Genomic DNA, 141,955 nt, shown 5'->3' with positions numbered 1-141,955 from the left:
TCTGCCCGCCCTCCCATCCCCAATTGGGGTTTCCCATTGGCTGGACCCAACAGGAAGTGAGGGCACAGGGCAGGACTGAGGGGGAGAATGGACTGTGGGATGGGAGGGTGCTGGCACCTGGGGACGCTCAGCAGTCAGTCACCTAAGCTCCGGGTGGCTCTGGGCCCTGGCTGCTGATGTCAGGGCACCAGGAGAAGCCCTGTTCCATATCCGGGACATTGCCGGTATTTCAGAAAGACCCTAGAAAGAGAGGGCCCCATGCCTGGGAGCCTCTGAGGTGGGTGTGAGGACCCTGCCATGCTGGGAGCAGCCCATGGGAAGCCAGGCCTCAGCCCTAGTGCAAATGCAGCGATGATGGATTCCAGAGTGCTGCGGGGGGTGGGGAGGTGTAGGTCAGTGGAGCCCCCTGAGACTGGAAGCCTGCGTGGCCCATTGTCTTGGGCCCCAGATAGAAGGCACATCTCATAGGCCTGTTGCATGGATTATGATGAGTTATAACAACATTCGCCACTTACCGTGCGTTTATGGCATGCTATGGTCGTTTCGGGTGCTGCTAAGTTACTCACAAAAACGCACAAAGCACCTGTCACAAACAGACATTTTTTCCTGTTGTGACCCTTGCCATCCAGCGATGCTTTACACTACAAAGCCTGACCCCTGACAGCCTGCCCCATCTAAAGGGAATGAGCTCCTGGTGCCACCTGGACCATCACCTGTGCGGGGGCTGCCCTGACCTAAGATACAACACATTTCATCGGAAACGTCAAGGGCCCTACTGCTCAGCAGCCGTGGGCCCTGAGGCTCCCAGAGTGGGGATGTCTGGGCGAGGGCCTTCCAGCCCGAGGGCAGAGATGAGCGGAGCCCCTGCGTCCTGGGCTTCCCTTTGCCCGATGGCTCGGTTCCCACAGTGTGACCAACGCAGCTGTCGTTTCGGAGGCCAGTGGTGGCCTCTGGATGATCATTTACAGAGCTGGAGGGGGAGATAAGGCTGGCATTTGTGCCAGTTTATGTGCCCTTTATAGGTCATAAAGAGATAGCACTGCCGGGGGCCACACTCCGGTGCCAGCACCCCCCTCACTGTCTCTTTCTGCCTATTTTTTTATTGTCCACTCTTATCTTTCTCCCTCCCCCATGCCCCACCCTGGTGCGGATCGCAAGACCATAACCTTCTTCAAACTGCTGCTGGCTTTTCCTGACCTTCTGCCCCCAGCACAGAAAGTAACTTTATTAGTGGGGCTGGTGAGGGCTTGGCTGGAGTCCCAGCCTGGGATGGCCAGAGAGGGGGGTAATTCTACCAGCACAGCAGGGACCCAGAGCTGCCCAGCTTTGTGGCCAAAGGCATTAAGGAATCCAATCCAGACAAATAACACTGTGCCTACCTCCTCAGCCCCTGCCTCTCAGAGGCAGGAATGGGGGTTGGATTCCATCCCTTTCTCCTTGTCTGACCCTTCCCTGCATAGTGACAACTGCTCTGATCAGAGAGCAAGGCCACTGATAGGGACAGGCACACCGGTGTCACCGGGGACCATTAGGGACTCCTGGGCCTCTGTCTTTGCACCTTGAAATGGATTCAGGCCCTGGGTCTATGTCCACACCTTCTCATGATGGTGACGAGAAGAGTTGCCCATGGATGTGGGCAGCCCTCCTCAGTCTGAGAGGAAGTAAGAGGACGTGGAATCAAATGACTCGGGCTTCAAGCAGAACCCACTCCCCCTTTACTCAGGGACTGAGCCTCAACATCTTCATCTGCCAAATGGAGCTAAGAGTCCTACCTTACAGCCACCAGGCGTGGGATCACGTTCGCTGAGAGGGCACCCCACGTGCAGTTGAGTGGGAAGGGGACAGCTTTGGAATCATAGAGACTTGAGTTCAGATCTCGGTGTCGCCATTGGGCAAGTCTACCTCTCCGCACTCTGGTTTCCTGTTTGCAAAATGGGGACCGTGAAGGCCACTTCTTGAACTGTGAGAATTGAAATAAATTAAGTCCTTGGTGGTGGTAAATGCTCAGCAAATGGCAGGAGATGGTGCTGATGCTGAGAGGAGATATTAGTGTCCCCATTTCACAGGCGAGGAAACTGAGGCTCCAAGAGGATGCTCAGGTGAATGGCGGAGCTGGGTCGGTGCGGGCCTCCCCGATGCACACACATGCTGCTGCCTGCTGAGCCCCTTTCCCTCCTTGACTGACCCCAGCAGAAGTGTTTGCTCCTGGAGTGGGTCCAGCCATCCTCACATTTTGGCCACAGGTTGGGAGTGACCATGGCTAGTGTGACATTTGCTCTCCTTCCCTGCACCTGTGGTGACAAGGTAACAGCTCTTACCAGGGGTCCTGCTTCCCGCTGCCAGCAAGGGAGAGATGTTGATGGCATCCCAGTGGGTGGGCCTGGGGCATTTGTCCCCCAGCATCTTGACCAGCATCCAGCAAGGGTTGGGGGGACGAGCTGGTTTCCTCTAGCCTTAGATCACTTGAGTCACTCAGCTCTGGTGCCCAACCCATGTTTGTTTTGTCTTTCTGGGTTTCAGCCCTTTGGCCAGTGGGAGGTTAAAGATTACTGAGGCAGCTGACAATAAAAGTGCCCGGCACACTGGCCTTTGACCATCCATTAGAAGGCAGTGGGATCACATTCTACACAACCGTCAACGGCGAAAGTGGTGAGGGTGTGGGCGAGGAGCACACCCTACTTGTATTAATGGTAAGAGGACAGTCACTCTTGCCTGGGCAATCGGGCCAAGTTTCTCTTTTATCTGAAGCCAGGGCCACAATGTGGCATTGTTCTCTGTTTCAAAGGCCACCATGCGGCCCCAGAGTGGACCCAGATGGACCCCACCTGGCAGAGTAAACACCCACCCAGTGGTGGCCAGTGGCAACGGGGAGAGAAGTTTTCTTCTCTTCCTGGAGGAAATACTTTCCTTCCAAGTGATTCTGGGAATCAGAGACCTCGCGATGCCACTAAACCCTTGGTCTTAGTTTCCTCATCTGGACCATGTGGCTCGCTTACACTCCACATCCCAGACAAGGTTCCTGATCTTTTCTGTGCTATGGAGCTAGGGAAGCAGAAGGACCACCTTCTCAGAACCCCGTTTTCTTAATGCATAATATAAAGCCAGGAGATTACAAAGGAAACTGATCATACTGAAATACAGTTGTCAAGATGTTTAAAAGCAAATGTGAGACACAGAAATACCTGTGCTTCTTTACGAGTGCATGTAAGTTACAAGATCTAGCCAACTAGTAGATCTACCAACTACTGTAATTTCAAAGTAGTGATGAGTGAAAGTTATATTGCAAGATATCTACAACAACAAGGTCATAGGCACCACCTGTACCTCTGCGGGTTTTTTTTTTTTTGGCCTATACATCTTTAAAAATTTTTTTTCATTTTGGAATAATTACTTACAAGAAATTGCAAAAATAGAAGAGTGGTCCCATTTACCCATCACCCAGCTTCCTCCCATGGTGAAATGTGACAAAATTCTGTCCATTATCAAAACCAGGAAATTGGTTGGCACAATGTGATGAACTACACTACAAACCTTCACTCAGATTGCACCACCTTTTGCCTGCACTGGTCTTTTGGGCTAGTTTTTGGGTGTAATTCTGTGACGTTTTATCTCACGCGTAGATTCATGCCGCCACCCTCACAGTCAAGATCAGAACTCTTCCCTTGTGGCAAAGAAGCCCCCTCGGGCTGCCCCTTTATAGTCCTGCCTGCCCCGCTTTCCTCAAGTACCTCCACCCCCAACCCATTAGTTCTCCATCTTGTAAAAATGGTAGTAGTTAACATGCACCAGGCACGGACCAAGCACATTCCCATGCTCTAAAAAGGTGAAAACTGAGGCTCAGAGAGGTGGCTAATTGCCTGAGATTACTCAGCAATAAGTATCTGAATGGGTGCTGCCTGCATCCAGGTCTTCCCCCTTCGTCTTCACCCACAAACTTCACAGTATCCAGCAGAAATGCCCTAGATGCGAGCTGGGAACCTTGGGCTCGGTTTCCAGCTCCATCTCCTGGGATCTGTGTGATTCTGGGCACGTTCTGAACCTCTCTGAGCCTCAGTGTCTTCACTTGGAAGAGGAGGGGAAGGTGTGACAGGCTCACCTTGCTGAGGATGCTTGCTGGGTGAACTTGGAGAGGAGGGAGCTTGCACTTTGGTGGAGCCCTGGGCATCTCCTCAGGGTGAGCTGCCCCCACCCAGTTGTGTGTGTGTGTGTGTGTGTGTGTGTGTGTGTGTGTGTGGTGGTGGGGATTCAGAGCCAGATCAGCCTGGAAAAGATCAGCAGCTCCTCGTGCACACACACAATACACATGCAACACACACACACACACACACACAGAGGCAATGCTTGGTGGCCAGGTTATCCTTATTTTCCCATCATCTCACATGTCCCTGGACAGCCAGCACACCTGGCACGAGGTCCTGACAGAAGCTCCTGGAAGAAGAGCAGGTGGACATAATACCTGGAAAAATTCTGTGCTACCAGTTGCTTGAGGAAATTGGTGGAAAACTGCCTGTATTTAGCCAACAAATGGTTTAATAAATAAATGAGCGAGTAAACAAATATCCTCAAAGTAACACGCCATGCAGAGTGTTCTGAATGAGATGAAATCCTTTTGATTGCTAGTGACAGAATTCCAACTCAAACTGGCTTAAGGTGGAAAAGAGTTCATGTGATAAACATCCTCCAGGGCAGGGTACCGCTGGCCTCAGAGCGCCTGGAGATGGGGGCTGGGGCAGCATGGCTGGCTGGCTGGCTGGCTCTCTGTCTTTTAAGCATCTCAGTTCCTCTCTGCATGCTGCCTCCATGTGTGCACATGGCCCCAGACAGTTCTGGAATCATACTCTCCCAGTTAGCGACCTGAGAGCAAAGACTACTCTTCTCCACTGGGTCTATCCAGAAGACACTCTGGGGAAGGGCCCAACTGGCCTTGCATCCCACAGCCATGTCTGGACCAATCACGGTGACCAGCAGGCTCAGCCTTGGTTGTGAGCTTGTCCCTGTGGATAGGGGATGGGATCTGTTCCCCAGACGCCTAACTGAGGAACTGTGCTGGGCTGAAAAAGACAGCAACAAGATGAAACTTGTCAGGAAGGTGCCTGGGAATGTCCGGAGAAGCTCTTCAAGGACAGGAAGGGAATTCAGGGACCGTCAGTGTATCGCCAACGGCAGCCTGGGTCACTCGGAACCACTGAATGCATGCTTGGAAATGTTTACTGAAGTTATTTAATATTCCATCCACATATGTAACTCCAAACAAATCCAGACTAAACTAGAAAAGACATATTATATGGCCACAATTTAAAGATACCAGGCCAACAGGCTTCACTCATTCATTCATTTATTCACTCATCCATTCATTCATCAAATGTTTGTTGAGTGTCCGCAATATGCTGGGTGTTGGACATAAACTAATGAGTGAAACAGATAGCTTCCTCAGTTCTCCTGATGGTGTTGGTCGCAAACCTGCAAGTGCCTGAGGGTAGAGGGGGAACTGCTTGGCCTGGTCTTCCAGGCCTCCACCATACAGCCCCAGCCTTGCATTTTTTTTTTCTTTTAAATTTTTATTGGAGTATAGTTGATTTACAATGTTGTGCTAGTTTCAGGTGTACAGCAAAGTGAATCAGTTATACATATACATATATCCACTCTTTTTTTTAGATTCTTTTCACATGTACCCCAATGTTCATAGCAGTACTATTTACAATAGCCAGGACATGGAAGCAACCTAAATGTCCAGCCTTGCTTTCTAACCTCAGCCATCACTGCCCTCACGGGCCGGTTCCCTGCACTCACCTTGCCTTTGCAGGTCTCTGTGCTTTTGTCCGTGCTGTTGGCTCTGCCTGCGATGCCCTCCCCCAGTCTCTCCCCATCCACTCCATCTGAAGCCCCCTCAAGTTTGGCTCCTAGGCCACCTCATCTCTGAAGCCTGTATCCCCGCAGTCTCTGCTTGGAGGGGATGGAGTGTCATGGCACTAAGATGCTGAGAGTTGATTGGCACCGAATGACTGCCTTTCCTTAGAGTTGGATCCACTTGGAGCCCTGGACTGCGGGCCTCTGCGTACGTCCTCATCACTGTCTGAGGTGTTTGACCCTGTCTGTTTCTCACAACAGAATCATTGGTTTACTAATTATCTTCAAAACTGTTAGCTCATTTGGTCTTCCCAATAACCCCGGGGGCACGGGTAGTAGCCAATTTTGAAGGAACATTGAGGCCCAGGAACTTCTATTTCAGGCAACACTGTGGACAAAATGGACAATTCTCTTACCAGAAACAACTAAAAATCTTGGATTGAAAAAAGTCTTAAATGCATCCATGAGCTGGTGAGAAAGTAAGGTATATCAGGCCAGGCTGTAAGTGAAGACAGAGACTCAGGAAGGTCAGCAGAGGGTTAAAGCTAGCTTTTGACTCAGGGACATTTGCTGAACCAGGTGAAGTTGAGAATTGATTTTATATACCCTGAGGCAAGGGAGTAAGAGGACGCAGTTCAGGACCTGCTCAAGATACGAAGTTTGGCATGAAGCTAGGAGTGCAGAAGGGCACACCACCATGTAAGAGAGAACTAGAAATCAATCCTCCCCTACTGAGACTGAGAGGGAAAATGCCTGTCTTGAACTGTGGTGCTGGGTGAGAGGGAAAATGAAGTTTCCTCTGAGAATTTGTAACCAAGGAAGGTTGTAGCCCGAATTCACACAACCTGGGATCCCAAAGAATTTCAAGCTGAGACTTTAGCTTAAAGTGGCCCCATACTGGTAGTGATGTCAGGTACCTGACAGAACAGAACAAACATGCTCTCCAGAAGAAACCACTTTCATCCCAGGCTTTTAAAAACTTTCCAGAGTTCCATGGAAAATGAGCAACTTCAATGTAAAAATCACTAGACACAAGAAAATGAGAGAGAAAGAGAGACAGAGAGAGAGAGAAAGCAGAATGAGACACTGCATAATACATCTTTCAACAACTTCAGATATCAGTATTATATAAAGAATGCACAAAATTATGTTTAATATATTTAAGAAATAAAAGAGGAAATTTAAAACGAGTAGGAAGCAAGTAGGTTAGAAAATGAACTCCTAAAATGTAAAAAATATATAAGAATTGTAGTTAAAAACTCAATGGACAGATTTAATAGCAGTTTAGAAAAAGCTTAAGAAAGAATTAGTGTCTGAAAAGGAATATATGTATATATACCTATATATATAACTGAATCACTTTTCTGTTCACCTGAAACATTGTAAATCAACTATACTTCAATAAAAAAAGAATTAGTGAATTTGAAGGTAAAAACAAGGAAATTATTGATAATTAGCTCAAAAAGACAAAGATATGGAAAATATGAACAAGAGGTTAAGAGATCTAAAAGATAGAGTCCAAATGTAGTCTAATCACAGCTACAGAAAGGAAGGAGAGAAGAAGAGAAAAGAAGAGAGAGAGGGAGATGAAGGGACACACGGGAGAGGGGAGGGAATGGGGCAAAGCCAGTAGTGTGAAGGGATAACAGTTAAAAACTTCCCAGAATTGAGGAAAGAAAAACTCTCAGAAGCCCAATACATTCCAAGCAAGTTAAATTAAAAGAAAACATAACACAATGAAACTGCAGGGCACCAAAAACAGAAAAGATTTTAGAAGCAGATTTTTTTTTTTTTTTTAATGAGAAAAGACAGGTAATACATAAAGGAGGGACAGACTGGCAGTTGACTTCTCAACAGAAACAGTAGAAGTCAGAAGACAGTGGAATGGTATCTTAAATGTGCAGAGAAAAAAATAGTCAACCTAGAAGTCTATATCTAGTGAAAATATATTCTAGCAATGGGGATTAAATACAGTTTTTGTTTAAGATAAACAAAACCAGAAAATTTTCAACCAGTAGACCTTCACTAAAAGAATTCTAAAGAATATACTTTAAGCAGATGGAAAATGATTCCAGATGAAGAGTATGAAGTGCATGAAGGAAAGCAGAACAAAGAAAGTGGTAAAATGTGGGTAAAAAATTGTTTTATATGGAGTATGTCAAAGTATGGGCATATTGAGTAGACGCTCATAGGTGGTAGTAGTGATGGTGATGATGTTGATGATGATGATGATGGCATAACAACTTGCAGGATGGTTACATAGAAAGAGTGCAGGATTAATATCAGAAAAACATAGGTCGGATCATTATACTTCCATTTATTAGCTGAATAAGTTGGAGAAAATAAGTTTGAGAAAAACTCTCTGTAGTTTTGTCATATATTAGCTAGGGATAAAAAAATTGTTCTCCTAGGGTTTTGTGAATAATAATTTAGATAATGCATATAAAACACTAATTACAGGGCTTGGCACATGGTTGAAACTTTTATCTCAATTTGAATCTCAACTTCTCAAAGTCTGGAAATAGATAAGTGGTTGAGGAAGGTGGATAGGGGACCAATCACTTTTGAATGTTAATAACAAAAGCTACCATGAACTGAGTGTCTACTATACACTAGGCACTATGCTATGACCTTTGTATACATTTTCTTATTGAAACCCTATGGTATCCTTGTGGTCAGTGGCATATTTAACACCTGAAGCCAAAGCTTTTTAACACTTTTCCTTCTCAATAGAACAAAATCATTTTTGTTGATCATTTTGTTGAAAATGATTGTACAATAATCAGTAATGATCATTATTTACTTCTAAAAAATTAACAATTAAAAAGAAGTATCAATATAGCTGATTCACTTTTTATAAAGCAGAAACTAACACACAATTGCAAAGCAATTATACTCCAATAAAGATGTTTAAAAAAGAAAAAGAAGTATCAATGTTAAGTATATTTTTTAAAATAAATTTTTGAAAATAAATTTATGTATTTATTTTTTTTGGCTGCGTTGGGTCTTCTTTGATGTGCACAGGCTTTCTCTAGTTGTGTCGAGCTGGGGCTACTCTTCATTGCAGTGTGCGGGCTTCTCATTGCCGGTGGCTTCTCTTGTTGCAGAGCACGGGCTCTAGGCGTGCGGGCTTCAGTAGTTACAGCATGTGGGCTCAAGAGTTGTGGCTCGCAGGCTCTAGAGCACAGGCTCAGTAGTTCTGGCACATGGGCTTCATTGCTCCGCGGCATGTGGGATCTTCCTGGACCAGGGATTGAACCCGTGTCCCCTGCACGGGAAGGCGGATTCTTAACCACTGTGCCACCAGGGAAGTCCTTAAGTATATTGAAATTTAGTAAAATATTTTATTAATGAGCTAAAATTTGCACGTCAAACAAAAACACCACACTTCTCAGTTTGCAAGCTTGAACAATTCCTAACCATTATGAACTTACTTTCCAAATGCACACATGGAACTGGGTTCATGTGTATTGGGTACAAACCATTTAACTGGAAGTTTTTTGAATTAATGTCCACGTAGGATATAATATTCAATAAAGGGTAAGTAATAAAATGTACTAATTTTGAAACTTGCCTACAAATTATTAAAACTCAAATGTAATAGCAGCAATTATTTAGAACTTAGACCAACTGAAGATTTTTCTTTTCCAGGAGGAGTATTTTATTACTAGCATTATTTACAATGGCCAATGCATGGTGTTAATAAAAAGAAGAACAATGCTTACTTAGTTTTGTTATTGTTTTAAAATTATGTATAGACAATTGTCTGTGCACAGGGTAGACTGCTCTCATGGGGTCACGCTTGATACTCTATGATATGCCACTGACTTAGGTATTTCCTTTGAAAATTTTCATCTCGGTTGGGACTCTCATTTTTGAATTTCAAATTTATTGTATCTTTGTGCTTCATTCAAAACTTTCAATTTAATATCTATCTTTCTATATCTATCCATCCATCTAAAATGTATGTGTACGTGTGTATACACACACAGCACTTGCATGCATAATAAATAGACCATTCTAAAATTTACTATCACGCTATATGATTTTTTTTTGTTGTTATTTTCCCTTAAGGTGTCTTGAGGAGATTTTCAAATTAGTACAAGTAGGGAAAGCTACCTCATTAAAAAATGGTTACCTGGCATTTTATAGTGTGGATCCACCATAATTTTTAAAGTAAATTAAAAAATTGAGGCATAGCACACATAGAAAAACATACACAGACCATAACTGTATAAATTAATGAATTTCTTAAAAGCCAACCCATTTGTGTAACCATCACATATATCAAGAAATAGAAAATTATCAGCACCCCAAAAGTCATTGTTTTCCCTCAAATATACCCTCTATCCTGACTTCTATCACCATGGCTTATTTTGCTTGCTTTTTGAGCTTTATATGTATGGACTCATATAGTATGTAGGTGTTTGTATCTGGTTTCATGAAATTCATCCATATTGTTGCATATTTCAATGGTTCATTTACTTTCTCATTGATCTACAGTATTCCATTATATGACCATACCACAGTTTATTTAGCCATTCTACTACTGATGGACATTTGGGTTGTTTCCAGTTTGGGGCTGTAATGAATAACGTGGCTATGCACAATCTTTACCCTGTCTTTTGGTGTCCTCAGATTCACGTTTCCTTTGAGGAGTGAATGAGAGGGAATGCATACATTCAGTTTTAGTCAACATTCTTGCCTTGTATCTAACCCTAGGGGGAAAGCATTCAGTCTTTTACCATCAAGTATGATGTTAGTTGTAATTTTTTTTGTAGATACCCTTTTTCAGGATGAGGAAGTTTCCTTCTACTTGTAGTTTGCTGAGTTTTTAATCATGGATGCATGTTGAAATTTTTCAAATGCTTTCTCTGCATTTATTGAGATAATCATGTCAGTTTTCTTCTTTATTCTATTAATATGGTAAATTACAGTGATTGATTTTCAAAGCTTAAACCAATGTTTCATTTCTGGGATAAATTCCACTTGGTTATGATGTATTGTCATTTTATATATTGCTAGAATTGATTGCTAATGTTAAGAATTTTGTGTATTTTTATAAGGGATTTTGTTTATTATTTCCTTTTCTTGTAATGTTTTATTGTAATGATTTTGATATCAAGGCCACAGAAAATAAATTAGGAAGTATTTCTTCCTTTTCTATTTTCTGAAAGAGTTGGTGTGGGATTGGTATTATTTATTCCTTAAATGTTTGATAGAAATCAGCAGTGAAGTTATATTTGCCTGGCATTATTTTTTGTGTGTGTAAGAGGATTTTAAAATTACAAATTCAATTTCTTTAATAGTTATTTGTCTACTTGTTTTCTGTTTCTTTTTGAGTTAGTTTTGGTAATTCATGCCTTTCAAAAATTTATTTTACCTAGGCTGTTGAATCTATTGGAGTAATGTTATTTACAGTATTTTGGTAAAAATTTTTATGTCCATTTTTGTGAGGGATGTTGTTGCACGGACCCAGCTCTTAAAAGCTCACAGGAGTTGACTGTGAACATTGCTTTCTAATTTCACATTCAGTGATGTCACATTGATAGCTTGAAAGCAGTTATTGTGGCAATATTTACAACATGGAAGTTTGGCAAACACTGCAAATCAAACTTTCTTTCCCCTGCCAGACAGAGCAGAACACTGTTTGTTATCTTTTTCTTTTTAAATAAATATGTATTTATTTATTTTTGGCTGCATTGGGTCTTTGTTGCTGCACGCGGGCTTTCTCTCTAGTTGCAGCGAGCGGGGGCTACACTTCGTTGCGGTGCACAGGCTTCCTTTTGCGGTGGCTTCTCTTTTTTGCGGAGCACGGGCTCCAGGCATGTGGGCTTTAGTAGTTGTGGCGCACCGGCTTAGTGGCTCCTCGGCATGTGAGATTTTCCCGGACCAGGGCTTGAACCTGTGTCCCCTGCATTGGCCGGCAGATTCTTAACCACTGGGCCACCAGGGAAGTCCTTGTTATCTTTTTTTTTTTTTTTTTTTTTTTAACAGATCTATTTTTATCTCTTTTTTTAAAAAAAATTGATTAATTTATTTATTTTATTTTTGGCTGTGTTGGGTCTTCGTTTCTGTGCTAGGGCTTTCTCTAGTTGTGGCAAGCGGGGGCCACTCTTCATCACGGTGCGTGGGCCTCTCACCATCGTGGCTTCTCTTGTTGCGGAGCACAGGCTCCAGACGCGCAGGCTCAGTAGTTGTGGCTCACGGGCCTAGTCGCTCCGCGGCATGTGGGATCTTCCCAGACCAGGGCTCGAACCCGTGTCCCCTGCATTGGCAGGCAGACTCTCAACCACTGCGCCACCAGCGAAGCCCTTGTTATCTTTTTAATGTCTGTGGTATCTATGGTTGTGTCTCCTCTTTCTTGAAATTGATCATTATTTTCTTGGTTACTCTAGCTAGTGGTTTATCAACTTTATTGATCTTATCAAAGAACCAACATTTGGTTTCACTTACTTTATTGTTTAGTTTTTATTTCATTGATTTCTGCTCTCTATTATTTCTTTGCTTCTGCTTACTTTTATTTTGATCCCTTTTTTTTTTTTTAAAGCTTCTTAATATAGTAGGTTACAGCACAAATTTTAGGACTTATTTTCTACTATATGCATTTAAAACTATAACTTTCGGGCTTCCCTGGTGGCGCAGTGGTTGAGAATCTGCCTGCTAATGCAGGGGACACGGGTTCGAGCCCTGGTCTGGGAAGATCCCACGTGCCGCGGAGCAGCTGGGCCCGTGAGCCACAATTACTGAGCCTGCGCGTCTGGAGCCTGTGCCCCGCAACGGGAGGGGCCGCGATAGTGAAAGGCCCGCGCACCGCGATGAAGAGCGGTCCCCGCACCGCGATGAAGAGTGGCCCCCACTTGCCTCAACTAGAGAAAGCCCTCGCATGAACCGAAGACCCAACACAGCCAAAAATAAAATAAAATAAATAAATAAAGTAGCTATAAAAAAAAAAGAAAAAAAGTGCTTTTAAAAAAAAAAAAGAAAAAAAAAACATTTAAAAAAAACAAAAACAAAAAAAAAAAAACTATAACTTTCCTTTTTAGCATCACTTTATCTGTATCTCACACATTTTCAATATGTTGTATATTTACCATCATTAAATTCAAAATACTTTCCATTTTGATTGCAGTTTCCTTTTTGATCCATGGGTTATTTAGAAGTGAGTTGTTTAATTTCCAAATACTAGGGGCTTTTCTAGGCATCTCATTGTTATTGATAACTAATTTAATTCCATTTTAGTCAGAGCATATAATCTGTAAGATTTTAACCTTTTGAAATCCTTTGAGACTTATTTTAAGGCCCAATGTATGATCTATCTTGAAGAACATTCTATATACACTTGAAAAGAATTTGTATCCTGCAGATGTTGAGTGTACTATCCTAAAAATATCAATTAGTTAATGTGCTTGATAGTATTGTTAAATCTTCCACATCCTTATTGATTTTTTTCTCTAGTTGTTCTATCAGTTACTTTAAAAATATGTTTAAAACCTCCAGCTGTGATTGTTATTTTTTCCTTCCTCTCTTTAGTTCTATCAGTTTTTGCTTTATTAAATGCACATGTATTTATAATTTTTACATCTTTCTGCTTTATTGATTCTTTTATCATTATGAACTTCACTTTAGTAATACTTTTTGTAAAGGCTACTTTGTGTAATATTAATAGAGCCACTCCAAATTTCTTACGCTCACTCTTTGCATGGTACATCTTTTGCCATCATTTTACTTTCAAACTATCTATGTCTTCACTTAAAGTGCATCTATTGCTGACTGCATTTGGCTGGATTTTGCTTTTTTATCTAGTCTAACAATCTTTCCCTTTTGATTTTAGTGTGTGACCCATTTATATTTAACCTAATTACCAATTTGGTAGGTTTTAGGGCTCTGATTTTTTTTTTAAGAAGTAGATTTATTTATTTATTTATGTATTTATTTATTTTTGGCTGCGTTGGGTCTTCGTTGCTGCGTGCAGGCTTTATCTAGTTGCAGTGAGCGGGGGCTACTCTTCATTGCAGTGCACGGACTTCTCATTGCAGTGGCTTCTCTTGCTGTGGAGCATGGGCTCTAGGTGCGCAGGATTCAGTAGTTGTGGCACGTGGGCTCAGTAGTTGTGGCTCACGGGCTCTAGAGTGCAGCATCAGTAGTTGTGGCGCACGGGCTTAGTTGCTCTGCGGCGTGTGGGATCTTCCCGAAGCAGGGCTCGAACCCATGTCCCCTGCACTGGCAGGTGGATTCTTAACCACTGTGCCACCAGAGAAGTCCAGGTCTATGATATTGATATTTGTTTTCCATATGTCTTCTCTTTGTTGTTGTTCTTCTATTTCTCTTTTTCTGTCTTCTATGTTAATCAAAATTTCTGATGTTTTATTTAAATTCATCTTTACAGCTATATATACTAGGATTGTTTTTTAAGGGCTGTCCTAGAGATTACACTAGGCATCTTTAATTTATCTGCTTAGCATTTGTATTGAAATATTTCAGGTAAAGTGGAGGAACCTTGAAACAGCGGTAACATTTAATGCTATCATCATATATATTACATCTATATTCATTATAAACCCAATAATACAGTGTTGTTAGTTTTGCTTTAAACAATTATATGCCTTTTAAAGACAATAAGACAAGAAATAAATACATCCTAAAATTTATCCACATGGTGGCCATTTCTGGTGCACTTTATTCTTTATTCTTTCCTATAGATACAAATTACCATCTGGTGTCATTTCCCTTCAGCTTCCTTTAGCATTTCTTGTAATGTTGGACTATTTCATTTTTTGTCTCTATTTTGCTTTCATTTCTGGAGGACAGCTTTTTTGGTTGCTAGTTTTATTTTTCTTTGAGTACTGTGAATACATAATTCCAATACATTCTAATCTTCACTGTTTTTTGTTTTTTTTTTTTATAGCTACTTTTTAAATTTTTATTTATTTATTTATTTTTGGCTGTGCTGGGTATTCGGTTCGTGCGAGGGCTTTCTCTAGTTGCGGTAAGTGGGGGCCACTCTTCATCGCGGTGCGGGGACCGCTCTTCATCGCGGTGCGCGGGCCTTTCACTATCGCGGCCCCTCCCGTTGCGGGGCACAGGCTCCAGACGCGCAGGCTCAGTAGTTGTGGCTCACGGGCCCAGCTGCTCCGTGGCATGTGGGATCTTCCCAGACCAGGGCTCGAACCCGTGTCCCCTGCATTAGCAGGCAGATTCTCAACCACTGCGCCACCAGGGAAGCCCATCTTCACTGTTTTTGATGAGAAGTCAGTATTTAATTTTTTTCCTTTTTCCTCTCTATGTAATGTACCATTTTTCTTGACTGCTTTCAAGAATTTCTCTCTATCTTGGCTTTCAGCCTTTTGATTATGAGGTTCTCAGGTGTCATTTTCTTTGTATTTATCCTGCTTAGAGTTTGTTTAGCTTCTTTGTCTGTAACTTAACATTTTTCACCAAATATGGGAAATTTTAGAACATTATTTCTTCAAATATTTTTTTCAGAACTTTCTCTACTTGCCTTTTGAACTCCCTTGATATGTATATTGGACTTCTTGATATTTTTCTGTAGTTCTTGATGTTCCCTTTCCTTCAATTTTTTTCTTACTGCTTTGGATTGGACAACTTCTAGTCATTTATTTTCATGTTCAGTGATATTTTTCCTTCTCTCATCTTCAATCTGCTGTTAAGCACATCTAATAAACTTTCCATTTTTCATTTCAGTTCTGTACTTTTCAGCAGTAGAATATTCATTTAACTTTTTTAATAGTTTTGTTTTCTCTGTTATAATTTCCTATTTGTTTATTCATTAAGATCACATTTTTATTTACCCTTTTAAAACTCCACATCTCTGTTAAATATTTATAATAGCTGCTTTGAAGTCTTTGTTTGCTAATCCAACTTCTGTGCCCATTTGGAGTCACTTTCTATTAACTTTTTCCTGGGTACATGTCATATTTTCTTGCTTATTTGCATGTCTAGTAATTTTTTGTTGAAAACTAGACATTGTAGACAATACAGTATTCTAGATTCTGTTATGTTCTTCTGAAGATTGTTGTTTTTCGGTTCTAGCTGGTGGGTAATCTGCCAGGTCTCAATCTTCAAACATCATCTCTTCTATCCTCAGTTTTTCAGCTTCTAGCTGCTGTATTTTTAGTTTGGATCCCTGGGGTCTCCCGTGTACCAGCATAATTTGGTGGTTAGCCAAAGATTTGGACAGCTTACACCCACAATTTGTCATTCACTCTTTCTCTGACTTCCTTGTTCCTATGGTTTCTCCCTTAACTTTCTAGCTGTTTTACCAACCTTGAGCTCTGACCTCTATATGCAGTAACAATTCAGCTTTCTGCAGCCTGCTCTGCATACTGGGGAATATCCTTAGTAAAAAATGCAGCGAACTTTCAAATTTCTTCCAATGCATTTCTATCTTTCAAAGGTAGGCTCTTCTCTTATTTTTGCCTGATTTTTCACTGGGCTCCCTGTGCTCTCCAGTACGCATGTACAAGTTAGCAGTCATCCAGGGTTTTGGGTAGAGTTTACACTCAGATTTTTTAGACTTTTTTCTTTCTGTTGCTCTCTGGTTTCCAGGAACATCCCCACCCCCTTAAATTTTTAGCTACTCTGCTATCTCTGAAATACCACTTCTACCTCATCAAGCCTGTAAATCTGAGGTTTTCTGCCATAGGTTTTGTGAGGATTGGAGATCACTCTCAGTCACATCAGGGAAAAAAAATCAACATATTTGCAATTTTATCCCACTGCAATGGCCTCTTTTATAACAAAAGTCTCCTGTGATTTCTGCCTTCTTTACATTACTTTACAGTATCTTCAAATACTTTTTCTTTTGATAAATTTTGCTCATACTCTACAATTGTTATCTTTGGGAGTAGTTGCCAAACCAGTTCCCTCTGCCATTACAATAAGCCAGAAGTGTAAGTGGTATCATTTCAAAATTTCATATTGTGATTGTTTGTCATTGTTATATAAAAGTAAGAATGATATTTTCACACTCAGCTGGTATCTAACAATCTCACTACCTTCACTTATTAATTTTGATTAATTAATTAATTTTGATTAACTAATTTTGATTAATTTTGATAGTTCATATGTGGGTTATTTGAATTTTTTACATATGTTGTGTTGTTTGAGAAAATGACAGTTTTGTTTCATCTTTTCCAATTCTTATATCATTTATTTATTTTTCATTCTTTATCACACCATCTAGAATCTTCAGAACAATGTTGATATAAATGGTAGTAGTGGGATCCTTGTTTTCTATATTAAGAAGAAAGGATAAGATGATTATAGCTATCGGTTTTTTATACGTTATATCAGAGTATGAAAGCTCATTTCTTGTTTTTTAATTTTTAGCATAGTTTTTTAATTAAATGTACCTTTATTACTACACATTATTGTTAGAAAATTATAAACATTGCAAAATGAATTTTAAAATAATACAACCAAATTTAAATATAAGATACTAATTTCAATGTGTGAAATAATAATGTGACTACATTGATGGCTATAATTTCTGAAAGTTCATTTCTATTCTGTGTTTGCTAAGAATTTTTTAATTTTTAGAAAAGGATGTTGAATTTTATCAAATGATAATATAATTTTTCTGCATTTTCTGAGAGTTTAGTGAATCAAATTGGTTGATTTTCAAATATTAAACCATCCTTGCAATTCTGAAATAAATCATATGTGGTCATGATTTTATAAATCATTTGATTCAACTTGCATAAATTTTGTTTAGGATTTTAGCATCTATCTTCATGAGAGGAACTGACTTGTAATTTTACATTCTTGATATGCCTTTAGCAGAATTTTGACATCAGGATAATGCTGGTCTTATAAAATTCATTGGGAAGTAATCTCCCTTTTTTGTTCTCTGGAAAAGTTTATGTAATGTTGACATTACTTCTCCTTTAAATGTTTGAAAGAATTCATTAGGGAAACTCTATGTGCCTGGACATCTCTTTTTGGGAAGATTTAAATTATAAAACAATTTAAAAATAATTATATACTAGCCACATTTTCTATTTCTTCTTGTGTCCATTTTGAAAAGTTGAACTTTTCTAGGGTTTTGGACATTTCATCTAAGAATTCAAATGTTGGAAAATGATTATTCTATGTATATGGGATCTGTAGTGATGTCCTCTTTTCATTTCTTATATTGGTAATTCAATTTCTCTTTCTTTGATTCTTGATTGATTTTTCTGAATATTTATCAATTTTAATCTTTTTTTCAAGGAACTAATTTTTATTTTTGCTAATTGTTTTTAGTATACACTTGTTTTCTTTTTAATTTATTTTTGCTTTATTCTTTATTATTTCCTATTTTTGTCTTTGTGTTCAGTTTGCTTTTATTTTTCCTAACTTGAAATGAATACTTAGGTCATGAAGTTTCAGCCTTTCTTCATTTATAATATCTGCTTTTAAGTTTCATTTAATCACAGTTTAAGTTCAATATGTTTTCATATGTTGTATTTTTATCATCGTTTCATTTAAAATATTTTCTAATTTCTATTTCGATGTATTTTTGACCAACTGGCTATTAGAAGTGTTTTACTTCATTTCCAACATTTTGGGTTTTTCTTTTGTTATTGATTTCTGGCTTAATTCCACCATTGTTCAAGAATAAACTTTAAATGACTTCAGTCTTTTCAAATTTGTTGAGAATTGCTTTACATCCCAGCCTATAGTCATGATGCTTTCAAAAAGAATTTTTAAAACTTTATCTGGATTTTATACTTGTTCTTAACAGACACACTGGTCTCCTGAAAGCTTCTCCGTCTTAACTGAGAGCAGAATTCCACTGTATCATAATTTAATGAATCATTCTTTTATTGGTAAACATTTAGTTAGTTTCCAGTACTTGTGATATTGGAAAATCTTGCAGTGGACATCTTCGTAATTACTTTTTGCACACTTTTTTGATTCTATCAGAATCAGAAGAGCATGGCATAGTGGTTGAGGGCATGGGCTCTGAGGCAGATTCCTGGATTTGAATTCTGGTCCTTTATCTTGTTAAAAATACACATTCCAGGACTCCACTTTAGACCTATTGAATCAGTATCCCAGGTGAGTCTCATGATCCCACAAATTTGAGAACTACTGCTCTAAAATAGGAGTGGAAATTATGATGAGAAACTGACTAGGATTGCTATAGCACGACAGCTGATCATAAATTTTCTGGGATGGAGGAGGGGCAGAGAGAGAGAGAGAGAGAGAGAGAGAAGGGAGCGGGTATTTTTTTCTGCTGTCTTAACTTCCTCGGGACCTTTTACCTCTTCCCAAGTTGTTCCCAAACTTGTGCTATAAAGCAGGCATTTTTGGATCTTCCTTTGCCCTCCATTCATGCCTACAAGGAAGAGCAGTGAGTACACTCAGAGAGAATATTTGGGGAGGTTTGACTCATAGTCCTGGGTTTGTGATTGGATCTTGGTAGGTTCTGGTGGCTTCTGGAGAATTTATTTCCATTTCACCTTGGGGGCTAAGGACAACTATGTCTCAGACATTTTTCCTGGGGCCATGCCAACAGTGCCTTCACTACTGTTGGTGGTGGGAATAGACTCATCAAAACCAGGTTGGGGTAGCAGCACAGCAGAGCAAGTTCCAGTGACAGGCTGTGGAGGATGCTCTATTAGGTTCTCCCCATTAATGTTTGCATTCAAATATTAATCTTGAGGCCACAAGAACTCTGCTGTCCAGGCCCAGCTTGGCATTCATTCCCCCCTGCCCCCACTAGTTCATTCAACAAATATATATTAAACACTACTCTGAGCAAATGATTTATTTAAATGTTCATTGTTAAAATGCTGTGGCAATCACTATTTTAGTTGCTGGGGACACAGCAGTGGACAAAATAGATCCAACTTTCTGCCCTTATGAGCTTATATTCTGGTAAGTGAAGATAGACAACAAACAAAATTAGTAAAATATACTACATTGATGTGTGTCGGTATCTGCTACAGAAGGAAATAAAGCACAGGGAGGAGATGGAAAGTGCCAAGAATGGTATTCAATTTACTACATTGTCTAATTATTTAACAAACTTTAAGATGTACAGAAAAGTTGTAAGAATAGTACAAATAATTTTCAGGTATTCTTCATCCAATCTCCTCAAATGCTAATGTTTTACTACATTTACCTTCTCTCTCTCTCTCCTGAATTATTTAAGAGTAAGATGTAGATATGATACCTCTTTATCTCTAAATATTTCAGGGTCTGTACTTCCTAAAAACAAGGATTTCTCATATATATATTATATACATAACCACGGTCTAGTCATCAAAATCAGGAGATTAATATTGGTGCAAAACTATTATCTAAATCATAGCCCTTGTTTAGATTTCACCAATTGTCCCAATAATGTTCTTTACACTAGAAGGAGATCCAAGGTCATCTGTTGGACACATTCGTCATGCCTCTTCAGTCAGTCTCCTATTTTATGACACTGATACTTTTAAAGAGCAAAGGCCAGTTATGTTTTAAAATGGTTTTTATCCTATGCATTTATTCTACTGTTAGAATGGGTTATTATTATCATTACCACTACTACGTACTACCAAATGGTGATTTTCCTAATGATGTCATTCCTTCTACTTTTATTAGTTGACTTTCTACTGTAAGGAAGAACCTTTCTTTTCATTTATTTATGAATCAGCAAGGACTCATAGAGTCTTACTTTATTCTATAGATTATAATTATTTGCTATCATTATTTATTTTGATGCTTGAATGGTCCCAGATTGGCCCAGTGGAAGCCCCTTTGATCTGGCTCTTGTACTTTTGACCTGCCTCCATCATTTTTTTTGAACATTTCCTTACTTTTTGTTACAAGAAGATGATCCAAGCTCATCTTGTGCTTTCCCTGCCCCAGTGGAATCAGCCATTAGTTCCTTTGAGTGGAGAATAGTATTTATAAACCAAGATCTAGTCTTTATATATGCTCATTGCTACTCAGCTCTGTTATCAGACAGAGCTGGGAAATTTTGTACACACACACACACACACACACACACACACACATCCAGATGCATTTATACTTATTTCTGTATCTTGCTATCTATATGTATATTAAAAACTATGGGTTCATGCTACTAACTCCAATTTCCAACAATGCCTCAGATTCATTTTCCATATTTGTAACTCCCTTCTCAAAAGTGGAAAGCCTGGCTCTTGCTATCAACAATATACTCACTTATTTGTCCCATCCTAGAATGTGCAGAGAGTAGTTTCAGAATTGTTAACCCATACCTCTGCAAAAAGGAAGCCTACTAATTAGGATTCAATATTTGTTTAAAACTCTTTTTGTCTATTGTCTGAGGGCATATAATGCAAATACTGTGTCCAAAAGTTACTTAGTTCTCTCCCTTCAGTGCAGTCATGTTATTTGTTTGACATACAGCTCTTACTTTGTTTATTCTAATTTAGGTCCCCTCCCTCATCCTTGTTGATTTTCCTCTCTTTTTTGAGAATGTGAAACATTAACATGGTCAGGATTATATAAAATATTATAGTCAGAGAAATGTTATTCTACCATCTCCTATCCCCTCCATCCTTCCCACCCCATTCTCACCCAAGCCCTGTAGGTAAGTGTTACAGACTGAATTGCACACCTTACAAATCCATATGTTAAAGTCCTAACCATCAGTACCTCAGAATATGACTGTATTTGGAGATAGAGACTTTAAAGATGTAAGTTAAGTTAAAATGAGGTTATATGGATGGACCCTAATCCAATAGGACTGGTGTCTTTCTCAAAGAGATTAAAACTCAGACATACCCTGAGGGAAGGTGGCCATCTACAAGCCAAGGAGAGAAGCCGCAGAAGAATCCAACCCTGCTGACATCTTGATCTTGGACTTCACCCTTCAGAATGGTGAGGAAATAAATTTCAGTTGTTTGAGCCCCTCAGACTGTGGTACTTTGTTATGACAGCCCTAGAAAGCTAATACAGTAACCAACCTTACTAGTCCCTGATTTATCTTTCCTGTTCCTTGTTGTTCAAATGAGCAGATGTATGTATATTTTCTTATTTCTCCCTTTCTTTTATACCAAATGTAATGTACTACAGATACTCTTTTGCTTTTTCAACTTATACTATATCCTAGAGGTCATTCCACCTCAGTACATCGATTGCTGAATAGTAAGTCAAACATACATTCCTAGAATAAATCCCACTTGGTCATGATGTAAATTTTCCTTTTCATACATTGTGGTATTAAATTTTCTAATACTTTGTTTAGGATTTTCACCTCTATGTTCATGAGGGGTAAAAGACTGTCATTGTCTTTTCTTGTAATATCCTTGTCAGGCGTTAAGTATCAGCATTATTTGCCCTTATAAAATGAGCTAGGAAGTGTTCCCTCTTTCTCCTTTTCCTGGAAGAGTTTGAGAAAAATTGGTATCATTTCTTCCTTAAGTGTTTGGAAAAATTCACCAGTGAATTCTTCTGGGCCTAAAGGTCTGCTTTTGTTTTTGGTTGGGGTGGGGGGAGGCAAGGAAAGAGGTGGGAGGGGAGGAAAGTTTTAAGTTACAGATTCAATCTTTAATAGACATGACTGTTGAGATTTTCTGTTTCTTTTGTGTCAGTTTTGAGAAGTTGTGTTTTTCAGGAACTTAGTTAATTTCATCTAAGTTGTCTGTGTTTTAATGTAAAATAGGCTGACCAGGAGGGCTTCACTGAGCAGAGACCTGAAGGAGGGAGGGAAGTACATCACGCAGATATCGGGGGAGGGGGCGGGTATGGCAGAGAGAGGAAATAGAAGGTGCACAGGCCCTGAGGCCTGCATGTGCCTGGTGAATTGAGGAACAAAATGCAGGCCAGTGGAGAGCAAGAGAGATGAAGAGTGATGGAGATGAGGTCAGAGAGGTAATGGAGCTCAGACCACCTAAGACCACCCAGGCCATTGTAGGGTCTTTGGCTTTTACTCTGAGTGATTGAGGGTTTTGAGTAGAATATTGTGGTGATCTGACTTATGTTTCAAATGGTCAGACTGGCTATTGGGAACAGACTCCAGGATGGAGAGGGAAAGCCCAGACAGAAGGCTCTTGGTCCAGGGAGGTGGCAGTGGAGATGGTGAGAACTGGTCACGTCTGGAAAGACTTTTAAGGTAGAACTAGTAAGATGTACTGACGGATTGGATGTCAGGCGTGGAAGAAAGAGAAAGGTCAGGACGGACTCTCTGGACTTTAGCCTGAGCTATGACCATTTGCCCAGTTAGGGAATATTGTGGGAGGGGTAAGTTGGGGGAGGAAGTTCAGGACTCAGTTTTGGAGGCCTTAAGGGTGAGGTGATTATTAGGCACCCCGTGAGGAGGTCATGCAGGTCATTGGGTAGATGGAGTGAGAGTTCAGGGGATGGCAATATAAATTTGGGAGTCATTGGCATGTAGGTAGCTTTTAAAGGACTGGACAGGTTGGTGTCACCAAACAGGTGAGTGTAAATTGAGAAAAAGGCCAAGGCATGAGCCCTGGGGCTGTGCTATGTCCAGAGGTTGAGAGATGAGGAGGGAGCAGAAAAGAGATTGCTGACTAGTGAGATGGGGTTAAAAAACCCAGGGGCATGTGGCCTCCTGGAAGCCTATTGAAGAGGAGGGAGTTGTCAGCTGGATTATAGACTGCTGATGGGTCTGGTAGAGTGCGGACCGAGCTCTGACCACTGGGTTTAGCAACATGGAGGACAGTGGCGACCTTGACAAGAGCAGCTGGCTGGAGCTGGCTAAGCCAAACCTGATGGAGTGGCTTCCAGAGGGAATGGGAGAGAGTAATTCAACTGAGTAAGTACATAACTCCTTTCAAGAATCTTCTCTTCTTGGAGAAATGGGGTGGTACTTGGGAGAGATGTGGGAAAATCACAGCATGTTTTAATTATAGCCCCGAATATAGGAGCCATTTACTCTGTACCTAGGATGTGTCATTCACGTGAGACTCTGGGGACTCAGGCGTGAAGGAGACACTATCTCTGCCCCGGGCAGTTTAGCAGCATCCATGGACCTATAGAAATTTACAGCCCAGGGAGGGATGCAGTGTGATGGATGAAGCCCAGGGCTGGTGGAAGCTCTGCAGGGGGACCTGACCCAGATGAGCAGTCACAGAAGTCTTCCTGGAGGAAGTGATGCTGGGCTGAGCCTTGAAAGGGAGGCAAGAGGCCTCCACCTCTGGGAAGCCTTCCCTGATCTGCCTAGTCAAGTTATCTTACCTTTGTTTTTGCACAACATCCCCCATCTTCATCTCCTTACAACTTGCTTCATTCTGCTTGGTATTGGTCATTTATCTGAATCCCATTTACTTGTATCGGGAACCTTCCATACCCAGATGCTCGGCTTGGTACTTTTGACTGCATTATCTCAGTGAGTTCTCAGGGGGCCTGAGGTCCTGCTATGACTCCCACTTTACAGATGAGCAAACTGAGATGCAGGGGGGTGAAGTACCTTGCCCAAGGTCACCCTGCAAGGCAGTATCAGAGCTCTGATTTGAATTCGGTTTTGTCCCTACCCAGCAACACTTGTCCTTCACTTCAGGAGCCTTTATACTTAGTAGGGGCTCAGGAAATGATTTTTTGAGATGATGTAAAAAAAGAAGTGAGGTTTGTTTTTGGTTTTGTTTTGTTTTGTTTTTTTCAGAAGCCAGAGGAGAATGTCTCCTGGCTGGCTGCACAGATAACAACTCAGAGCATGTCTTGCATCCCTGCTAGCCCATCGCAGGACCTGCTGCGGGGGAGTTGAGTGGTTTACACCTGGTTGCCTGAGCTAAGCGGTGAGCCGTGGGGAGAACTGAGGCATGACCCTTGCTCCAGGCTAACTCCAGGGGGCCCTGTGTGGCACCAAATCCTCCCGTGCCCCACTTCTGCCTAGACCCCTCCAGGGGCCCCTGAGGATCAAGTTCAGTGAAATTAGCCCGGCACATCTTCTAGTCTGTCTTTGCCTCCCTGCCTCTGCCCCTTCCCTCCCTCCTGTCCCTTCCTTCTCCTTCTCCCCCTTCTTCCTTCCTTCCTCCCTCCTTCCCACCCTTCATTCCTTCTCTCTCTCTCTTCTTTTTTTCTTTCTTTCCTTCTTCCTGCCTTTTTAATCCCGCTCTCCCTCTCTTCTTTTTCTCTCTGTTCCTTGCCTTCTTTTCCTTTTATTAAAAATATCATAAACTATTTTCTTTTATACGTTTCTTTTTCTTAGTTGAGATCATGCAGTGTGTTGGGTTCTGCATTCTGGTGAGGAAGCAGGTCCCAGCGAGGGCAGCACTTCTGTGGGTCACTCACTGGTCCAGCCTCATCATCTTGCCCCTCCCCCATCAGCATCTTTGCACCCTCACCCTCCGCTTCACCTGCTACCTCTCCCCTCGCTGCTCCGTGCATTAACCCTGGGAGCCTCCTTTGGGGTGGGGGGAAGCTGGTGACACACGGTTGTGTGAGCCCTGGTCTCTGGCTGCAGTTACTCACTGTCTGGGGGAGGGGCTGAGGGAGAACCCTTGAAGCCTGGGAGGGGCTGCCGCTGGAGCAGGGCTAATTGGTGCGGAAACAGGAGGACAGAGCGAGTGCCTAAGCAAGGTGGGCTGAGGGGGGCTGGCTTCCAGGATGGGGCCCTGAGTGGTGAGCTGCCGCCTGTCACCTGCTGCAGGAGCCAGGCCAGAGCCCCCCAGGCAGAGCGAACGGGTGCTGGCAGGGAGGCCGTGCTTGGTTTGCAGGGAGGAGGTGGCCCGGCTGGAGATGAGGTTTCAGTGGGCCTCAGTCTCCCCATCCGTCACCAGCTGGGGCTAAACCACTCATCCCGGGATTCCTTTAGCTCTCAGCGTTCCCTGGGGAAGCTTGTCCATCCTGACCCATCCGGACAATGAGCCCCTGGCGTGTTGGAGGGTTCTAGTTCCCACTCGGAGGGGTGCTGAGGCCTTGCGACCCACGAGGACATGGGCAGAGGGGTGAGACTGACCTCTGGGTGGCCTGAGTGCCAGGGCAGACCCCTGGCAGAGGCCCCTATCCCGACCGGGATCCCGACAGGCCTCGATGAGGTGCCACGTGGCCTGGATGGCGCTCTTTGCTGCCCCCCGACACCCTTGTCCCTCCTGAGTCAGTCCCTTTGGGTCCTGAGGACCCTGGTGGCCTTCCTGAAGGGAGACACCTTGTTTGAGGTGAGGTCTGGCCAGTCTGACCTCAAGCACGGCATGGGTGGCACCCAGTGATGCGGGGAGACTGGGAGATGGCCTGGAGGGAGGGAAGCCCTGTGTTGAGTTGCCCCTTTCCTTCCCTGATGATGGAAGGTTCCCACCACGCCTGCCATTTTCCTGTCACCAGGTGTCGTCCTAGGTGACGGATTTGTGAGCTTTTCCAAGCCTTTGTCAGGCCTAATGGTGACAAAGTCCTGTGGTTTCTTAACAGCTCGTTTCACATTTGTTGACTGACAGATCAAAAGGGCATTTGGGGAATCTGGGGCTGCAGCCACGGCCTGGGAGCCAGGGCCAGGGGGGCCCACCCCCGAGGCCCGGCCTCCCCCTCTGGGCATGAGCCCCCTCCCCCAACCTCAGACTCCCTCTGAGGTAGGTGGACGGCATCATCCCTTGGCTCCTCCCAGTCTAAAAGTTCTCTGATCTAAATCCATCCATCAAACACTATTTTGAGGGTTTTGAAGTGAAGCCTGGGTGATTTACATCATCCCACGCACCTACTTCACACCTTCCAGAGTTTGAAAGTCTTTTTGACTGTCATGTCAAATGGACACATTTCTGGACCAGAGGGGCCCCATCCATCATCCTCTTTTTCTGAGGAGCTGACTGGTCACCTCTACATCCTGTAGCTTTGTTTGCTCCCAATGGCAAGTTGCACAATGAGGAATAAAGTCTTCTAGATTAAGATCTCTGTGTTGCCCTGAAGGCCCTCACTTCTTCCATGTGATGGGGGCAAGCCTGGTGAGAGATGGATAAAGAAACAGTGCCATGAGTAAATATCAGAAGATGGGGGAAAAAAAAAAGCTCAGAATAAGAATCCTAAGTACAGTTATGTAACAAATCAGGCATGTTATTACTGTCATGGAGCCATACTTCTGCTCCCCAGACTGACTGGTAGAGAGATTTCCAGTTAAGGCCCATTTGCCCATTTATTCAAGTACGTGCTGTTTCTGGATACGGTGGCAACAGGCACAGACTTCCAATATCCCAGGTGCTGGTCCACATTCCTCAGCCTCCCTTGCAGTTATGCTGGGTCACATGACTAGCTCTGGCCAATGGGCTGTGAGTAGAAGTGATGTGTGTCACTTCTGGCTGTGGCAGGTAAGAGCCAGTGGCCTCTTTGATGTCCCTCTTCAGCCGCTATGGCCCTGGAGGCCACCTGGAGTGGCTAGAGGGGCAGGAGGGCCGCTGACATGCAAAGTATAGGACATCAGGAAAACTGTGTCCCTTTCTCGTGTCAAACTCTTCCTGTTAGAGATTATTTTGTTTCTGCAGCACAGCCTGCCTAAGCCTGACTAATGTGAGGACATAGAAATGAATAGTACCCGCACCGCCAGACGTGGAATCCTAACTCTGCCGCCTCTGGCTGTGCAGCACCGGGCTGGCTATGTAACTTGGTTTCCTCTCCTGTCAAATGCGATACACTGATACGTACCTGACAGGGTGCGTGTGCTGGAAGAGTAGGTGTCAACTGTTCAACTGTAGATGTCAACTGTACCCCTACTATGTGTACTAGGCCTGACACATAGTAAGGGTACAGACCATGTCCTTTCCAGACCATGCCTGGAAGCCCATCCCCGTTTCTCCACTCCCTCACAGCCTAGCAGAGAGACAGTCCCTGCATTAGCTAAATTATATCCACTTGCCATTCGCCCCTGCGTTTGGTCAAAGTTGCAGATGCCAGCATCTGGGCGTGAACCCAGCACTTCTCAGAAGTGTGAACTCTCCATCTGGCTCCCCAGTGGCTGCACACACAGGCAAGAAAGTGGTAGAGCCATCCGGAAGTCAGTTCTGCCCAGGCTGGAGCTTTCTTAGAGGGTCCATGGGGGAGGAAAGGTATAAAGAGTTTTCTTTCCTCTCTGGCACATGTAGGAGCAGGGCTGGTTTTGTTGACTGGATGATTCAGGGGGGATGGGGGAGAGAAAGCAGTGGGTCTTCTACTTCACCCAAAGAGTTTCAGGTAAAACTCCAGGGACCCAACTTTTATCCAGTTCCATTTCCTTAGCCTGCATGGTCGTTGGCTACCACCACTACGAAGTGGGCTGTTCTTTGTTGCCTCTTGCTTTTTATTCTTTGTTATTAAACCCCAAAATGAAAACGAAACCCAACCACACACCAAGCTAACACCTCAAGCGGCTGCAGAGTTTCAGAGGTGCCGGTTCATTTTAGAGTCAACCTTGTATCCATGCTGGTCTGAGCTTACTTGGGGGCGTGTGATCTGAGAGCGATTGCAAAGGCTCTTCAGCGCCTCCCCGCCGGAATCTCCCACTGAAGTTCTGCTTTTCCCCGAGTTCTGCCATTATAATTGGGTCTGAAGTTTGTGCAAGTACGAGAGAGGATGAGGGGCAGCGTGGGTGTACGAGTGGGGCTTCAGGATGGAAGGAGGGACCCGCCACCGCCTTGGCCTCGGTGTTTCTAGTCCGGCCATCACTGCTCTTTTTAGGGTGACAAGAGGACTGACACTTCTTGTCAACATTCCCTTTGCAAATGTGAGACTCTTGGGAAGCTTCTCCCAGTGTTTCACGGCCTTCAAGAAAAGGCCTGTAGCCCCTGAGCCGCCTGAGAGTAGCACCCTCATCCGCGTGGTCCAGCTCTGCTTCCCCTGCCTCGCTCAGGGCTTGGCGAGGCACGGCAGGAGCGTGTATCAGCTTCCTAGAGCTGCCGTAACAAAAGTATCATGAACCGGGAGGCTTAAAACAACAGACATTTATCGTCTCACAGTGCTGGAGGCCTGAAGTCTGCGATCAAGGTGTCGGCAGGGCCACGCTCCCTCTGAAGGTCTAGGGGAGGATCCTTCCTTGCCTCTCTAGTTTCAAGTGGCTGCTGGGCTAATCTTTGTCTCCGTGGACATAGGACCGCCCTCTCTGTGTTTCTCTCTGTGTGTCCCCTCCTTTTCTTATAAGGACTCAAGTCATATTGGATTAAGGGTTCACCCTAATCCAGTGTAAGGTCACCTTAACTAATGATATCTACAAAGACTGTTCCCAAATAAGGTTACATTCACAGGTACAGGGGTTAGGATTTCAACATATTTTTTTCTGGGGGGGGGGGACACAATTCAACCCACAACAGAGCACAATCCATATTTATGAAGTGAATGATTAGACACCTGGGGAGCAGAGAGGGCGCTGGAAAATGAGGGAGAGCTGGCTACAGAGAGGAGGGCTCAGCATTTAAGATGAACGGATACATGCAAACATCGAGTGCGCTGGGATGTGTGAGAAAGGCTGGCGTTTACCCAGATCACCACTTTGCTAGAGGACCAGGGTCCTTCCCTTCTGAGGGTCATGTGCACTTTTGCTGGCCATTTCATTCATTCATTAAGCAACTATAGAGAGGCCAGCCCCCCAAGCCGAGTTCTGATGAGATGGAGAAGTAAAGACACAGTTTCGGCTCCCAAGGAGCCCCCAGCCAAGCATGGAAGATAGCTCTGATGATAATTTTGATACCATAGGCTGGTAGATGTAGATCTAGATTCTAAGTGGAATTTGGGGAAGATGTGGCAGACAAGATTTTTAAGAACTGTGGTAGGACTTCCCTGGTGGTGCAGTGGTTAGGACTCCGTGCTCCCAGTGCAGGGGGCCCAGGATCGATCCCGTCAGGGAACTAGATCCCACGTGCATGCCACAACTAAGGAGCCGGTGAGCCGCAATGAAAGAGCCCTCGAGCCGCAACTAAGACCGGAGAGACCAAATAAATAGATATTTAAAAAAAAAACGAAAAAAATTGTAATTTAAAAAATAACTCTTATTTTATCAAGTCAGGCCCCCTTGATCTGAAGAATACTTGACCTCACAACTGCTGGGGAAAATCTGGGCACTCTGATTGGGTCAGGATTTTCTCTGCAAATACCAGGACTTGGGTGTCGCTGACGGGAGCACTTCCCCACAATGGCTCGGGGCTGGAAGAAAAAGCGTCTCACACGCTGGTTGTGAAGTTTCCAGGGGAGAATGTCCTCTGCAGGAGGAATAAGAGCCACCCTGTAGCCTTCCCTGTTCCAGAAGGCTCCGTGGTGAATACATAATTAGGCCCTCTGTAATTACCAGTTTGAATCTGCCTAGGACACTAGGGCTCCCACCCCCTAATTTACCTTATAAATTTATTCTGCTAAAAAAGTCGAAAATGTCAGTCTTCTGTGAAAGCTGCATAAATGAATTATCTCTCGGGATGACAGAAGGTGGGAAAGAGGGGGAAGCTTCGGGAGGACATTCTTTATCGTGCGTGTCTAAAACTACCCCCACTTAGCACGTACCCTGCACAGAGCCCAGCCAGGCAGCTCCCTGATGCTGATGGCACAGTGGGAAGGGAAGGATGCCAGCTCCTGGGTGTCCCCAGCAGGTGGGGAGAGGGGGCATTTAACACCTGCCCCTTTGGGCTTCTGAGAGTCTTACCCGATGTGCAGTTTCAGGTGATGGAGGCCTCCAAACAGAAGGGAATGAAGGGAAAAAACAAGGGAGCTTCTTCAAAAGGATCCCATCCAACCTTGTCTTGCAGTGGCCCCTGCCCTCAGGATGGTCCCTGTGTCAGGACGGTGCCCTCTAACCACTGCATCTTAAGGCCAGATGAGCCCACAGAGCTCTTCAGAGCCCAGTGACTGCTCCTGTGATTCTTTTGCAAAACTTTATTAAAAATGTATGGCAAATCTTCTACGACATTTTAGAAGATTTGGAAAATTAAGTTTTTTAAAAAGACACTCTAATCCCATAATCCTAACACAATAATGGTCATTATTTCTGTATCTCCTTCCAGCCTTTTTTTCATAGGTGGTTAGTTTATCTCCCCCCTCTCTGCTAACACAAAGTACAGTGGCCACAACCTTTAATTTTTAATTTCTTGTGGCTGATTATAAAAGCCTTAAATGTTGACTATGGGGAATTTGGAGATTAAGAGAAGGAAATGGTGAGGCTCTGGTCCCCATCTCCGAGATGGCGCCCGCGTACACACCAAAGGGTGTCTTCTCGGTCTTAGTTCTGCAGGCTTGGCTTTTTCAGGGCCCCCGTGCAGACCTATTAAGTCTTGTATGGAGGTCTTTCTGTCTTGTCATTGATAACCTACTATATGCCCGTCATGGGCAGAGGAGAAAGGCAGACTTTGTTCATCTGCTTTGAGGAGCTCAGAGCCCAATGATGTGCCTGCTTGCTGATAAAGACAAGGCTAACCTCTGGGTCTGTCCAGAGCTTAGCCTGGTCCCTGACACATAGTAGGTGCTTCACCAACATTAGTTAAATATGCTCATGAATGAAATCCAGGGAGAATTACTCTTTTCACTCCTGAAATGAAATGCTCAAGTGTATACCATAGATTGGGTTGGATGTGAATTTCCTCTTGATCTCAGCGTAAGGCTCCATGAAAAGAATAATATCTATTAATTTATTAAATTCCTACTATGTGTCAGGCCCCGTGATCCGGGCTTTCAAATAGATTATCTGATGTAATCCTCGCTGAGAGTCTAGGACGTAACATAGGAGGGACCTGGGATGCTGGAAGGGCAGCAAGCTCTCCTGAGGTTTCCCAGCAAACAGTGGGTACAGCAGGGCGTCAACTCCTGTGCCTCTCGGAGGTGTGGATCAAGATGCTTGTGCCCCGCCCTGCACATCTCACAAGGTTGCTGGAAGGAGAAACTCAAGTCGGGGTGGGGACCGGGCTCTGCACTCTGTAACAGTCTGTACCAGTATTAGTATTTGTCTATTCTAAAATGTAACCAGCAGACCCCTCTGTCTACCCCCACTCCCTCTGGCTGGACTTCAAGCCCCTTTCTTCTGTTGAGCCCTCTCTGAGATTCGGCATATCCAGATCTTCTTTATTTTTGCTCCTTCATCCCATTTCTAGATTACTTGGTTTCAGAGCCATGGTCGTGTTTTCCTGCATCTTGCTGTCCCCAGTGGAAAAATACTTCCTCTCTTAACCCCATCCTTGCGTCTCTTTAAATTTTCTCTTTCTTCCTGGGTTCCGGTCCTGCACTCATTTTGCTTTGCTGACTTAGTTCCACACCCAGTGGTGCCTCCAGCCACCTGCTGCTGCCTTGCAGGATGGCTGGGAGTCACATCTGGGCAGAGGCTGGTGGCATGGTTGTACCCAAGACAAACTGGTGGTGATTCTGGCCCGGCCTCTTCACGACTGGCCTTGGGCTGCCTGGGGATGAAGGTCCTTCTCTTCCCAGGATTAGATAAGATAAACCGCCCAAGTCTCTCTCTCAGACCTAGCAGGGCTTGAGGGTCTGGGAAAAATTCTGTACTCTGTTCAGGACCCCTGCCGCCTACTCCTTTGCTCCTATGGCACTTAGGATGCACGGCCACGAGACCCTTTGGTGGGCTATGTTACAACTACTGCAGTCCTGTAACTGTATCTGCTTTACCACGTGGTCCTCGGAGCAGGGGTGGTGTGGCAAATTCAGGTCTGTCTGAACGAGCAACCACACAGCAGTCTTTGGACCTCAGCGTGCTTGGCACACGGCAGGCACCCATCAGTGTGCATTGTTGAAAGGATGAGTCACAGCGATGCTTATGGGGTGACTGCTATGTGCCAGGGACTGGGCCAGCACTTACCTCTGCTCAGCCAGTAGCCCACCGGTGCTCTGGAGCCCCATCTGACAAGGGAGGTCGCTGAGCTGAGAATGAAGGCCCTCTCCCCTCTCCCCAGACCACCCAGCCAGTGGGCACCTGGTACACAGCCCGAGACCCCAGGTCTGCGCCCCTGGCTGCACGCAGTGGCAGGATCGTGCAGGGCGGGGGGAGAAACTCTAGTAGGAGGCAGCAGGCAGCCCTCTCGGGGGCTGACAAGTGGTCCGGCCTTCCCTCCTGGCAGGCAGGGTTTAGGGGGTAGATGACTCATCCAGATCCAGCCTCCATTTTTCATCCTGGAGGAAACCCTTGATGGGCCCTGGAGGCTAATTGCACGGCGCTGGGAGTAATGCAGCTGCTGTCATCCTTGTCACCTCCAGCAACGCAGTGGGAGCTTCTGCTGGATCACACGGGGCGTCTGGGGGCTCTGTACATCCGTGGCGGGTGTCACTGTCAGAGGTCGGACAGGGCACCGGGGCAGCCAGGGAAGCAGCGCCACCTCACATGTCTTTAATTAAAGGAGGCCCTCCGTGACCACTGCCCAGCCTAATAAGTCATTTCCAGTCGCGGAGAAAGTTGCTGTTAAAGACCTTGATGAGAAGCGGCAACTCAGAACAGCCCAGCTGATCTCAGGAGGAGACCGCCTTTCCTTACAGTTTCTGGGGAAGAAATCGCTACCTGGCCTGGATATTCCAGCTTTGGGGGTCTCCCTGCGGCCCCCTCTTGGGAATCTGGGGGCAGGTCTGCATTCACCCCTTACTTGGGAAGTGTAACCCTTAGAGATCAGAAGGAACCTGAGAATAAGACAATTCAATAAAGTCACAATAAAACATCCAAAGCCTTTCATACTTTTTCACTTTCTTTAACTCAATTTATTTTTCATTTTGTGGGCAGAGATTTAGTCTGGGTATTAGTTTATGATTTTTTTGCTGAAGGAATTACTCAACACACACACATATAAAAAGGAAATATTATTTTTATCATTTATTTTGTGCCATGTATACCATAGGAGAAAAAAAAAAACTGAGTGAAATCACTTCAGTACCGCTGTGTTTTTCATTACAAAGTTATTACATATAGAAATTACTCCAAATTATCTGAAATGAATGGAAATTATGAGGTTTAAATTCCCCAGGTTACTGCAGGCACAGCTCTGGAAATTTATTTTGTCATCTTGCTGAACATAATTGCTACAACAAAATTTCTTCCATTTTACAACTGCAGCATAACTTATTTATACGGTGTTGTAGCTGTAATTTACATCAATAAGTTGCATGGGAAGGAATACACAGGTGGTAATTGAAACAATAATTTGTGCTGAGGTCCATGTGACTGGTTGGCTGAAGGAAAAGACTTCAGTTACCATCGGCAACGGCTTCGTGTCACTGTGGCCTCTTCCCATCCCGTAGCTGACACCCGTCAAACCATCCAAAGATCCTCCATCTTGTCTTCCATGGCTGCCGCGGTGAGAGTCAGGGCTGTTGCAACTTCGCACCATGAAACTGAGGCCAGAGGACCCTGGGGGGAACTCAGGGAGGCCCCGGCCACCCTCGTGCAGCTCCTGCCCTTGTCTTCTCCTGCTTTCCAACTTGCCTCTGGGTTGGGTGCCTTTAGGTACCCAGAGCTAATTAAGGTGTTTGATAGATTTCAATTGGAGTATGAGTTCTTGCCAGAAACATCAACAATTCGATTCCCCAAACACGATGCAGAGCGTTAAATCCACTAATGCTTACATTACTGTGTTCCTTCCCAGCTGGAATGTGTGGTCTGGGTACAATACCGAGACGGTCCCCAAACAGGCGTCCTCGCTCTTCAGTTCTCTAATTGTTCCTGTTAATCAGATACAAATAATGAAACTGCAGATGCCTGTGCTAAATCTCAACAGTTGATGAATCTATGGGTTGGAATCTGGAAGTCCAAATTCAAATGTGAAAAAATCGACCATAGATCTGCCCTGTGGAGATGGTGGACCATCGGAGACAGGTCAAGATGGGTGTCTTTGCTCCTGTGCAGTGTTCCATTTCAGGGACACATATGGGAGAGAAAGAGAGAGAAGAGCGAAAGAGAGAGAGGAGAGGAGGAAAGAGAGAGAGAGAGCGAGAGAGAGAAAGAAGAGAGGAGAGAGAGAGAGAGAGAGAGACAGAGAAAGAAGCAGAGGGCTTTGTTGCAAGTTCAAATTGGAAACATTATTGCCACATCCATATTTTAGAAGCCATTGTTGTTTCAACGATTCCAAAGGCTTAAAATCACACTGAAATCATTTTTTTTAAAGGACCCAGCTTAAACTAATACCAGAATGCACAGCAATCCAGCGTCTCAGTTTTCCCTCTACAGCATTAATTATCTTTTGTTGTAGCAAATTGTCTGCCTTGTAAGTTGAGCCTTGTAAATTGTGTCTTCAAGCAGATGCAACGTGTTAGAATGCGCACAATGGAAGAACTTTGATAACTTCCACGTACTGTAGATATATTATTCCACCTCCAATAATGCACCTGCAGTTCAAACTTTGTGTTGTAGAGGCTTGTTTATTTGTCAGCTTGCAACCTTAACCCTCCGCTATTGAACAGAGGGAATGGCCCTTAAGTGTTTTCTAGGATACAAACTACCTTTGTTGAATTCACTTGAAAGCATACTGTGGGTCTTTCTAAAACTATGAAACAGCCGATGAGCTCTCCCAGATTCCCTTGTCTTTTCCAGCTCTGGAAGACATATCTGAAAACAAGGTGTTGGCCGGTTTTTAGGTTTATTTTTTTGGTAAGTGCCCCCTTGCAGCATCCTCATTAACGGTGCCTTTGCCTTTCAGAGGGATGCTCGCCTGACTCACGCCTCTCTCTCCTGTGCTCCTTCCTAACTGAGTGCTTCCCCCTCACTTCCCTTTTTCACCACTTCCTTTGTAGAGCATCACAGCACAGACAGGAGCATTCAGAGCCTACGATTGTTGGGGGGGGGGGCGGGGGGGAGGGGCGCAGAGCTCACAACTGAGTCAGAGGTGTCTACAACTCCAGCTTAGCATTTACTGAAACTTCCTCTTTCTCAAACTGCTTAAGGATACAAACTAATTAATCCTCACAGCCTCATAAAACCCTTGTTAAGAAGGTGATCATTATTGCCTCCCTCCTCAGCGCCTCCCCGTTTCCTATCACCAAGACACCTCGTTGTAGCGCCAGGTCTGACGACAGCCGCTGACAGCCAGAGTTGGAACTGCAAATTCCCTTCTGAATCCCAGTTCTTTCCCCAAATGAACCATTTTAACTCTCTTTCTCTTCCCTGTCTGTGCTCTAAATAGGGTAGATTGACGGTCACTAGCCCACTGAATTCAAACTGGTGTCTGTGTGTGCGTTTTGCATTTTCAGATATACAATTTGGAGACTTGGTGACAAGACGGAAAGCAGCAGAGAGACCCTTTTTGGACAGCACACACACACACACACACACACACACACTCACACACCACACTCCCCACAACCACTCTGATCTCTGTGTATGTGGGGGGGGGGTGGGATTTGGTGGAGTCTGAACATCTTTGTGAACAATATTTCTACCAAGTCGACCAACTGGGTGATGCCAATCCCTACCAAATTTGAATTGATGACTCAACTAAAGAATTAAAATTAGCAAGGCAAGAAAATTCCAAATGAGGTGAGAAAGCTGTAGAAATAGTTCCAGATCCCCTAGTACTGAGCCATTCAATATCATTTCTGATGACAGGGACAGAGCTAGGAACATTCAATGTGGGCGTAAGTCTTTTTCATATACGGAGAGCTGGGTAAGTATTTTTTAAGGAAAATAATACATGAATCAGGAACAGTGACTTTGGTTTAACCCCTTGCAGGCTGCAGCTATAAAGCCAGCAGGCAGGGATGCCTCAATTTCCTAGAGCTTCCATGCTCTGGTAGTCAGAAATCTACCACTGTATCAAGCCCAGGTATTACTGCAGAAACAAATAAGGTGCAAATGAAGCCATGTTTTAACAAAAGCAATGTTGCTAAATTCAGTGCATGGAAAGGACCAACCTAACACTTGTTGGAAGGCAAGTTTTGTGGTCCTGTCTCTGCTATAAGGTGACAATGCAAAAAACGTCTCCAAATCTAGCAAAGCCTTAATTGAGAGCTATGGCTCTTAGAAATTTGCTGTAATTTTCAGAAATGACATAAAATAATTCTAGAAGATACGCCAGGAAGCTTAAAATGCCTCTTTTGTCTTTTTAGGCTTCTGGATTTGATAGCTCCTAGAGATTTTGGAACAGTAAAGAAGGAGATAAAGGCCATCTTGGGAACCTTATTAATATGTACATAAATATGATTTGCTTTGGACTTCCGTTGCAGTTTCTTCGAAAGTTAAAACAAGTCAATCCACTGATCAGATCGATGTGTTTTACTTATCCTCATCTTCGCAGTCAATAGCGTTTATAGACTCCAAGGAATAGAAATCAGCAGACACAGTTTGCCTCTGAGTTTGCCCTACACCTGTGAATACGAAAAGATTTTCCTTCTCTTTGACTGGATTTTTTTTTTTAAAGCATCAGAAATGAAGCCCAAGGTAATTTGATAAGATGTGTTGTTGAGTTTTTATATTGCTACAAAGTTATCTGACTACATTTTAGAGGGTGGATCCGTGTTTAAAAACCAAACAAACAAATGAAACGACGATTTTCTTTCTGCAGAAATATTGAGTTCCCATTTTTACTGACACTACACATCTCGATTCGTTCCAATTTTTTGTAAAGACATAATATAAAATATAACAGCTCAGAAGGCAACGATAACATTGCAGAATCTCGAATAGAGCCCCACCTTAGCTAAGAGTTAAGCACTGAGAATTGTTCAAAGAATTTTAGACAAGAAGCTTGGCTAGGGGGTCACGTGACTGTTTATTCTGCCCCCATTGCATGGCGTGGTCCGCGCAGCACACACTGGGAGTCAGAGCTCCACACAAGGTTAACAAAAAGACACTCTGATTTGATAAATGATTTATGATTTCCGAACTAGTCCCCAATAAAGAAATTTAAAGAAACTAAAAAATATTAAGGATTATCTGCTGGAACGCACTGTGAAGCTAGAAATATTTGTGAGTTCAAAAAGCTTTCTGACCTCTCCTTTTTTTTGAAAGATGGTGCAGAAAATGTGGCATTTCTTTCTGTCTGATTGCAGTCTGCACGAAGCCCCAGCTCTGGGCGGAGCACACAGTAGGTCTACAGCAGGTTCTGAAGAAAAGAGTCGGAAGTATTGTGGTATTACTTTAGGACCACATTTGTACTTGCACTTTTCCCATTTATATTTTCATATGTTAAGCCCCTGCCCCCCCGCCCCCCACCCTATTTTGGGGGTGGGAGTGACTTTTATTCTAAACAAAGGCTTGATAGGTCAGGGAGTGGTGTGTGTGTGTCTGTGTGTGTGTGCAGTAACCTTCTCAGAAGGGTCTTGGATCCCCTGCATGCCAGGGGTCCTGAGGAGGGGGTAGGGACGGGGCTGTGACCCGAGCTCCGCCACCCCACTCCCGCTCCGCCTGCCTGTTGTCTGGGCATCGGGAGAGTGGGGAAACTGGGGGCCAGCTGCCGAAGCCGGGCGGGGTCGAGGGAGAGGTCAAGGTCGGCGGAGAGGCAGCTATTGATCCGACTTGGAACGCGAGACAGGGAGCATAGCAAGACTAAAGGGGGAGCTGTGAGACCAGACATTAACAGCTTTCAGCGCTAATGATGCCCGTGCCAGACGGGCAGAGGGAAAAAAAGGAGACTGGAGCGGCAGCTGGGATCGCTCGCTGCCTGCGCCCGGCCGCCTCTCCCGAGAGGAGGAGGAGGAGGAGGAGGGGGAGGAGGGCGAAGGGGCCAGCACAGGGCTGGGCAGGGGCAGGGCAGCCTCTCCCTGGCCGCCGCGAGGTGGAGCGCGCCGGCGGGCGGCGGCGTGTCCAGCCCTGCGCCGGCCCGCCCGCGCGTCCCTCTTCCCGCCGTCGGGGCAGCGTGGGGCCAATGAGGAAGTGCTCCCCGGGTCAGTCGCGGCCCGCGCCGCCCCCTGCCCGCTACTTCCTGCTGGGGGTGGGGCGGGGGTGGGGCGGGGGTGCCCCCTCCCCGGACCCAGGCGCCCGAGCGTGCGCGACTAGGCAGCTGCAGCCGGGGCCCCGGGCACCCTGCACAGGCCGCGGAGGGGCCCCCTTCCTAGGAGGGGGCTGCCCCATTCCCCCAGGCCACAGACCGGGTCCCCCCATCCTTGTAATCGGCCCCGGGAGGGTGAGGGTCGCGTGCTGAGATTTCGGGCGCCGGAGCGCCGGCGGCGCGGGGAAGCAGGCCAGCCGCGGCGATTTGAGTCCAGACCTGCCCCCGTGCGCTGTGTGACCTTGGGCAAAGCGCTATCCCTCTCTGGACTTCGCACCACCAGTGCTCAGAAAGAGAGCTCTCCCAAATTTAAGAATGTGGGCAAGTTGGGATGGCCGGTTTATGGCTTTCTTAAGAAGTTTATTTAAGGTGCGTGTGGGCATTTTTTCTTACTTAGGCCACTTTCCTGGAAAGATTTTCGTGGTAGGGCTGCATGGGAGGAGGTGCTTCCAGACTTTGGACCACGTGGAGGTGGGGTGTAGGTGGTGGGTGATGGGCTGCAGCGTGCAGCCCCGGGTGGGTAGCTAGTGCGGACTGGCTCGCCACCCGCGCCCCTTCGCCCCCCACGCCGCCCCCTCCGCTCAGTCTCCACCCGCTCGTCCGCCGACCCTGCCGCCCGGTCCGCAGAGCTGCATGCTAGGGCACATTTTATTGTTATTATTTTTTAGGGGGGGGGTGGCTTGGGCTGGGAGGTCTTTCTGTCCTCGCTAATGGGCGCTGCGCTCTGTTAAGTTGTCGGTGCAGTCGCCCGACCCACGACCTTGGGGGCGAACGCCCCCACCCCCGTATCCTCCCCCGAGGAAAAGGTCCTGAGGGAGGCGGCGCGCCCGGAGGCGTCACGGCCCAGCCTTTCGCTCCGGTGAGGCCGCCAGGGCCCGGCCTGGGGGCGGGGTGGGGTGGGTGCAGCTGGGCTCGCCCGCGAAGCCCAGTCCCGAGCCAGGCCCGGACCCGCCCTCGCCGCCTCCCGGCCCAGACCCGAGAAGCCCTGGGAAGGGTGAGGGGGCCGGCCGCGTGGCGCGCCCAGCCGGGAGGGCAAGTCGCGAAATATATGAAGTTGGCTGCGGCCTGGGGAGGGACGAGGAGGTTGGGTGGGGGGGGGGGTGGAGGTCCACGCGGGCTGCGGCCTGGCCTTGTCCCCGGGCCACGGACAGGCGCCCACAACTCCTCTTGTCCTCGCCGGCTGCAGATCAAACGGCTGACAAGGCAGCTGTGTCCTTCCCAGTCTGACGGGCGATTTCCAGTCCTGCCCTGGGCGGAGGAGCCCTGGGGGAGGGGGGCGTTACTTCCAGGCTGCAGTAATTGTCAGGGGGTGGGAGGGAACTGGGGGACCTGAGGGGGTCACCCACACGAGTGGGTCCAGAGATCCGGCCACACCTACTTCTGGGTCAGCAGGTACGAGAACCTCTCCCACGTGGAGCAGCCCTGCCCCTCACCCCCACGCTTCCCACAGATCTCGACGTTGGGGCCGGGGTGTCCGTGTACACCCCAAGGAGTTAATGGGATGAGGCGGAGGGAGCGCACAGATTCGGGTGAACATTCCTTCCGGAATGCGACTCAGGCAAGGTCTCACGTTTCCCCTCCCCCAAATGTGCTCTTCATTCTCTCCTCTTAGCATCTTTTATTTTGTCCGCTTCGCTCTCGCCGAGTTTGGAATATCAGGATTTATATGGAGACACTTTTTGGAAGTTTAACCCCGACCCCTCAATAAAACAAAAGTGAAAACAACCAAGCTACTTTTCGAGGGAGATGAAACAATTGACCATCTGCCCCCAGTCCCCGTGTCGACCCCAACCCTCTTTCACAGCCATCTCCACGCCCCCCCCCCACCCCCAAAGAGCTTTCGGATGAGTGGGTGGGGACTTGCGTTGATTCAACTTACTTCCACGCACAGCGCACTCCGCCCCTCTTCTCTCGGGGTCCAGCTCCCTGGAGGGGAGGAGGGATGGAGGATTTTCTTTTATTTAAAAATATCCTGCCCAGCGTCCTCCCTCCCCCCTCCACCGGGCGTTTTGCGCTGGCAGTGTACGGGGAGGAGAGGAGCGCACTAAAACGCTGCACGTGTGGCCGGCCTGGACTGCGGGTGTGCGCACGGGTGAATGTGTGTGTGAGTGTGTGTGTGTCCGCGCGCGCGCGCGCGAGTGTGTGTGTGTGTGTGCTTTCTTGTTCTCTTACAGGGTACAATGTTAAAAAGCCACCGCTAGTCGCCCCCACTGCTCCGACTCTCTGGGTCTTTTTGTCTCTAGTGCAGATTAAACGTCACGTCCGCACTTGAACTTGAATTTTATCCCATTGTACAGAGGCAGCCCCAGCCATAGAGAGACCGAGAGCTCCCAGAGAACCCGGACTCCGCCATCTTCACGTTGCAATCTATAGCTCCCAGTCCGCGCCCGCACCGACCCAGGCGCACTGGGCGAGCCGCCCCTCAGCCCAGCTCCCCTCGGGCCCGCGGCGCCAGGGGAGCGCTGGGGAGCGCTCGCGGGGACCCGGCAGCCTCTCCGGCCGGCGCCAGCCTGCCAGGTGAACTGGGAAGGAGCCGCTCCTGGAGTCCCCCCAGAGCCTCGGAAGGGTCAATCTCCGAGAAAAAAACAGGCAGCCCGCAGAAAACCCAGAAACAACCGAACCGGGGCAGTTTTACATTGCTTTGGGTTTTTGGAGGGGGCGGGGTGAGGGGGTACGAGACAAGTCCCCAAGTTTTCTTTGCTTTTTTTTCTTTTCTTTTTCTTCTATTTTTTATTTGTTTGCATTTTTTTTGTTTCCTTTTCCCCCTCCTGGTAGAAGTGCGCTTTCCACCTACCAGACCCTGAAAGTGTCAGGAGCCGGTGCAAAATCCGGTTTAAGTTCAAGAAGACATTTGCAAGTCCAGGAGGCCAAGCAGTTTGAAGAAGTGTAAGCAATTTTTTTTTCCTTGAAAAGAATATATCATTGAAGAAACCAGCCAGTCCGCGGCAAGCAAGAGCAGATTTTTTTTTTTTTTGCCTTTCTCCTATTTTAGATCGAGAGGTTTTTCTTTTTCCTTCTCTTTTTCTTTTTTTGCAAACAAAACAAAAAACAGCATAGAAGAAAGCGCAAAATAAAGAAGAAGAAGAGGAGGAAGAGAGGGCAAGAGGGGAAGGAAAAAAAAAAAAAAAACCAAAACACCAACCCGGGCAGAGGAGGAGGCGCGGCGGCGGCGGCAGCGGCGGCAGCGGCGCGGCGCGGCGGCAGCGGCGGCGGCTCGGACCCCTCCCCCGGCTCCCCCCATCGGTGCAGCTCTCCGGGCGATGCCAGAATAGATGCCGGGGCAATGTCCCGCCGCAAACAGGGCAACCCGCAGCACTTGTCCCAGAGGGAGCTCATCACCCGTAAGTGTCTGCGGCGTGCGCGCGAGGGGCCGGAGGATGGGGCTCCGGGCGCCCGGGGCTGGGGACACCGAGCCAGGCGCAGCCGGGCCGGGCGCCGGGGAGGCCCGCGGGCTCGCAGAGGCAGCGGCGTCGGCCCAGAGCATGGTAGGGGGCGGGGGGCCTTGGGAAAGTTTCTTTGCAGCCCGGAGAGTCCGGGCTCTGCGCAGTCAGACGCGCCTCGGGCTCGGGGGCCTGCGGAGCGGGCTCCGGGCCGGGGAGGGGGCGCGCGGGCTGGAGGAGGTGTGTGTGTGCGCGCGGATCCCGGCTGGACGCTCGCCCCTCCGAGCGGCGTGTGTGGCGGCGGCGGCGCTGGTGGCGGGGTTTGGAGAGGAGGGGGAGGGGGCTGGGGGAGCGGAGGGGGAGGGGGGAGCCGGGAAGTGGGGAAAAGTTGGCTAGCGCGTGGGTCCGCGCTGACGGCGCGGGCGGAGGAGAGCGGGGTGCGCTCGGGCCTGGGGGAGATGCGAGGCGAGGGGCGGCCGCCGGCTCCGAGTCCCCCAGGCGCTGCACCCGGCCGGGAAGGGCGCCGGCCACGCCGGTCCTAGGATTCCGTAGCCGCCTTTCTCTCCCCTCCTCTTGCTATTTGCAAAAGAATCCAGCTGCGTGGCTGTTTGCCGGGCTCCTGCACCCCAACCCCCATTTCCCCACCTCCGTCTGTCTCCTGGGATGATCTTGTCTTCTTTCCCCCACTCCAAAAAAAGGTGGGGGCGTCGGGGGCTGGTGAAAAATCCCCGCCACGGGGGAAAAAAAAAGCGTTGTTGGCTAGGAGTGGGAAGAGAGGGATGTGCTTGTAAAATAGTGGGGGGGGGGGGGGAGAAAGAAAAAAAGAAAAAAGGAAAGAGATCTATCAATCTCTCACCCATCTTCCTATCTCGGATCTTTCATCTCCCCTATCTAAATAAACAAGGCAGGTCGCAGTGGAAATCCACCGGCTGAAATCGTGTGGATTTCAAGCAAGTGGCGGGGCGGGCAAAGTCAGGCAGCGGGGCAGAGACGCAGCAGCTTCCAGCGCCCCAGTCGGGTTTGTTTAGCAAAGGGAAGAAGCGTGCGGGAGCGGGCCAGGTACGGGGTTTGCAGGGGAGCTCGCCCGGCTGCCTGCACGCTTGCACCCGGAAGGTCGGCTCGCGGCACTCCCCGCCCGCCGCAGCCCGCGGGGCCGCTGCTCCGCCGCTCGCAAACCTTTCCCCGCGGTCCTTTCTCTCGCGGTGCCTGGGTCGCCTTTGCTTTTTTTTTTTTTTTTGAAAACTGCAATAGAAATAAAACGTCCTCTGGGTGCCATCGAAACAGCGGGCAGGTTGTGTTCCTGCAATCCTTGGAGCACCTCGTCAGGCTGGGGCCGGGCTGCCGGCGCGGAGCTGGAGAGGGCTGCGCGCCCAGCCGCCGCCGAGGACTGGCTGCGGGGCGGCCGAGAGCCGAATATTTATGTTATATTTTAAAAAATTTAAATAAATAAATAAATATATAAAGGGGTTCTCCCCTCCCCTGAAAACCCAGCATAGGCGCCATCAGCTTGGAGCATTTGCTGCTGCCATCTCTCCTTTGTTACAGCAGATACATTAGTAAGAATTTGTGGATTTATTATTATTTTGGGGGGAAGGGAATAGATATTAAAGTGGGCTTGCTTTGGGAGAGGGATACCTTTCTGGAGGGAGGGAAGGGGACTTCTATTTTTCATCATTGTAACATCAAAGAAGACTCGCTGGTTGCATTTAAAACAAAATGTTTTGCAACCATATTTGAGCCTGGTTTGATCAAGGTCCTCATCGCCAGTTGACATTTCGTCCTTTACCAATCCTTTAGCAATCGCTTATTCTACCCCCCTCCCCCGTTTAGATGGTGGAGTGGCTGTTAGAATGTCTGTACTTGCAGACGCCTAATTTCTTCAGGAGGCAATTTGCCCCACAGAGCCTCTGTATAATTGCAAGGGTTGTTTTTGAGGAGGGGGAAGTTTGGGGAGGGGGGTCCGGGAAGGGGGAGTTGTCTGGGAGTTGCTGCCAAGCTGGCAGCAGCGAAGGAGCCAGGAGTGTTTGCAGTTGTGTGTAAAGGGGGAAAGAAGCAGGTAGGTTCGCTTTGCTTTTGCTCTCTCCTCTCTGGTGTTCCTGGGACCTCAGGAGCAAGCCCTGGCCAGGAGGACTGGCGGCAGCTGGGCATGGGGGGCGAGGGGTGCCTAGTGCAACATCCTTCCATCCTTCATTTGTTTCACGGCTGTATCAGTCTTGCTCAGAGCAGTGCTGGGGGAAGCCGGCTGACACTGAAGCAGTGGCAGGGAAGGAGAGGTGGGGAGAAGGAGACCAGGGGCCAAAGGATATCCCACCTGCCTTTCTGGGGCACACAGAGCCCAGGGCATATGCAGGGGTTTAAGCAGGGAGAGTGGTCCAACCAGTTTTCAGACAAGGCTATTTATTATCCAAAAGCAGCTGGCTTTTCTGTCTGTCCTATGTCACCCGGGAGGTGGGAGTGCAGGCAGGGGAAAGGCAAGAATTGGATGCAGTTTAGGCTGTAGGGCCTGTGCAAGTGTGCCTCTCCACAGTGATGCAGGAGTCGTGGGTCTCGGGTGCTCTGGAGCCCTGGCCAGCAAAATGGGTGCTGTCACAGCCCCGATCCGGGGTCCACATTTTAGATTTTAAATGTGAAAGAAAACAGCCTAAAACGTGGTGCATCTTCAGTTGGGTGGCAGCCCGCCGGCCTCAGGTTCTTTAGAGATGATGCAACTTAGGATAACTGATGGTTTGAGAAACAGAAGAGCACACAAACAGCATCGATCATCTTGCAGGGGGCTTGGCAAGTGGGAGAAGGGCTCCATAATGAGCTGGTTAAATTTACAGACAGGGCCAGTGAGAAGAGGGGTGAGGTAGAAAAGAGAGAGTGGGAGACAGCTGGGGATGAAGACTTAGGCTTCTGGTTTGTTTCAAAATGTTTGACCCAGATGGATATGGCTTTTAAAACTGGAGGACAGACAGAGCTTTTAATAAAAACAAACACAAAACAACACAGTGACAGTAGAAAGGGACAGTGGAAAGGAGAGGATGAGAAGCAGTGACTGACCAGGCAGAGGGAAGGGCCGTGAACCCGCTGGGCCAGGCCGGGTGAGTGGGGAGGCAAATGAACCCCAGGCCGTGCAGGAGCTCTGAGGCTTCCCGAAGGAAATAAGAAGGCCAGGGTAGATCACACAGCCCCAGCGAAGGTGATTTTTTTCAACAACCCACCAACAGGTTTCCTTGGAAGATTAGTAATTTTCCGTATGAATTCACGATTTTGCAGAACAACTAGAGACCCAAGATTTGACGCGGAAGTTAGGCTGTGTTAATTCCATGCTTGCCTTTTAAATTAGGTTTTGCTGTGGCTGTGTGTTTTGAAGGCCGCTGTGCTTACAATTATCTTAACTCCCCAGGGTAGAGTATATCTCCAGGTGTCCGCATATCTTTCAAAATTGGGCCTCTGATAAATTTCATAAGACCTGGGTCCCTCTTTTTATTTGGTAGTTGGTGGGGGGAGTGAAGTTTGTCTTCCTTCTGCACAGAAGGGAACCCCATATCATTAGAAGTGTGATACAAGTCAGCTGCTCTGATTCTAAGGGAGAATAGAAATGTGTTCATCCAAGGTGTTATGCCAGGCGGATTTTATTCATTTGTGATTCACACCTGAGAGAAAATAGCCATGAGCATATTTTAACAACCCATAATATTTTTAAAGGGTAGTCTTTCCCTCCCTGAAAATTATGTACGGGGGCATATTTCCTTTTTTTTTGAGGGTGGGAGGTGGCTCTCTGTCTGTGCTTTGGCCTTGGCGATTTTTGTCTGGCCTTCAGAATATTTCGTAACAGAAAAAAGAGTCATTTCTCAAGTGCTGGAGTGAATGCAGTTGCTTTGGTGAAGGCGGCCTTAGGAACATGGAGGGAGGCTGAGTCAGATGGCGGGGTGTGATGCTTTGCTGGCCACTGTGCAGGGCTAGATGGGTCTTATTGACCAAAGGGAAGGCCGATTTTGGGTGCACTGGACAGTAATTAGCATCTGTCTCAGGTGAGATGGAAGCACGCAAAGCAATCGATCAGTTTCCCACTGTAGAGGGCACCGGTTTCTAGCGCCTTATCAGAATCGAGCTCTTGGCACTGTCTTTGGGCTTAGAACACGGCTTGCACCCGCCTTCTCTTTTTCCTTTTCATCTCCTTTCTCCGATCGCTTTGCATTCTCTGTTGCTTGTTGTGATAAAATACTTTCCAAAATAAACTTTCAGTTGAATTGGCTTTTAGTTGATGGCAAGGCTGCAACGCCCAGCGGCGTCTGGCGCTTCTTGGCAGCTAGGGGGAGCTCGGTGCCCGTGTCATGCGTGGAGCCGTCGCTGCGAGGGGCCGGGACCCGGCTTCCATCAGCCGCGAAAGCAGTTTACGTTGCTGCAAAATGTCCTAAGTGTGAAGTTGTAATATTGATTTTCCTGCAGAGAGTCGAGCAGGACAAAATGAGAATATAAGTTTGAGAAATCTATTTTCAAGCCATCGGCATTGATTTACAAGCCCTCACTAGGCAGATGGGGGCAATTTTCTTTTCTTTTTAATTTTTTTTTTAAGAAAACCAGTTACAATTGTTAGCTTTGAACGGGCGTGTTTCCTCCGGTTAGTCTGTGGTCTTGACTTTCTGAATTGCATTAGGTCGTCGAGGCATGCCTGATGGGGTGAGGGGGTCTGGGAAGAGTGAACCTCGTTTTGTCCATTCCTGTGTTGCATGTCACAGACCTGGGGATCTGCCACTGCTCTGGGGAGTCATGCGTCTAAAACAGCTTGATGAGTGGAAATCCTTTCAGCTCAGATTTTATAACACTTGGATTCTCAATTCCATTTATTAGGTAATGTTCCCACTGTACTAAAGGAAATAGCACCATTCCCCAAAGAGATAAAATGCCAACTCAAATAATGTGTAAAACTTTGTTTGGAAGCAGTATGTGCTTGCTAGACCCAGCGTTGCTAATACCTTTCACCCCAAACGGTGCCCTTAATGGATGGCTTTTAATGAGACGATTTCTCCCCTAACCGTGTAATTTCGTGCTGGGGAATATGTGTGCTTTTGATCACGGAATTTGTGGATCTATAATGTCTTCTTCTCCAAGTTCGAGAAATTTGCAGACAGCACAGTTAACCCAGAGTCTTCTGCTTGAGTTCAGTATATGGGCAGAAGAGGTTACGTGGCGACAGGAAAGGAGTGCTTTATTCTAACCTGAAAGAGAAATAAATTAGGTCAGACAAAAGCCTAGCGCTGTCATCAGCCAGAGCAAGAGCCTTCACTCTCCAGTACAGAGGGCCAGCAATTTATCTGATGATTTCTCTACTTCATTTAATGTTTGAATCGAGCCTGCTGTAAGCATATTGTGGCAGCGAGCTCATTTGACAACTCAGAGATGAGGCTTCACTGTCACCTCGAAGACTTGGGCTGGGGCAGTTGCCTCTGGTCTGCAGAAAACCGTTCAAAAAATTCATTTCAGAAATCCCCAATCCTTTGCCTTGGAACTTGGGGGAGTTTCACAAGCTGTAACTAAACATAGACTACAGATACCACAATGTGCGAAGAGAAATATTATATGGGGGAGGGTAAAGATGGGGTCCTTGACCTTTGGGGACTATCTCCTGCATCTCCTATGGCTTAAGGAAGGACCTTCTGGCTGTCCAGTTAGGTCCTACCTTTAGCTGAAACTCTCCAGGGACTTTGGACTAAGTTTAATGCTGTTGTCACATCTGGGAGGACAGGGGAAAGTAAATGCTCCTTGGGAACCATGCCCACTGTCAAGTTGTTGATGCCGGCCAAGCTTCTGCAGGTGGTGTTAGCTGTGGGCCCACTGGTGTATTTTTTTCATGAGGAGAGGGCACATCAGAAGACCAGGGATGAATGTCTGTGTCACCCGGCTGCTCTGAGCGTGGCTTTGTCACTTCCCAGCTCTCTTTATTTACTCACACGATTGGGCCTGGGGGCCTGTGTGTCCTGTTCCCCACCCCCTGCTCCCCATCCCACAGATCTTCCTTCCTTCCCAGAGAGCCAAACCTCAGTGAGATCTACCCGAGCTGTCGTCCCCTCCCCAAGAAAAGCCGTTTGTTGACTGCCTCCCTGGAGCAGTAGTTTTCCCCAGGCGTGTATAAAAAGTGCCGAGAGCAGGCTATTTGGAGACACATGAAAGCAGAGGGAACGCACTTCGTGTGTCTTCTGCACGAGCCTGCGAGCGGGGTGAGGGGAACGGCATCGTTTTTACTGGCAAAAGTGACACCAGATCGCGCTTTGATTAATGGTGCTACATTCACGGGGACTCTCGTCCGGCATTTTGACATATGCAAGTCTTTTGTGTAGTTGCTGAAATTCAAGAAATTCATTCTTTATTTCTTTTTCCGAGGCAGCTGATAATCTGCTTGGGTGTTGAATCAGCCAGCCTGAGCTCTGGTACTATAATGAAATCCCAGACCACACAAAATTAGGTAACTTCAAAGTAAAAAAAAAAAAAAAAAAAAATCCTCTGTTTTACACAACTTTTTTATGACCCCCTTCAACTGAACTGCTGAAATGCAAATACACTTGAGAATGTTCTAACAACTTCTGCGCTAAAACAACACACAAAAATGACTCAAGAAAGGTGAATGCCAATGCTACTGTGATGAACGTGTACCTCAGAAATGGATGCCCTGCTAAGAATTAAAGAAGGGTTGGAGGATCGTGTTTAAATTTCTACCTTGGAAACGAGATGCTGAAAGCAGCTTCCACTCTTGCTATTTTGCTGTCAGCCTCAGAGAATGTCCTCCAGTTAAAGGGCTTGTAGTTCAGCGTCCTGTATGGACGGTCCTTCTTTTCTTCTGTTTAGCACCTTTGAAAAAGCACAGCGTTAAATAAAACAAATCTCTTCGTTGGGCCCCCAAGAATGCTTTTATATCGCATCGTTATGAGCTCTGTTGTGTCTCTGAAGATTTAAGGCGTTTGCAATGTTATGGAATCTTCTGAATGTGTTTAGAAGTATTTCTGTACCTTTCCTTTTTTTTTTTTTTTCTTTAAAGAACTATTTTATTTCTTAAAACGTAGGTCACTCCATTCTTTGGTATCATGGACTTGACTTTTTTCTTAGTAACCTTTTAGTAGTGGACGGGCTCTGTGAATACACCTGAATGCTGCTTTCCTTAATGGGCTCTTTTTCCTGCTTTTGACTGTGTGAGACCCGGCCTCCGGAGCTCAGTTTTGGGGGATCTGGAGAGGTGGATGCAGTGGGGGAGGGGGGAGAGGTTGGACTGAGCCCATGGAGGCAAGTTAGGGTGTGTTTCAGCGAGCTGATTTTAACATGCCCAAGTATTCTGAAACCAGGCAGGGGGCATGGAGGACAATGTGTGTATGTATATGGGGGTGCTCCTTACACCCTCAGAACCGCCCACCTGGAGTCTACTTCCTGCACCCCAAACCTCTCCTGGGATCAGGAATCCCCGCCTTCCTGAAATGCAGGCCAAGCCCCGGCCTTCCCCATGATGGGCCCAGTCAGACAGACCCTGGGTCATTTTCACGGGAAGGGAAATCCACGTTACAGATAAAGTTGTGCCCTGGCATCCTTCTCTCTGCCCAGGTGTCAGAAATCTTGAACATCTCATTCTGAGGCGTGTGCTGTGTCTGGCATGGAGCAGACGGGGCCTTGTGGGGTGGTGGCCGGCCCTGGTGTGTGCCTGTCCCTGCAGCTGATTTGAGGGCGCTGGGGAGGCGGCCTTTGAGGGTTTCAAGGAGGCTCGGGGTCTGGGTGACGCCTGGAACAGGCTGGAGTCCTCAGCCCTTCTCCCTGGAGGGCAGGTGGTCCGGGAAGAGAGAGCTCATCTCTCGGTGGAACCTGTCTCCGACCAGCCTGGGGGCACCCTCCCCGGGTCCTTGCTTGGAGGCAGGAGTTTGGTGGGCAGATGGGGGGCAGGGACCCGGCTGCGTCCTGACCCTCCGTGGCCCCTCGAGGAACATCCTCGGAACACGTGCCTGGCTCGGCTGAGGCTCCCCGCTTATCTGCGACTCCTCTGCCGGGCACTGCGCGATTCCCTCCGTGCGGAGAACTTCATAAATGTCTTATCGAGCCTTTAAGCGTCATCTAGTCATAGATTATTTTCTCCACCAAGAATTGATTCCTTCTCTCTCCCATCCACCCCTCCCCCCGCCACACACGGTTGTTATTTTCTCTTGGAGCCAATAAATTAAACATTGATGGAAGCTCAGAAAGTGTCGCGCTCCGTCGAGTGCGCATTTTAGTGGCGTTTAGGTGTCGCCTGGGGTCTCGGCCCCTCCCTGAATGTTCGCGGGGAGGAGAGTGAAAAGATCCTTTTGCAGATTACTGGTGAGCACGGGCTGGCTGGCAAAGGCTCCGTCTTCGTAGGAAGCAGGTGTAACGTCTCCAGTCAGAGGCAGGGCTCCGGCGGGCGGATGGATGCTCAACATTTCTTGTAAACACTCGTGCAAATAGGATGGCGGCTGTGACGTTGGTGGCACAAGATTTTGAGAGCCTGGCACCCCTCCTCCCCACATCCTTCCCCTATCCACTCACTCCCCCCTCCATCACTGAATCGATAATTCTATGTAGGCTTCTCCTGGTCTGTGGCTTAGCCATTAAGGATAGCGATTTGGATTTGAATCAGTGCAGGGGTAAGGGGACACGGGCCTGTGCGCTCTGTGTGCAGCAGGGCACACACGCTGTGCTCTGGGGACAGCAGGAGGCCGGCCCCTTGGCTGGAATTCCCGGAAGGGCAGGTGCAGGGGCAGTTGTTAGAGGAGACCCAGGGTGGGCGGGGCCCTTGGAGCCCAGCGTGTGTGTAGGGCAGTCCCTGACCAGGTAAGGCCCGCTAAGCCTTTGCAGCTGCCGGGGGCCTGTGGGCTGCTTGGCCGGGCCGGTGTTAATGATGTCTTTCCATCTGTCCTCTGCCCAAATTCCTTCCCAGCCAAGCATGGGGGAGCGAGTCTTAGGACCAAGTGCTTCCCCATCCACTTAACAACAACGTCCATTATTATCTGGGAACCCTGATTTCATTGCTTCTGAATGCATTTATCAGCTGGGAGGAGGCCTCGCCTTGTGAATTAAATGTGGTTTTGTTGTAAAGGAAAATTACAACAAATGTGTAAGTGTGTGTGTGTAAATACACGTTTGTCCATGTGCTTTCGGACGTCACATTTCAGAACCCACCCCAATCTGATACCTGACGTTTAAACGGGTTGTCTGCTGCATTCATTCATTGTTCCTCCTAATGAGTCAAACATTTTAGCGATCCCTCTACTTTATTCAGCTCGTACTAGTGAGGGCAGCAGTGTTTTCCAGGGCTGCCTGACACTCGGGGAGCTTTGCATGAAAGCAGAAATCCTCTCAGGGGAAAAGACCTCATCTTTGCCTTCTTTTTTTGAAGAAGTTTGCCGGACAGGGCAGCCTGAGGGACTGGTTTTGTAGGGTCTGGGAATTTGAAAGGCTGTTTCGTTTGTATGTGGCTTTTCACTTTCCTGGTGCTTTCTCGTCTCAGGGTGCCTGTCCCAGCAGAGGCCTGGTTCTCTGAGGCTGTGTGGGCTCCATCCAGGTGCCCACAGGTCAGAGGAAGGAAGGTTCTGGGATGGGGGCCAGGCCCGTCTCACTTTGCCCTCCTCTGAGCTTGGGCAAGTGGTTCTTTCTCCTTTTATTTCTTCTGTGAGGGACAGGGTTCTAAGAAGGGACACACACACAGACACACACACGCACACACATGCACCCCACACGCCCAGCTCGGTATCCGCCTGCCAGCGGAAGTGAAACCGCAGCCCGTCTTTGGGGGTGTCTCCGAAGGCCTTGAACATGAGATTCAGCAAGCTGTCTTGGTCCACCTGCTCTGGCCTAGAAATTTGACAGTTTTGGGGTTCGGGGTGACGTCGCTGCCTTCCTGGGAAGTGCCTCCTGCAGAGTCAAAGCCCAGAGCTCCACGTGCCAGGGGCTGGGCAGAGGGAACCCCATTCTTGGAGTTGGGTGAAAACCCCTGTCATCCTAAGGAGTTTTACTTTCAGCACTGCAAGTGGGGGGGGGGAGGAAGGGGATTTTTTTTTGTGTTTCTTTTTCTCCTGCACGCCCTTGGAGGAGGCAGTGAGCTGGACCCGGGGTCTGGAGACCCGAGTTCAGAGCCGTCTGCGGGATGGGACGCCAGCAGCGCCTGGCTGCTCAGGCTGGTTGGCTGGAGGGAGAAATTAGACCTGCAGCCCAGTGAACGGCTTCGGATATTTTCAAACTCAATTACTGGGGCTCACAAGGGCTTGCTGCATGAGGAAAGTGAAAAGGCAGAGGCCGCCAAATAAAGGAAAGAATACCAGATGTTACCAAAACAACAAAACCAAAAGAAAAGGAGAAAAAGGAAAAAGTCCTGGTACAGAGTCCTTAGCAAAAGATGGAGGGGTGAGGGAGGGATACTTACGAACAGGTGACCTTTGCTTATTTTAAAATTAGTCTGTGTTTCTTTTAAAGGAGAAAAGAAATTTGAAATTATGTAGCTTAAAACCTCCCAACAGAGAGGAGATATTCATGCTTCTTCCCAAAACTCCCACCGGGAGTACGGATGGACGGACTCGGCTGAAAAAGTTAATGAAAAGCAAAACCAAGCAAAACCAAAACAAGGAAACCAAAGATGAAATTAGACGGCAGAAAACACCTCCCCGTCCTCAGAAAGGATGATCAAGCTGGGATTTGGATGGATGAGCTCTGGTCTTTGTTTATTTTTTATCAGATGCCCTTATGGATGCCGCCGGCTGCCAGGCCCGCTCAGGAGGGCCCGGGTACCTCCGCAGAACTCACCCCTGTTTCATTTGAATTCTCAATTTCATTTTGTCCTTTTTTTTTTTTTTTTTGCATTTTAGCGCATTTCCTTTGTGCCTCTCTCTCTCTCTCTCTTTTTAACAAAACAATATTTTGACATCCTCCCCCCCATTTATTAGAGTTCCTTCTCTAGAAATGGCCTACAATACACCCTTATATTTCTAAAGAACTGTTTTCACAGCCCTCTCCTTTGGCTCTGAAATTATGTATATGTAATTGGTAATAAAAGGTGCGAGCTTTTCAATATAAACAGTATTGCTCAATGTTAGATCATTAAAGGGAAAAGAGGCACCGAATAATTACCTTTTACATTCTGGCAAACCGTTCACAGGAACCTGGAACCCAGCCCCCCCTGGAACCACTGTTCGGCGTGAGGGTTGTGATTACATTTTAACCATAGCAAAGCGTCTTTTCATAAAATAAATTGGTAAATTAATTATGTAGCATTGTCTTCCAACTCTTTTTAAAATAAACTCTGATTTCTTTTTGAAGTGTAATTAATGGTTTCTGGGGCTGCCTTTGTGCACACTGTTTCTCTTACCTTATAGGTTCTTTTTGTTAGAGGTATGCAGACGAGAGATTTCGGATTTCCTCATCTGCGGGGTGTTTTTGTGCGGTCACATTTCCAGTGCGTTTCTACGTGTAATTCATCGAGGGTTCTGTCTGCTTTTCTATAAGCACAGGCGGGATCTCACATTGTCACTTCCCTTCTCAGCAATACCTGTGCACTGACCCGTGCATGCCTAGTTCATACATGTTACATGTGCCGTCTATTCGGTCTTACACATGGACTCTCACAGGCCCTGAAGAAGCTTGTGTTCAGAAAATACAGAACAGTGATTTATATGTAGGATGGAAGATGCCACAGAATTTTTTCCTTAAATTATCTGTTCTTTGGCTCTGGCCCGTCAATAACTTCACTGCCACGGAATGTGTTTTCCCCCATTCCATTTCTTCCCTCTGTTCTTCTGTGGTTTTCATTATCCTTTCCTAAATACCATACAACTTAAAATGTACCTGCCTCCTCGGGTTTCAGACCTCTGGCTGCCCTCTTGCTTCTCTGAAGACCCTGCCGCTTGTGCTATCTACATGACGACTGACATTTGCTCTCGAAAAATTCCACCCCGAATTTGCTCAGACCCCGAGGAAGGATGCAACCTCACCGTCCGCTTCCCTTATTTATGACAGTTTCGGCTGCCGTGTCTCCCAGTTTTCCCTGAGGGGGTTGCTGCTTTTTGAGGCATTTATTAGCTTCAAAATATTTGGGTCCCGTGCCCCCTACAAAAAAGAATGAAAGGAGATATATCGGCTGCTAAAGAAATATGAAAATGTACAGCCCGTTGAAAGTGTGGTTTGTCATCTGCCAAGAAATGCTTTTGTAGTCTGAAGAATTATTTTTTTTTTCTTTTCTTTTTTCTGGGAGTGACAATAAAACCAACAAACAAAAAAGGACAGTGGGGAGTTGGTGAGTGTCGGGAAATCTACAAAGCGATGGAAGGCTGACCAGGAGCAGAGAGTTTGGCAGGAAAGCCGGCTCCCTCTTTCAGCCAGCCAACTCGCAGCGTCTCTTCCCTGCATTTTTTTTTTTTTTTCCTTTCAATATTTCTTTTTGAACCAACGCTCACTTGTTGCTTTCTGAGCCCGTGGGTTCCTTTCTCTCGTAAGGACTGGCCCTGGGACGCCCGCCTGGGTTTCTGTTTTCTTGTCTGGTGTGCAGCCAGGTCTCAGGTAGAGGAATGCAAGCAGGACTCTTATGAATGGGGAGGACGTGAATGAAAGGTGGGAGGGAAGGGAGGGGGCAGCTTGAGCCTAAGCAGGGAGAGACAGCTCTGGCTCACGGTTCTCAGCCTTGGCCGCCCATCGGAATCACCTGGGAATCTTACAAAATAAAAAAACAACAACATAGCCTGATGTTTGGCTCTCAGTGTAATTGGTCTGGGGTGCAGCCTGGGTGTCGGGGGTTTTCAAAGCTCCCAGGTGATTCTTAGATGTTGCAAAGCTTGAGAGACGCCTCTCTAGACGGCCCAGTCTCTGGTGAAACCAAGATGTGTGTGGATGTGCGGGTGGTCATGTGTGTGTCCCTATGCTGAGTTGGGGGTGGGGGGGAAACTGGCAGGAAATAAACTAGAAAGCAGTAAGATCAGTACCACTTAAGCAACAACCTCTGGGAGCTGCAGCGCTGCTCCCGGAGCCTCAGTTTGCCCATCTGTTGCACGCAGGATGGTGAACCCCCTGCCTCCAGGAGTTGTGGGGAGGACGTGGTGACGTCTAGCATCCTGCAGCGGAGGGGCCTGCCTCTTGGTGGGGAAGGGTTGGAATGAGCGATGGGTGCCTGTGATTGCCTAAGCCCATCTTGTCTTCTCTGCCCCCCCCCTCCCTTCTCCTTTCTCTCTCCAGCAGAGCCTGAGCATGTGGAGACCACCATCCTCGAGGAAGATGAGGGTCTGGAGATAGAGGAGCCCAGCAGCCTGGGGCTGATGGTGGGTGGCCCCGACCCTGACCTGCTCACCTGTGGACAGTGTCAGATGAACTTCCCCCTGGGGGACATCCTGGTTTTTATAGAGCACAAGAAGAAGCAGTGTGGCGGCAGCCTGGGTGGCTGCTATGACAAAGGCCTGGACAAGGGCAGCCCGCCACCCTCCTCACGCTCTGAGCTCAGGAAAGTGTCCGAGCCGGTGGAGATCGGGATCCAGGTCACCCCCGACGAAGATGACCACCTGCTCTCACCCACGAAAGGCATCTGCCCCAAGCAGGAGAACATTGCAGGTATGGAACGTTGCACTTGTCTGACCGCTGCCGAAGCCACCTCTCGGGTCCCAGGCCTGCCCTCGCCCCTCGCTCTGCGGGAGGCTCGCCCCCGTCTGAGGGTGCTGGTGCTGGGAGGGCCCGGGGGCTACCAGGATGGGGCCACAGATGGGCTCGCCCTTGCCGAGGGGCCACCGTCCAGTGACCCTCAGGAGGAGACGGGCCTGGAGCTCGGAGAGGCCCAGTGGGCTGATGATGGTTGCTTTGCTTTTGGCAACAGGCTCCACTGTGGGGCCTGATCCGTAGGTGGCCAGGAGGACAAGACGGAAGGCTAGCTGGCCCTCCCTTTGCAGGCGTTCTTGGCTTAGTCTCTGGTTTTGGAACCAGATAGTCTTGGGTGGAATTCGTTCTTCACAACTTGGACAAGTCAGTTTCCCCATCTGTGCAGTGGAGCGAATGAGACCCATCTCGTCGGGGTGGTCGTGAGGCTTAATGAGATGTTACATGTGGGCAGGGCCCTCATTTCTCCTCTGCTCTCTGGCCTCAGTTTCCCATCTGTCAAAAGAGGCCCCTTCTGATGTTGCCTGATCCTAGGCGTAGGTCTGGAGAGGGGCCTGTGAGAAGTTAGTTGCTGGAGCATGTGCCCCTTGGGGGAGGTTGGCCGTACCTTCTGGCATGCCCACTTGGCCGGTCACCTGGACAGCTGGCTTTTAGCACCTGAAGAACAGGTGTAGAGGCTTGCGTCCTCTGGCAGGTCTGCTTACCACAGGGAGTTTGCATCAAGTCCTCTCCAGGTCAAGGTCACGGCGCACCAGAGCCTCTTCCAGGGAGCCCGTGCTCCGTGCAGCCCAGAGTGTTTGCTTCCGGTTCGTACTTCTGAGCTCAGGGCCCTGGTTGGCCTGTGTTTCCTAGAAACAGCAGTCTGTCCTGCAGCAAGACGCTATCAGAGTTCGTGCAGGTGAGGGTTTCGACCCTGCCGATAGACTTTGGACTACCTTCAGGGTCAGAGCCTCAGTTTCTCCACGTGTCACCAGGAGGGACAATCCTGGCAAGGCCTGGTGTGCGGGTTAAAGGAGCAGAGGCTCCACAAATGCTTTGCTAGTGGAACTTTTCTCCTGGGGGTCCCTTCTGGTGTGGCAGCGCACAGGCAGGTGCCTGGCTGGGAAGTTTGTGTATCCATCTCCACCGTGTCTTGGTCCAAAACGGACTGGAGGGACTGAGGCTTTGGGTGGTCCTTGCGGGGTGAGCCTGATGGAAGTGGGACACTCTGCTCCCACGGGTGAGATGCATGGGCATGCCCAGGAACCCCCCATCACCCAGCAGGCAGTCAGGGTGACGCAGCAAGCCCAGCTGCTCCGTGGCAGCCATCTGGCAGCTCTGTGACCTTGGGCCTCCCTTTGCCCATCTGTACAGTGGGATTAATGAACTCTCTCTCCTGTGAAGAGACTGCGGTGGTGTGCAGATTCCTGCAGGCACCGGCTGGGCCCTGGGGAGACCCCGTCTAACCAGACTGGCCTGTGCGGCTGGCCTTCTTGTGGGTGTCCTAGCACGAAGTCTCCCACACTCTTAACTTGCCAAGGGCATTGAGAAAAGTGTCTGACATGTTCAGGCCAAAGTCCTGTAAACCCTGGTTTCTCAGAGCACCGTGTAGATCTGAGTGATCCTTCCTTCCTTAGGGCCGGAGCCATGATCCACAAAGGTGTTGGGCCCCTTTTGTCTGTGTTTCTTTTCTTTGTCTGACGCTAGAGGGATAGTTTTCACCAGTGGTATAAACACCTGGCATCAGTGCACACAGACCTTTCAGGGTGGCTTCTGCCGATGAGACGGTCCCCTATTCATGTTTCAATGGAAGGGCTTTCTTCCTGCTTTCGCCAGAACCCATCCGAATCCTTATTTCACATTGAAGGTATTTTCCAGTGAGAGGCTGCAGATCCTTGTGGGTAGGTTTGTTTAAGAAAGCGGCTAAATGTGATTTCATAAAAGGCAAAGTTAATCTCCGAGGCAGCTTTGTCCTCACCCCACTGTCTCCCCTGTCCCCCGCCATCCCCCCCTTTTTTGGGTTGTAATACTGCAGTGGCCTACAGTATTTTTCTTCTGTGTGTGACGAAAGATATTCTTGGCCCTTTCTGTTCAGCAACAGGACGAATGGATTTCTTCATTCTTGAAGAAATATGTAAAATAATCCCTTAGAAGTCTAAAGAGATATGTTTGTTCAAAGCATTTAAAATGTTATTTTAATCGAAAGCACAAGACAGTCTCCATGCTGTGTCAGCTGAAGACGACCATTCCATTTTAACAGCCCGTCATGCTCTTTCCTTCCCAGTTTCCCTTTTTGCTTTTTCCCCTCCCTACTTTGGCACCAACTTTTCTTTTCTTTTTTTTAATAAAAAGGAAAGATTAAAGAACAAAACTGCAGTAGCTCAAATGTATAGTCATTTAATATGGTGGGGGTATTAATTATTTTAACTTAATTGAATTCTGAGGACTGCAGTAGTTGCATTTTTGTAGACAAGCCCTGTTTATTATTTCTCTGTGTAGATTAACAGTAAAGGAAACACAGATAACTTTCAGTTATTTATTGTAAAATAAATGTGTCAATTCATGTGTAAAGCAAGCTGCTCAAAGATAATTGAGTCTTTATATTTTAAGAGGGGGGACTAGGAATCACAGGCGCTTCTCCACCCGGGCTTCCGGAAATCCACACAGCTGCTGCCCCAGCCGCGGGCACCGCTGGCCTCGCCCAGGCCTCTCCTGTGCCTGCTCCCTGGCCGTGGCAGGGGGATGCTCTGGCCAGTCCGTGCTCCACTGTTGTCCCCAGAGCTGGCCCCGGTCGGTAGCTGGTCGGGGCGGGGAGTGCTGATCCTTGGGACGCCGCCTCTGGCTTGGCTGTCTGAGGCGAGGTGCCCAGGTGGTCGTGAGGGTCCCGCTTTTCCTGGAGCCCACAGTCTGAGTGTGGTCCAGACGGGCCGGTCCCAACTCTCCTCCTGCCATGTGCTTCTAGAGGCAGGGCTCCAGAGGTGGATGGGCAGGCCTGGCCTGTAAACATGTGGCATCCCTTCCACCGTTAAGGGCATCCCCAGGGCGAGAACTGTGTTGGGATTCTGTAGGTCATTACACCAGGGTTGGACCCTTTCTTTGAGATGGTATTCTGGAGACGGGTATAAAAGAAATAGTTAACTCTTCCTTTTTTATTTATTTTTGAATGATAGAGAAGTAGGAGAGTAGAAGGAGGACGTTTCTGAAGCCTTGTCTCCTGGAGGATATTCATTCATTCATTCATTCATTCATTCAACCAACAACTGAGCACCTACTGCCGTTCCCCCGCCCCGGCCATCCCCACCTGAGAGAACATCCAGGGGGTGGGAGCATGTGGGAGGATGGCCATCTGGGCCGCTGCTCTGTCCTGCTTGGGGGACACGGCCTGGGAACAACCCTGCCCTTGATGTGTGCGGTCGAGGTCCGGGGCGCTGCTCCTTGACCATGAGCTGTGGGTGGAGGAGGTCCCTGGAGCTTGTGTCCAAGGCGCATCTGCAGACAGAGGGCTGGCATTGGTCAGAGGTAAGGCCTTTGGCTGGAGATCTGACTCAGGGGCAGGCATCTGATACATGTCTGCCTGTATAGGAGTGCTTTACGTTTCTCAAGATCCCTTCATGCTGCATTCTCCCTGCCTCTGTGGAGGGTTCTGATGGAGCTGGGGGACCCATCCATCAAGGGGAGCACGAGTAGTAAAGCCTGGGAGGGGAGATGAGTGGGGTGTAGGCTTTGCAAAGTGCATGAGTCTCTGAGCTGTTATCTGGGATGGGCATCCTGAGAAGGGGTGAGGAGAAGGGGGGGATAGGGGTGTCTGGGTTTGCGGCCTACACTGGAGAGCCCAAGTCTGCGCCCCACCCTGCTGCTTGCCGGCCCCTCGCATTGTGACTTGACCTTCTGAGCTGCAGCTTCCTCGTCTGGGAACCTACCTAACAATACTCATGACGTTTAAATGACATGTGCCTGGTGCACGGTGCACGTACTACAAATATGAGCACCCTCCGCCTTCCCTTACGGATGCTCTGCTCTCTCCCTGGCTCCGTCATCTCCTGGTGTCAGTGACTGTAGGTCTCCTTGGGATCGGGGAGAAATTTCCATGGGGTTCTGAGGATGCCATCGTCAGAAACAACCTCAGGACAACCCTCACGTGTCCCGTCCGGTGTGTCACCCCTCCTTCCCCTGTCTTCAGTCACATTACTGTCATATGGTGACAGCTCTGAGGGCGGGTCGCCCTGGGGGTGGGGTCCGGGGGGTTGACGGAGCACAGGCTCTGCTGCCAGTCGGCCAGGGTGGGATTTACGCACCCACCCAGGCAAGTCGCTTTACTTTTCTGGGCCTCAGTTTCCTTGTCTGCACTTACTTTTTTGGCTTCATGCTCAGAATTCAATGAGGTGAGGGTGTTAAGTGCCCACCTAGCACAGGGTCTGGCCTTGGGTAGACCACTGAGAAGTGGAAGCATCTAGAAATCTTTTAAAAGAGCGTGGACCCTGCCTGGTGGCATGAGGTGCTTGCTTTTCTAAGTCAGAATCTTGAAAACTTACTTTGGAGAGCTCTCTCAGCCATTCTCTCCAGATTCCTCCTTAGAATTCCTATTTTATAGCCCCTGATCACAGGTATTTCATTTTTGCGTGTTATCACCCCTTCCGTAACCAGAAGAAGCTATCACGGAAGGAATGAGCTATCAGCTGTCAGAAATAGGTTTGCCTTTTGCCTTTTTTTTTTTTTTTTTTTTTTGCTCCTCCTCCCAAACCCCAAATGTCAGATTTCTGGAGAAATGCAGGAGACAGGCAGTGGGTGACAGGAGGTGGCAGGTCCCCCTGGGCTGGAGGTGGCGGGCAGGTCCTTGCTGTGATGGCTCCACCCGCTCTGTATGTCTCTGTTGGGAACCCGGGAAGGGCCAGGGGTGTGTCTGCGGGTAGGGGGTGGGGTTCACGTAGCAGGCAGGGCACAGACCAGGGCTTTGGTTTGGGGTCCCAGTGACAAAATGCGTTGCAGAAAAGGGCTTCTGCTCAGCTGGAGGATTTACATGCTGCTCTGAGAATGTTCGTATCAGACTGTAAAAAATAAATAAGTGTGAAAAAAAGAATATTAGCTTGGCCAGTGGGAGAAACTAAATAACTTGCTTGTGCTGGAAACTGGAGATAAACCCCACTTGCAGGTTGTCTTAAAAAACTTGCATTTGATATATTTAGAGTTGTTATTTTCCCTTCAAATTAAGATTAGTTAAATCCATGTGTGTTGTGGCATGGATTATCTTTTTTTATTATTAAATCGTGACAGCTAATTACTAGTTCTGTCGGCACCAAGGAGTCATGGAGTGTTCTGTCTGAGGGACAGGGCCCTGGGCTCTGGCTGGGGTGCTGGGCATTGCAGGGCTGACCTCAGAGCTTGGGCAGGGCCTGTGGGTGGTGGGGAAGAGGGGGCCAACTTGGTCACCCACACCGTGCCAGGTGCTTTTCTTGGGTTTTCTCACCTTGAAATAGATGTCAGTCTTGAAACAGATACCATTAACCCCACTCTGAAATATAGATATTTCTAATCCCACTTTGAGCTGGGGCTCAGAGAGGTTAAGGGACTTTCCCGAGGTCACACAGCAAAGTGGAATCAGATTCAGGTCTGCCTGGCTTCCTCGGATAGCACAGGGTGTGGAGGCCTTTAGGGAGAAGAGGTATTCTAATTCTGCCTGGCTGGTGGAGCCATTGGTGGCAGGCACTATCTCTAGACCCCATTCAAGGTGGTCTTTGAAGACTGTCCCGGGTATGATACTTGGAGATACTGCCAGGAGGCCTCAGGCCCCCAAAACCCTTGATGCACAGTCCCAGGCATCCTCATACAGTTGCCCATACTTCCTGGTGAAGGTGGCAGAAAAGCAAGCAATAAAATGTGAATTCAGATGGACCAGGGCTGGAATTTGGGTTTTGCCAGTGGCTTGTATGACCTACAGCCATATGTTCACTTCTCCAAATCTCTGTTTGCTGTACAATGGAGATAATCTTCCTTACCATTCAGGCTTGTTATAAGGTTTGGTTTAGACAGTGTATGCATATAGTAGGTCCCTGTGGATTCTTAACTGTTAATAATAGAGCCGCCAGTGGGGTGCATGGGGCTTCTGGCCTCCTGGCCTGAGCTGGAAGGATCTCTTTGCTGATTCCCCATTCTTGCCTACTACGAGACTTGTCTGAGCTTGTGTAACTGGTTGCCGGCAGGGCTGAGTCCAGACCCCGTTTATCTTGAATAGGGACAGGTGACCTTTGGCCACACCAGGCTGCCCAGCCCTGCGGCTTGAGGCAAGCCATTTCCCCTCACGAGTCCTGGTTTCCTCACCTGTAAACGGGGGGTGAGTGGTCCCTGTCCTGCTGGCCTCCCAGGGAGGCAGGACATGGCAGGTACCTTGGTAAACTGTCCAAACCATGGCAAAGAGTGTCAGCAGCTACGCAACGTGACTGTAGCACTGAGTCGTAGTTGGAAGTTGTATTGAATTAAGAAGACACGAAATACCAGTCAGCTAAAGGGTCATTTTTTTCTCCCCTTTTTAGGTCTTGGACCTTATTATCTGTGATTTATATAGGTGGATCCCTGCTTCCAGCAGTAGGGCAGGAAGGGGGAAGGAAAGTAAAGGAAGAGAGTGAGAGAAAAAGGCACTGGGCTCCCAAGCGGAGAACCTAACCAGCATTCAGCCTCAATTATTATTATCATTATTATTAGGGTTTTTATTTGACAGTAAATAGTTAGTAGTTGACTTAAGTTTTTTATTAGGCATTTGACAGCTTCCCCCCCCCCCCCCCAATTTTCCTGCCTGACTAATGCATAACCAGCAGCTGTAGAATCTCTTCGGAGTGGGCTCTACGTCAGTAAGTTATATAAATAAGGCAGCCGGGCTGTCACCCCCTGTGCCCTTGGATTCCTCTTTTCACCGAGGAGACAAAAAGACTGAGTTTTTCATATTTGGATTTTTACTTTAACACATCCTTATTAGAACTTACAACGTGCCAGTCACTGTTTGAAGGGTTTTACACATATTAACTGATTTAATTCTCCTAGCAACCTCACTTTACAGAAGAGGAAACTGAAGCACAGAGACGTTAAGTCATTTGCCCAAGGTCACACAGCCAGTGAACAGGGGCCCATGGTGTAAACTCCGGCAGTCATGCTCTTTCCTGTGGTGAGGCATGGGCTGCCGGTGGTCATATTTCATCCCACGTTCCCATCCGCTGTCTCTGCCCCACCAAGGCGGTAAATCAGATATTACTTTCATTTTGTAGACGAGGAAACTGAGTCCTAGAGACTTTAGGCGCCTTGCACAGCCACCCTGTGAGTCAGTGGCACGGTTGTGCCTAGAAACTAGGCTCCTGACTTCCAGCCAGTGGCCTTCGCAGGGTGGCATGGGGTCCTCACCGGGTCATCTCCAGGGAGCCCAGGCCGCCCGGGGTTCATGTGGGTCTTTGTGGCTGGCACAGACCCCTTCTGCTCCCGATTTCCACCCTAAGGGTGCAGCTCCGTGATGGCACTTGGGGTCTAGTGTGGGGTGAAGGAATCAGGACAGTGGACCCCCCAGCCCTGTCTTAGGCATGTCTGTGGATTTTGTGCCTACTGCCGTCTGTGCAAAACTGTCTTGTTAGGAGCTGACCCCCACCCAGGGTAGGGTTAGTAACAGGCAGGTGAGCTTATTGGATGCAGTGTGGGGAGGGGCAGGTCCCAAACCTGTGGCCCGCATGCTGTGTGACCTTGAGCAGACCCTACCCCTCTCTGGGCCTGAACTTCCTTAGCCAAAATATGAGAAGGAGCCACCAGTGGTTTCTAACAGCTGCCGGAGCCTGGCAGCAGGGTAGGGGGTAGACTCCAACTTTCCACCTAAATTCCCTTCCTTTTTTTTTAAGAAGCCAGAAAGTTTAATTTTATTGAATAAAGCAAGTTCATTCAGGGACTTTCCTCATTTGTTACATATTGGGCTTAGGAAGTAGGTTTTCTTTGAAGAAATTGGTGGCTGAAAATGAAAACTATTACACTAAAGGATAAACAGGGTCTCTTTCCGCTCCAAGCTGTGAAGATTCTTCTGGGAGGATTTGGTGCATGCCCTGTGAGACTGATGGAATTTAGGCTAGGGGTCCCTTGAGTGCCCAGGCCCCTTCTGGGCACTGTCCCCAGTGTTGTAGATATGGCTTGGTATTTTGTTTTCTTGTTAAGAGGACCGCCCCGCATTGTATAAAGCTCAGGTCCCACAGAATCTGGACCCATCCTGGCCCAGGCACTGCTAGGTGGCAGCCAGTGACCTAAGGGGGCAGAAGTGTCAGCTTTGCTGGAATTGAGCCCAGGGAGGAGCTCCAGGTGGCAGGGTGGGGGTGGATCAGGACTTGGAGGCCCTTAGCTGGACTCAGGGGTAGGGAGGCCTTTCTGGAGAAGGCAGGGCTTCGTTTTATTTTGTTTTTAAGTGGGTGTCCTTAGGGCTGTCTTCCTGGTCTGCTGGTTTTGCTCTGGAGGCCCCCTGCGTGGGGGGCGCTCAGGAAGGAGAAGTCTCTGCTGAGGCTAGGTGGGTGTGGGAGGGGAGGCCTGGGAGGGAGAGGTGGGACCACTTGAATGAGAGACAGGTCTGGGAGAAGGGCTGCCTGCCGCTGCTCAGACAGCATGGAAACTGGGACCCCAGGCTCCTTTGGGTGGCAGAATAGCAACAAAAGGGCATTTCGTTGGACGTGAGAAGTCAGAATCCCCCCCTCCTGGTGTGGAGAGGAGAAGGCAGTTATTTGGATGTACCACCAAGGGCGGGGTGCATCCCCCAGCCTGAGACAGCAAGCTGGTTCTCTAAGCAAAGGCAGTATTTGATCAGGGCTGCTGACCCTGGCTGAATACCCTGGGCAGCTTCCACCGCCTTCACGTTCCAAGTGTGGACACAGCCTTAGGTGTAGGCAGATGAATCCAGACTCAAAGGTGCCAACAGGTGCGTGGGTCCTCGCCCACCCAAGAAGAACCCGCATGTGCAGAGCCCCGCGGCCTGACAGCCTCGGTGCCTGGGCTGTGATGGAGCGCGAGGGAGGATGCCTGTCTAACCCAGCAGTGTCCAGAAAACACGCTTGTTCTCCTGACATCAGGTACCAAGGGGATCCTTGAAAGTAGTGGAGGAAACGCTGGCTTTATTTCAAAGGCTTTTCTGGGCCAGAGCATGGCATCTGGAGAGCATGGCCCCCAGCTGGGTTCTAGGGGTCCTCCCCTGGGGCTGGGGGCCAGGGACTGCCCGTCCTGGGCTCAGTGTGACCACAGTCATCTAGGGTTCTTCCTCTCCCTTAAGGAGAAACAGGACAGACCTTTGATGACCCCCTCCCACCCCAGCAACTGGCTGAAACGTTTGAGGTTGGTAGACCCCACAAAACTAAGTTCTCCAAGGGAGCCAGAGTGGGTTCTTTCCCCCTCCCACCCCGAGTTCGAAGCCAGACAATTAAGAAATCTAAACAGTGTGGTCTTCTCCCTGCATCACTGACATCACTGGCTTGTAAAACTTTCCCTGCAAAGGAGGCGAGGCGACTTTATTCGCTGGGAAAAAGAAGTATGTAATTTTCCTGACCTGGCCTTTGCTTCGGAGGGAAGGGGAGAGGAAACAAATGGGGCCTAAGACAGCAAACGAGGTCCACACTCTGGCGTCGGGGTCGTGCTGCCCGCCCGGAGCACAGCGGTTCCAGACACCGAAAGCAGCCTGCTGTGGGGAATGCCTGACTCCGAGGGGTTACGAGGCTGCCCTGCGCTTTGGGGCCTGGGTCGTTGGCGCGTTACGGGGGAGGGTGGGAAGATGGACACCTAAATCCTCCCAACTCTGAGACCGAACCCCTTTCTCCCGCTCCCATGAAACCAGCCGCCACCTGCCTCACCACGAACGCAATTTCCCGTGTGTCCTGACGGTTACAAAGTGTAAGACTCCTCTGGCCGCCTCTCCGGATCTCCTGCGACTCCCCCACCCCCAGCCTAGTCCCCTCCCCCCAACGGTGCCCACCACCTGCAAGTCATCCCCTCCCCCGTGGGAGGGGGCGGGGACGGAGCGCCTCCTGCCACACCGGCGGGGGACTTTAGGCCCCGCCCTCCGGGGCGGCCTCCAAGGTTGGGGTCCATTAGTCTCCCTTCCCTGCCAAGACCGGGCACACAATGGCCTTTTGCGCGGCGGGTGGTGCAGAGCTCAGGCAGGGGCGAGGGGGCGGCCGGAACCCTCCCCTCCCCGCCCCCCACCTCGTACGGGAAATGGGCGGACACTCTGGCAACTTCGTGACCGCTCCGGGGGCCTCCCCTGCGGTCGGTGCCCCTCTCCCGGCCGGTCCTGGTCCCGCCGGGGGTGCAGAGGCTCTGCTCGAGGGCCTCTGGGCGCGTCTGGCCCCCGCGGGGCAGCCGGGCTCGCCGACTCTCCAGCGGCTTCTCCGGTCTGCGCCCGGGGCGCGCGGCTGTGCGACCATCAGCCACTCCTTCCTGCCCACCCGGCCCCCGGCCGCCGCCCACGTAGATTGCGTCTTCCAGGGGCGGGAGGGCCGAGGGGGCTTCAGGCCCATGCATAATTCGGGGGCTTAATGGGCCAGCTGCCCGAGCTGGGCGGCGAGGGGCGGGCGGAGGCGCAGCTGACCCTGCCCGCGTCTGGCCTGGCCGGGAAGGCGCGCTCCTTTCTTCCTCCCGTGACAGCTCCCCTCCCCCTCTCGGCCCGGGTCCGTGGAAGGCGGGGGGCGGGCGAGTCGTAGGGTTAGCCCAGGGGAGGGGGCTTCCTTCGCGCATCCGTGCAACTTTTCCTTGGGGGCGGAGGCGTGCTGTGAATCGGAGACGCCCCAAGACCCGGCTCGGCTCCCGAAGGAGCCGGGGGAGTTGGAATGCAGGTTTCTTCGGAGCACTTCGCTGCCCTTGAGTCTTTCTTTCCGATATCCTCCCCCCTGGTCCCCGGCTCCGAAGCCACCCGGCGAGCTCGCCCCTGGCGCCGGGCCAGCCCTCTTCCCTGGCAGCGCGCGGAGATGGATGGAGGCGGAGACCCAAGGTCAAGGGCGGGGAGGCCGCGGGCCCGGGGCCCCTTTGTGCGCGCAGGGCCGCCTCTCCTCCACCCGCCGCCGCCGCCCCCTCCCCAGACCCCCCGGCGTGCGCCCGCGCTGGCGACCTTTCCGTGAGTGGGGAATTGCATTTCAGGACTCCTGAAAACTCCTGCCAGTGGACCCCCCTTTCCCACCCGCCGCGCGCGAGGGGCGGGCCTCCTAGGCTGGGGTGGCACTCCTTCCCTGGCGTTGGTCCCAGGTCTTGGGGGCGCCTGGGGATCCCCTCTCCTCCTGCCGCCTATGCTCTAGAGGGTCCTGCCGCCCTCATCAACCCGCCTTGGCCCGGCCCGGCAGAGTCCCACAGTTCCCTAGATCCAGGTGAGGCCCGGTTGGAAGGTGCCTCAAAGAGTTCCCTTGTGCCTTTTATGTCCATCCCGGGCCAAAAGCCCTGTCCCAAAGTGGTTTTCTTTGGAGTTTTGTTTTGTTTTTGCGGGGGAGGAGAGGGAGTCTGCTTTTCTAGAGGGAATTCCTGGGGCTGGGATTTTAAAGCACCCAGGAACAAAAGTGTTTTCCCAATTGTGTGGGAATGGAACCCTTCACTAGAATGGGGCACAAAGCCTCCTGGAATTACAGGGAATTAATGTCAGTCCTTCTTCCAGCCTGACCTCTTACAATAACCCCCCCAAAGAGAATTCGAATGCAAATGGTCACCGTACTAGGAGTCGCTCTTTATTTTTGCTTCCTAAAAATTGGCCTCCAATTGTTTAAAGCACTCCAGCAGGCCCTTAAAGACCCAGAAAAGCATTGGTTGGACGCCCAATGTATTTACCACAAAGCTCTTAAGAGAATGTTCAAACATTTCCCCAAAAGCTGTTGCTCTGGAAATAAAAATGTATGCTGTTTGCCTATAGAAGATTAAAAGTTTACCTTCACCATGACAGCTTTTCTAGCTAGAATTGGAACCATGTCTCTATTTTCCATTATTCAGAAGTAGGTCTGAACCAAGCAGAATATATTTGCTGTAACAAGAGTCAAGGTAATTAAAAAAAAATGTATATACATATATATTTATGATGTGGGCTGACCCCAATCATAACAGAATATTAATATGGCACTTTCTGTGCTCTCAAAGGCTAAAGTATTTTGTAAACAATGCTTTCATGGCATTTTGAGTAAGAGTTGATCTTAAAAAAATCTCAGATTTAGCTTACCCGAACTTTGAGCAGCTAGCTTTTCTGCTGAAGGCATTTGTCAATTTTTTTTTTTTTTTGAAAGGCCTACGGAAAAGGTAACAAATTCAACACTTGGGAACTCAAAGCTGCTGCCAGTCCGGGACAGGAAGGTTTTCATATCTGCCTGAACTTGCTCGTTGATTTCTCAGACGTCCATTTATAACAGTTCTAACAAGATAGAATCTGCCTTTGAATATCTGTAAATACGGGTAAAGATCACAATCCGACACTCATAATGGTCCAAGACTGAAGAGGCAGATTCTCATGTTTGATTAATATTTATGTTACCGGATTCCTTTACAGAAAGAAACATGAAACACTAATTATGGGTGTGTATTCGAGGGGCCTCCTCCTGGGTCTCTGCAGTTCCTTTAGAGGGATGTCCATTTCAGGATTTTTGGAGACCAGGTGTGTGTGTGTGTGCAGGTGTGATCATGTTTGGCTTGCAAGACAGGTAAACGTGTGATTGGCTGATTTAATGGCTATCGCGGGGAGGAGGAGGCCACCTTATTTCTGTTTTCTTTATTTTGACGGTTCAACAATGATAAAACTTATGAGTGATTTCTCCCACTAGTTTTTGGTTAAGGCTTGGGGCAGAGTGGTGGAAGGTTCTTGTTCAGAATCCTCGAAGAGAGCTCGCAGCCCCTCTGGGTCCTCTCCCTCCTCTGGAGGACACACACCTTTCAGTGTCCGAGTGGCAGGTGGGCTGCTTTTGCGGCATGTTGTTTTGAGCCGTGGGACAGGTCTGCAGGGCACAGGTGACTAGCCTTGCTTTGATCGGGAGCCACGTTTTGGAGATTTGCTTGAGAACGGGGGATTTTGTCGGCTGGATCGTGTAGAAATACCCATGGAACTGGTAGCCACAGGGATCCCGGGGAGGCCTCCTCCAGAGGTGCAGTTAAGCATCTTCAATGTTATTGCTGTGAGCAATCTCGATTTTCTTAGAGGATTTTCTATGAGCATGGCCTCCAGGCAGCACCTGAGTCTGGGTTAGACTTGTGATCAGTATTAACTGTTGCTCTTGTGCTGGGGGCCGTGTTGAAGTATCCTAGATGTAAGCAAGGACCTGCAAGTCTGAAATGGCTTTGCTCCTAAAAAGCGCAGGGCAAACCAGTTCATCTCTTCCTTTCTTCATCTGTAAAATGGGGCTATCCAATTGTTTATGCTCCTGCTGCCATCCAGATCTGAAAACAAATCATTCTGGAGGAGTGAAGTAATTGCTGATTGCGAAGACATCATAAAAGTGTAAACTGTTCTTGTTTATTAGTCCATGGGGGCAGGGTGACTAATTTGCAAAGGAAAGGAATCAAACAGCTACTTGTGTAGCTTGTCATTTTCAATGGCAGGGGGAAGAATTGGGAGACTTAGGAGGGGTGTGAGGGGCAGGACTTGAATTTCCAATTTAGGAACCTAATACCAATAGGAAACACCTCTCCCCATCCCCATTCATTTTAGGGAGCTGCCCCCTCTCCCTCAGCTCCTTGTTATTGTTGGGGACTGTCATGTGATTCAGAATCCTAATATAGAGTTGTTGTCCTTGACCTGAGTGCACCAGAAAAGGTATCTTTCCTGACATTTGGTGTCTGGCCCCAGGAGAGGAGTGGAGCAAAGGGAGTGTAGATTTGTGTTGGGGAGGAGTGCATACAGCAGGCAGCCTTTAAGTGCACAGTCTTGCTAAGTGCAGGTGAGGAAGGAACTCAGTGCAGACTGGTGAGGAAATTCTCGGTTTGCTATACCACCGCGTCACAAAGCTAACAAAAATTGGCATTTATGCCCACTGAGCACACAGCTGGCTGCACTGAAATGGTACCTTCACGGGGGAAATGGGAGGCCCCAAGTGTCCTGTTGGGGCTTCGTCTTACATTTTTGTTGCCGTTTTTCTTTTGAAGAGGCTTGGATTCTTTTTCCAGCAAATGCTGAATGACTTGAATTCGACTTTTAATAGGAATCACTTCTGGCAAGGCCCCAAACCTCTGGCTTAGTTTTGCTAGTTGGAAAATACGGATGCTTTCTTTACGTATGTGGTCGGTTCACCCCAGGAGGGCCGAGACCCCAGGCTTGAGGGTTGGGGTCGGGGTGGGGGAGTGTGGCACTCCGCCTTCTCCACGGGGAACGCGATGGAGCCCTGGTTCCCTGGCATCGGCGTGGGAGCTGGAGGGGGTGGAGGAGGCACGGCAGATCCCGTAGCCTGCGTTGGTGCAGGCTTGGAGCCAGAAGCTGTCTGGTGCTCCTTAATTGAATACAGATCTCAGTCAATTCCACGTGGGCATGCAAGGGTGGGCAGGGAAGGCAGTGAGATTTCCCCCTGGACTTGGAAGCTCGGAACCCCCCCAACCCGGAGGGCCTCCTCGCCGTTCCCTGCACCCAGCCCACGTGGTTTGCAAAAGAGGAAGGCAACTGTGGGGGGCTGGGGACAGGATCTCGCAGCTCCCATGTAAATATTGTTTGTATGAACTGGGTTTTCCATCTTTTGTTAGTGGCAGCTCGTTAATTAACCAGCAGATTACTGCTGCCTTCTTTTGACACGTGCATGTATTTTGGGGCTAAAGATTCTTGTTCTCCTAAAACTCTGAACGGAGCCGTTCAGAAAGTCCTCACCCAGGGCCGCCCCCCACTCCACGGTCCCTTGCTGTCCCCCCAGCTCCACCCCCCACCCCCGACTCTGTCCCCTCCTCCCCACCCTTCCTTCAACCCAAGTGGTCTCGTAGCTGTGTGGAGGACAGACGTTAAACACAGCTAAATAAATCATGTTTACGCTTGGCGCTCTTGGTAGTGAAAAATCTGTTGGCTGTTTTTACTTCCTTATTTCTCAGCATTTGCTTCCTACCTGTTTTTGAGCACATGCCCAGAAATAGTAGTTTTGTCAAATGAGGGGATAATGCCAGCCAGCCTCTCTTGCTGCCAAGGAAGCTGCTGGATTTTGCAAAACAGAGTGACGTTTTTTAAGTGACACTAATTTTTTTTTTCTTTCTCCCCAAAGAAATTAGGATGTATTGTAGAATAAGGGTATTAAAATGCACTTAGGGAAGGGGAAAAAAAACCCCACTCAGTCACCTGCACAGCACAGGGACCTGCGGCAAGCAGGCTTAGAAACCGTCTCACTTTTGTTTGCTCGGCCTGGAGAGCTGAGTCGGGTTCATTTCTGCCCCAAGACTTAATTTTCTCTGCCATTTTGGATGATGTAGTACAAAGATTTTTTTTTTCCTGTTTTCAGGTTGGTGTTGTGTCTGTTTAGTTTCGGAGGCCTCCTGAGCAAGTGCTTTTGCTGTGATCATCCTCTGAGGTGATAGCTCAATTCTTGTCCAGGTTCGGGGTTTGGAGCTTGTTGGGATTCTAGCTACACTATCGTTGTTTATATATAAGAACAGCTAGGGAGGCCTCCCTTCCTTTGGGTTTTTATCCATAGTCTTGCTTGGGGGTATCTGAAAAGTCATTTTCACGACGTGATGCTGTTTGCTGGGCAGAGCATTACAGCCAAATATAGACTAGAGATTAAAAAAAATTTTTTTTAACAGTTTCAAAATCGAAACAATGGCACATAAATGTTGGGCGCTGCTTCCAGGAGGCTAGGCGGGTCTTATCAGGGAATCTTTGCAGTGCATTCAGTCTGAGGTCCAGGACATCAGCTCTGTTTCAGAGAGAGCCAAGGGAAAAGAAAATTACAACAAAATCAAAGTCAGCGTGCTCTGATTTCCCCCAATTTCTAATGGGAATACTCCGCAATAGAAATGATATTTCCATTGAGGACTGCACTTTCGGTTTCTTTAATTACATTAAATGGCGGTGTAAACCTCAGCTGAACGTAAACCCCTGTTACAGCGACACCGGGAACGCGTCTAGATTGAATCGCAAGGAGCAATGTTATTGGTGTTAATGTGCTAACAATCTTTATTAAATTAATCTGGCGGAGTGTTAATTTTTACAAATTTTGTTGTGCACACACTGTACGTCACTGTTGGTGTGTTAGGAAAGGAAAATGATTTCACGTCGAAGAAGAAGTAAGAAGGTGGCTGTCAGACGGCCCCCTGAGAAGAAACATTGGTGATTTTCGCCATCAAATGCTACCTGCGCTGAAAGGAAGGCTCACAATATGTATGTGAAATGCCATCTACCTACAGAAAACTCAGTTAAAGGAACTATTTTGTTGAAAGTAATTACAGGCCTGTTCAGTGTGTTTTAGTCAGTGACATTTCAGACTTGGCTTAGAAACATAAAGAGGCCATAGAAAGATTTTGTTCTTACGTGATGCAAAGCATTGAACCTCAGTGTTTTATATGTCCATTAGCAAAAGGTAAAAAGAAATGAAAGGAGAAGAAGAAGACTCAATCAACGGCAAAATGCAGGCGAGAGCTGGGTTTTTTATTACAATGGTAGAGATCAATTGCATGTAACTCTAATAAATGCAACTAAAACCAAAAAATGCATTTACACTGTAGCAGGGTTTTTTTTTTTTTTTTTTAATACAACTGGATTTTTTTCTTCTTTTTCTTTCTCTTTCTCCCTCCCTCCCTCCCTCTCTCCCTCCCTTCCTCTCTCTCTCCCTTCCTTCCTGTCTTCCTTTATTATTTATGTTTTTTTAAAACATCCTTGTAATCGAGTTAAATTTCTAGTCCATCTAAAACAAGGAACTCCACTGGCCCTTGTGGTTGCATGTTCCCTTATTGCCCAGGTAGAATTTTATGGTCTGATCTTAAAAAAGGTCGATGGTGCCTGCATTGCTCAAATCCACAACTCCATCAACACCTGGAATTGTAATCCCTTTTCCTGCCTGCTCCTCTCAGACTGAGTCATCAGGGTAACCTCCTTGCTGGGCACCTTGCTGGGCATTCCAATGGCTTGATGTTCTTTTCATTGGCTGTGCTGCCTTATTTTCGTTCTTAATTCTCTGGGGTTCTCATAGTTCAGACTTTGTCTTGTGGTTCCATTGTGCGCTCTGCACATGGCAAAGCCAGTGTTGGAGTTGGTGGGACCTGCAAACCACGACAACTTGTGAACTCACCAGTTTGTAAACAAATGTCAGGATTCGGTGTTCCAGGCATCCCTCAGATACCAGGCCCAGTGGATGCTGACGCGAAACAAAAATACGCCCTTAGTTTAAAACTCACTGTAGGCACCAAATCTGAAGAATCACCTCCTGGCTTATTTCCCTTCATGTGACACGTGACTTCTGTCTTGACTGTGGATTTCCCCCTCCCCCCTCCCCCCAGGCTGAAATGAATGGGGACATGTCTGAGGCCTGCCTGGCCAAGCTGGTCATTGGAGCTTGGCCATCTGGGAAAGGGCCGCAGGGTCCTGACCCCAAGTCCCAAAGTCTTCCTGCTTGAATCCAAACGATTAAGCAGCTTCTGACTTCCACGTATAGACTGAGCTTTTTGCCCAGGGGTGCTTCGTGAAGGTACGTGCTTATACTGTTTGTGGCTCCTGATGCAGCCCAAGAGAAGATTCCTTGAGGATCTTGCATACATTGTGTTTTAGGGCAGGAACTGCTGAAGATTGAAGCCGCTACCAGCTTCTGATCAGAAGCCCAAATCAGGGGAAAAGGGGAAATTCCTCTGCTAGGTATTGGTCGGCTGTTTTTGCTGGTGAGATTCACAGAATCTGTCAACTCTGGTTTGTCCTTGGCCTCTATAGATTGCGTGGAATGCATGCAGGCATTTTAACATGCCCACATTGCTGATGGATGCGTGAGTGTGTGTGTATGCATATATGTACAATCTCTCTATAATAGATGTTCATGCATACATTTTTCTAGCTAGTGAGACACATGGTTTCACCTTCTGTTGTCCCCAGGCCTGCCCATTCCAGGATCGTGGGCCCCAATTTGGCCGACCCTTCCTGCTGAGGTCATCCCAGAGGACTCATACCTGTTTATCTGTGTGTGTCTCGAAGCCACGGTGCCTAGGCCTCACCTCCTGGCTGGAGAACAAGTGATTGTGTTTACTGGCATCCCAGCAGTTCAGACAGCTCCAGGGATTTCCCCGAAAGACAGCAAAAGGAGAGTTGAAGCTGTGTACTTCCTCCTGCAGGTGCCCACTAGGGGTTGGCATGGTCAGCCCGAGTACTTGCTCAGCTGCCTCCATCTTACCCCGAAATGGCTCACAGAATATGGTTCAGCCACACCCTGCCTCCCCAGCAGTGCCTGAAATTTCCTCTGCTCCCTTATTGGACCTTTTGGAAGGGCCAGGGAAGGTTTTGGAATCTGTGATGTAGCCTCACTGATCCTTGGCTCAGGGCGCAGGAAAGGGGATCTGCTGCCCTGGAGTATTTCAGCTGCTTGCATCTTGAGGAAGTTGTGGTTGGTAGTCATTGGAACAGGTGCTTTTGGACCTGGCCAGGGGGTGTGCGTGTGTGCCTGCTTCTAATTGCAAGATGCAGCTGCCCGGGAGGGTGTTCCCTTTTCGAGCCCTGGTGGAAGGAGGAAAGCGGGTGTGGTGGTGTTTTTGGGGGGCAAGGTTGTTCCTGTGCCTCGCCTCTCCCTTTTCTGGGATGCATTAAATGTGCCGTGTACTGCAGAGCAAAAATAGTTGAAGCGGTGATTCACCGTGACAGATCTCAGGAGCACAGGAGGTGGGAGGCAGACAAGGGGGAGGTGGCCTGGCTCGGGGTATTGGGAGGGCTGTGCTTCTGGCCTCCTCACGGTGGCCAAGCCTTCTTGAGAATGTGGGTGCAGGAAGATGCCCTGGTGTTAAACCAGGGCTCTGGGCGGTCTCTGGATGGGCACTGGGGGAGTGGCAGTGGACCTGGCCTTAAGCCCAGAGATGTTCTCGCAGGTCTCCCTCCTGCTGCCCGGCGCTGGGTACCCACGGTGTTCCTAAGCCTGGCCAGGCCCAGGCTGCAGTGAGGGAAGCCAAGCAGCCCCTTCCACCTGCATCGGAATCTCCACCCTCCCAGGCAGGCCAGAGGGCTGCTGTTTGCAGCGTGCAGCCTCAGGAAAGGCATGGATTGGAGCGATGTGTTTTGTCTCTCCTGTAATGACCGTAAAGGAAGGCTTGAAACACAGCTGTTGCAAAACCCCGTGAGACCTCATTTCTCCTTTTCCTTGCTTCTCTTCTAAAGGACCTTACACAGGCAACCCCCAAACCCAAACCTGCTGCAGCCAGGGACACCTTGGTGGGTGCTCAGACTTGCCTGACTAAATGTGAATCCAGCAGTGGGAAGTGGGACTTGGGGAGCCGCAGCGCCCCATAGGGGATTTTAGGTCCCCCAAAAGCTCTGGTGCAGTGACCAAGCCATGTCCCCACACCCACGCATCCTCGGGGCCTGCCTTGGGGACCTGACCTTGGGCTTTGCAGGTTCTCACGGCGACTCACTGCGTTCACTTAAAGCCTTGGATTCCCCTTCTGCTTTGTCTTATTTTATATATATATATATTATATATATATATAGTGAAATGAAAAAACAAGTTCTAGTCTTCGCTGGTTCCCAGAGCTTGGTTATGAAAAACTAAGAAAAAGACATGAAATAATACCTGTGGAGTGAAGGAATTTATTTTTTGAGTACCCCTCCCCCAGGACCCTTGTAGCTCGGAAATTGAGTAACAAAGAAGACTCCTTAGGATCTTTCTTCTCTAGTCCCACTGTCTCAGCCACTCCCCACTCTCTACCCCCCCCTCCCCAGTCCCCCCAAAAAAGGGAGAGAGAGAAGGAGACAGATGATGGAAAGGCCTGGGTTTATTGGGTAAGTATCCACTGCCTGTCTCTAAGGTAGCGCTCTGCTTCTTTCAAATAGGAAATTGCCAAAATGGATGTCATCGGCTGCTAATTAGATGTATTTTAACCGCAGGATCGTTTTACTAGCTAATACTGTTATTATGTGCTTCACCGTGAACCCGTGGTGGAGCTGTTAAAATAGGAGCCCTAGCAGACAGCTCATGGAGGCTGTTGGATTGATGGAGCCCTTTCCCTCAATGGCCCTGCAGAGGCCCAGGCCGGACCGCGTGCTAGCGTCTGAGCCTGCTCACCTTCTCGAGATGGACCTGTTATTCCCTATGACTACTTTCCTTAGGTGTTTTGACCAGGGTCTGAGTCCAGAGGAGGCCCTGAGCTCTCCAGGTTGGAGACCCCAAGAATCACACCCCCTCCGCCTCTAGATGTCATGGTCCCCTGCCTTTGGGCCTCTGGACCAGCCTCGAAGCAACAAATGACCACTTGCTGCGGACATGCCAACTCCAGGCCATATCCCCACTACTTGGGTAGTGCCCCAAACAGGCAGGCCAGAACCTCCATCACTGGGTTTTCAGGTCTAAGCTGTCTTCCCTCCATCTTCTCTCTCTAGCAAACCAGAAAGAGTCCCAATTTCCCATCGGGGTGCGGGGAGGTGGGCCTAGGGTCAGGATCAGGATTCTTCAGTGTGAGCAGAGCATTTGACTTCATGCGATTTTCTCTCTCTTTCTCCCTCCCTGCTACCCCCTCCCGCTTAATACTAATATTTTTATCATCCTTAAGACAAAAGTAGCTGGCAAAATATTTAAGCGATCGAAAGAAATGTTTTTATTTGCCCGCGTGCGAACCGGTTATCTGCCTATCTTGTTTATGAAATTTGGGGCTGCCTTTCCTGCAGTCTGTTCGCCTCTCAAATCTTTCCCGGCCTCCCATTTCCATATTTCTGCGTGCATGTTCTTTGTTAATCACTTGGCAAGTGCTTATTTGAATATTAAAAATTTCTTTAATCATCAAAGGCAGGAGCACAGTCTCATGAATATTCATATTTTCCCCCTCCTCAGACTGGAGTCTAGTTCATTACCCTGCAGTAAAAGCCAAACAGCTATCAATCGCCCTCATTACAGGCTCTGGCGTTTTGATTGGCTGCCTGCTGCCCAGAGCTTTTTTCTAATTTTTTTACTTTTTCCTCTTCTCCTGTGAGCTGTCTTGTCCCTGCCAGCAGCACTCCCCCGCAAAAAAAAAAAAAAATCAACAACGCAAGAATAAATTTCTCTGGTTGAAAAACAACTCTGCAGACTTGTCAAACAGACCTCGTGGTTTGCTGCCACCGAAGTGGCCACCAGCACTACCTGCCCCCCACCTGCAAAAAAAAAAAAAAAAAAAAAAAAAAATCGAAAAACCAAATCAAACCACCAGGAGAAAAAAAGGTGGGGGAGGGGGAGAGAAATTAAATAAATAAATAAAAAGGAAGAAACTTGAGCCTCGGAGATGAATATTTGTCAAGAGAGTTGACGTAAGTCTCATTTGCATAATGACTTTGTACTTCTGCATTAATAAAATTTGCATATGAAGCCATGTTAATTACTCCTGATCATGCTTTTTGCATTCATGCATAGTAATTTTCTCCGACTTGTGAGAATTAATGTCTTGGCATGGGGGGAGGGGGCGCGGGGACTGTCAGGTTTCCTTGCCAGTGGCCCTCACTCACAGGCACTCGCTCCCTGTCTGTCTCCCTCCTTGATCTATGACTCATTTTTGCACCATCAGTAGGAGTTCTTGGCTTAAAAAATGTATCCATTGAAAGGCAGCAGTAGGGAGAAAAATATACATCTCCTGCACAGTGTATTCTAGAACTCCTCTTGCTAGCTGGGGATCTGTAACCCTCCCATGTGGGAGGGGACACCGAGGATGCAGCGTCGGGAAAGGCTCGCCTTCCCCTCGAAACCAGGCTGGGGCTTTTCCAGGGAGTTTTTTGTGTCTGCATCAGTCCGTGTGGGCGTGTTTGCTGGGTAGTGCGCATGTGTGCAGAGTGAGACAGGACCATCTGCAGGGCCCCTCTAGAAGGGAGATGGCTGGTTACAGACTCCCGCGGAATGGAGGCATTCAAAATCACCCGGATTTGGAGCTTAGGAAGCATCTTAGGGGTCTGAATTTTGGTCATTTTGTACCTTTCTGTACGGATTGCATAGAGCGAGGGTCTCAGGCCTCTGAGCCTTGTGGTGTTGGACGCCCAGCCTCAGTTTCCTTGTTTGTGAGAGGAGGGTCCTAATAGCTATCTGATAGGAAGGCTGCTGGGCTTAAATGAGATGACATATGTAGCCATTGTTTATTTCTTTTTTCCTTTAACCAAAGTGAACTTCCATGATAAGGAATCGAGCCAGCCGGGATTTTATCTTTAAGCCACCTGGATCCCACGTAAAGCTGAGGTGGCGTCTTGGCGTCCCTCTGCCACGTACCTCGGTGCACGTGTGTCTGTTCCAATTCCAGAGGGGAGCCGGCCTAGATCTCAAAAGAAAGTGCCTTTTTAAAGGAGTGCCTTTCAGGGCTTTGTGGGGACGGGTGGTGGTGGCCTTTGCTGCCGTGCTGTGGGGAGGAACCATAGGGAGTTAGGGAAAGTTCCAGAATGGAAAATAAATGAAGGATAGTGACGGTTATTGGGTGTTTACTAGAAGCCTGGCTCTGGCCAGGCGTGTCCTGACCTTCCTTTAAAGGCGAGGCTCTGAGACAGTGACTCAGCCCGGGTCACGCGGCCAGGAGTGGCAGAGGAGGAGACGGACGTGGGCCTCTCTCCGAGGCAGCGTGGCCTCTGTGCTCTGGGCTTCCTCCGCCTGCGTTTAGGTGCACAGTCTCGTCACAGGGTCTCAAGTCCTCTGTCAAGTGTGTTCTGGATTCCCTGGCTGCGCTTTTCAAGGCAGCCACCCCCAGGGCTGGGAGGTGGCCTGGGACAGGTGCTGCAGCCAGGGACAGTCTTCACGTTGGGCTTTAAAAAAAATTGAGATAAGAGTCACATAACGTAAAATTCACCAGTTTAAGGTGTGCAGTCAGTGGTTTTGAGTATGTTCACAATGTTGTGCAGCCGTCACACTCTCTGACGCCAGAGCATTTCCATCATCCCCCCAAAGAAACCCTCTACCCTTTAGCCCTTACTCCCCCGGCCCCCCTCCCCGGCCCCTGGCGGCCACTTCTCTGCTTTCCGTCTCAGTCTCTGTGGATTTGCTCTTCTGGACACTTCCTGTCATCATACAATAGGTGGCTCCTGGCATCACCTTGGGCTTTTGCAGCTTCAGAAGAGTGTTTTTGGAGTTCCACCTTTGGGCAGGGCTCTGGTTTAAGCTGCTCCGGCTGGGATGAGGGGACCTCCCCCAGGGCAGAGGGTCCTCTGAGAGCACCCTGAGGGTCCTCTGTGGGCAGCTTAGGATTGGAAGCCCCTGACCCTTGCTGCCCTCTCCCCTGCGTCCACTGAGCCAGTCCCTGGAGCAGGTGGGCTTCATGGAGGCCGGAAGTCTAATGAGGCCACTCAGAAGCCCCTCCAGGGGGCGGCCCAGCCCCCCACCCCTACCTGAGTTGGAGGATGACTTTTTGCCTTTACAGACTCTGGCCTAACTCAGCCCGACCTTTCCAGAAGGAGAGGGGTGCGGCCAGACACGCCCTTTGGTCCTTCCTCCCAACCACGGACACACAGGTTCTGCACCCTTCCGGCCGGGGACGGCAGTTACCTGGGCGTCCTGCTGGTTTTCTCAGCCATGGTAAATGGTGGTGGTTGTGCTGTGGCCTCACCCAGAACCTGGGGGCCCGGAGTTGTTTTTTGTAACCTCCAGCGGCCCGACTCAGCCCAAGGACCCTCAGGCTCCCTCCCACCCTTCCTCTCAAGATTCTGGGGGGCCCTGGTTACTCCACCCCAGCTGCAGCCCCAGGCGGAGGCAGGGCACATCCAGGCTTTGGAGACACACTGGGTTCGAGTCCAGACCTCCCCGAGCCTCAGTTTCCCCCCTGTGGAATGGGGGGTGGTCTTCCCTGCCGAGTGGGGTGTTTGTGGTGAGGTGAGCCCAGCTCCTTGTGGTAGGGGCCCAGCACAAAGCCGCTGTCACAGTTACGATGACCCGGAGCCTTCCATGGTGTGAAGCGGGGCTGACGTGGTTGACAGGACGAACATGCTGTGTCCACTGCTGGGGAGTTTCAGGCAAGGACCAGCCAGGGCAGGCTTCCGGGAGGAGGTGGCCGACGTTGGTCTCAGGTGCTGACCTTTCCTGAGGGCCTGCACCAAATCTGGGGCACGGCCTTGCGCTCAGTGTCTGTGGCTGGAACAGCGCATGAGGTCTTGGCCACACCTTCCAGGGCTGTGTCATGGGCTCAGAAATGGCCTGAGCCCTGAGCCTAGCCTAGCACGAGGTCTTCATTGGCCCAGAGGGCCAGGTGCTGGGTGGTGGTGTTAGCGTTGGCCTCTTGGCAGGACATGTGCAAGTGGTCCTCAAATGCTCTAATGCCCCCGGTCCTGGATAATACCCGTTTTGGAGAGACAGGGGTCACAGAGAAAGAGCCCTGGTTCTGGAGCCAGTCAGCCAGCCGGGATTTTGGTGGGACTGGCTGCTGGTGTCTGCAGTTTTCTGCAGTCATGTGGTCAGTTTCCTGGTCTGTGCAGTGGGTCTCTGAGCCCTGCCCCCAAGGGCATGCTGGGAAGCTCACTCACGATCAAGATTGGTAGGCTGCTGGCTCAACGGTGGGCTTGCAGGGCCCTGTGGCTCTTCTGGAGGGGTACTCCCTCATGGGGGCCGTAGAGTGGGCAGATCTCCACCCCTGTAGACCTGTGCGGGGCACTGACAGCATGGGGGTGCGGGGTGGCATCCCTGGCAGAGCCGGCCCGGGGCCCAGCTGCCCGTCATCTTGTTGATGTTTTCCTTTTGTCTGATGCTTCTCCGCTCAATTATTTACCCAGGGAATTTGGGCTTCTTCACTTGTGGTTTTGGCAAGGGCTTCACACAAATGTTTTGCCCTGGTGGTCTCTTAGCCATTTAAGATAAACGGCCAAATCAAACGCAGGCCTTGCCGGGGAGCCCGGGCGAGCCGTAGGGCTGGTGGAGACAGGCAGGCCCCTGGCCCTGCGCTGTGGCTGTCAGACCCGGGAGGTGTGAAGAGGGGTGCTGGGCGGTGCCAGGGCTTTCTCGGGGTGGGGGGGGTTCAGAGCCGTCCCACAGGCCTTGGGGCTTGGGTGCTGCGTGTAGGTGTCGGTTGCTGAGGACTGTGGGCCGGAGGGGGCACCGGCTGGCGGTCCTCCGGACTGGAGGCTCAGCAGTGCCCAGGCGCTGGGAGGTGGCCTGGAGGTGTCCGAGGCCTGCCACCAGCAGCCCATCCTGATAGAGCGAACAGTGGTGGCCTGGAACTTCCTGGGTTCTTCCAGAGGGGGGTGGCCCAGATTTGGGGAAACAAATCCCCAAATGGAGTCTGCTCCAGAACACTCCAGAAGTCCCACCTGGGAGACCTTCCTGGGACCAGGGGCCCCCAACAGCTCCTATCTGTCCCAGCCCCGGCATTAGGCCTCCTGGGACGGAAGTCTGGTCCCAAGACAGCCCAACCTGGCAGCTGGGACATACGTAGGAGCCCCTCAGGCCCCCACCCGCTTCCTGACCCCTGCCCCTGCCCGAGTCCCGGCTGCATCCCCCCTCCCCGCCCCCGCCAAGCCCCCCACAGGGGCTGGCACCCTGAGCCCCCCACCCTGGAAGGGCAGCCTGCAGCCCTCTGCCCCGGGCCCCGTTCCACACCCTGAAAGCCCTTGCCCAGTCCAGGGTCCGACTGACCAGCCTTTTCTATTGTTTTTTCTCCAGGGCCGTGCAGGCCTGCCCAGCTGCCAGCGATGGCCCCCATAGCTGCTTCCTCCTCCCACCCTCACACATCTGTGATTACTTCACCTCTGCGTGCCCTGGGCGCTCTACCGCCCTGCTTCCCCCTGCCGTGCTGCAGCGCGCGCCCTGTCTCGGGTGACGGGACTCAGGGTGAGGGTCAGACGGAGGCTCCCTTTGGATGCCAGTGTCAGTTGTCAGGTAACCGACGGCCGCGGTGGGGGCGGGCTCCCGGGGATGGCGGGTGTGCCCTGGGCAGGGCTGGCGGCTGCCTCTCCCAGGTGGGCTGGGGCAAGGTGGGGACCCAGGGGAGACGTGCAACCTGCACCCCGGAAGGCACTTTTGGGGAGGCGCCGGGGAAGTGGCGAAGGATGTGGACAGAACTGTACCCGGGTGCTCTGGTCCCCATTGGTCAGGAGGTGCCCCCGTGCCTCCACCCATTCTGAGGTCTCACTCCCAGAACGCCTTCCCCCAGCCTCCAAATTTCATCTCTTTGGGCTGTTTAGCTAAAGTTTAATTGGATAACGTTTAACATCTGAGGTTTTCTTCTGCCCTCGCCACTGCCGCCCCCCTCTCCCCAACCCCAGCCAGTACCCTCACCCCAGCTCACGGCTAGGAGAAGATTCTTTGGTTGTCTGTGTACATCCCTGGAGCCGTCCAAAATGCTGAGTTTCTCTTTGCGAGAATGTGTTGCCCATTAACTTTTAGAAAAAAGTTTTCTCTGAAGGGGCCTGTTAGCTTCGGCTCTGGGAGGGAGTGAAACATGTGGGGTGTGTGTGGGGAGTTGGGGTAGGGGCGGGGCTGAGCGCCCAGCTCCGGGTCGGCGTGGCTGCCCATTATACAGAGGGCAGACGGGGCAGTGCGGCGACCCGACCTGCTCTCTGTTACATCCCTTCTCCCTCCCCGGACAAAATGCAAACTCCTGCTCTGGCCTGGGGTCCCTGGAATTTGCAGGCAGGGACCTCTCATTCCAGCCTCTCCTGCCCAGTATCTTCGCGGAGCCTGATGCGAAAAGCACTGAGGCCAGGGGAGCCGGGACGCCGACACAGACACCGGTGGTGGCGCGTGTCCTTCAGGGGCCAGGACAGGAGAGGGATGGTGCCGAGCCGGGGCAGATTCCGTGTCCCTGCTTTCTCACCGGGCACGTGGCAGGCTTTCTCTTGACTCGGGTGGTAAAAGGAAAGCTATGTTTATTGGGCAGGTTTTGCTTTTAATTGAAGCCGTCCCAAGGGATGGTCCCTGTTAGAGCCACAGATCTGCAGAGGGCCACAGGCGGCCCAGCTCCAGGGTCAAGAGCTCCCCGGGCCTTCCTGCTGCTGGGGTTGGCCTGCAGCCTTGAGCACCCCTTGCTGTGACAGATCGTGACGTCATAGGTACTGGGCTTGTGTCTTGAACGCACAAAGCAAAGACTGAATCACCTGGGAAGGAGTCTGCACAGCTTACAAAGAAGCCGGCTCCCTGCCCCGGGCTGCCCGGGTGCCCACGGTGACTGGGGCTCCGGTCCCAGCCCCGTAGGTCTGTGCCGTGATCCCTGCTTGCTGGGTGTGGGATGCCGGCTCCGTCTGAGTGGCTGCCCCGCTCTAACGGCTTCCTGTAGTTAGTGCTGCAGCCCTGCAACCACTCGGGGGGCCGTACTGTCACAGATCAGCCTGAGTGTTCGTGACTGGACTCGGTTAAGTGCTGTGGTGCGGGAACACGCTTTCCCTGGCAGTGGAGTGCCTGGGGCTTTGCTTAACTTTCCGCTTTGCTTAACCTCTGGCTCTGCTTAGAAGCTGTGGTCCCGAGCGGGAGCTGTTACACCCCTGTTTTACAGATGGGGAAGCAGAGGCTCGGGGAGAGTGAGTGGCTGGGCCCAGGTTGCAGAACTGGGATTTGTTGTCAGGATGCCTCCCGACAAGGCCACCCCTCTTCCCGCTGAGCCACATGCCTCTGCCTACATCCTGGGGACGTTCTCACCCAGTCACTCTCTCAGCCACAGTGCCACCCGCTTCCTTGTAGGGACCGTGAATCGAGGACCTGCTGTGTGCTGCCTTGTGCTAGGCATTTTGTGTGCGTTCTTGAATTTATTCCTCACGGTCACCTTAGGAGGTGGGTTTACTGTCCCCACTTTACAGATGAGAAAAAGAAGCTTGACTTCATTCGTTCACTCACTCATTCATTCATTCATCCATTCATTTTTTTTTTTTTGGCCGCGCTGCGCGTCTTGCGGGATCTCAGTTTCCCGACCAGGGATCGAACCTTGGCCCCCAGCACTGGAAGTGCGGAGTCCTAACCACTGGACCGCCGGGGAATTCCCCATTCATTCATTCTTGTGCAAACCACAGTGCGGTCCATCATGGCAGGTCCCAGACCTCCTGCAGCTTGCAGTCTGGTGGGCCGGGTGGTGGAGTGGGAATGGGGACCTGTAGGGAGGGGATGGAAGAGCAGAAGTGGGGTTTGATCCTGGGTCGCTCATCCTGCACCTGCTTCACCTTTGGTGTTGACTCACCTGGCTTAGAGGCCTTCCTTGATTTTAGAATTTGATGCCGTGAGGGCTCAGAGCCCGTGAGCAGCCGCTATGCTTGCTGGCAGTGCTGGGGAGGGGAGTGAGGTGGGGCTGTGTCTATTCCTGGGGTCCCTGGGACCTCTCCTCCTGACCTGCTAAGGGGCCGACTCTCAGCTTTCGACGCTCTACCCTGATCGCTGGCACTGATCTTTCATCGATGGTCTGCGGTAATTAGCCTGCACCAGGTTGGGCCATCGTATTTTCAGATCAGTTTCAGTACCTGAAATATCCTATTCCAGTGGTTTTGGTCCCTTTGTGGCTTCTGTCCCTGGCACTGGGCTGTTTGCTAAAGTGTTTTAGTGCCTGTTTAATTAGTAGTTGAATGGAGTCATTAAATTCCCAGTAACCCGTTAGGAAGAAGCGGTCCTCTGTCAAGATGGAAAGGGGCCGCCGTCCTTACTTTGTTCTGTCCCTTTTCGGATCAGGACGCACTGAACCTATCTCTTCAAATTAATACGGAAAACCCTGGTGTAACCATGTTTCACACAGGTTAATTGCATGCCCGTGAATGCATTTGAGGTTATTTATAGAAGGATGTGATTTTTATGGGGGAGAAAACCACACAGGTATGTGTGTTTGTGTACCTTTCCGGCTGGCGGCATCCCAACAGCCCCACCTCCCAGGACCCCAACCCCAGATCTCCTTCTGATGGTCACAGTGGGAAGGCGGGGTCCCCTTTGCTTTTTGACTCTGTTGAGTTGGGGTGTTCCTGGAAACTGAAACTTCTTCCCTGAGAAATTCCACGTAGGAACTTCTCCAAGGTGCCCGGGGAATCAAAAGTCTAAGGCTGTGGTCTTGGCCTTCACTCCACCTGCCCGGTGACCTTGAATAAGTCATTTCCCCTCTCTGGGCCTCAGTTTCCCCTTGTGTAAATATATATATATATATATATATATACACACACACACACACATACACACGTGTGTGTGGTACATATGTAGCATTTAAAAACGAGGCTCCTCATATTGATCTCTAAAGCAGAACATATTGATCAGTTTCGATTACTGAGATGCTAGGGATGCCTGGGTATGGGACTTGGCCGGGGTTCCCAAGGCAGGGATGGGGTGTTCAGAGAACCACTCGGCTTTGGACCCCTGAACCCTTCCCTATTCTGAGGTTTCTACCATTGGGAGGCAGTCGTCAGAGTATCAGACTGCAGAGTATCAGACTGCTCAGTCCTGTATGGCTCTGTGACCTTGGACAAGTCATTTCCACCCTCTGCCTCAGTTTCCCCACCTGTAAAATGGGGGTCATTGAAGACTTGTTCTGAGGACTGGCTGAGGTCATACACGCTAGGTGCTGAGAACAATGCCTCTTGCTGAGCGAGCCCTCCAGACATTCTGACTCATGCATGAGCAGGATGGGTTTCACATCATTATATCATTACCTGCTCGGCTCTGTTTGGAATCAAGCTGGATCCCTAGTTTCCATTCTTAAAGGCATTTAGCCTTTTGGCTGGCTCAGATCATGTACCAGCATTGGGAAGTGGAAAAGGAACCGAGAAACTTCATTGCATATTTAAAAGCCACAAATGGTCATCAGCCATAATGATTAATACATGCGCTTGGTGAAGTTCAAGGTCTTCAGCAAGAACGCACAGGATCCCGGCTCGGGGAAGTGAAGTGTTTGGATTTAATAGAAGGAGTCAGTTGCAGTCATTAGTATATGCTGAAATCACAGGGCAATCTTGTAAAGTTAAATCCAATTTACTTTTCTACTGAAATTGTGCTTGCTGTGTTATTTAACTAGTCTGGGGTTTCTTGGCATGGGTTAAAGGGACAATAAAGATAAAAGAATACCTGTAAGTAAATAGTAGGGTTTCACAGTAGACTCTGTCGTCTTCTCCTCTTTCAGTTATATCCCAGTGTTCATTTTGCGTTGGTTTTTATAACCGAATCCTTCCAATGGGATGCCGTAGCTTAGACCACCCTAGCTGTGGAAGCTTGATGCAATTAATACAGTCTGTCTGGAAAGTGGTCTTATTTCTGGAAGTTTTATGTTAATGATATGGTCTGTGCTTTGCACATTTCATACCAGAACAAGAAGCAAGCCGTAGTTTCATTTCGGTCTGGGTTTGAGTGACACTGGAGGATCAGTGAGCAGCCGCAGGGCGGTGTGGACCAAGACGGCAACGCTCTCCAGACCCCTGCTGGTCCGTGCCTCCAGTCTGGGGCAGGGGGTGCAGAGGCGCTCCGGTGGGGCGTGGGGGCCTCCAGGGAGACCTTGGGGGGAGGGGTGAGTATGGGGTGAAGAAGAGAAGTGAGTGTGGGTGAGTGTGGGTGGACAGAAGCACTCTCTCGGGGAAGGTTCCAGACACGCCCTTGCCTTTCTCCTGATTCTGCAAAGTCGCATTCCTTGTGGGGTCTTTCTGGGCTCACCAGGTCCCAGGGGCCACGGTGGTTGGATCGCTGTGGAGGAAGGGCTTTCAGGGGAGTTATTGCAAATTTAAAGAGTCATCTGTACGCCCTGCGCCGGTGTCTACATCGTGCAAGGGGCTGGTGGTCCAGCTTATCGGTGGTTCCTGGAGTCTGCTCTGGTGTCTGCTGGCTTCTTGGGATCACGCTGCTGCAGAGGCTGCCCTTGACCACCTGCCTTTAGAACCCAGGCACCTCCTTCAGTAATTGGAGGAAGTGCCGGGAGAGGCCATGGAGAGCTGCAGGGCTCCCGGGACGGAGGGTGGCAGGGCTCGGGTGGACTCCAGAAAAGTCCCCTGTCCTCCAGAACTGCAGACTCACATCTCCTCCAGCACCACCGGGCGCCAGACGGGGATTGGGGGCCAGAAGGAGTACGAGGCTGCCTAGTTGGGGGGGCAGGGACACCTACCCACGTGACTGTCCTTAGATAAAAGGGGGGTCCCAGCAACATCCCGGAGTGGAGACCGGTGCAGCCACACCAGATTTCGTTTCCCTCTCCAAGCCGGCCCTTCAGACGTTCTGAAGGCAGAGCTAAATCAAAGAGTTCTGTTCAAATCCGCACAAGATGTTGCTGTTTTTCTGCTCTGACAGGAGAGGCATTTGGAAGTGCAGTTTCTTTCTTTCTTTCTTTTTTTTTATAGCTGTCTTAAAAAGGAGTTTGGCTGTTTAGCACAGCTGGTGCTCATTACATTATGCACTGGCAATAAAATAGCATGTGTAATTAATTTTTAATGCAGCGCTGGGTGCAACGCTTTAAAGCAGTTAGTGGATGTGAAGAACCAGCACTGACCACCGACATCAGAGATCTCAGAGCAAGGCGGCCACGTTCTGCAGCTTGAAAGGGAATCCGAAAGGGGCAGAGGAGGCTGTGCGCCCTCTGCTTGGATGGAATGCTCCAGAAATGGGTCCGCCTCTTGAGTTAATTTTAAACGATCTAGGATCATGGGTCCCGAGAGATCATCTCACCCAACCCCTTCATTGTCTAGATGAGGGACACCGAGGCAGAGAGTGGGGAAGAGACCACAAGATGTGTGTGGCAGAGCCGGCTTGGACCGAGTCCCCCAGGCTCTGCCCACTAGGCTATTCTGCCCCTCTTGAGTTCATATTGAAAACTGGAGAAGGAAATTCATCGTCTAGCTGAAGCCACGTGAAACGTGCAGTTAGATTTGGCAACGGATAGAAATTTTGCTTTGGGGAGCCCTGTACCTAGCCTCTCGGACCCCCAGTTTTGCCATCTGCAGTGGGGACCTGCCTCTGTGCGTCCCAGGTTTGAGACGTTCCGTGGTTGTGCTTTGATCGTTGGCAGCTCCATCTCTTCTTGGGCATCTCTTCTGTGGCATGGATTTATGCTTGAACTTAAATGCCACAGTGGTCACATATTGGCAGAAGAGCTGCAGGCATTGTGGGAAGCTCCAGAGACGGGACCGTGCTTAGTCCTTGTTCTCAAGGTGCACGGGTGTGAATATGTGACCCTGGGCCAGCCACTTCCTTTCTCCAAGCCTCAGTTTCCCCATCTGGGAAATGGGGACACTAGAAGTATCTGCTCTTGATCCCTGCCTTGGAGGGTCCCCTGATGGGCCTCCACTCTGGGGTGGCCACTGCTGATCGCCAGCACGTGGGGAAGCAGAGGCAAAGGAAAGTGTGGGGGGCAGGAAGGAGAAGACTGGGCTGTTGAAAAGCCTTGGGTACCCCGTACCTCGATGATGACTTGGTTGCCATCTCTTTGAAAGTCCTGCCTGGGAGGTTTTCTTAGCATGAATGAAAGAGGAGGAAGGCCCACCGCCATCACTGCTGCTAAGACTTGCCGCTGTGTCTGAAGGGCCTGCTAGTTCCCAGCACTGTCCTGGGCACTTTGCATACCTCACTCAGTCACCCGTCGTCATAACACCTGTAAGGAAAGGCAGCTCCATCCTTTTGCTCATGAGGATACTGGGGCTCAGAGAGGCCAAGCAATGCCCCGAGGGTCACACAGCACACAAACAGCAGAACTGAGATCGGAACTCAGGTCTGGCCAGCTGTGAAGTCGTGTTCTCGGCTCTCCCTTCCGGCTTCACGTTTGGCTGCTTGGTGGCTCAGACGTGGGCAACAGGAAAGCAGCTCACCCGTGAGGGACCAGACCACACTCGGACACGATCCTGGGAGAGTCCCCTGCGTCTTCCGTCCTTCACCGATCATGCTGGTGCCTGATCTGGGCTGGACGCAGGGATCCAGGAACGAGCTCCCTGGGGTCTCTGCCCTCGAGGAGCTCACGGCAGTGGGGGAGCACAGAGTGCGAGGTACACTCTCCGTGATGCCTTTCTCTGCTTAAAGGAAGTTAAACAACTGGGCTTGTGGGAGCTGGGAGGGCCCCCAAGGACCACTGGGGTTTTCCTGATGGAGAAGGTGAGGCTGGCGGAGGGGACAGGCTTCTTCCAAGGCGTGGGTCAGTGACAGATGTGGGTGTGGGTACCTGCCAAGAGGGGTCCTGCTGACCCAGTGAGCCTTCTGTAGCCCCGGCTGGCCCCTAAGGGGTCTGAGTTGTTAGTGACTTGCCGGGACACAGAGTTTTTCTGGACCCTCAGACCACCAGAGGGAAGTTTTGACATTGAAGAAGAGGCCTGGAGCATGGGAAAAGCTTTTCTCATCAAATCAACCTCAAATTCCTTCACATACCAGGTTGACTTCTATCCCTATCTTGGTCTTCCCAGTGCTTGGGCTGGCCGAGCCCTCTCGGTGCTGGTGAATGATGAAGACCCAGAAAAGGTGTGTTCATGTTTGTGAGAGCAAGCCAAAGAAATACAGGGAATGCTGTTCCCACCTCATTTTCATACACAGTTCCCTAGAAGCAATTTCTCCTCCTTCAGGAGAAACCAACTTTTCATCGTCCTTAACAGCTGGAGGTGTTCTTTGTTGCTTTTTTGGTGGGAGGAACAAGATGTACTTGACTTTTCAAACCCCAGGGCCGGTCAGGGCAGAGGGGCTGTGTACTGTACATATTTCACAATCAAACCCAAATAGTCTAAACCATGAAATAAAGTTTATCCAAACATAATCAAGGCTGGCCAAGTTAATCCAAAAAGCGATGGGAAGACTTCCTTGGCGGGCAAGGGTCCCTCTGTGTGGGGTTTAGCTGCCCGGAGCTGCCCGGCGTTATACCTGCGGGGAATCACAGCCTGCCCCTCACTCCCACCCCCTCCTTGGGTGTTATTTAATGATAACCGAGAGCCCGGGGTGGGGGTGGGGTGTGACCACGGTGTGTGGTCAGGGTGGGTGATGCATCCACCGTGATTTCCTCTCCCATCAGCGTCTTTACACGCAGCAGGGGGCCACCGGGTCATGGCCTGGTCATCATTTTTGTGTCCCCACTGTGCATCAGGCTCTCTGCAGGGGCCTTCCCACACGTGTAAGCTTCTCCCTTAGGAAGGCAACCTATTCTGTAGTTCACAGGTGACGAGACTGTGACCAGAGAGGTGATGCGACTTGCCCGGAATTGCACAGCTGGTAGACGGCAGAGGTGGGATTTGAACCCAGGTCTCCTCGGGTCTGGGAACCACAGCCTGCTCCTTTTCTTGCTTTCTGGCTCCCAGACTGCCCACCTGCTGGCCTTCTACCTGGCAGGTGTGAGGGAGAGGAGCAAGTTATGAATCACAGAGCAGCTCAGGGAGATAAGAATGCCTGTGTTTTATGATTTCAGCGGAAGGGATCAGAGAGCTCGGAACTTCTCCAGGGAGGTTAATGCAAAAACGGAGTCACTACCTGCAGAGACGGGGCAGTTGGAGTCTCTTCATAAGCCCAGACATTTTTAATGATTGCCTTTGTTCATAAGAGGTGAGGAGTGGCTGGTGGGACCAGGCCCCCGGATGCCTGAGTCGCCCTTGGAGCTGTATGTAAGCAGTGCTTTCTGACGCAGGCGCCCTCGTCTTGAATTTCCTTGTGCTTTATTAACCAGCGCCTTGTCTTATTCTTGCTTTACTAGTAAAGGGAACCACTGCTTGAGGGCCCACTGTGTGCACGGGCTGCATATGGTCATCTGCACCGATTCTTTCTCGAAACGGTTTGAGCCTATGTGTGCTGGATTTTTTTTTTTTTTTAATCATGGTAAACTATGCAAAACATGAAATGTACCATTTTAACCCTTTTTAGTCAAGTTGCATTAAGTACAGTCACATTGTTCTGCTACCATCACCACCATCCATCGCCAGCACTTTTTCGTCATCCCAAATGGAAGCTCTGTCCCCATTAAACACTCATTTCCCCCGCCCCCCGCCACCGCTCCAGCCCACAACCATCATTCCACTTCCTGTCTCTATGAGTCTGACCCCTCGGGGGCTCTCCTATGAGTGGAATCACGGTCTTTTTGGTGTCTGGCTTGTGTCACTCAGCATTAGGTCCTCAAGGTTACAGCATGTGTCGGAATCACCTTCCTTTTTATTTCTTTCTTTCTTTAAATATAATTTTTATTTTTTGTTGGAGTAGAGTTGATTTACAATGTTGTGCTAGTTTCAGGTATACAGCTAGGTGATGCAGTTCATATACATATATTCATTCTTTTTCAGATTCTTTTCCCATAGAGGTTACACCTTCCTTTTGAAGGTTGAGTAATATTCGTTGTGTGGCTGGACCGGAGTTGATCCATTCGTCCTGTGATGGACACTGGTTATTTCCACCTTCTGGCTACTGTGAATAGTGCTGCTGGGAGTGTGGGTGTACGCATAATAGTGGGAGACCCTGCCTTCAGTTCTTTGGGTGAATACCCAGAGTGGAATTGCTGGATCATATGGTAATTCAAGTTTAACTCAATGAGGAACCGCCCATATGTGTCCCACAGTGTCTGCACCGTTTCACATTCCTTGCCAGCAGGGCTCAAGGGGCCCAGTCTCCTCACCTGACCGTTGGAGTTTATAGTTGAGGACCCCGAGTCTCAGGGATGTGGACACCAGCTGGCCCAGGTTATGTGGTTAATAGGCCTGAGCGTCCGGGATGGAACCGGCCCCCCCTGACTCAGGCTTGGTGCTTGTGGCCCTGGTCACGGGCCAGTGTCTTCAGTTCCTTTCAGGGTCTCTAACATCAATCTCTCTTGTAAACGCTTCCCCACCATGGCCCCGTCTCCCAGATGCTGGTTTTTGGCTGTCAGCTAAACATTTCACTAGCTTGAGAGTTGAGGGGAAGAAAGTTTTGCAGATGGACAGTTTTCACTTTCCTTCCTGCTGTGTCCTCAGGGCGTTGATTTGGGTTCAGTTCAGCAGAAAGTGTATTTAGAGTGGGGACACCTGGGGGCAAGGTTAGAGCTGGCTGGTGTCCCGGGGCCTGTGCTGCCCCTCTCTGAGCCTCTCCTGTCTGCCTCTGCTTGGGGGTCATCATGCCAGCCTTGCTAAGATGTCAGCGGGGCTGTGCGCCCTCTGAAGGGGAGGATCTGCTCCTGGCCTCTTCCAGCTTCTGGTGGCTCCGGGCATTCCTTGGCTTGTGGCCGCATCCTTCCCCGTCTCTGCCTCCCTGGTCACGTGGCCTCCTCCTTGGGGGTCTGTCTTCTCTCCTGGATAATTAAAAGGACAATTGTCATTGGATTTAGAGCCCACCCGGGTAATCTAGGGCGACATCTCAGATTCTGAACTTAATTATGTCTGCAATGACCCTTTTTCCAAATAAGGTCATAGTCACGATTCTAAGGATTTGGTTATGGGTGTTTCATTTCGGGGGGCCGCCATTCAACCCACGACATACCCCTTCCAGGATTGTGAGCCCCTCCAGACCAGGAACCCCAGTTCGGTGCCCTCTGTGAACTCCTGAGTTCTGGGACAGATTCAGGCGCATGCAAGGAGTCCCCCAAATGTGTGGGGGGTTGAACTTGGAGCTGGTCTCCGGTGGAATGGCCACATGTTCCTTTCCCCGGGAATTCGGTGATTCTCAGACGCTGTCACCTCTGGGCAGCACTCAGACCTGCATGGTTTACGGAAGGCTGTGTGCCCCCCTCCCAGTCCCCTGTGCCAAGTCAGAACACAATTATTAACAGAGAGGTGGGTGGCTTTAAAAAAAAAAAGTCTGCAATGATTATTATGAGAAAAAATTAGTAGAGTTGAATAGAAGCTAAAAATAGCTGGACACATACTTGCCTATAATCTGCTTTTTTTAAAGAAAATATAATTATTTTTGTAGACCGGCTCTGAGAAGCCAGGGGTATTTTTAGTCTGCATTTTCTAAGACAGCGAGCATCTTTTCAGGAAGATGCACATGTGTGATGTCACCACGTCAGGGTGCGGCAGCCTGTGGAGCAGGGTGGGGACGGGGGTGGGTCAGAGGGTCAGGAACCCCCATTTGGCCGTGCATGTCTTTGCTGGGAGGATAGTCCCTGAGCGGCCTGACTGTGGCCACACCTGGTCCACTGGGAGGACTGAAGCTGGTTTAACTCCGGGACCAGGAGGGTCAGGGCTTCCCTCTGGGCGAGGCTGTGATGAGCCGGGTCTGAGTGGACCTGCAAGAAATAACCAAGACTTGAGGGAAAACATTCCATGGCTTTTTCGTTTGGAGCAAAACATCGCCTCATGTAATATTCTCCCTGGTTTTTCCCATTGCCTCTGCCAGGTCCTTGGGCCTGGCACAGACCCCGTAATAGGAGGCCCTGTGTGTTTGTGTGTTAATATCTGAGTGTATATTTGTGTGTATGTGTATATGAATGTGTGTATTTGTGCATGCATGTGTATGTATACGCATGTGCGTGTATTTTGTATGTATATGTGAGTGTGAATGTGAGTGCATGTGTTTATATGTCTGTACATGCATACATGTGTATGTATATGTGAGTGTGTATGTATGCATGTGTGTGTGTATGTGTATATGAATGTGTGTATTTGTGCATGCATGTGTATGTACACGCATGTGTGTATTTTGTACGTATATGTGAGTGTGAGTGTATATGTGAGTGCATGTGTTTATATGTCTGTACATGCATACGTGTGTGTATATGTGAGTGTGTGTATGTATGCATGTGCGTGTGTGTATGTATACACATGTGTGTGTATTTTGTACGTATATGTGAGTGTGAGTGTATATGTGAGTGCATGTGTTTATATGTCTGTGCATGCATACATGTGTGTATATGTGAGTGTGTGTATATATGCGTGTGTGTGTGTGTGTGTGCATGTGTGTGTGTGTGTGGTGGTGTGGAAGCACTCTCAGCACAGAACAGGGCCCTTCCCCGCCCGCACCTCCGCCCAGGGCCGGGTGTTTATGGTGGAGACACTTTTGATTATTTTTCTTCCCTGAACTTTGCAGTTCTTCCTGGATTGCGGTGCGTGCGATCGTGTTTCAGCGCTGAGGTCCGCTGAAGCCTTTGAGGGCAAGTCTCTCTCTGGGGATGAACTGGCCTTCTCAGTACCTTCTGGGGGAGACTGCGGCCCCTGCCCCACCCCAGTCTCAGGGGAAGCCCACAGTTCCCAGTCCGGAAAATCTGGCCAGTCCCGTGGGTGCCCTGCCCAGGAGAGTGTGGCGGTGGGGGGGTGCCAGCTTTGCCTTTGGATGGCTGAGTTCAAGTCCCGACTCTGACAGGGGTGCTTTGCTAAATGCTTACTGTGGGGTTCCATCCTCAGCATCCCTCACCCCAGCTCTGTGAGGAAGGCACTGTTATCCCCATTTTACACATTTGGAAACTGAGGCAAGTCTGACTTCAGAGCCCTTAACCACTTGATTAGACTTTAGAACTGTCCCTGTTACACTATACCACCTTCAGCCGCGGCTGGTATATGAAAGGTGGTGAACAGTAGCAGGTATGACTACACTATTTTTATTGTTGCTATAATTATTATCAAAATCCTTACCATTGCAGTCTCCCTGGGTGGGGGTATTCCAGCATCCACATGGCTTTCCCCCTGTGGCCGAGTCCCGCCCCCTGATGTTTCTGGTTTCTGGCGGGGGGGGGGGACCGTTTTCATCTTTGCAATGCGATGGGCTTTCTTACCTTGCATCCCTCGGGCCCCCCCTCACCTTCCCCTCCCTTCTGGGTTTGTGTGTATTTGAGGTCTGATAGTCTCTCTCCTCTAACTGAGATAATGAACACAGTATTTCCAGAACGGCTGCGCTAAAAGTCAAGTGCAAAGTGATGGTTTTCATTTCTCCTTCTCTCTTTCTCTCTCTCCTAATATGCATCTCTTTAAGAGGGATTGGCTGAAAGCAAACAGCTAATAACCTATGGATTTATGGAGCCAGTGTGAGCCGGCTTAATAAGCTTTTATACCTGGAACCAGCGTTCTGTCCCTTTAAGTTGAAACTCCAACTTGCTTGGTATTTTACAGTGCCTGGTTTCATTTATGCTGGAGCCAGACTTACTATGTGAGAGCCGTCCGCATGCTGGAATTAGTCTTAAGCTTGCTTCTGTGGCGTTGCCAAATTCCATGTTTGTGTTTTATTTAGAATTCTTTTCACGGCCAGCCGATTCTGTTCCGGCACACACAGGCGCTGTCGCGCCCCACAGAGAAAATAAGCAAGCTTGCGTTTTCTTTGGCAGAGGCCATGGCCACAATAGACTGCGGTCTCCGAAACATTTTTTAAAAGCTATTTTAACCCATAACAGATGCATAAAGTCGGCACAGGCATGCCAGTTTTCTTAGTTTTAATTAAAAAATAATTACTGTCTAATGGGATGTAAGTGACACATTTGGATGAATGGTGGGTGACATTATCTGCAACTTATAAATGAGCGCCTCTCCCTTGGCCGGAGCAGAGGTGGGGAAGAGTTGGGGAGGGGATCTGGATATCTGTTCTCCATTGCAGGGTTGGGGTAGGGGTGGCAGGCGCCATCCTGGTCACTGTCGGGTCCTGCAGAAGCCTCGGTGAATGGTGCGCAGCACAGAGGAGGGACTCCTGCTGCGGCCCGTCAGGTAACAGAGCTGCCAGGATGCGGTGATGAGCACCTGAGGATTGGTGGTGTCTCGGAGCATCCTCTGTCCAGGCATGCTTGATGGGAAATTCTCACCTGTGGGGCTCTTCCGTGGTGTGACGATGGTACTTCGCGTGCTGCGGCCTCAAGCCGGCCCCCATGATCCCTACTCCCCTTCAGGAACTATCCATCAGCTAGATGCTGTGGGCGCTAGGGACCTGCTGGGGGCAATGTAAATACGAAAATACAGCTGGGAAGGTAAAGAGGCAGAAAAGCAGAGGCTTGCCAGGTACTGCTGGTTGCAAGAAATCTGCACCCCAGATGCTCATCGTGGGTTCAGTTTTTAGGTAAAACTCAACACTTGTTGGAATCCAGAGTGGGGTGGGGTGTCTGGAGGGTCCCCGGGGGGCAGGGTCTCTGTGGGGCTCAGGGCAAGGACACGGATGTGGGCACACGGGTGGTGCGAGGAGGGCGGGGTCTGGGAAGGGATGGGCGTTTCTGGAGCTTCTGTGATGTCTCATCACGGAGGTAGGGAATCTTGCCTCCACTAATCAGGCAGCTGGTGGGTGGTGACAGGTTGTCCTGACCTCTGAGCCCTGGTTCCATCGGCCCCTGCTGGGCGTGAGGACCGGGCTCAGGCAGAGGCAAGAGTCAGGGTCCTGGGGCTCAGTCTCCTGGGAGCCAGTGCTGCTGGGCGGAGGATACCATAGGGTCGGGGTGTGGAGACCGTCCCTCTTCAGGAGCCTCACATCCTGCCCACACAGTGTACCGTGCCAGGGGCTGCTATGCAGTGTTGCCAGGTGCCTCTGGGTAGGCCCGGCCTGAGCAGTGCCTCCGAGACGGGAAGGGCCACCACGCCAAGTTAGGACCTGCCTGGTTGACCTCAGACCCCACCCTTTCCCCTGAGACCTCGGGCTCTGTCCCAGCGTATGGAGGCCCCACCCGATGGATGACAGTGGATTCTGGGAGACAGGGGACAGGCTGGGGGACCTTTATTTTTAGTTTCGGGGTGGCGGTACTTCTTGTCGGTGCAGCAAAACGAGTGTTTCTTAGACGATGTTTCCCGGAGCCCAAATTCCTCAGAAGTGAAAATTAAGTTCCTCTATTAAAACATGAGTCATAGCAGACCAGATGAGAGTCGTTTTGGCGTTCCTCGAATTTTTGGAAGGGAAACATCGCCTTCATGTTAATCCTTTCAATTATACCTTACTGCAGAATAATCCACTGAGCGTTTTGCAGCGCAGCCCTCTACCATCTGACCACAGTTGGGGCTTTGCACGCGGCAGGTGAGAGGGAGCGACCCGGGGCCTTTATCTCCCTTGGTGTCGGCACACTTAGGTTGGCACAGCCATGCTGCTTAGCGCTTCGGGGCTTCCTTCCTTCCTGGGCTCATCGCACTCCCTCTGCGAGGTCTCGGGGATCTAATTGCTGTGAATGATTAATGTCCAGTTGAAAAGGTTCCATATCTGTCTGCTCATGTGAATTGGAAGCAGATGGGCGTGGGGTACAGTGAGCTCTCCACTCCGTGCCCGGCCCTGGCACAGAATCCCAGGGTCCCCTCTGCTGGTGGGTTTCCTGCTCAGGTGAGGGTGCAGAAGGCAGACTAGGTTTTGTGCCCTCGAAGAAACTGGTCTTGAGAATTCCCTGGTGGTCCAGTGGTTAGGACTCGGGGCTTTCACTGCCCGGCCCCGAGTCCGATCCCTGTTTATGGAACTAAGATCCTGCAAGCTGTGCAGCGCAGAGAAAAAGAAAGGAAGGCAGGGAGGGAGGGAGGGGTGAGGGAGGAAGGAAGGAAGGAAGGAAGGAAGAAGAAAAACTGGTCTCTAGATTTGGGATATCTTTCCCAGGAGCCTCCGATGTCCAAGTCCTAAACCAAGGCAGGGAGGTGTCACTGGAGGGGAGGGGCCAGACCCAGAGACTTCTTGTCTGAAGGCCGTGCATCCTGCTTTGGGGGAAAGCAACCAAGGCAGGCGGGGAGGTTGAAGAGCCCAGTGAGGCTGGGGTCAGCCCCCGGGCTGTTGTCTCCTGTGCCTCCCACCCTCTCACCCTCTCACCACGGGCCTGGGCAACAGGTAAGCTGACCTTCGGCCCCAGATGCAGCTTGCAGGGGGGCAGGGAGGGAGGGAGTGTCATCTGGGAAGTCTCTGCTGGGCCAGGGGAAACAGCAGCTTTGCATACTGAAGAAATACGAGACTTGAGCTCTGTAAGATGTAGCTGTCAGGCCGACCTGGAGTTGCGTCTCTCTGGCTTTGGGTGTGCCACTTGATTTTTGGAAATTTAGCCTTTTTTGGGGGGGTCCATTTTGATTTGCTTCTCTTTATTCCACAAGATGCTCCAGCCCGCCCACCGCTCAGGTGAATCCTCAGGTAGGAGGACAGTGCTTAGGGACACATCTGAGAAAGACAGAGACGGAAGGCGTGTGGGGAGGATGGACCCGTGAAGTCAGCAGTCAGGATAGGGGAAGGCTCTTGGTTTGGGATGGGATACAGAGTTTGGTTTCTTGAGTTTGGCACCATCACATCTTTTGGGGGATGCGTGTGGGGCAGTAGGAGTGGGCAGGGGTTCAAGTTCATTTACCTTTATTAAGTTGAAGTTTCCTCTTTTTTTTTATTTTTTAATATTTTATTTATTTATTTTTGGCTGTGTTGGGTCTTCGTTTCTGTGCGAGGGCTTTCTCTAGTTGTGGCAAGCGGGGGCCACTCTTCATCGCGGTGCACGGGCCTCTCACTATTGCGGCCTCTCTTGTTGCGGAGCACAGGCTCCAGACGCGCAGGCTCAGTAGTTGTGGCTCACGGGCCCAGTTGCTCTGCGGTATGTGGGATCTTCCCAGACCAGGGCTCGAACCCGTGTCCCCTGCATTAGCAGGCAGATTCTCAACCACTGCGCCACCAGGGAAGCCCCCTCTTTTTATGAGTAAGAAGAACAAGCCCGTGTAGACCATGAGAAGCGCAGGCTGGAAAAGCAGTTTGTTTACCCATTACATTTCCCAGAAAACAAACAAAGGTTTAGATCGGAGGAACCCGTGATGGAGGACTCCGAAGGGTGGGTAAACATTTCAAGTGAACCTCTGGGTGAGAGGTGGGCCAGCATGTCAGAGCCTTCGGACCCTACAGCAGCAGGTTCATTTACGTTAAGGAGGTCACCCTGGGGAGTAAGGGCAATGGACTTGAGTATCCAGAAGGAGGCATGTGCATGTACATGTATGTGTATCCACATGTGTGCATACCTACGTGTGTATGCGCGTGTGTGTTTGCGTGCATGGACGCACGTGCATGTGTGTGCATGAACGGTGCTTCCGCCCTCCATCCTGAAGACCAGCCTCCATGGTCAGCTGCTCTGTTGCTTTGTGAAGGGCCAGGGAGCAGTGAAACATGCACAGGACCAAGAGGGAGTGAGACCCAAATGATGCCCTAGTGTGCGAATGCAGGCTTTCTCGGGGACCCCGGCTCTTACTCTCCTGGTGCATATTGGCCACCGTGCTGGTGCTTTCAGGGGCAGAGATGGGCGGGCAGAGAACCCTGCCGGGGAGCTGCCAGGCCTGGGCTTGCCCTGGCTCTGCCCCTTCCTAACTGGGTGACCGTGGCCTTTCACTTCCGTCTTGGAGCCTGGGTTTCCTCACTTACTAAGAAGAGATGACGGTGTTTCCTAGTTTCCAGTGTGTGCACGGCGCTAAGCACGGGGCCTGGCACGCGCAAAGCCCCAGCAAGGGCACCTTTACTGACCATCCTGTGATGACCATTGTCGTTGTCGGTAGAGAGGAAGGTGTCTTCTCCATGATGACCCAAGCTGGGGGCAGCTGAGCAGAGGGGGTGATGATGAGGGCTGGGCCCCTGCCGCAGGGTCCTCTCGTATCCTATGTGTGGAGGCCCCCGGCTTTGGAGTACCCAAGTGTCCCCTGCTAGACCAGTGTGACCAGCTCTTTGGGGCTCGCCTGGGCCTCCTTGTCCCCTGTGGGAAGCCGTGCCCTCAGTTCCCTGCCTGGGAACCCCTGCCCTGTGCTGGCTTTCCGATTTTGCTGCCTGTGTCTCCTCTTTGAATGGCCCTCTGCACCTCGCCACGAACCCAAACCTCAGGATGGCGGTTTCCTGGTCCTTGGGCATGAGCTGCTTGGGTGCCTTTGGGAGCCTGTTCCAGACCCAGAGCAAAGGGGCCAGAGCCAAGGAGGTGGCTAGCTGAGCAGAGAAATCTATTCTCAGTTATTTCTCCCTGGAGAAAACCTTCTCAGTAAACACCTCTGCAGGCAAGATGGACTAGAAAACCCATGGCCTTGTGTTTATTGTTGCTGGTAAAATTCAGAGATTTATGGAAATCCTAGGCAACTCTTCTTCCTCCTTTCCCTGGTCTTGGCCATTCTTTTGGACCAGCTGTCCCAGCTTTCCTATTTTCTACAGTCCGTGTTCTGCCTGTGTTTGTTTGTTTCTTCCTGAAGGAATGGCATGTTGGGGTCAGGTGTGTGTATAGCACGTGTGCCTCCGTTGCCCCCTCCTGTACCTATGGCAGCTATTACTAGTCAATCACGGCACCTCTGTCCTTTGGGCCTGGGCACCTTAAGTGGCTAAGCGAGGCTGCCACTACTAATTGATCACACCAGCCCAGAAGTTGAAATTTCATTTCCATCCTGGCATGACTTTGCTGTGAGGGAATTGATAGGAGAGGAGACACCACCTTGCACTGTGTCCTCAGCCCCTGAGGGGAATGTCTGGGTCTTGTGGGTCTTTCCAAGTCATTGGACAATTGGGGGGCGGGTAGTTGGGAGGCCTCGGCTTAAGTGTAGCCGTCGTAAAAATGATGTTGTCTCGCTGAGGGCTGGTGTGTGCCGGGGCCAGTCTGACCCTCTGGAGCAGACCGCATTGCCCAGTGTTGCAGTGAAGATGCAGAGAAGGAAAGGCCTGGCGTGAGGTCACAGACTTAGAGGCGGAGAGGATGGTTGACCCGGCCAGTTCAACCCCAGGCCTCTCACCTCTCACCTGAGCTACGGGTGAGCTCTTTGGGATCCTGCCCCTGCCCCACCCTCCCAGATCTTGCTCTGGCCTGGCTGCCTGGAGTAGTGGGCGCTGGCCTACCTGAGGCTGAGGTTTCCCCGCCCGGCCCCTGGGGACCCGTGTTCTCTGGTACCTGGTTGAGATCACTGGGAGCCCGAGAGGGCGGGTGCGGGACTGTGGCCGCCGGTTCTCTTCTCTGCTTGTCCCAGCTGCCTCGGGCTGGGGAGGCCCTTGTGCTGACCTGGTCCTGGCTCGGGACTCGGCTTGTTCCGTCACATGGTCTCCGTGGTCTCTAGGGGTTTGCACCCCAGAGACGAGCCTGCCCTTCAGTCACCTGAGAATTCCCGGCTGATGTCAGCTGAGGCTGTATGTTTTGATCAACAGAAAGAGTTTTGGGGTCCAGTAGGAATGTGAGCTGAGAGAGACTGGGGACCCATGGGCCCCGTCTTTCCAATCCTTTACCTCCTGAATCCTCATCACAGTGGCCACTCCCATCTTCCAGATGCGGAAACTGAGGCTTGTACAGGTCAAGGCTCTCCTACAGAACCGCACGGCTATGAAGCAGCAGAGGGAAGCTCATGCCAGGTCTCCGAGGCCACAGCCCTTCTTCTCCTCCCTCTAGATGTGGTTTGAATTTGCCTTCCTCCTGCGCAGCCGTCTCTGTGCTCCGCCCCCGGGACGTGCTCCCTGCAGGGAACCTTCCCTCCCTCCTCCTGGGTGCCCTGGCCTGGCTGCAGTGTCGGTGTCTGCCTGCATGTCCCCGTCTCTAGGCTGAGGCAGGGACCGTGTCTAGTGACTTCTGTATCTCTGGTGTGAGCATCCTGCCTGGCTCACAGAAGGGGCCTGCTGATGTCTGGGGGATGGGTGGATGGACAGCCAGAGTGGTCCTTCCTGCAAATACACCTTCACGCTACCCCACTGCGCCCTGGGTCAGGAATGCTTCAAGCAAGTCTGGCTGAATTCTGGGCAGAGGCTCCGTCCCCAGCCTCCCTGGACAGGATGGAGGCAGCTGGGCGTGTCACCACCCAAGGGAGGGTTGGTAGCCGGAATCCTGAAGTCGAGCCAGAGGGAGCCCGGAAGCCCCTTTCCTCTCGTTAAACGCAGCCCCGCGCTTGGTTTTGCTTGGGTTACCCTCCCCGCCAGCGGCGCGAAGGCGCGGCCCTTTTATTACTTCCGCACTTCGGGAGACCTCGAGAAAGCTAGGTGTAAATATGAGAGCCTGCCGGCAACCAGTGGCAGCAACTGCCTAATAAACTCCAAGCAAATAGTGTGGTGATTAGCGGCACGGCGGCCCTGGAGACGCTGGCCTCTGCGGGGGCAGGTCCCTGTGCACACCTGGGGTCCAGGGCTCAGGGAAGTCCCAGGACCTGTGGCTGGCGCCCCGGTGACACCTGGGCTTTTCCGTAGCGGAAAAGGGGTGGCAGGCCTGGCTGAGCTCAAGTTCAAACTGTGCTGCTCAGGAGGACGAGGGATTGCATCCTGAGCTCTTGCTTTTAAATGTCAGGACCCTTGGGGATGCCCATTGCAGCCTTCACGGCCTCCGGGACCTCTGGACTCACCACGCCAACCAGGCCGTGCATCACAGCTTCGATTGATAAACTCCTCGCGTCTTCCTAAGGCCGCTGCTGCCGCGACGTTGGTGTGAGGACGGGGAGCGCCTGTAGCTGGCTCGGGGTCACCCAGCCCGCACGCCTGGTTTCCAGCTGGAGCCGTGGGACACTGCTTGGCCAGAACCCCGTTGGTGGTGGTGGGCAGGTGGCTGAGCTCGGCCTCCAGGGCTCCTTGCTGGGCCCTGGGCACCTCTGCCCTTTGGCCTGGCTGCACTCTGCCCGGCAAGCCCCTCAGGCACTCTGGGTAGCCTGTTGACTCCCAAAGAGCCAGCACTCTAACGCATCTCCGGGACCAGCTCCCCTGGGCGGCACTTAGTACACACCTCTGGACTGAGTCCATCACCTTCTTGTGTGGAATGGGGGGCTCCCAGGGCACGAACTGTGCTTTGAGCTTTGTGTTTCTCTCTCTGAGTCTTAGCTTGTAAGTGGGCCTTACTGTCCAGGAGGGTCTGAGTGAATGACTGTCTTGCCCATCAGAAGCAGGTAGGGCACTGGAGGTGACCAGAGTGAGTGCCTGAAGCTCACCTAGCTTCATGCAGGAATTCCTGGTCCAGAGGACTCAACTGGAGGGAGTTGAGATTGGAAGGGAAGGAATGGGGGGGTGTCCCTTGCCTGGGTGAATTCTGAGAGTGGGGTCTGCAAAGACCTATCATGACTCAGAGGGACCCCTGAGCTGGAGTGTCATCCTGTCCTCATGCTCTTTTTCTCTTTATTATTTATACCGTAGCCACATCGATAATAAAGGGATATAAAGCCTCTTACTTTATGTAAACCAGTAACAGAAGCATTAAAGCAATGATGAAACAATGGGAGTCATACATTCAAGCGATTGGAAAGGTTATCCCAGTAAACTACACAGCAGAGGAGTACAGAATTTAGCTCTGAGCTTCCTGGCAGCCTTGGCAAAAAGGGAAACATGGTGAGTTCCGATCTGCTTATGAAACAAAGCATAATGTTTCGAGACAGAGAGATTTTTGCATCAATTTCAAGTCTGGGAGACTTCATCCCAGGGTTTTTTAGATAAGACAGGACTTTATCTAAGATAAAGGTCCAGGTAGTAACTATGTTATGCTCTGTGGGCCCCAACCATCTCTGTTGCAACTACTCAACTCTGCCATTACAGGGCAAGAGCATCCACGGACAGTGTGTACTGAATGGATGTGGCTGTTTCAATAAAACTTTATTTACAAAAACAGGTAGCCAGGCCATGGCTTGTAGTTTGAGGATCCCTGAGATAAGGAATAGTGACTGTCACACTGCAGATCACCATGGCACTTAGCACACAGAAATGGAGACAGGTTCTCATACTGACCCTGGTAGAAGTTGAGACAAAACATAAAGCGGAGGGTCCGGTCCTTTTATTCCGCATCCCCAGACCTCATTCGGCATCTTTGTCCCTAGAGAGAGAGAATTGGGTCAAGGAGGCCACTGGCTCCAGCCCCGGGCAGATAAACCTCACTGGCTTAGATATTCCCTTCCCAAAGCCCTGGCCTCAGGTGTTCAGGCAGCCCTGGCCTTGCGGGCTCCCTTCCTGTGAGACCTCACTGTAAAGGGCGGCCCCTTACGGGGTGACCTTGACCTTCCTTCAGCAACTTGTTCTGCAAAGGAAAGGTGTTTGAAGGAAGGCCTTGGGGCTGGCTTTATGGCTTCACAGTGGTTAAGAGGTAGTTGGGCTGGTATTTTTTTTGATCGTTGGAGGCACTACATGGGAATAGAAGATTGTGCACTCTGCTCATGACCTGTTACTCTCAGTTTGTTTACTTATTCCTGACCTCATTCCCCAAAGGCTGGGAGGGGGGCGAGGACTGCTAAGATATACTTATGTTTGAGCTGCTTTTCCTTCTCTGGAAAGTGGAGGTTTGTAAAGCTCCCAGGGCGGGACCTGGCACACAGGAGGTGCGGGGAATTGACTTTCCCCTTTCCTTAGATGCCAGTGTAGCCGACACCTTGCAGTGTGGCTGCTTTTAACTAACTATTGTCAGAAGTGGGCAGTGCAGCCTTTGGGAAAATCCTTGAATTTCCCTAAACTGTATAAAACCTGGATGGGACACCCAGAGTAGATGGGAGTTCTCCATGGGCCCAGGTGGCCCTGGATTCTGAGTTGAGGATGTCGCCGGACGCTCATTTTTAGGGTCTGCAGAACCACTGGCCACACCACCCTGGAGTAATGGCCGAGGATAAAGCAGCATCAGAGTTACCAGCCCCAGAATTCTCTCTCGTCTTCCCAGGACAGCCCTACCCTTCCTTCAAGGAACTGTTTTAATTCCCCTTTCCCACTGCTGTGAAAAATCACGTTTCATTAAGTAACGGTCATTTCAGCCTCCCTTTAAAAGTAATTTAATGGAGGTGCATCTTCCGAACACCTGCCCACAGGTCTGGGACGTGGCCCACCGGTCCCGTCCCAGGTATCTTTGATAAGAGGTGTTGTCACACCAGGTGGGCTTAAATTAGGAACCAAGCCAAGCAACTGTGTTCACATTGCCCACGTGACCTTATTGTGGATGAGTTCATGAGTTTCTTTCGGTTTGTAGCGTTTTTAACATTTTTGAACAAGGAATGCCCTTCCTGACCACCTTCAGGGACCCGAGGGTGGAACTAAGATGTTGGCGCTCGGTTTAGTCTGAGACATTCCTTCCCCAACTTGGGCTCAAGCTCCCCCTCTGCCTGGGTGCAGGGAAAGAGGGAAGTCACCTTTCAGGGAGAAGGTTCTGGACTCTTGTCGGGCGCATGTCAGTGCCCAGCTCCCGGCTGCCCAGCGGTGGCCCCATCACTGAGGATGTGCTGAGTGAGCAGCTGAGGGGTCACGGTGGGCAGCTGGCAGGACATCTGTGGAGCAGGGCCTGGGGGGAGGGGTCGCCATGCACCCCCGACCTGTGCGCTGTTGGGGTGAAATGCCAGGGCGGGGGGAGCAAAGTTCTGGGTCCCCCACCTGCCTCCCTGCGCCTGCGCCTCCGTCCCCCCTGCATTGTAGGGCGAGATGCCCTCAGTCACGGCAGACAAGAGGAGCTCAGGGCTCTCGGTACAGGCTAGCTGGGGCTTCATAGGAGCCTCAGCCTCTGCCTTCACCCCAGACCCCCGGGGAAATAGCCCGTCTCCAAAGTTCACCAGGCGCCACCACGCAGCTGGGGCATTGGTCTTAACTGCAGCAGCTGCCCAGGATGGGGACTGTCCCCCTTCAGCTGCACACCCCATCATCATGCCCAGTGCGGCCTTTTCCGTTCCAAGGTCAGCTCTGACTGAGCAGGATCCCAGAGTGCCCACACTCTGGGGGCCGGGAAGAGCCTGGAAGTCTGGGGCAGGGGCAGTGGCCCAAACCATGAGGAAGAAGCCTTTCCATCTGCAGCGGCCTGGGAGGACAGGACCACGTGGTACCCCGGACCTTTCTGCGATGCCTGTTGGCTCGAAGGTCGGGGTGAGAGGGGCTGGGGTAGGGGTGCTGCAAAAGGATTTATCCGGCCCCAAGAGGTAGAGGTGGTTGCTTGCTGCTGTGCTGTAATGATGCCTTCAGGTGTGTGTGTTGGGGGGTCGCTTTATAACTGCATGCCCCCGCCCCGGCTCAGAGCCTGGGGGTGCCTGCACCGTTTCCGCCCGTGACGGTGGGATTTGCAGGTGCAGACCTGAGACGAGCGTGGGCCCTCTGGTGGGCCCGTGCTCATGTGGCCATCGAGGCCTGTTCTGCCTGCTGAGGCGGCAGGGACGAGAACGGGGCTGGTGGAGCAGCCGCTGCCTTCCTGCTTGGTGGCTGGGAGCCTCCTTCCCATGTCCGAGCCTCAATTTCCTCCTCCGGGAAGTGGGGAGTTCATTGAGATGACGTGTGGAAGGGCCCAGCCTGGTGCCTGGGCGTGCTGGAGGCTTGGAAAAGGCAGCTGCCGTTTGTCCTGTCCAAGTGGGCTGTGGTATTGGACGGCCGAGGGCAGGGACCAGGGAGCCCCACACGATTCTCCGTGGACATAGCTTTTCAGTGGCCACCCCTGCCCCAGAGCTCTCGGGCTCTGCGGCCCTGGATTCTTGGCGGAGGGTGGGGAGTTGTCTGGCCTGACTCCGTCCCCAGCCAGAGACCCAGGCCCAGAGGGGGGAAGGGTCTTGCTCAGGCCACTCACTGTTCTAGGCACTGGGATCCAGGGACAAGGGAGGCAGCCCCTGGAGGACACCGGGTAAATGGCCAGGGAACAGTGCGATGCATCCAGGGACCATCACGGGAGGCCAAGACTTTCCCCAGTCTGCACGGAGGATGGGAGGCCACTGGAGGCAAAGGGAGTGGCAGCGCACAGGGTGTGAGGGAAGAGACACTTCTGGGCCCTGCGAGTAGCCAACTTGTCGTCGGGGGCCTCGGACAAAGTGCAGAGGGGGTGGAGCTGGCTGCTGGCGGCAGATCAAGAGGTACCCAGGTGCCAGGCTTGGGGGTCTGCTGTTTCTCCAGGGGGCAGCCCTCTAATGGGAGACCGAGGGCTCCCAGCTGTGTGACCTTGGATAAGTCACTTCACCTCTCTGAATCTTAGGTTGTCATCTGTAAACTGGAGGAAGCACCCCAGCGGAATGATGATGGTGATGGTGATGTCTCATCAGATTGTTGCAAGGCTCAAATAGGGATCCAGATGTGCACATGCCTAGTACTTGGGAGGGCTGGTGTCACCATTTGTGTCCTCCTCCCTCCCCCCCCCAAAAAAAACCCCCCAGTATTTGATGTGTTAATTGTGTGTGACAGCTTTTCAACTACTGATCCATTTTAAGCAGTGGATGGTCAATTTGTTTTTCAGGCATTCTTTAAAATGAGTCTTGGTTTGGCTTCCAGGGGTAGAAATCCCTGGCTAGAGTTGCGTTTTCCTCTGTAGAAATATTTGCATGGGCCACTGGCCACTTCTCCTGGGAAATTGGATGCTCTGTGGTGTTAATCCGGTCCTTAGGAGAATGCTGGGGGCCTGGAAAGTTGGGGCCACGTCTGTCCACTCTCTGACCTGCCTCAGCGCCCAGGCGTCCCCTCACCACGCCGGGCCTGGCTGTCCCCATGTCAGCAAAGCGTGGTGTAGGAGGAGAGCGGCCCGAGGGCCTCCCCGAGGCCCCTGGCTGTGGACAGGGAGCCCTGGCTCCCTCTGGCCGGCCCGTGGACAGCTGGGAGACTGTTGCCCATTCAGTCTGGATCAGCAGATATTGACGGAGGGCCGGCTGCTCTGTGGGGCCCAACACGTGACCCGCATGCAGGCCCTGCCCTCGGGGAGCTCCCTATCGGGACTTCTGCTTCTGATTCCGTTCTGGGTTGACCTGGAAGTGGCCGTGCCAGCCTCTTGCCCTGTGCCGGGGGCACGTGGCCCTAGTGGGCTGTGGCCCAGGCCTGGAACAGGCGTTTGCCCTGGCCATGGTCCTGGCTGGGGTGGTGGGCCTCACGGTGTGAACACAGATGCCCCCCACCCCAGCGTCACGGGCAAGGTGGCTTCCCTGGGCCCTGGGCAGAGAATCCTCCACCTTTGCGGGGGGCAAAGTGCCCAGGCCTCCAGAGGAGGCCTGTCGTGGTTGGAGGGCTTCCAGATGTGGGTTCCTGAGCCACGGGCAGGGAGTAGACCCCTGGCCCTGATAGCCGATGTGCCCAGGGTCTCAGCCGCCGCCCACATACACGGGCTCTGGCGGTGCGACCAGCCTTTCAGTGCTTGGCACGCGCTCAGCTGTGGGCTTTCGGAACACGGATGGCAAAGCTCCAAATGGGATTTCAGCCGGGCCCCTACCTCCCCGCCCACCGGGGTGGAATCGGCCCTCCCTTCAAGCCTGGCCAGGACTGGGCTCGGGGGCCAGGGAAGTGGGTGGGCTCTCTTCTCCCCGATGTGGACCCCTGCAGCATCCCAGATTTCTAAACACTCATGGGTGGGCCTAGAGGGGTTTTATCGCTCACCCGTGCTGTGTGTCAATAAGATTGTTAAAAAAAAACAAAAAAAAACAAACCACAACAAGACAAGAGTCCCTGTCCGTGGTGGAATTTGGTGCCTTTAGAAGCAGAGGGCTGGAGAAGTAAGGGGGAGCTCTTTCACAAGAAATAGACTCTCATATCTTGGGATTTGGGAAAACAGAACTGGTGAGGGTTTTTTTTTTTTTTTCCTTCCCAAGCTCTCCGTATTATTAAGACACTCTGTCTTATAAGGGATGTTGGATAATTAATCCTGTGGTGAGACAATAGCAACAAGCGTTCGAATATATTTAAATAATGAGGAGCCTCTTTAATGTGGACCTGTAAAATCATTGTGGGCCAGTGGCATAAAGGGGGGGGGGATTTGGATTTATTGAAATGTACTTTTCCCCTTCAGAAGATGGGGCTTTCTTTTGTGTACGCACACACACATACACACACATACACAACGCACACACGCATGCACGGAACATTTAGCCAGAACCCTGCTAAGTCTTTTCCCTTTTCAGTCGAAAAGAATCAATTATGCCTTGTGGTCTCTTTCCAAAAACCACTTTTGATGGTGTGATTTTGTTTCAGTCGAGAGCGCTCCAATCAGCCCCTCAGAAACAAGCGGGGGGAAAAAAAGCCCTCTCACCAAATTTCTGGGCGTCTGCGCAGATTCTCAGCAATTGAGAATATTGACAGCAGTCAGAATTCCGTGGCTGTTGAAACTTCGCCTCTAACTGAACTGGGAAAGGTAAACCCAGATTCAGGGCTCTGCACGCTGTAATTGCAATAATTTAATTTAGCTATTTAACCTGTAATTCAGTGGTATTTATTAAGGAGCATGGGAGAAAATGAGGCCATTAGGAGCCAGAGATGAATACATTGAAATGAAAATGAACACTTCTAACTGCCAGTTGACCTTCGGTTTGTAGCAGTTTTTATTAGGCTGGTCACGGTAATTACCAGGATGTGAATCGGGGAGGAAAGTGAATAATTCCGTAATGAACATTTTTATTCATTATCTCGCATTTTCAGGAAGCGGACAAGTTATCTCGCTAAAGTATTGGCCTACACGCCCTTTCTGTTTGTTTTTTAAAAAATGATTGTTTGTGGACAATAGCATCATTCCATGTGGAGGGAGGTGGCGTCTAGGGCGTCCAGAGCGGCACGCTGGTGGGTCATCGGGGCTGGGTGTACTTCTGGGGTGCACGGGGGAGACAGCTGTGCCGTACAACAGGTATTGTCAGCCTGGCAGGGACCAGGAGAGTGCATGCCTGCCAGCCCCTCTGGGGGATGTTTTTCCACAATTATCGATCAGGTGGAAAGCTTCCTTGACTTGAGAATATGTAGGTATTCTTGTGTCCTTTTAGGGTGAGTTGTAAAGCAGTTCAGTATTTAGAGGGCTGGAGGCATAGCTGGGAACATGTAGAGAGATCCCTCATGCCCTTGGATCCAGGAATTCTACTTCTGGGTCACCATCCTGAAGATTAACTAGGTATATGCCTGAAAACATGGGCACGCACCTGCAGTGTCCTTGTCATAGTGGAAAGTTTTGGAAGCAAGTCGATTCCAATAGGAGGAGAATGGCTACATGAACGGTGTCCCAGCCGTATGATGGGACACGTCACATAGCAATTAAAAATAAGGATTTCACGGTGTTTCTGCCCATGTGGGAAAATGCTCCCAATGTAATATCAAGAGAGAAAAGCACAAACCAAAACTGTAAACAGTAATAGCTCAATCAGTAGATGTCTGTTTGTACAAGGCCACTGAAAAGGGACCGGAAGGGAGCACAGAAATGTTAATGGAAGTTACTTTGGTGGTTTCTATTTTCCTTCCGTATCCTGGTCTGTATCTGTAAAATTTTCTACAAGAAGAAAGTGTTCCTTTAAAAATCAGAAGATGCAGTAACATTGATTTAAAGTTGTGGTGACTTTGGCTGATTGGAAAGAGAAGTTTCTAGCCGGACACCCTGCCTCGGGCTCTGCCAAGCTTGTGGTTTCATTAGCTCCTCCCACTTCCCAGAAAACCATTCAGCCCTTAGATGTAACGGGGGGATACGAGCTGAAAACACTTGTGTCAGCCCAGCACTGATGGATAGCTTCCCATCACGGAAGGCTTGGATCCCTGTGCGTTTGGGAGGCCTCTTCTTTGTATTGGCGTTATTTCCATTCCCTTCTTGTGGCCCCAAATTGGGAGTCAGAGGCCCTCCTCCTCTGGGTCTGGGGCTGCACGGTCCAGAAGTGGGGGCATATGGTGAGGACATCTGTTGAGTTGATGGACCCCAGTCTCTGCATCTTCTTCGCTCCAGCGTCTGCCCAGTCTCTGGCCGTGGTCATTTCCATTCTGATAGAGATGTTAGAAAGAATCATATCTGTTCATGCAGCTAGGAAGAGGGAGTGTGCGGTTTGTGTGTGTATCTTAGCGTTGTCAGAAGAACCTTATTAGATACTTGGATGATATCCACCCCCCCCCCAAACAGGGTCTTCATTTCCTCCCTGAGTGCCCCTTACCCTCTGATACCCACAGGAACCTCCTGGAGGCTTGCCTTCCGGAAAAAAAATTATTCTCTTTCCAATTTTCAATTTTCCAACTTCACTCCTTTTCTTTATTAAGTGCACTATGGTTACTGGACAGAAAGAAAGAAAATGACAGCTCTGCCCTGAATTCAGAGTGTCTGGACCCTGCTTTGCATTCCGACTTCAGCCGGCTGGCAGGAAGGGGCCAGGGGGTTCTTTAGACCCAGGGCGGCACCTGGCAGGCTCTGGGCCCTCTGCAGATGTGCCCATCTGCCCATGGTCCTCTTTTCACTTATCTGCTCGATGCCACCAACCGTAATCCTACACAGTGCCCTAAGATGAGATGACTGCTGGCAAAGGCTCTGTCATGAACCCTGGGAAGGGCACAGGCGAGGGAGGCAGGAAGCCACACGGTTGCCCCCCTGGCTGTGCATCTTGGGTCTCCTCCCAGGCTGAGAAGAAAGTTCACGAGATTATGTATACACATCCTCCCGGCCAAGTTCCTAGCAAGTTCCTAGCTCGTGGTACATGTTCCTGCTCCCGTCTCTAGCCCTGAGCCTCGATGTTACCATGATCAGCATGATAATCATGATACCCACCTAACTGGTGTGGACCCAGTATCACCTTGGATGTGAGGACACCTGGCTTATGGCAAACGCCCAGTGAAAGAGCTCTCGAGGTGTCTAATACAGCTTGAAAGCATTTTGACTTGTCAGAGTGGATGGGTACACGTGCTCCCCGCACACAGAGCTTCCATTTTGTCGGTTGAGAACCCCAACATCCTTTTTCCGTCGCCTCCCCTCCGCCATGGATACAGGGCATTCTCTTTGTAGGCACATAATTGCCCAAAGTGCAGCTGACCCGGTTGAACCTCTGAGGCTCCCTGGAATCTTGGGAGCATTTGTTAAGACAGCTACAGGTGGCAGATAGGCAAGGAGGATGGCCGCCGCAGAGCGAGAGCTTTCCTGGAAAGACTGTGGCCCCGGGACCTTCCGTTACAGGTCCGTCCACAGCCATGGTTGTCATTGGGGGAGACATGGAAACCTGTCTCCCTGAAAAGCTGCCCGCTGGCCTGGCTTGGGAGGGGGAGGGAGGACGCCAGAGCACTTAAGTTTTCACGGTGGGGGGGATAGCTCGTGCACCTGCCCCCTCCCCCAATTTTTTAAGGTCCGGAAGAGGGTGTCACGGCGCTGCATCCCGGGAGCCACCCTCAGCAGAACGCAGCCGTCCGCGCTCCAGTGGAGGAACTCTGGAACCTTTCCTCCGCCTGGTTGCCTGGTTACAAGATTATCTGTCACCAGTTCCCTGAGGAGGGGGCTTGGCTGGGGAGACACGAGAGGGGGAGTTGGGAGATAGTGTCTGCTGTTGGGAATGCAATGAGTACACTCGATCATATCTAATTCCCATTTATATTATGCCGGACAGCCCCACTGCCCAGCTGCCCTCTTGAAGCCTCGGACCGCTGGGGTTTTTTGATGCATGAATGAAGACTGGGAAGTGGGCCAGGACTTGGCTCATGGGCTTCTCCATCATTTATTAGCTTCTAGTTTTAATTGTTTCCCGACTTCTTTCCAGATATTTATCTAGGAAGAATTGTCAGTTCTTGCTGCGCCGTGCAGATGCGCGGGGCAGGCGCCGGCTGCAGAATTTTAACGGCTTTTCTGGACGGCAGGCAGGATTCAGTTCAGCAGGTGTTGGTAGAGCACCTACTATGTGTCAAGACGGTGCCAAGTGATGAAGGGATTCCGGGATGGATGGAGAGAGGCTCCCACTCCGGAGGGATCTGCTGTCCCTTGGGAGCGGAGTCGGGGTGCTTTACTGGGAAATGTATTTACATTTAGTTTGAGCGCCGCCGTGGCTGCCGGCCCCTTGATGGGTTTGAGCTGTGTGACCTCAGGCAGATTGCTTTATGTCTCTGAGCCTTGGATCCTCCATCTGAACCCGAGGCAATGACCCTAGTAGGAGTTATCAAACAAATGCTGAGATATGCAGGCCGTTGTATTTGGGGTCCCAGGGAAGGGTCCTGGGTCTCAGGGGTTGTGGGGTGGGGTGATGACAGGATGCTGGGTGGTGAAGTGTAGGCCGTGGGCCTGCTGTTCGCCTTCTGCATTCTGGTCTCATCTGTGAAATGGGGATGCTGGGGGAAACCCCACGAAGAAGGCGTGGGGAATATCGGGGGAGCCATTGGTGGCTTCTCTTTCTTTTCTTCAGAAGAAGCCCTGGGTCAGAGCGGACCAGCCTGTTGGTGCCTGGGGTGGGTTTGTCGAGGGGACTCAGAAGGCCAGGTTAGGAGCCAGGGCTTGACTCACCGAACACACGTGTGACTTGGGAAGTCTTTTTTCCACTGGGCAGCCTCAGTTTCCCCATCCGGTGCGTGGGGAGGGCTGGATGACCTTGCTGTTCACACTTGGGTGGCCTCAGACAGACATGAGTAAATCCTCAGCCACCGGCTCCTCATCCACTGCAGTGAAAGCACGTAACCTGTGGGATGAATCGAGGTCCTGCTGCCCTGGGGCCCGTGGGTGCCCAGTGCCCCTCAGGGTCTGTCGGCTCCTGGGGGCTGCTGTCCCCGAGGGCAGTCGGCCCCCTGGTTGAGAAGACTGGCTCTTGGGCCATAGCGCCCAGGCCCGTGGTCTCTGCTCCCTCACTTCCTACAGGACCTCGGGCCAGACACCTAAACCCTTTGAATCTCACTTTTCTTCCTGTAAGACACAGACATTTGCCTCCTCTTGGGGCCATTTCACAGATGAGGAATGTCACACTGGAGGTGGATCCAGAGGAGTCGAGCACCTTGCCCAGGGTCACCCAGCTAACAACCGCCGAGTCGGGAATAGAACCGTGGTGCCTCGTGCATGGTTCAAGGTGCAGGGGCAGCGCTGGATGGCGTCCTGAGTGGCCCAGAGGGATGCCTCCACGGTGGGATGTTTGTCCAGAAGCTCCAGCTTCTTGGCCGGCCAGGTGGAAGTGTGGGCCGTTCACTGACTGCTCCCTCAGCGGCTGGGGACAGTCTGGGGCTGGGAGCGTTTGCTCTGTGCTCGGGTTCAAAGGATGGAAGACAGGTGACTGGTGTGGTGGCCCTGCCACCAGCCCTGAGCTTTCCGATGTTGCTTCTTCTCCATCATTTTGGGAGATGGTTCGTGTGCGGGGGACACACACGTTTCTCACAGGGTTCCCAAGGAAATGGGAACTCCTTGAATTTCCAGTTTGCTGTGACACCATATTGGTTGGCAGAAACCATCAACATCGGGCCCATAGAATGGCTGGATTTCATCGGGGCGGCTGCAGGAAAAGGTGGGAGAAAAAATCCTTCGATTTGTCACATTGCTTCTTGAACGTGAGGTTAAAAATCCATTTTCGATTTGGGGGTTTTTAAGAGAGATCCCTTCTGAAATTTGGCCAGAATGATCTGAAACAAAATGATCCCGGACTTGATTAAAAAGTGGTGATATCACACTCTTTTCGTGGTCTGGACTAGAACTTCTGTTAATGGTGGAGTTTGTAAATATGTGTGTTTGGCTCTTGTTTCTTCACTCTGTTTCACTTATTATGTTAGAGGTGGGTTTAATCATTTATTTTATTTTTTAGAAGAGAAGCGTTTTTACAGAAAAGGGTGGTGAGAGGACTGGGGGGAGGTCAGCCCTCTGCAGCTGGAATCTGAGTTCTCCAGCATGTTGTACCAAGTTGATGGTTATTATTCCCCCCCGAAAATAATGTCCTTTTTTACTTGTTTTTAACATTCTGCCCTTGGCATCTGTTCCAGGCATTGTGGATGAACGTAGACTGTGTTCTGACAATGGGTTAAAGCAAGCACTTATTGAAAAGCATTCTCTACTTAATTACATTTCCTTCTTCTGGAAGCTATTTTAATTTTTTTTTATAATCACATGTTAATTGTGTATTAGCGGGGCCTTTCGGATTAGTTGAAAACAGAGTGAAACCTTTGTAAACAACACAGAGAGAAAGAAAGGGGAATGTGTGAAGCAAGACAGTGGTGATGAGCCAGATCCAAGAGGCCGAAATAACTACATTTCTTGACTCCAGGGAGGGGAGGAAATGGTACCTGGAAGTCCTTTTTTTGAGTGACAGCTCCCCTGATGGGGAGGGCGGGACCACGGCTACTGATCAGTGATGGTGAAGGGCGGGCTCATGAGTGCTCCCTCTCCTCCTCCTCCCTCCTAGCCCCATCCTGCTGTCATTCATTCACTCACTCACTCATTCACTCACTCATTCACCCACTCATTCATTCATTCACTCATTTATTCATTCACTCATTCGCTTACCCACTCAATTCACTCACTCACCTACTCATTTATTCACCCACTCATTTGTTCATTCTCTCAATTAATCATTCACTCATTTATTCACTCATTCACTTACCCACTCAATTCACTCACTCACCCACCCACTCATTCATTCACTCACTCATTTATTCATTCTCTCATTTAATCATTCACTCATTCATTCACTGACCCACTCACTCATTCATTCACTCATTCACATTCTTACCCATGAATAGCTTCCTCTGTTGGGTGCCGGCCAGATGTAAGATTCTTTACATGCGTGCCCTAGATCCTCAATACAGATATTAACCTCATTCGTGGAGAAGGAAACTGTAGCTCAGAGTTGAGTTCACGCATTCACGTTCAGCCAAAGCTACCAAGCAGGAGAATCAGATCTGTCGGGCCCAAGGGACTCAACCCCAATGAGGTTCTGAAGTGGCCGTGTCCTTTCCCATCCAGACTTCAGAAGGTCCAGAGATAAGCTGGTACCTGTGTGGGCAGTGGGAGGGAAGGAGGAGCCATCAGGGCTGGGTGTGTGTGAGCGTGAGTGTGTGTGTGTGGTGGGGGTGAGGTGAAAGGTCGCCAGAACTCGCTGGCATTGTTTTATTTTCCGCCTTTTAACAGCTGTATTGAAAGCACCAGCCCCAGTTTACAATCCCTCTTGTGGCGAGAGGGGCCCCCCGAAAGCCCGTCTCTGTTCCCCATGTAAAGGGCTGGGCTTGCAGGGGTTTTGCAGTTCCCAGGCTGTTATTAGGGAAGCGTGGCCCGGGCGCTTCAGATGAAAGTGCTACTGTGTGAGCGCCAGGTTCACCGTGCGCGCTCCAAGGAAACGCTGCCAAGACAGCGTTGTGAACAGGCGCCAAGCAAAACACACGCATTCCGTCCCTTGGAGCCAGCTCACTTCTGCAAATAGAGGAAAAATTGACTTTCTGATTGGGAGTGTTTCTACAACTCAGAAGAATCACTCCAGTGATTGTTCTAAAAATATTCCGGAGGCAGCACGTTCTCCAAGGCCTCGGGATTCTGAGCGGTCCTTAATTGTACTTTTTATGTAATCTCTCCGGATCGTGTTTTTTTTTTTTTAATGGGCTTAAGCTTGCGTGGTCATCCTCTCTGCTCCCTCCTCCCCCTCCCCCAACGCGTCAGGATTGCTGCCTTGTTAAAGAGTGGTGTACGCAGCAGAAACTGTATTTTTATCTCTTTGACTTCAGGAAGTGTATTTGGGTTTTCATCTCCTGCAGCCGCTGTTGCAAGGCTCACGTCTGAGCAGCTGAATCTAGGGCAGCCCCTGACGTCCTGGCGTTGGTGGCCGAGCCCAGTTCTGGAGGGAGGCGTCCGTCAGGCGGACGGTTTTTTGGTGGCAGGCTGGGGGGAGGGGGTGCTGGCACATCGAATGCCCCCTGCTCCCTCTGCCTGTTGAGGCTGGCATTCCCCTTTCTGAGGCACAGAGCTCCCTAGGAGCCCCGGATATTTGCAGCTCCAGGCCGTTCTGGAATTCATATGATTTCTATAATGACGAAATTGACTGGGATTCCACAAGTCCCCTTACTGCCAAAAGTCAATGATGTGGGCCCCTCCTCCTTCTCTTCTCTGGTCTCAGAGTTTCTCTCCACCCTCTTTCTCCCCTCTTTCTCCTCCCCTTCCCACTCCCCGCCTTACCCGTGATTCCCACTTTCCCCTTGCAGTCGGCTTTGCCAGGTGCAGCTTCAGTGCTGCTGGGGAAGCCGGGGCGGGTCTAGCTTAGGATTGGCAGCCCCAGAACTGCTGACCTTTGTAGGATGTTCGCCAGCATCCCTGCCTCTACCCACTAGATGCCAGTAACACCGCCACCCTCCTAATCGTGGCCATCAAAAATATCTCCAGACATTGCCAAAATCCCCGAGAGGGGCGAAATAGTCCTCAGTTGAGAACCACTGTTCGAGCTCTTTTTTCCGAACTGGCACTCGCCACAGCTAGGAAAAGGACTGGGGAATATTAGTATCTATTTTTAGGTGCACGAATCACCAAAAATAATAGGGTGGAATCAAAGGCCTTGGAAATGGAGAATGAATTCCCACTGTTGAATTTTCCCCCCAAAGTGTATTTTAAGAAGAAGTCCTGATGCTGGTTTGAGGGGCGACTCTGGTGGGTGGTGGGTGCTGGGTGGTGAGCTCATTGTCGCAGTAATACCTGCAGGATTTGGAATAGCCAGAGTCTGTACCTTCCAATAATCAAGCAGTTTTCCTCTAAAATAAATTTCCCAGACTGAGCTTAGGAGACAAATCTGCTAGAATTAAGTAACTGATAGTCTTATTGGTAAGTGAACAATTCTGAGGAATTTGCTAGTGTTTCTGGCAACGTACGCTAGGACTTTCTCAGTTTTACTGCCTCTCTTTCCTTCCTCTCTCCCCGCCTCCTCTGCCTCCCTCTCTACCCGCCTGCCTCCTTGCTTCCCTTAGAGGTTGTTTCCCCCATGTTAGGAGGGGGACCTGGCCCGCTCACGGGCAGCGGCGGCCTCATTTGGATGGCGTATGCTGTACCCATGTACAGGAATCCTGTTCTGTGGCCTTAAATGTTGACTAGTTAGTGGGGCATCCAATAGGGTCAGGTGCCAGGTGCCAGGTTTCATTTCACCCACCAGCAGCCCATCTTTGAGAAACCTAGAATTGGGTGGTCGGCGGGTTTCGTGCTGGGCTTCTCTGGAACGCCATGTGGCCAAGTATGCACATGACAGCGTTAGAGTGACTTCCTGGGCTCAGCCAAACCCATGCTTCCGCTGACTTCTCCCCGCCAGCTGGCCGCCCGAGCCAGCCTTGAGGTGCTCCAGCCATGTGGGATTCACGGGACTCCACCTCCCCTGGGGCCTGAGCTCCTCAGCTTGAGATTCTCCAGTGCAAACCCGACAGGACATCCTGGGGGCCTCCTGGCTCCAGATGTACAGTCGGTTTGGGCTGCAGCTCCTCTGCCCCTCCCACCCCACCTCACGCTCTCCCCACCTCTGTCGCCAGCCAGCCTCCACTTGCCCCTGCACATTTCCTCCCGCCCTTGGCGTTGCTACCGCCTTCCTCTGCCCTTGTGGGGTGGGGGCGTGGGGCAGTGCTGTGACCACCACGTGCAGAAGGCGCATCTGGTCCAGCCCAGTGCCTCGGTTGGGTCTAGCCACTGGGCCACCCAGCCACATTGCTGGGGTTATTGGTGTTTCGAGAGAGGCTGAGTGGTGAGCCCTCACCCGTGTGTGTGTGTGTGTGTGTGTGTGTGTGTGTGAACCTGTGTGCAGCCAGTGTGGGGGCTGCTAGGTTTCTCTTTCCCATAACCTCCCCTGGCATTTGGTGCATCTCCGAACCCCCTGATTTTCTGATCATGCCGGGCAGCTCCGTTGCGCAGAGGGGCATCTGGGAACTTCGGCACTGTGAGCCGTGCCTGGCGAGGATGACCATCTCCCCACCGCCCGCGGGCTGCAGGAAGCTGGCACCGTGGCAGAGGCAAAGCACCGCAGAAGTGCCGCAGGTTTTTCATATGGAAATGTGAAATAATGGGGTGATTAAATAGAGCTGTATATTAAAGTACATCTGACATTAGAATTACCATAATGTGCTGTAGCCTTAGGCTGAGTACTTTATTTGCCATCTGCGTCGGCCCAAACTCCCCCGGGGAAGCGCTAAAATATTCTGAATAAACTCAGCTCGAGTTCTTATTGAGAGTAAAATACCATTTGTGGCCCGTCGTATTGATTCGTCTTAATTGTGGTGCAGAAAAGAACATTCACTCGCTGGTGACTTTTGTGCTCGGTGACAGGCTGTCTGGAGTTACTGTAACATTGCGGTTGGTTAACCTGGATGGGGCCAGGCGGGCACCTCGGCTCCAGCCGGGATGCCAAGGTGCCAACCCCGGGCGCGCGGCACAGCTGGTGCTTCCTGCCAGGCCCCCTGCTCGCCTCCAGGGAGGGCGCTGGGGAGCAGGGCGCCCACACGGGGGGCAGAGGCCCCTCTCTACGCCTGGCCTCGGCTCCCCGCAACCCGGTGACCAGCCGGGAAAGATGGCGTACTGGAGGAGGTGGTCCTGCAGGGGCGTGACTTCAGTCTCGGCTCTTGGTTGGAGGGAGGTACTAGACATATTTAAGAAAACAAAACTAAAAAAAGAAAAGAAAAAAGAAAAGAATCCACCCCCCCAGGCAGAGTCAAGCTTGGGTGGTTACCGGTTAGTGGCGGTGGGGTCTGGTACCAGTCCTTGCAGCTCTTTTGCGGGGGGGGGGGGGGGGGGGGTGGCATGTGGCGTGGAAGTGTTTATGCGTTAAAGAGACATGACTCAGCGGTGGGAAGCACTTGGTGAGACAGACAGCGCTCCCCCGTTCATAAGGTCCAGTTTTTATCCTATCATCGCCTATCATTATACACAACTTATTCAGATATTCTCCACAAACCTTGGGCTAGCATGTTTTTATCACAAATTCCGAACAAGGGAATAACCTTTCACTTCAGAGACAAATGAGACAGATTTACAGGTGCGCATCTGCTGTTTCCTTGTGTTTTATCAATCCCAGCGGACCCGCACACTTTTGCTCTAACGCACGCCGCTCAGAACAATCTACGTAATATATTACTGCTTGTTTGTGGTGTGTGGCTATGGGTCCCCTCTGCGTTAGCTAACCCGTGTAACTCGGCATTGAGGCTCTCCATAACGTCAGTTACCTCCTCTGAGCTAAACGTACGCTCCATTAAAACGAGGTTTACTGCCCCTGCAGTACTTCTTGGGGTGGAATGTGGAGACTTCTGTGGATTTAAGGAAAGGAAGGATGGAGGCCTGCCTCGTGAAGGAAGTCGTGAATTACAGAGAAGGGAGACTTCCTGTGTCAGCCAGAATGTGTGTGTGAGATGTGCTTGGCGTGTGTACACGTGTGCACACGTGTGTACACACCGGCGCTGAAGCACCCAAGCAGCTCACTGTGTGATGGGTTTTGCCTGTTTATTTCTTAATTCACTCTTTATTTTTCCATTAAGTGATAAGGATGGTTTGCTCTATGCCTCCTCTTCACGTTCTCTGCTAAATTCCCGTCCCCAGAATTCTAGAATCCTCTCAGAAAACCCTATACTGCGGGGGAGAGGGTTGGGGGAGTACATACATCTCTCAGTCCACCAACACCCACTGGAAGAGTGTGGGTCCTTTTCAGAGAAGTCTACAGAAAGCAGATTTCAAGGGAGTCTGACGATGCATTCATCTATCTCAGGGAAGACATTATCTCCATCGCATGTGGGAGCCTGGTGTAAAGGGGGGGAACTGTATAAAGATGATCTTGAGGAGTGCACTGTAGTTTTCCAAGAATGCTGTAAATGAGTTGCCACGTGTAAAATCACTCTGTGTGTCTTGCCTCTGGCTCTTCCATCTGACTAGCACACACCACGGTTCTCACCCTGCCCCGAGATGCCCCCTCCACAGTTAGCGGTGTTGCTTTGTTTCAGGGCTGGGTGGCTGTTTCCTGAGCCTGAACTGCACACCTGGTGTGACCACAGAATCGAGCAGTTGAAGTCAAGACTGTTTGGGGGAAATCTGGGGTGTATGGGGCCTGCAGCCGTAGTTCAGTTTTCATACTTCCCCGTTCCCCCAAGAGTCTGGACCACCCCATTCCTGAAGGCGGGCTTCTCAGCCGTGGGTGTTCAGATAAGAGCCTTGCTGGAATAATAGAACTTCTGCTGGAGAGGGTGATTTAGAAGCCATCTCGCTTCCTAGGCTAGTGATCCTCATAGATTGGACTTGAAGTTCCCTCTTTGTGTTTTCCACCCCCCAGTTTCATTTCTTCATACACTAGGGTTTCTTAGTTTGGGAAGGGCAGGTCTGGTCTGCAACCAAACTCTCCGAGGGGTTTACCTCCATCCTTTCGTTGTACTGAGATTTTGTTGTACTGAACAGTTCATGATTCAAATAGACCTTGAGTGTGGGCTTGAAAATCTTCATTTAAAAAAAAAAAAAATCAAAGTTTTCATTGTGATGGAATTTGCAGCAATGGAATTTGGTCTCTCTCCAGCTCAGTTTCTTTGCGTGTTTTCAGAGCCTACTCAGATGGATCCCGCATTGCCTCTTCAGTTCCACATCCAGGTCCTCCCCTCCGCGAATCTTAAGATCCCACCTCCATGCTTTTGTGCCTGCAGTTTCCTCCACTGGGCACACACTTTCTGTCCTTTCTCTGCACAATGGACTCATTTTTCCTTCTGAGCTGAGTTCCAGGGTCTCCTCCTGCGAGAAGTCCCCCCCCCCCCGATCCTCCCAGGCTGTCAGTCTCTCCTCCTCTGGGCCCTGCACCGTGTGGCACACCCTTTCTTAGTGAACTAGTGGCCTGAGCCCTTCCTGCATGCTTGTGGAGTCAAGAGCCTCTTGCCCTGGACTGCAGGCTCCGCGTGGGCATCCCTCCTGAGCTCAGTGCGGGCCTGGCAGACGACACACACTGCCTGCACGTGTAGAGTAAAGGTAGGAAGGGAGGAAGGAGCAAAGGAACAGACGTGTGGAGAAGAGCCTCTCAGCTTTTGCTCCAGTGGTACGGTTTCTGGGTGCAGATGTAGTGTTGTGCAGACCTTGGGTGTTGTCCTGAGGGGCTTCCTGGCTGTTTAGGAGGAGAATGAGAACACCGAGAGCGGGGCATCTTCTTCACGTTTACGATTTAGCCCTGGGTTTGGAGGGTGAGTGTGGGTGAGTGAGGACAGCCCTGCACGGGGAACCCTGCAGAACGAGCAGGGGATGCCTCGGATGGAAACACTCTTGCACAATTCTCCGCAGGTCCTTGCCTTTCTCATCGCCTCTCCTATCTCCCAGGCCCTGCCTGCTTCTGCAGCCAACAGAGCTGCTTTCTCTTTGGTGCCCCCCGAGGGTGTTCACGCAGGGCTCTCCACCCCGAGTGCCTTCCCTGCTGGATCTGGGCCAGTGCCACTCTCCCTGTGTCTGGCTTGAACTCACCTCCACACGGTGTTTCCTGCCTGCCTCTTCCCTGGATGCTCTGAGGTCACTCGGCAGATCCTGCTCTGCCTCAGAATCCTTTGTGTCCACAGCTTAACCCGCCCCTGCTCCCCCCGACCCCCACCTGTGGCTGATCCCTCCAAGTAAGTAGGTCCTGTTGTGGTCCTAGCACTTAGCACATGGTGACCGGATGGATGAGTGAATGAATGAATGAATGAATGGGAAAGGGATGTCCCTAGACCATTTGGGACAAGATCAGATTTCCTTGGGTTTAGTAACTTCCCAGGATGCTGCTTTTACTCTGCTGGGGTTCTTGTGCCCCTGGCTGTCTAGGGGGATGCTGGGGCCTCGGTTTGAGGCTGTGGTGAAGCCTGAAGGCCCAGTCCTCCAGCCCGAGGTAACTCCAGGCATCGGAAGCACAAAGCTGACCTCTGCCGCAGGGACGCTCTCAGGGTGAGTGGACCGCAGCGGGGTGAGGTTTCTTACTTGTGGGGCCTCTCGATTCTCAGCCAAGCTCCACGTGGCATTTCCTGCAAAGAGCCTCCAGCTTGCGGCACCGGCCAGCTCGCTGGTGTGCTCGGGGGCAGGTGGAATGGTGTGCTGCGGCTGGTTCAGGGCCGGTTACGGCGGAGTTTGCAGGCCTAGCGGAGGGGCAGCCGGTGTGTGTCAGACACGACCCAGGCCCTGGGCTCAGACCCAGCCGTGAATCTGGGCTCTGCGACCCACAGGCTGTCTGACCCGGGGCCCCTCACTTAACTGTGATGAGACTGAGTTTCTCTTTTATATAAGATCTGGATTAGAGCCCACTTTCCAGAGTGGCTGTGAGCGCCCACAGGTCCACCTCTGGCACACGCAGTGGTACGTGAGTCAAGCCCACCAGAGTCAAAGGCAGGTGATGACAGCGTGGTGATCAGTGTCGAGCAGCATTCCCCCAAGGCTGTGGGGATTCAGAGGGGGCTACGCTTGGGCTGTGTCTAAGAAGATGTTTTGCAGGGAGAGGAGGAAAGGCAGGTATTCCAGGCAGCTGAAACGGCAGGTGCAAGGAGGTGTGAGATGCACGGGCAAGGAGAGGACCAGGAGGGTGGGGGGCCAGCGCGTGAGTGGGCAGTGAGTCCGGCTGGATCCTGACGGCTGAGAGCCTGGTGCTTCCTCCGGGCAGCAGGGGCCGTCAGGGCTGTGATTTGGGAGGGCCGCTGGCCCGCTCGCCCACTCTGCCAGGGCGGCTTAGAGGTGGATGGGGGCGGTGGCGGAGCGTCTGGGTTCTTTGGAGTCACCTGGATCCCAGCATCCTCTGGTGGTTGGAACACAGCCAGCGGAGAGGCGTGGGCATGCTGGGCGGAGTCCTGCCCAGCGAGCCCGGGAAGCGGGGTCGTGTTGAGTGCTGAGCTGGGCCCTGCTCCAGAGGCGGCCTCGCCTGGAGGGCAGACTGTGCAGCCTGGGAAGGTTCACCCAGACCTGGGCAGACGCCCTTATTCTGCCTGTGATGACTTTAGCCACGCTGACCACGGGGGAGCAAACAGACAGAACACAGCTAACACAGGCACCGGCAATTCTGAAGCACGTGTGCGTTCGTCACCCTGCTGGTGGCCGGAGTTGCGGCAGTGGGCAAGATCAGCTCAGCCCCGGTCCTCAGGGAGCTTGGAATCCAGACCAGATGATGAATTTTAAATAAATAACCCAAGGCCGGTCACGTGGCCTCCGACAACTTACTTGCGGTCTCTGAGCCTTTTATTGCTCCTGTAAGTGGTCACGGGCAGAGAGTTATCCTGAGACTACATGGGGTGAGGCAGGTTCTAAACCCCAAAGTCAGCCAAGCCCTTGCATGCCTTTCTCTCCCAGCACCTTGAACTTGGCCCTGGCAGCATTCAGACTTTTCATGAAATAATTGAGAGGGTTATTAGGTGCTCTCGTCTCCCCCTGGAATTCGAGAGCTGCATCCCTCGATACCAGCAGAATACCTAGTGGATAAAGGGTGCCCAGCTCCTACTTGTTCAATGAGTGAATGAAAGGCAAGTGCAGGCATTGCTCTCAGCAGGACACACCCTGCTACCTAGTCCACTCAGCCCTATCTATCTTGGTCCCCCCCACTTAGTGGGCTTATGTGAGCTGGGATCCAGGGATGGCAAAGAGGCAGACGCACACTCTATGTGGTGGTAATGGCTGTCTGGAGCTCTGGGTTAAAGAGGATTCCGAGGCCTGGTGGGGGAGTGTGGGGATGGATTGGCAATGTCTGCCACGGGCATTGGCGGAGGGGCAATGGCTGTGTTAGACTGAGGCTGCCTCAGCACTTCATCAACAGGGAGACCATTTAATAGTAGTAGTAGTGCTACTGCTGTCACCACCAGAACCAACACCCAACAAAGGGCATCTATTACTTTTCCATGAGATAATTGGCCTGATTTCACCAAGTTCTTGCAATTCTAGCCGAGAACAACACACCTCCACATTTCACTAGCATGTGGCTGGAACGAAAGGTAAGATCCCGAGGCACACACAACTGCCCTGTCTCCTACCCTAGGGTCCCTTGGCTTGGGAGGGGCCCAGGTCTGCACCCTTTCCTCTTTTGACTAAGCTTTTATCTAGAGCACAGCTGGCTGTGTGGCTCTGGGCTGATCACCTTATCTCTTCCAGTCTTCAGTTTCCTCATCTGTGAAATGGTGCTGATGACAGTTCTTGACCTTGGGAGTTGTGAGGACAGTTCTCCTTAGCTACAGGCAGCTCGTGTAAGGGTTTAATGATGGTTTCTTGTTACTGCTGTTATTATCGCCTTAGCTCCACCTTCTCTCTTGCAGAGGCTGAGGTTTTGTTCGATAGGATGCTTTCAGAACAAGCAGGGATGCTTATAGATTTCATAGGTGACTGTGCTCAGAAATGATATGAACACGAAACTTACAGAGTTCCCCAAGGAAACCAACTGACATTTTCTTTCTGGGATCATGAAAGGGAAGACAGTCTTTAAACTAATAAGGGGTCTACACATCTAGAGATAATAGTGACAATAATGATTAACATTTTGGCACTGAGGAGATGGCATTGCTAGTGGGCATAGATTCTGGAGGAGGATTGGGTGGTTGGCCAATGAATCCAGCCCTCTCCTTGGGCACTGGGTACCCTAAAATCCAGAGAGGGGAAGGGGCCTGCCACAGGGAGACCCTGGATCTAACAGCCTGCCCCAGAATCTGGCTGCCGGTGTCTCATGACCCCTTCACCAGGTCCTGAGTGGCACGTTGCCCTGTAGGCTCACCTGCTCTCTTAAACATCTCCACTCCAGGGACGAGGCCCGTGGTGGACCCGACTGGGCTCCATGAAAGGGTAATCGATGCCCTTCACTGGGAAGACACACACAGTGTGACAGGAGGACCTTTTCACTGTGCAACAGGCCCTGACAAGTGTAAAGAGAACGATCTCAGGTGGTGCTGTGGGGGGCGGGGCAGCTGGGATGGAGCCAGGGCTCGGGAAGCCTGAGCGGGGACATGGCCCTCCCCTTGCTGGCTGGGGGACTCTGCTTCTCTGAGCTGCAGCACCATCACGTGCCAGCAGGGAGGTGGTCCTTGCCTGGCCTCCCTCAGCGGTCGTGTGAGTGACGCTGAAATGCGCTAATGGCTGTGAAAATGCCAAACCAACTGTCAAGTGCTTTGCAAACTGTAGAGGGCCACGTGAAGCCAAGACCCAGTTCTTTCTTCAGTGTCCAAGTGTCAGGACTCTCATTTTTGCCTCCAGCTTTGGGAGGAGAAAGGCCCTGGCTGGTGATCACCCCAGGCCCTGCTTGAGCTGGGAGGTGGTGTCTGCTTGTGGCTTCTGAGTAGCCGTGAACCACTAAATCCCCTGCAGGCAGGAATACCCTTCTACTGGGTATCACTTGGCCTTAGGAGAGCCCTCTTAAATTATTGCTCTCAATTATGGCCTTTTTATTGAATAATAACTCAATGAAAGGTGTGCTTTTTATTGAACATCCCTGATACCTTTATTGGTATTATTAGAGTAACCAGCATAATAAGGAAGAACAATTATTTAAATGCTCATTAAAAAAAGAAAAAAAAAACTACTACTAGCAGAGGGGGGGCGGTAGCACTTCATTGCAGGAGCCCAGTTGCGTGTTTGTTCCCAAGAGTCACGATAAAAAATTATGTTTCCTCAACGTTTGCAAGTTTCTACTTCCCTGGAACCTCTAATGCATTGGGCAGGCTGCATTAAAATTCCTCCATGGGAGAGGGTGTGGAGAAAAGGGAACCCTCTTGCACTGCTGGTGGGAATGTAAATTGATACCGCCACTATGGAGAAGAGTATGGTGGTTCCTTAAAAAACTAAAAACAGAACTACCATATGACCCAGCAATCCCACTCTTGGGCATATACCCTGAGAAAACCATAATTCAAAAAGAAGCATGTACCACAATGTTCATTGCAGCTCTATTTACAATAGCCAGGACATGGAAGCAACCTAAGTGTCCCTTGACAGATGAATGGATAAAGAAGATGTGGCACATATATACAATGGAATATTACTCAGCCATAAAGAGAAACGAAATTGAGTTATTTGTAGTGAGGTGGATGGACCTAGAGTCTGTCACACAGAGTGAAGTTAAGTCAGAAAGAGAAAAACAAATACCGTATGCTAACACATATATATGGAATCTAAAAAAAAAAAAAAAAAAAAGGTTCTGAAGAACATAGGGGCAGGAGAGGAATAAAGATGCAGATGTAGAGAATGGACTTCAGGACACAGGGAGGGGGGGGAAGGGTAAGATGGGACGAAGTGAGAGAGTGGCATGGACATATATACACTACCAAATGTAAAACAGATAGCTAGTGGGAAGCAGCTGCATAGCACAGGGAGATCAGCTTGGTGCTTTGTGACCACCTAGAGGGGTGGGATAGAGAGGTTGGGAGGAAGACACAAGAGGGAGGAGATATGGGGATATATGTATATATATAGCTGATTCACTTTGTTATACAGCAGAAACTAACACACCATTGTAAAGCAATTATACTCCAATAAAGATGTTAAAAAATAAAAAGAAAAGAAAATTCCTCCAGGGTTTTATTACTGTCAGAGTTACACTGAAAGGCATCCCTGAAACACCCACTGCCAGGTACAAGATGGATAATAAAAAACAAAACATGCAAAGCCCAACCATAACATGTGCGTAGTGATGTGTGAATTTTATAGGGTGTGTCCACATGCGCGATCTCATTTGCTCCCCCAGCCCTCTTTGGAAGCAGATATGTTATTCCCACTCTACTGATGAGGAAACAGAGGCTCAGAGAGGTTAAGTGACTTGATCAACATCACTCTGCTGGGACTGTCAAGGTGGAGGTATGAAGTCACGCTGCTGTCCAGGGTTCTCTTTAACAGAGATCACAGGGAGTGTTTCGAATTTGAGAAAAACACAGGGCCTCCCTTGAAAGCCAGGAGAGCAAAAGAAGACCCAGTGTGGGTTTCTGCCAATGGATACCAAAAATGTCTGAGAAAGGAAAAAGGAAGGAAACAAGACACGGGCCCTGGGTTCTGAGTCGCCAAGCCCGATGTAGTGATCCAAATGCAGCTGACGTTTCTAGGCCTCTAAGCCAGGTTTGGCGTTGCTGGGTAAGTCGCTTCAAAATAACCTAGGTGTCGACCTCTCAGTTGGAATGTCGGCAGCCACAGGGGCAGCGTGTCGGGACGTGGATCCTGTCTGGGCCACCAGCAAAGTCGGCACGTGGTAGAGCTTCCAGCTCACCTCTGGGCAGGTGGCCCTGAGCTCCAGGAGGGGGGACAGCCCTGAGTCCGAAGCAGCCTTCTCACCAAGGGTCTTCCGCTGCATTTAAAAATGAGCCATGGGTGACTGTGTGTGTTGGGGCTTTAAAATATTTAGTGAGTTTTTGAACAGAAAAATGTTCCGAGCGGCTCTTCAAAGGCTTCCTGACATTGTTCTCAAAAGTGAGCAGCCCCAGTGCTCAAGGCTACTTCTAGGTAAGAGATAACCATGAAGTGGTAACATGGAAATGAACATTTTATTTAAAAAAGAAAGTTACGAAGGAGAGTGGAAAGTGCGTTGTCTAGGGAGGGCCTTTGAGGGCTGGGAGATTTTAAAAACATCGGAAGCTGTCAGATCCTGGGAAGACTGGCACCTGCAGTGAATCTTGCCATGGCGTGGAGAGAAGTGTGGGAGCCAGATGGGTTCAGGCGTGCGGGAAAAGAGCTTACCCCGGCTTGACGAGGGACCCTGGAATCCTATTCAAGGGATACACACAGAGCTTTTCTCCCCCTGATGGTGAATTCCGGACAGTTAACTTCCTCCCGGTTGCTCCGAGTTAGAGTTTTAGCAGTGTTTTTTGCTCTTTGTTTTTTTTTTTTTAAACAAAAAGTGGAAACATCTGAACTCTTTAGGACATGCAGATACATGCTTCTCAGCAGCTGCCGTTTGAGTTAAAAAACATATATATTTTAATTGGCCATTTCATTCCTGGCCTGCCTGAGAGTTTTGCATTGTCTTCTGATACCCACATTCCTCACGGGCAGGAGAACTTTCTAGAAAATGTGTAGCCATCAGAAGAAGAAACAGGAAGTGCTCTGGAGAGACCCAAGGAAATGAAGATGATGAAAAAAGAGACTGGGGGAAGGCAGGCGGCCCGTCTTAAAAACCCGAGGAACCAGAGCAGCTGTGTGCAGTAACTTGGTCAATGAGAGTGGCTGGAGCCGAGGTGAAGGGTACATCGTGCTCCTTAATTGCAAGATCTATGACCTTGTGGGAGGTGGTGCTTCATTTGTGTTATTAGCTCCTGTGTCAGAAAGGGACTTTTCCTTTATCTTCTTATTTATTACTTATTCTGCCTTGCTCCAGAAAAGGATTTGAGGAGGACTCTAAATATTGTGGCTTCTGGCCAGCTTTCCCATGAGGCTGTCTGAGGGGAAGAGTTCTGTCCCCCACACGCGTTAACTAATAAGCCAGGACAGGAGATGGTGCCTCCGAGAAGCTGGCGCTCTCTGCCATAGCGGGGTGGCACGGAGGACGGGAAGACTGCGGTGTCCGTGTGGCCTTACCGCTCCCGCAGTGAGGACCACGGCCGCCCAGGGCCTTGGGAAGGAAAGGCCCCGTTTCCAGGTGGGGAAATTCTCCCCAGGGGCTCCAGCATGGGGAACTGAGTTACACAGACATACTGGGAGGAGGAAGTTACCCGGACACCCTGGAGAAAGAAAATTGCCTCAGAAGTTCTCCTGGAGCTGTGTTTAAAAGTGAGGTGAAGCTGACCTTCGGAATTCTTTTTTCCTTTTTGTCCTCCCCGCCTCCCCCCACCTCTCCTGGTCTCCTCACTACCAAACACACAGACACATGTCCTATTGCACACGAGCGTGCAGTGATGCCCAGAGACCACCAGACCTGGAGGGCAGGTCTTGGTTTCCAGTGGTGGGTGATCTGGCCCAGTTGCTTCTGTGTCTGGGAGAATCTCCACCCTGCCCCCCTGCCCCCTGGACAGCCCGCACACACTGCATGGCTCAGGGAGGTCCAGGCCCCTTGGACCTTGGACCTTGGGAGAGGTCAAGTTTAATTAACCTGTATGGAACTCGGGACGTTTGGTCCCAGAGCCACTTGGATTTTACCGCTAAGGGTGAAGCCCCCAAGAAACATAATTCGTGGCTGGAAAACCAAAAAAATTCGTCTCTGTACGGGATTTCAGAAGTCCTTAATCTTCCAGGGAGTGGCTGAGATGGGGATTGTCTGCTCCAGCCCGCCCCGCTGTATGCCCCCCTCCCCTTACTGATACGGGGTATGAAAATTAACATGCACATTTGGCTCCACCAGGGAGTTTGCGGCTACCGTGCTTTATCAGCGTTAAAATCTTCCAGGTACAAGAAAGTTTGAAAAAACAAAAAGGGGTATTTCAAGATCTCAGCCGTGATGTTGTGTTCCCTTTTCCTTCCCCGGCCAGTGAGCAAATCTGATGGTGGAAGGCAGGACCTGCCCACACCTGTCCTGTTCACGTGAAGCATTAGGAGAAGAGGTTCGGGCTGGAGAAGCAGCCAGTTTCACCCGCAGGTTGAGGACATTGGCCAAAAAAGAGGTTCTGGTTGGAAGGTCCGGGCTCCATTTTGTGATGACCCTAATGATGGATGAAGACAGGGACGCTTTGGCTCCATGCCACCAGCGTCCCCTAAGACTGGCTCCCGATGTCACCAGAGCCAGTTTGTAACAAATCCACACTTGCCACCATTAATCCTGACTGTCCTGTCATATGTGACATTCTTTCACTCAGTGTTTCTGGCAAAGGACCTCACCCCTCCCCCTCCCCAGGGGTCTCTGGAGGCCAGATTCCACACTGTGGTTAGGGGTGTGTGTGTGTGTGTGTGTGAGGCCAGGAGGGCAGTGGTGGGGGGCAGCTGTCACCCAGTAGTGATGTTCATGACATGCCGAATGCCTTCTGTTCCTACGCATCCGTGTTTAAATTTGACAGCGCTTTCTGCACGGACCCTGGTGTATGAAACCCCGGGATTTCCTGTAGTTAAAATCCCAAATGATCAGAGGTATCAGCCGTTTCTCTTAAAATGTTTGCAAGGCGATTTGGTTTGATTTGTGCTTCTTAGAACTTCCTTGGATCAAAGATTGCCTAGTCAGTGACTGGGGGGGGGGCGAGGGGAGGGGGCAGTTTTGCCCCCCAGGGAGGTATGGCAATGCCTGGAGAGATTTTTGATCCTCATGATTGGGAGGGGAGGGAGTGCTACTGGCTTCTAGTGGGTAGAGGCCAGGGCTGCTGCTGAACATCCTACAAAGCACAGGGCGGCCCCCGGCCCCCAGGCGGAGAATCATCAGGGTCTACATGTCAGTAGTGCCTTGCTTGACAATCTCTGGTCTAGACCGTGGCCAGTGTGAAGGTAGCCCTGAACGGCTGAAATCTGCCCTGCTATCTTTTATGCAGTCCAGCCTTTCCATACTTCCTATTACTGGAATCAGGCATTCTCACAAACACATCTCCTTTGGCTTCTGAGGCGATGGGCTTAAGGACACCGTATTTTAGGGGCACAGCGGGATGTCTACCGAATTGGAGTAACTTGCTGAGGTCACACGCCTGGTCCGGGCTTTGCCGGGGCCGCCAGCCCACAGAGCAGGCTTCTTCAGCCCCTCTGCCGGGGATCTGCCAGGGGGTCGCAGGCCCGGGCCTGCTCAGAAGCCGTCCCGCTGCTGCCGCCCTCAAGAGCCGCGGATCCCGGGACGCACTCGGCCCCGGCTCGCCTCCAGGTCAGTGGCCCCGTGGTGCGCGAGCCCCCGTCCTCCGCTTCTCACGCTCTCTCTGCCTTTCCGTCCGTGTGTCTCCCCAGGTAAAGATGAGCCTTCCAGCTACATTTGCACAACATGCAAGCAGCCCTTCAACAGCGCGTGGTTCCTGCTGCAGCACGCGCAGAACACGCACGGCTTCCGCATCTACCTGGAGCCCGGGCCGGCCAGCAGCTCGCTCACGCCGCGGCTCACCATCCCGCCGCCGCTCGGGCCCGAGGCCGTGGCCCAGTCCCCGCTCATGAATTTCCTGGGCGACAGCAACCCCTTCAACCTGCTGCGCATGACGGGCCCCATCCTGCGGGACCACCCGGGCTTCGGCGAGGGCCGCCTGCCCGGCACGCCGCCGCTCTTCAGCCCGCCGCCGCGCCACCACCTGGACCCGCACCGCCTCAGCGCCGAGGAGATGGGGCTCGTCGCCCAGCACCCCAGTGCCTTCGACCGAGTCATGCGCCTGAACCCCATGGCCATCGACTCGCCCGCCATGGACTTCTCGCGGCGGCTCCGCGAGCTGGCGGGCAACAGCTCCACGCCGCCGCCCGTGTCCCCGGGCCGCGGCAACCCTATGCACCGGCTCCTGAACCCCTTCCAGCCCAGCCCCAAGTCCCCGTTCCTGAGCACCCCGCCGCTGCCGCCCATGCCCCCCGGCGGCACGCCGCCGCCCCAGCCGCCGGCCAAGAGCAAGTCGTGCGAGTTCTGCGGCAAGACCTTCAAGTTCCAGAGCAATCTCATCGTGCACCGGCGCAGCCACACGGGCGAGAAGCCCTACAAGTGCCAGCTGTGCGACCACGCGTGCTCGCAGGCGAGCAAGCTCAAGCGCCACATGAAGACGCACATGCACAAGGCCGGCTCGCTGGCCGGCCGCTCCGACGACGGGCTCTCGGCCGCCAGCTCCCCGGAGCCCGGCACCAGCGAGCTGGCCGGCGAGGGCCTCAAGGCGGCCGACGGCGACTTCCGCCACCACGAGAGCGACCCGTCGCTGGGCCACGAGCCTGAGGAGGAGGACGAGGAGGAGGAGGAGGAGGAGGAGGAGCTGCTGCTGGAGAACGAGAGCCGGCCCGAGTCGAGCTTCAGCATGGACTCGGAGCTGAGCCGCAACCGGGAGAACGGCGGCGGCGGCGGTGGCGGCGGGGTGGCCGGGGTGCCGGGCGCGGGCGGCGGCGTGGGCGGCGCGGCCAAGGCGCTGGCCGACGAGAAGGCGCTGGTGCTGGGCAAGGTCATGGAGAACGTGGGCCTGGGCGCGCTGCCGCCCTACGGCGAGCTGCTGGCTGACAAGCAGAAGCGCGGCGCCTTCCTGAAGCGCTCGGCGGGCGGCGGGGACCCGGGCGACGACGACGACGCGGGCGGCTGCGGCGACGCGGGCCCGGGCGGCGCGGTCAACGGGCGCGGCGGCGGCTTCGCGCCGGGCGCCGAGCCCTTCCCGGGCCTCTTCCCGCGCAAGCCGGCGCCGCTGCCCAGCCCCGGGCTCAACAGCGCGGCCAAGCGCATCAAGGTGGAGAAGGACCTGGAGCTGCCGCCCGCCGCGCTCATCCCGTCCGAGAACGTGTACTCGCAGTGGCTCGTGGGCTACGCGGCGTCGCGGCACTTCATGAAGGACCCCTTCCTGGGCTTCACGGACGCGCGCCAGTCGCCCTTCGCCACGTCGTCCGAGCACTCGTCCGAGAACGGCAGCCTGCGCTTCTCCACGCCGCCCGGGGACCTGCTGGACGGCGGGCTGTCGGGCCGCAGCGGCACGGCCAGCGGGGGCAGCACGCCGCACCTGGGCGGCCCGGGCCCCGGGAGGCCGAGCTCCAAGGAGGGCCGGCGCAGCGACACGTGCGAGTACTGCGGCAAGGTGTTCAAGAACTGCAGCAACCTGACGGTGCACCGGCGGAGCCACACCGGCGAGCGGCCTTACAAGTGCGAGCTGTGCAACTACGCGTGCGCGCAGAGCAGCAAGCTCACGCGCCACATGAAGACGCACGGGCAGATCGGCAAGGAGGTGTACCGCTGCGACATCTGCCAGATGCCCTTCAGCGTCTACAGCACCCTGGAGAAACACATGAAAAAGTGGCACGGCGAGCACTTGCTGACTAACGACGTCAAAATCGAGCAGGCCGAGAGGAGCTAAGCGCGTGCGGGCCACCCCCCCACCCCCACCCCACGCACCTGTACAGTAGCCCCGTCGCCAAGCGAGAGAATGCTGACCTGACACTTGCCTCCGTGTCGCCGCCGCAGCTCGGCACCCCCTGCGAGCCCCCGGGGCCCCAGGGGAGGCGGCCCTCCAACCTAACCTGTGTCTGCGAAGTCCTATGGAAACCCGAGGGTTGATTAAGGCAGTAAAAATTGTGGAGCCTTTTAACTGTGCAATAATTTCTGTATTTATTGGGTTTTGTAATTTTTTTGGCATGTGCAGGTACTTTTTATTATTATTCTTTCTGTTGAAATTCCTTTAAGAGATTTTGTTGGGTATCCATCCCTTCTTCAGTTTTTTTGTGTTTTTTGGTTTTTTTTTTTTTTTGGTTTTTTAAAAACTCAGTAGTAGCCTGAGCGATGACTCCCGAGCTATGTAGAGGGGAAGCATATATTTTAAATTATAATTTGGGGGGGGGAGGGCGCTGCTTTTTTGAAATCTAAGCTAAGCATGTGTAATTTCTTGTGAAGAAGCCAACACTTAAATGACTTTTAAAGTTGTTTACTTTTTTATTCCTTTTTTTTTTTGTCCTGAAATAAAAAGTGGCATGCGTTTTTGCTTTTGTTTTTGTTTTGGGGGAGGGGGTGGATGAACAGCGGATAACAATCTTTAAAGTTGTAGCACTTTGTTTCAAAATCGGAAAGGAGATGTAGCACTGATGATGTCCCGAGTAACAGAGGCCTTTTCTGTGTTGATTTCAACTTTGCAATCCATAAGGAAACCTTTGAGTGGTGGGGGGGGGGGGGGGGGAGAGGCCCTCAGAAAACTCAGCACTGCCAGAGAAACAGGAGTTTTTGAGGGCTGCCCCTGGGAAATGGCCCAAGAGCATTCTAAAATTGTGCATTCCCAGCAGATCCCGTACTTTTCTCAGAATGTCGGTGGGCCCTGGGATGCCATCTCTGCTATTTGCCGTAGATTCGACTAAATAAAATGGGCTGAGGGTACTTTTGGGGGTAGACGGTGGTGGCCTGCAGTGACACAGAAAGGAGAGAAACCAACGGTGTTCTTTCAGGTTTCTTCTGGCTTGACAGCTTCTCTCTCTCTCTATCACCCCCACCACAGAAATCCGAAGTCATACATTGCTGCCAGTGACAACTGATCGTTTCCCAAGCAGACAAGTGTACTGATGGTGAATTGAGGGAAATTACTATTCTCTCATGTAATGCACACTGATGACATTGTACGGACGGGGGTTGGGGGGGGAGTGGGGGGAGGATCTTGCCAATTTCAGTTCCCTTTTACTGGAAAACGGGAAGAGTTCCATCCGAAGGTGCCCAGCGCTACTTCCCAGGTTTTTTTTTTTTTTTTTTCTATCCCATTAGGTTGGAAGGTACTAAACATTGGACTGTTAAGATTAGACATTTGAATTCTGTTGACCCGCACTTTAAAGCTTTTGTTTGCATTTAAATTAAATGGCTTCTAAACAAGAAATTGCAGCATCTTCTTCTTTTTGGCCCAGAGGTGGGTTAAACTGTAAGGGATGGCTGAGACTGAGTGTCAGTATTGCTAAGCGTGGCATTCACAATACTGGCACTATAAAGAACAAAATAAAATAATTTATTGGACAGTTTTTCTACTGCCATTCAATTTGATGTGAGTGCCTTGAAAACTGATCTTCCTATTTGAGTCTCTTGAGACAAATGCAAAACTTTTTTTTTTTTTGAAATGAAAAGACTTTTTTTAAAAAAAAGTAAAATGAGAAAAGTACATTTCTTTAGAAACAAACAAAGCCACATTTACTTTAAATAAATTTTCAAAAATCCTGGTTGAAGACATGAAAATGCCATAAGACCCAATCAAATGAAGAAATAAACCCAGCACAACCTTGGATATCCATTAGCTGAATTATCCTCAGCCCCTTTTGTCTGTGGGACAACGCTGCTTAGATGTGGAGTGGAGGTGATTTACTGCTGAATTAAAACTCAAGTGACACAAGGTACAAGTTGATATCGTTGAATGAAAAACAGAACAAAAACAATTCAGGAACAACGGCTAATTTTTTTCTAAAGTTAAATTTAGTGCACTCTGTCTTAAAAATACGTTTACAGTATTGGATACATACAAGGGTAAAAAAAAAAATTGTGTGTATGTGTGTTGGAGCGATCGTTTTTTTCAGAGTTTGCTTAATAGGTTATAAAAAGATGCCACAGTGGCTGCGTGTATATTGTTTTCTTTTGGTGACGGGGTTTTAGTATATATTATATATATGAAAATTTCTTGATTACTGTAAAAGTGGACCAGTATTTGTAATAATCGAGAATGCCTGGGCATTTGACAAAACAAGAAAAAAAAAAAAACCCTTTTCTTTTCCTTGAAAATGTTGCAGTAAAATTTAAATGGTGGGGTCTATAATAATTTGTTCTTGTCACAGTAACTGTAAAGTCGGAGTTTTAGTAAATTTTTTTCTGCCTTGGGTGTTGAATTTTTATTTCAAAAAAAAAATGTATAGAAACTTGTATTTGGGGATTAAAAGGGGATTGCTACACCATGTAGAAAAAGTATGTAGAAAAAAAAGTGCTTAATATTGTTATTGCTTTGCAGAAAAAAAAAATCCACATTTCTGATCTGTACTTATTTTTCTCCTCCCACCTCTCTCTGGAATGGATATATTGGTTGGTTCATATGATGTAGGCACTTGCTGTATTTTTACTGGAGCTTGTAATTTTTTAACTGTAAGCTTGTCCTTTTAAAAGGATTTAATGTACCTTTTTGTTAGTGAATTTGGAAATAAAAAGAAAAAAAAAAACAAAAACAAGCAGGCTGCCATAATATATTTTTTTAATTTGGCAGGATAAAATATTGCAAAAAAAATTTGTATGTTAAGTCCTATTGTACAGGAGAAAAAAGGGTTGTTTGACAACCTTTGAGGAAAAGAAACAAAAGGAAGTAGCTAAATGCTTTGGTTCACAAATCATTTTAGTTGTATATATTTTTGTCGGAATTGGCCTCTACAAAGGACTGTTCGAGTAGGGCTTCACTCTGAATGCCCTGAACCTTGCATCAAGGCTCCCTGGTGTGGCCACAGCAGACCAGATGGGAAATTCTTTATTCGTGTTGAGTGGAAAAATCAGTTTTTGTCAAGGTATAGGTACCATTTCACAGAGCCCTCCCTTTCTTTAAGAGGCATCTATAAAGATGTCAGATGTAGAGGAGAGCCCAAAGCATCTTCCTTCTCTGCCGTCACCCTGCCCTTCAGAGCAGAAAGAAATGCAAGCTGAGCTTTCTTTAGTCCTTGAGAAAGCATTAAACAAGCAAGCAAACAAACAAAAATTGTAATAAAGGGAGCTGGCGTATCAGCTAGGCGCAGGTGACGTGATCTGTGGCTGGGACCAGCGCAAATCGGATTTCAGGAAAGAGTCCCCATCACAACCAGGACCTTTTATCCCTTGGAGAGTGTTGGCCTGTTGTCTTTCTTACCTGCTTTGCTGCTTTTCTCTCCGAAACCTACATTCCGTCAGTTTCCGAATGCCTAGGGCCTGGGACGAATTCGGTGCCTTTCCATAGCTCTTTCTCTTTCCTTCCTCTGTGTTTCCTCTCCATCCTTAACGCCTCTGTCAGTCCTTTATTTGTTCTTTTCGTTTTTATTTGATTTATTTCTCCCTCTCTGTTCCCCCACTCTTTTTTTTTTTTTTTTTTTGTAAAGCCAAGTAGCTTTAAGATAATAAAATGGTGGTTTTTTGGATGAGGGAATAATACGTTTTAAAAAAATACCTATATCAGGAAGCCATTTTTTATTTCAGGAACTCTAAGAAACCATTTCAGGTTACGAAAGTATAACCAAGCATCCTGTCGGGCAATTCTTTACCAAATGCAGAAATCTTTCTTCTGGGCGCTTTTCTGTTTAGTATGCCCTTTGCTCCTTGCCATTTACCTTTGCAAAGTAGAAAGAAAGGGAGAGGAAGTGGAAGATAAAGCTGAGATGTCCGTTTCCTACCTGCTTGATCCGAAGACCTAGGGGCCGCCCTTTCCTCTGGATGCCCTGGGAAGGTCCTTTAGAGCCTCCAAGGCGATCCTCCTGTAGTTAACAAAAGCTAGCCAGCTCTCACCAGCTTCCGCAAAGTCACCACTATTCCAGGACTAAGCCATCCTAAAGCACAAAGATTTTTGTCTCTGTCGACTGCAGAGAAATGAGCATTTTGCTTCTCTTTCATGTTTAAAAAGCCAACGCTGAAGCAGATGACCCAGTGAGAGAGGCCCCGAGCCTGGGGGACCCAGCTGACCCCGCCGGTTTCCACACTGCCACAACTTGGTTCAAAGTTGCCCCAAATTGGAACCTGCCACTTGCCATTTGAGGGTCTTTCACGGGGGTGGGGGGGGGGGGGGAAGAGGAAGCTGAATTCCTCTAAGCAAAAATGTGAAAAGTAGGGAAATCAGCCTTTCGTCCCTGTCCTAAGTGACAGTCAAAGATTTTGGGGAACACAGGCAAACCCATGATTTTGGTGCTCTTTGTATCAGCTCTGTGAAGCGAAGTTACATTGAGTTAAGTTGTTTGCATTTGTACTGGCAAGGCGAAATATTTTTATTACCTTTTCTATTACTTATTGTATGAGATTTTGTTGTTTACTTGGAGGTTCTGTCTTTTACTACAAGTTTGGAACTATTTATTATTGCTTGGTATTTGTGCTCTGTTTAAGAAACAGGCACTTTTTTTTTTTATTATGGATAAAATGTTGAGATGACAGGAGGTCATTTCAATATGGCTTAGTAAAATATTTATTGTTCCTTTTATTCTCTGTACAAGATTTTGGGCCTCTTTTTTTCCCTTAATGTCACAATGTTCAGTTCAGCATGTGTCTGCCATTTCATTTGTACGCTTGTTCAAAACCAAGTTTGTTCTGGTTTCAAGTTATAAAAATAAATTGGACATTTAACTTGATCTCCAAACCTTGTCCTTTTCTGTGTCTTTCAAGGGTAGGGGATGGACAGCTTATTTCCAAGGGTGACTTAAAGGTCTTTCTCCATTTTCCTCCTGACTCAACCCCTTACTCCTGTATTTGGGAGGACAGAAAATAATGCCATGAGAGACCAAGAGTGCTTTTTTTACCCCCGTGAAGCCCTGTGATGTGGAATAGTGGTTCTCCTTCCTGCCTGCACATTGGAACCACATGGGAATTTTTCAAAATCCCAGGGTCCAGGCCTCACCCCAGACCGATTTCTATCAGAATCTGGAGGTGAGATCCAGGCATCAGTATTTTTGAAAATGACCCAGGTGACTCTTATACAGTCAAGTTTGAGAACAAGTGGTTTAGAACTAAAAGCCCTTGTCTGGGAACGACAAGGCTCGGGTCTGGTATAATTCAGCTAACATTTCCTGAATTCCCAGGGAGAGCCACTGGGTGAGGCACCGAGGGGTCAGAAATGAGTGGGACAGAGGCCCTGCTACTCTGTGTCTGGTCCCCTGGGGTTCCCATCATGAAGGGAGGCTGTTGGACTAGAGGGCATCTCCACCCATCCATGAGTTTTAATAGAATCACACAGGAGGACCACCTTCCCTTCCCCTGTGCGAGAGGTTGACAGATTTGAGGATGCTTTCTTTAGGGATAATCTCAGATCTGGAGGAGGAGGCAATGTCTTTCAGAAGGAAATAGCCTTTAGCTTGGCTTTTCCCGGTGCTGGGCCCAGAGCAACCGACAAGATGGAAGAGGAAGATGGCAGCTTTCCTTTGGGTTTCACCCACTTAGGAAACTGTTGCTTTCCTCCAATGAGTGAGGGCCAGAGCCCAACCCTGTGTGAAAAGGGATCAAAGACCCACTGGGTTCTCAACCACTCTTCTTCTTTTCGGCCGCACCCTGTGGCATTTGGGATCCTAGTTCCCCAACGAGGGATCGAACCCACGCCCCCTGCAGCGGAAATGCAGAGTCTTAACCACCTACCAGGGACGTCCCCCTCGACCACTCTTCTTATGTTTCCTGCTCTTCAAGACACAAAGAACATTCCAGTCAAGTCACTTTTCTGCAAACTCATTGGGCACCATCCACAAACCAGGTACCAAGGTAGGCAGCCTGGGAATCTTCACAAGGAGACTTTGCAAAACATGAAAACACCGAGCCATGCTTGCGAAGATGCTGTGTGGGTTCTGGCCAGATGTTAGGAAGAATGAGGGAGAGGTCTTCCTCTGTGTGCTGTCTTCAAAAAGTCACCATGCTCCCAAGGCCATATCTAACCACCGGATGAATAGAGGTAGGATTTAAAGTCCAGCACTAAAAATGGAGTGGGTAGCCATTCAGGGCAGGTGGCCTGCCCTGCTTTCTAGGGGTGTAGGGAATAAGAATTCCCCGAGAAGAATTCTCTTCTTTTCTGTAGGTCCTGCCTATCCCCCACTGACTTGTGATTTTTCCCGCCCAGAAAACGGTGCAAATAGCAGAACTGAAATGGTGAGTTGCTTTCTGATTGGAATACACGGAGATGTGGTCATTTGGGGAAGAACCTCCATCTTAAGGTTGAGGAACAGACACCTAAACTGAGTAAAAAAAAAAAATGCTTGGGATGATGTGTGAACATGTGTGAATGCCTGACATTCACACTCATGGCCTGTCCCTTCCCTCAGCCCTTTTAAGAAAGCCCAATTTGGAGATCACCAGCAGGGCAAAGGAAAAGCTCCATTCAATTCTCATGGTCCCATTGGTAGCTCTGTGACCTCAGGCCACTCCTTTCCCTTTTCTGGGCCTCAGTTTTCCACCTGTAAAATGGAGAGTTAAGGTGATCTGGAAGGACCCATTCTGCCTTCAGATGAGCATGCCGTGTGTGCACAGAGTAACCAAATTTGATGGGAAAGTTAAGGTCAGAAATGTGCCCTATTCAGATGGCGAAAGTCAGGGTGAGAATGGGTTCTCAAGAACAGAAAATCCCATGTTTTTGCTGGTTTTACCTCGGGGTCTTCAGCCACCTTGCAAGTCACAGGGTCTCCCCATTTTCTAAGCGGTCCCGAGCACGTTGGGGACATCAGAGTAGGCTGCTACACAGCTCACTCTTCAACTGTAAGTTCAGCAATTAGAGCTAGAAAACATCTTCTTCTGCTTTGGAGTTAAAACTAGATGAATAGAACTTTAAAAAAAATGTTAATGTGATGAAATATATAATGAAACTCATGTAACTTTCAAGCCAGGGAGGATCAAATTCTGACTTTCTTGTGTGCAGGTGAAATCTTAGTCACTAATTGCCTGCTCTGTCTAGCCTTCCAAACAATTTTATAGCATTCTGGTTAAAGATCATCTAGGATGCGCTAAAGAAGTCAAAGCAGGTTGAGCTCAAAAGTCTATTTAATTCCCAAAGCAAAGACTGAGCTGGAGGTCAGACCTGAGCACACAGGGAGGTCTAGGGCCTGGTCTTTGCTCTCGAGGGACTCCTTGTTTAATGAAAGAAATGCATTATGAAACAAGGCTGCAGGATGGGGCAATGTGGGCAGTGAGAGCAGCCCAGAAGAGGGAGCAACTAATCCGCTGGGGAGAGGGCGGATTAGGGAAATTGTGCTGCTCCTTGAAAGATGAGTAAGAATTCACTGGGAAGTTGAGGACAGGTGAGGGAGAAATGGCATGTCTTTCAGAGGGTATGGCACAAGAAAATGCATGGATGTTGAGAAAGCACAGTGAAGCCCATGGAGAAGCAAAATCTTATAGTTGGCTGGGACCCTTAAAAGTCATCTATTACAAGCCCATCTAATATAGGAATCCTCTCCCAAACCCTAAAGTATAGCACATCCATCCATCCGTCCATCCATCCATCCACCCCTCCATCCTTCTATCTATATATCCATTTATTTATCCATCCATTCATCCATTCCACCCATCAACCATTCATCCATCCACCTACCCATTTATCCATTCATCCTTCCATTCCATTCCATCCATCCATCCATCCATCCATCCATCCATCCATCCATCCTTCCATTTATCCATCCAGCCAACCACCCACAAGTTGTTCATTTAATAAACATTTATCAAAGACCTATGCTGTGTCACAGACTCTGCTGGGAAGTTACAGATCAATAAGACTCACCCCTGCCTTCCAGGGGTTTACCTTTCAGTTGGCAGGATGGGACATCCATCCATCTATTCAGTTATTTATTTCCTTAATGATCCTGGAGTTCCTACTGAGTGCCCCATGCTCCTAGACCCTGGAGATGCAGTCCACAGCATGCATGACTCCCAGTTAGCTGGGGAGGCAGTGAGTGAACAGACAAGCAGGGTTCTGTCTTTTGGATGGGAGCTCAGGGTCCAACATGAGGCTGGGGGAGACATTCATGTCTTCATTACAGATTAGAAACCCGGTCCTTGCCCCATTGTGTCCTGCTGCAGTCCAAACTGTCTCGCTTTACTGTGGTTTCTTTCTCACAGGCCACGATGAAAATATACTTGTATTTCTGTGACCTTTTGTAATCAAAGATGTAAAAAATAAGAAATGTCTAGTTTGGGACACATCCAGGATGTGAACCCAGGGGTCCGGTCTAGAGGAAGTGGGTGGTCTCCCTCCCAGTCTAAATCCCATGATGTGATAACAATGCTGGCATGTCACTTATGGGACAGGCCATATGAAACTTTTTTGGCACAAAATGCATTGCAGGCTGAAGTTTCCAAAGGGTAGGCAGGTCTTCCAGCAAAGCCAGGAACTACTGAGGATCAGGGATGGTGTCTCCTTCCTCCTTCTTTCTTCATAGCCCTTCTTCCTCCCTTCCATTGACAAGATTGTACAAAGCATCTACTCCATGGCCCAAGGTACAGTGTGGAAACAGATCCAAGGAATTGGTAAGTGAAAGGAAGAAATTAAGAGGTAGATTGCAGGTGACACTCCCAGACATTCAACCACTTTTGGCACTCAGCCTTTTGGCCTGTGTTTGGTGGTGTAACTGAGGGTTCAGTTTTGTTACCTCTATCGTGTTTCAACCACGTTCCCCTTTTTCCTTCTGAAAACTCTGGTGTAGTACAAATCAAGGGCTTAATGGTATTGTGATTATTTGATTTGGTCATGTTATTCTCAGCAACTGTACTAAGTATACTAGTCAGCGATTCCTAGAGAGAGGAAGAGTTATATGCCTACAGATGGTCACTTTGACATTTCATTAAATTCTTTTTCAGTAATTCCACAAAGCTCTGAGGAGGCCAATAGGAAACATAATAAAATATAAGTAAGCAGTAAAACATCAGGACCAGAGAGAAGAAAAGATAAGAGCAAGGTGTACACACCTGTGTAAAAGTATAGCGTAGAGAAGCAGGCTATACGTTGCTACACTTAAATCATAAAT

General features: G+C 50.2%; 1 protein-coding gene across 4 annotated transcripts; it reads left to right on the top strand.

The window, feature by feature from the left end:
• The first annotated feature begins 41,783 nt into the window (after positions 1-41,783).
• BCL11B (BAF chromatin remodeling complex subunit BCL11B) lies at positions 41,784-132,773 on the top strand. 4 transcript variants are annotated; one of them, XM_036841301.1, is made up of 4 exons: positions 41,784-41,977; positions 55,211-55,576; positions 81,280-81,495; positions 130,589-132,773. In XM_036841301.1, the coding sequence occupies exons 1-4, from the start codon at positions 41,920-41,922 to the stop codon at positions 132,652-132,654; spliced, it is 2,706 nt and encodes a 901-aa protein (XP_036697196.1). In that variant the 5' UTR covers positions 41,784-41,919; the 3' UTR covers positions 132,655-132,773. The 4 variants fall into 4 exon arrangements, with proteins under 4 accessions (XP_036697196.1, XP_036697194.1, XP_036697198.1 ...); XM_036841299.1 differs by having other exon boundaries at positions 55,208-55,576; XM_036841303.1 differs by lacking the exon at positions 81,280-81,495.
• Positions 132,774-141,955: the final 9,182 nt, after the last annotated feature.

This window comes from Balaenoptera musculus, chromosome 2, assembly GCF_009873245.2.
Source record: "Balaenoptera musculus isolate JJ_BM4_2016_0621 chromosome 2, mBalMus1.pri.v3, whole genome shotgun sequence".
In the NCBI taxonomy this organism is placed as follows: Eukaryota; Metazoa; Chordata; class Mammalia; order Artiodactyla; family Balaenopteridae; genus Balaenoptera; species Balaenoptera musculus.
This window is presented reverse-complemented; position numbering and strand designations above follow the sequence as displayed.

Coding starts and splice junctions, on each gene's coding strand:
- BCL11B (XM_036841299.1), top strand. CDS start 41,920: ATGTCCCGCCGCAAACAGGGCAACCCGCAGCACTTGTCCCAGAGGGAG. Junction 41,978..55,207: donor CCAGAGGGAGCTCATCACCC/GTAAGTGTCTGC, acceptor TTCTCTCTCCAG/CAGAGCCTGAGCATGTGGAG. Junction 55,577..81,279: donor CAAGCAGGAGAACATTGCAG/GTATGGAACGTT, acceptor TTTTTTCTCCAG/GGCCGTGCAGGCCTGCCCAG.